This window comes from Xiphophorus maculatus, chromosome 8 (assembly GCF_002775205.1).
Source record: "Xiphophorus maculatus strain JP 163 A chromosome 8, X_maculatus-5.0-male, whole genome shotgun sequence".
NCBI classification, from domain to species: Eukaryota; Metazoa; Chordata; class Actinopteri; order Cyprinodontiformes; family Poeciliidae; genus Xiphophorus; species Xiphophorus maculatus.
Window position 1 is genome coordinate 5182385 of NC_036450.1, and position 144179 is coordinate 5326563.

At 40.1% G+C, this 144179-nt stretch overlaps 3 protein-coding genes and 1 pseudogene across 3 annotated transcripts; all 4 read right to left on the bottom strand.

The window, feature by feature from the left end:
- Nucleotides 1-289: 289 nt before the first annotated feature.
- LOC111609486 (NACHT, LRR and PYD domains-containing protein 12-like) lies at nucleotides 290-91198 on the bottom strand. Its single transcript, XM_023338227.1, has 16 exons — nucleotides 91186-91198; nucleotides 90932-91051; nucleotides 85864-85980; nucleotides 84785-84863; nucleotides 81805-82033; nucleotides 79870-81661; nucleotides 78866-79039; nucleotides 60766-60939; nucleotides 60393-60566; nucleotides 35823-35996; nucleotides 34111-34284; nucleotides 33732-33905; nucleotides 3402-3575; nucleotides 3052-3225; nucleotides 1016-1071; nucleotides 290-866 (listed from the first exon to the last, which is right to left on the bottom strand). Exons 2-16 carry the CDS (start codon nucleotides 90985-90987, stop codon nucleotides 343-345), a joined length of 4245 nt encoding a protein of 1414 aa, XP_023193995.1. The 5' UTR covers nucleotides 90988-91051; nucleotides 91186-91198; the 3' UTR covers nucleotides 290-342.
- Nucleotides 4024-8738, bottom strand: LOC111609500 (NLR family CARD domain-containing protein 3-like). Its single transcript, XM_023338250.1, has 5 exons — nucleotides 8714-8738; nucleotides 8460-8579; nucleotides 6350-6428; nucleotides 5963-6191; nucleotides 4024-5819 (listed from the first exon to the last, which is right to left on the bottom strand). The coding sequence occupies exons 2-5, from the start codon at nucleotides 8513-8515 to the stop codon at nucleotides 4024-4026; spliced, it is 2160 nt and encodes a 719-aa protein (XP_023194018.1). The 5' UTR covers nucleotides 8516-8579; nucleotides 8714-8738.
- Nucleotides 55030-55551, bottom strand: LOC102234501 (annotated as a pseudogene).
- A 16644-nt stretch (nucleotides 91199-107842) lies between the features above and the next one.
- Nucleotides 107843-134265, bottom strand: LOC111609487 (NACHT, LRR and PYD domains-containing protein 3-like). The gene is made up of 12 exons (XM_023338231.1): nucleotides 134177-134265; nucleotides 133923-134042; nucleotides 132666-132785; nucleotides 131583-131661; nucleotides 131196-131421; nucleotides 129264-131055; nucleotides 128659-128832; nucleotides 113716-113889; nucleotides 111163-111336; nucleotides 110809-110982; nucleotides 108794-108849; nucleotides 107843-108644 (listed from the first exon to the last, which is right to left on the bottom strand). Exons 1-12 carry the CDS (start codon nucleotides 134263-134265, stop codon nucleotides 108121-108123), a joined length of 3702 nt encoding a protein of 1233 aa, XP_023193999.1. The 3' UTR covers nucleotides 107843-108120.
- Between the last annotated feature and the right edge of the window lie 9914 nt (nucleotides 134266-144179).

Below are 144179 nucleotides of genomic sequence, written 5' to 3' on the forward strand. Positions count from 1 at the left end.
TAGATGAAGTCAGATTTGAGCTTTTAAATGCTGAAATTATTGCTACTGATGATATTTCAGTGCTTTCAAAACCTCTTTCTGCTGATGTGGATGCAAGACTGATATTCAGTGTGAAGCTTTGACTGGAAACAGACAGAAAAACATGAGGATCCTGGAATATTCCTGGAATAATCCTGGAATAATCCCAGCTTCCATATTTAAAGGACTGGAAGAAGAAAAAGTTTCCAAGGACTCAATCAGAATTGTTTCACCAAGAAATAGATTGTAGAGACTGAACTATCTGTTCAACAGTGAGAGAGTTTCTCTGACAGGAGGAAAATCTTTAGACTCTTTAGACTCAACTCAGCACAGAAACACTGAGGAACCAGAAATGGGCCAGACTGTAAATCCAGGAATCAGAGGTTCAGTGAATGTGGTGTTGAAGGTGTGGAGGAGGATCAGTGAGTCAGAGGAAACTCTGTAGAAGGACAGAATGCCAGCAGGAAAGTCCACATACACTGCTACTCTGTTAGAGACAGAGGAGGAGGAGAGACGAGTTCCTATGTTATTGTGCAAGACAGAGTAACCATCATCATAGCAGCTCAGACTCCAGGAATGATTATTATATCCAAACCAACAGTCTGTACTGTATCCTTTCCTCCTGATTCTTCTGTAACTCACTGATATATTAACTCCTCCTCTACACTCAACCTCCCAGTAACAGCGACCAGTCAGACCAGTTCTACACAGCAGCTGAGGTAAATCAAATCTTTCTGGATGATCAGGATATGACTGAAGCTCCTTCACACGTGTCACCTTCCTGTTGTCTTCAGACAGTTTGAGTTCTCTGTTCACTGTGTTTGTGTCGATGGTGAGTTGACAGGAATCTGATGGAGAGAACAAACACAATCCAGCTGCAGTTATTGATCATTTATTGACACTTTGATGATGACTCCTGAATGAGTGATGTGACAGTTTGAAGATGGTTGAATGTGAGCTGCTTTGTTGTCATGACTCAGATGAAAAACACACTTACACTTCCTCAGTCTCCATAGACCTGGTGTCAAGAATGGGCCTCCAGCAGGCTCCACCCTGAAAGGAGGAGGGGGGTCAGACCATCAGTCTCTTTCAGCAGCAAACATGGACATTACATGTCTCTCAGACACACATTGTCCTCCACTGAGACAGGAACAGTCCAACATTTGGATTGCAAACTGCAGTGGATGTAGGAAGGACAGTTGGTGCTGCTGCAGCACAACTCATTTCTCCAAACACAGGAAAAGCTCCAACAGAGAGGAGAAAGGAAATCCCTCAGTAACAACCTGAAGAAACTCACTGAAGCCTAAAAGGACATCAGGAAACTAAGGAAACATTTCTGGAAGCTCAACCTGATTTAATAATCAGCATTAAAATACAATCAATCTAAACTCTGACACAACACCTGGATACCTGTTCCATCCACACTCCCACACACAGATGAAGGAATGAAACACTAAACAGCCCTGCTGCTGAAAACCTGCTGTGGCCTCACTGTAATATCCAGAGATACAAACATTAAAAAGGAGAAGCTGCATCACATTCAACAAAGATAAGATAAGATAAGATTTATTTGGCATTGTCATCAACAGATTACAACGAGATTGAGATTTGCTCGACTTGAGTTAAGATGCAGGTTATGTGTATATACATGATATACAAAGATAAAGAAATAAATAGTACAAAATGAGAAATAAATAGACATCAGAAGATGGCTGCAGTGCCTGCAGGTGTCGCAACAGAATTTACATTTATAACACAGTGGTGTCAAGAGCACTAACCAACAAATCAAAAAGTGCAAAGCGACTTGGATGTAACTTGTAACGCAATGCTTTATAGAAATGTAGTGAAGTAGAAAGTACAGATACTGTAAAATGTAGTGGAGTAAAAGTTCCCACCATTAAATCTACTTACGTACAGAAACATGAAAAATGTCCTTAAGTTCAGTAACAAAGTTCTTGTCCCAACAACCAGGATCAGGTGAAGGACCTCTGCAGTCCCATGATGCTTCCTCTCCCTCTTCTAAACCATCTGATGGGCTGATATCATCCCTCTACTTTATCAATAAAATGTTTTTCTTTCTCTTATTACGATTCCATTATTTATCCTAAATGTGACGTCAGAGCTGTGGATCTGGAATCTGATTGGTCGGATGGATATTTCCCTGGTTTTCCAACATGAAGGGTCTCTGCCTTTTTCCAAGACATTGGGAATTTTTCCCAAACTTTATTGAACAATCCCAAAAGCTTTACCAACTACTGAAAACCTAAACACATTAGTCTTTTCTTGGATCTGTCTAAAAGGTCTTATTATTGTTTTTTCATTTCTACCACAGTCAACAGAGCACAATTCTACTTTTTCACCATCATTCACTGCAATTCTTCATTTCCTCTGGAAAACAAGGGATTTCCATTCTCTCCTGATTCCTTTCACTCTTTGGATCATTTTCCAGATGTCGCCCCCTGGTGGAGATCAAACTACTAAATGGATGAAACTGTAAAAATTCTCACTTTCTTTCTTTGCCTCATGAATAGTTTTCTTCACTTTTTATGTAATTTATATTTTATTAAATCCTGAAAGTTGTGAGTTTTGTTTAAAATCTAAAGTTCTTTATTTTTCTCTCCCATAACTTTTAAACATCCATCTGACCAACATGGAGTTACTTTTCTTCTCATCTTGCTTCTTGGGGCTGATTGGTCTGGAGCTCCATCAAATATTGTTTTAAAGTCCTTTCTGTCATCAGTAGATCATCATGGAAATCTAACTGAACTTCTTTTATTAATTTAGTCAGAGTCACTATTAAACTATTAAACCCATCCCACTCTTTAATTTTCCTTGTGAGCCGTTCTTAGTCTGGAGAATATTCCAGAAAACTGGGTAATGATCTCTGCTTCCAGATGAGGCGTCTAAATATTTAATTATCAAATTAAACATTCAGCTTCAAACTAAATGTTTCCCAGCAGACTGACTAAAGACATTTCTCCCTCTTCCTCCTCTATCAGACCTTCTCTGCTCCTGCAGCAGGTTCCTCCATACCTGAGAGCTTCCAGTCTCCAGTGTGGATCCTTCAGTCCAGCCGACAGCAGCTTCACTCCTGAGTCTCCTGGATGATTGTAGCTCAGGTCCAACTCTTTCAGATGGGAGGGGTTGGAGGTCAGAGCTGAGGCCAGAGAAGCACAGCCTTCCTCTGAGACCAAACAGCCTGATAAGCTGCAGACACACAATTCATCACATGATGAGAACATTGAGGTAGAACCCAAGGTCTGAACTGATGGATGGATTTGTAACATGTGGAATAAATAAGAAAGCCAATAAACTGCTGGGATCTGTAATAATGTTTCTTTTTGCTCCTAAGATGCAGCAATTTGTCAAGAGCCCAGAGTTACCTGAGAGATTCCAGGTTGCAGTTTGGACTCTTCAGTCCAGCAGAGAGAAGCTTCACTCCTGAATCCTGCAGGTTGTTGTTACTCAGGTCCAGTTCTCTGAGACTGGAGGACTGGGAGCTGAGAACTGAGGACAGAGCTTCACAGCTTCTCTCTGAGAGGTTACAGCCACTCAGTCTGAGGAGACAGAGAGAAAAATCTGTTATTAAACAATTCTACAAAATTAAATTGTTTTCCAATCAACAATGTTTCTCTTAGACAAGGAAGGAACTATCTTATTTTACACATGCTCATGTGTTTGGTGTGAACTGATTAATTTTATAGTTGGGCCTCCAACCTTAAAGGACAGAATTACAGGAAACAAGGTGATTGGAAAGATAATTATAAAATTACACAACAAACAAATTTAATCCAATTTCAATTTTAACAAAGATGAATTTTGCTGCTTTAATTTTCAACATTCTTTCCAGCTGCTAAAGAAAGTCTGTTTCTCTTTTGCGTGTCCACCCACATTGGGACACTTTGAAAAGAAAATGCACCAATATATAAACTGAAACATGATTTTATGTTTATCTCATAATTAACAGATTTCTATCTATAAAAAATACAGTAACAATCAGTGTCCTTACAGAGCTTTGTTGGAGGCTTTAACCACTGGCAGCAGCCTCAGAAGAACCTCCTCTGAAGCAGAGTATTTCTTCAGGTCAAACACATCCAGATCTTTTCCTGATGACAGTAAGATGAAACCCAGAGCTGACCACTGAGCAGGAGACAGTTTATCTGTGGAGAGACTTCCTGAACTCAGAGACTGTTGGATCTCCTCCACTAGAGAACGATCATTCAGTTCATTCAGACAGTGGAACAGATTGATGCTTTTCTCTGCAGACACATTCTCATTGATCTTCTCCTTCATGAACTGAACTGTTTCCTGATTGGTCTGTGAACTACTTCTTGTCTTTGTCAGCAGATCTTGTAGGAGTCTCTCATTGGTCTGCAGTGAAAGTCCCAGGAGGAAGCGGAGGAACAAGTCCAGGTGTCCATTTGGACTCTGTAAGGCCTGGTCAACAGCTCTCTGATGGAGAGATTTTAGTTCAGGTTTATTAAATAGCGAGGCTGTCTGAAGTGTAAATGATTTTTCCATCAGGTTGACCCCAGAGATGATAAAGGTCAGATGAACATGAAGAGCAGCCAGAAACTCCTGAACACTCAGATGGACGAAGCAGAACACCTTGTCCTGGTACAGACCTCTCTCATCTTTAAAGATCTGTGTGAACACTCCTGAGTACACTGAGGCTGCTCTGATATCGATGCCACACTCTGTCAGGTCGGATTCATAGAAGATCAGGTTTCCTTTCTGCAGCTGATCAAAAGCCAGTTTTCCCAGAGACTTGATCATCTTCCTGCTCTCTGGACTCCAGTGTGGATCTGTTTCAACTCCTCCATCATACTTGACCTTCTTCACTTTGGTCTGAACCACCAGGAAGTGGATGTACATCTCAGTCAGGGTTCTGGGCAGCTCTCCTCCCTCTCTGGTCTCCAACACATCCTCCAGAACTGTAGCAGTGATCCAGCAGAAGACTGGGATGTGGCACATGATGTGGAGGCTTCGTGATGTCTTCATGTGGGAGATGATCCTGCTGGCCTGCTGCCCATCTCTGAATCTCTTCCTGAAGTACTCCTCCTTCTGTGGGTCATTGAACCCTCTGACCTCTGTTACCATGCCAACACACTGAGGAGGGATCTGATTGGCTGCTGCAGGTCGTGTGGTTATCCAGAGGAGAGCAGAGGGAAGCAGTTTCCCCCTGATGAGGTTTGTCAGCAGAACGTCCACTGAGGTGGACTCTGTAGCATCAGTCAGGATCTCCTTGTTGTGGAAGTCCAGAGGAAGTCGACTCTCATCCAGACCATCAAAGATGAACAGAACCTGGAAATGTTCAAAGCTGCAGATTTCTTTGGTTTCACTAAAGAAGTGATGAACAAGTTCCACCAAGCTGAACTTTTTCTCTTTCAGCACATTCAGCTCTCTGAAGGTGAATGGAAATATGAACTGGATGTCCTGGTGGGCTTTGTCTTCAGCCCAGTCCAGAGTGAACTTCTGTGTTAAGACTGTTTTCCCAATGCCAGCCACTCCCTTTGTCATCACTGTTCTGATTGGTTGATCTCTTCCAGGTGGGACTTTAAAGATGTCTTCTTGTCTGATTGTTGTTTCTGGTCTGTGTTGTTTCCTGGATGCTGTTTCAATCTGTCTGACCTCATGTTCATCATTGACCTCTCCAGTCCCTCCCTCTGTGATGTAGAGCTCTGTGTAGATCTGGTTCAGAAGGGTTGGACTTCCTGCTTTAGCAATCCCCTCAAACACAGACTGGAACTTCTTCTTCAGACCAGATTTAAGTTTATGTTCACAAACTGCAGCAAGACGTTCTAAAATAAGACAAAAAGTAAAATCAAGAACTAGATAAAATATTATTCTCAAGATGTTTTGCATAAATGTGATTCCATCTCTTCAAACATCAGTAAATGTGTGATTTATCCATCGGGTTAAATCTTTGTAGAAATCCTCTTACTGCTCTGCAGACGGTCAGCCAGCTCCTCCTGCTTCATCCTCCTCAGGAAGTTCATTGTGATCTTCATCACTGCCGCTCTGCTGCTCCCCCTCTGCTCTTCATCCTCACCTTCCAACACCTCATCATCATCTCTCTGACTCTCTGAGCGTTCTGGGTCATCTGGACTCAGAATCTTATGGATCTTCTTCAGCTCGTTCTTCAGAAAAGTGACAATGTTGTCCTCTAACGTCTGGAACAGAATAATAGATGAAGGAAACATCAGACTGAAATCATGGAGCCAAACACCAGATGGATGTTTGACAGACTGACACTCCTCTGGTCTACAAAGTGCAGCATGAAGATGACTGTGAACAGAACGCTTGGAAAAGTTGTTGTTCATGTACAGACCATAAATATGGAGTCCAGCTGTGTTTGTTGCTGCTGGGCAGATGAAACACTGGGAACCTCTGAGCTCTGCTGGTCCACTCTGTGGAGGAACCAGGAACAATTAGGAAGTCAGGAAATATTCATCCAGCAGTATTCAGAAATGAAATCTCCAAGACTTTCACATTAAATGTACTTGAAGCAGAAAAACAGAGCATCATATGAACAAAATGGAGTGAAGTTAAAAAGAGGAAGATGAACTACAAGGATGAAGAGCAGTAACACCAAAATCACCTAGAAGACATTTTAAAAGGTTGATGCTGAACTTGGACTTCAAACAGTCCAAACAGTCATTAGATCTGATGCACAGGTCTTCAGGACAGTGTGGGACATCCATCAGGTTCTGATGACTAGATCTGAGGTGATGTGGATATGGAGGAGGTTTGAGATATGTGGGTGTGTGTCCATGTGGGGTCCTCTCCTGGATGTTATAGAGAGGATTTTAAAATGGATCCTGTAGATCCATGGAAGCCAGTGAGATCACATTGTATCTGTCCACACAGAGACAATCAGAAGGTAAAGGTCCATGATGTAATATCTGGATGTGAGCAGTGAACCAGGTGATCCAAGTAGTTATAAAAATTTAATGTTCCTGCTGATCCCACTAAGAACCAGCAGAACCTCTGATGGTCCACATCAGCTCAGTTTGGTTGAGTTCCAGCAGATCTCACCAACCACATCATGAAGCTTTCCTTCCCTGCTGAACTGCTCTCACAATGCACACAGGAACCAAGTCCTGATGGACCAGACTGGCTTTACCAGGTATTTCCCAGTGGAAATGTGTTTGATGTAAAAGCGCTTTTCATAAATCATAAAAATATACTTTAAAATAAACATTAAATCAGGCTTTTAATGTTTCTAAATCATTCTTTAAACTTTGCATACAGTCCAACAAATATTAGTCTAATATTTGCTGTTATTATAAATAAATCATAACAATGTATCAAGTAACGGTTGAACCCATTGTAACAGATGACCAAACTGTAACGGGGTTGAAGATTTTTACTAAAAGTTGCCATAAGTCCACATTAGCTAGGTTATGGAGCAACATATGATATGATGAAAACAAGAATTAATATGTTTCAAAGACCATTCTTTACTTTTTCCCAAACAACAATAATTATCATTTACATGCCTAAAGGTGTTGAAAGGTTGAGCTTGACAATGACGATGTTTGGATAAAAAATAATCAAACATAGGTAAGAAACTATATTAACACTTAAATCTCTTTACAGTGTGAGCGGGAAAAAACGTGAGTGATGTCACTTCCAGGGTGCTGAGGAAATTGGACTGAACCATTATTTATAAAAAGGAGGGATTGGTCTGCTGTTACAGGGTTAAACAAAACTGGAGGGACATGATTAAAAAGTGCTATTTTATCAATAATTCATATATTTTTCTCATGTTTCTTTGATTTAGATTAAGGTATACCTAAAATGTTTAAAATGGTACAAATAAGTTGTAGTTACTGGTTAGTTTCATTTGTTTTATATTCAGTGAAAAATTAACATTAGTCAGTGGGGACAGGCTCATTTGGCTGACCTCTACGCTTCAACAACCCATCAAATCTTTCAAAACATGATTTTTAAAATATATTTGTATGTAATATTACCAAGACACATGGATATTTCCAATACTTGATTTTTGTCAAAAAATGTGGGTTGCATTATATGAAAATATTTGACATAAACCTGTGAGACACAAAATGCACCTAATTCAGAGAATGACCCAGTTGCTTATTTATGGTGTCAGTTAGAGATCATCTGGTTCTGAAAGGTATCCACATGAGATATTTATTTATCTTAACTGTGGAAATGGTTAATAATCCACTATGTTGGATGATGTTTGAACCACAGAGATGAAACTTTAATCATAAAATTAATTCATAAAAGCCTTTTTCTTTCAGCTTTACTCTGTCTGGAAAATAAATTAAATTTAGATTTAGAGAACAATCCAAATATCAATCTAGAAATTAAACTCACTTCTGACTTTTGTGTTTGTGTGTTAAATAAATATTGGATGGTCATAATAACAGATATAAACTGAACAGTTACAGCAGTTAGAAACAGCTCACCTCTCTGATGGTGGAGATCCAGGAGATTTAAAGTTAATCATATCATCCTTTGACATGTCGCTCTTCAAGGACACACAGCTGGGTTCTGGTTCTGGTTCTGGTTTGAGTCTCTGATGGATCCTGACAGAAACATGATGATTAAAACTCAATCAGCAAAGAGGAGCAGCAGCAGCTTCATCACCACGTCTGTTCTGGCCTGATATAGTGAACGCTGTGTGAAAAGGGCTGTGGACAGTTAGAGATGGTGACCTCACCTCTGACCTTTGCTCTGGCTCTCATCTTCCCCACACAGAGTGGTTTTAGAGGGAGGGACTCCCTCCTCTCTGTCCTCACACTGATCCATGCTGCTGAATTCACATCAGCTCACACACACTTTCTACCTTCACCTGCAGAGGAAACACACATCATTCATCTGCACATCAACTCTGATCATCCTTTACATCATTAGAGCTGGAAAAAGATCAGCTGCTCCTCCTCTGATTGGCTCTTCTTCTCTGCTTCATATCAGTGTCAGGTGAATGCAGTCAGACAGCAGAGAGGCAGAGGAAGCTGCCATCAGCTGCTGCACTTCTACTATCAGTCCACTAGATGGAGACATGGAGCAACATTTACATTCACTGATTCAACCTGAACAAGTCTTATAGTTCACAATTATTAATTTCTACAAGTGGATTATTGGCTCCATTAAAGATGAACTATTTAATCATCTGACTGAATCAAACCCATTTTAATAATATTCTTATTTTGAAAGGAAGCAACAGGAAACTGTTGCTGACCGTTAATGGTGGAGACTAGAGTTCGGTACCAGGAAATAAAAACATGAATCAGTTCGGAGAAGAAAACAGTGAAACATCAGCTGTTCATCATGTTGTTTGATTCCAGTTCATCAATAATCTAATAATCCTGTAGATTAGCCTTCAAACAGCAGAGATATTAAAGTTTCAGCTGAAATCAGAAGTGAAACTTTTCTCCAAACGTCAGAGATTAAAAACAATCAGGAAAAAGTTAAAGTGATGAAAAATTCAAGAAATAAACAAATCAAACTTACAGTTTGTTCAAACGATCCAAAGAGTTAAAGAAGAAAATTTAAACAACAGACTGAGACCCAACTAACGGTCTGGAGCCGCACATGAACAGGGAAATTCAAACCGAAAGTAAATGTGACGGATGTTGCGTAACTGATGACGTCACAGTCCACTTGGCTTGTAGTTTTTTCCTTCAGAGCAACAGAACCAGGAAGTAGAAGCTCTGAGGTGAAATCAGAGGCAGGTTGATAAAATCTTCATGAGGAAGGAGAGAAGTTCTGATAAAAATGAGGGTGTACTTACTTTTGATCATGACTGTAGTGATGATTGATAGTAACAAAAAATGAAGAACAGTATTTTAGTTTATTCATCATGTCATAGAGAAAAAATGTGAAAATGTATTTTTCAAACTAATATTTTCACCATGTCATCCATACGTTCATTCTAAACTAAATATTTAATTCACAAGCTAAATATTTACTTTGAAAACAAAATTTTTGAAAAATAGCTAAATATTTAGCTTCAAAATAAATATTTAAATATTTACTTTGATAACAAAATTTTTGAAAATAAAAATTTAGCTAAATATTTAGCTTCAAAATAAATATTTATTTTGCAAACTAAACATTTAATTTTCAAATTCAGTATTTAGTTTCAAAACTACATATTTAATTATCTTTTTTCATGTCTAGTTGTTCAGTCAGACCAGGGGCCCCAAAGTCGGTCCTGGAGGGCCGGCATCCTGCATGTTTTAGTTTCTCCCTAGTTTATTGCACCTGGATCCAATGACGGCTCGTTAGACGGCCTAAGAAGAAAACTGACACGCTGAAAAGGTTGTTGGTTCCACCAGGGAGAGAACTAAAACGTGCAGGATGCCGGCCCTCGAGGGCCGACTTTGGGGGCCCATGTTTTTAAAGGACAAATTGAAGGTTTTCTTTAAAAATCTGCCATATGTGTAACATGACGTGGTACAGTGCACCATTATTGTTCTTACTTCACAGGGAAGTTTCTCCAGAGAGTGAGAGACCACCATCTTCGTATTGTCATCATATCATTCTGTGGACGTCACAGCTTCACATTTAATGAAATCTCCAACAGAAAGCAGAGACTCTCATCTGTTTCCTTACCTCGCTGAAATCAAATGATGCTCCCATCACAAAGTACATACTGTTGAGAAAATGTGATTATTACGTCTATACAAACCATACAACAATATGGTGGGTGGAGGCGGATGTTACCATCACTACAAACATTACACAGTTGTTGGACAGTCCTTGTTTAGGCAATCCCTGTGGTGTTTAAGAGAAAATTCAAGAAGGGGGAAGAAAATTAATGTGTCATTACTATAACAATCAGATTGAGGTAAAGGACAACAGCCTTACCCACAGTATTGATTATAAACATTTAAAGCAGGAATGGTTGGAAATAAGCATCTTGTAGCTCTAAAGAACCACAAGTGTCCCATCAGAACATCTCACCTTAACATCATTGCCAACAAATTCTGTCCATGGTCCAGATGACATCTGAAGACAGACTTCTCTGATGATACAAAGTTTTTAAGTTAAAAATTAGCAAGGGTATATTTCACAACATAAAAATTATAAACATGTGTAAACTGACAGTGGTCCGTCCCGCCCCTTTCTGTTTGCTGCAGCGAGGTCCATCCCATAACTGTCTCCATGGGGACGGTTTCGTTTCAGAGCTCCGCCATCTTTAATCCTCTATCAACAGCTCCGTTTATGGATGACCAGCGGCGCCCTCTGCTGGATGACGACCAAACTGCAACACTAAAAGTCTAAGCGGAAATCTTTAGCTAATCGATTGGAACTAATTTTAATCTAATAAATTCATTAACAATTAAATGTAAGTCGGTTATTTGTGTTACAAATAAAGATGTTTTGTTTTGTTTGTTTGATCCACCTGTAGCTGAGATCCCACATTTTCTGCCGCTTTTTCACCGTCACGTTTTTGTAATCTGTACAGGATGTAAAAAGGTTTCGGTTCACACAGAACCAGAGGAACTGCTTTTGTGGCGTTAAGTGGCCAAATACCAAGCGCCTCGTTTACCACAAAGTTGTTAAAGTTTCATCTTTGCTCCGGTTCAGATGGACTTAAACCGAGAGCGCAGAATGAAAATAATATACACAAACATCCTGATTTAAATGCAGAGGATTTAAATCCTGATTTAAATGCATATATATATCTATATATATATATATAGATATATATACTGTATATATATATATATATATATATATATCTGATTACTGGCAGGGCATAGCTGTTTATGCTATGCCCTGCCAGTAATCAGATAGATATGATAACTGAGACTCTACACGAGCCGCAAGGAAGGAGGCAGAGGACTAGTGAGTGTGAGAACCACAGTCCAGGACGAAACAACTAAGATCCATAAATACATCAGGGACAAAGCCTCAACAGACAATGTGCTCAGTGAATATCTCAGACAACAGGGAACGGAGGTTGAGGTGCCAGAGATACCATCATGGCAGGACAAGCCCCTACATGGGATGTACCACCAGCAAATAACCCAAGTGGCTGATATCAGTAAATCCTACCAATGGCTGGAAAAAGCTGGACTCAAGGACAGCACAGAGGCCCTCATCCTGGCCGCCCAGGAACAGGCCCTAAACACCAGAGCAATAGAGGCCCAGATATACCACACCAGACAAGACCCAAGGTGTAGGTTGTGCAAGGAGGCCCCTGAGACAGTCCAGCACATAACAGCAGGGTGCAAGATACTGGCAGGGAAAGCGTACATGGAACGACATAACCAAGTTGCAGGCATAGTGTACAGAAACATCTGTGCAGAATATGGACTGGAAACCCCGGGATCAAAGTGGGAAACACCCCCAAAGGTGGCGGAGAACGCCAGAGCTAAGATCCTGTGGGACTTCCAGATCCAGACAGACAAAATGGTAATGGCGAACCAACCAGACATTGTCGTAGTGGATAAACAACAGAGGAAAGCCGTTGTGATAGATGTAGCAATACCAAGCGACTGCAACATCAGGAAAAAGGAGCACGAGAAACTAGAGAAATACCAGGGCCTCAGGGAGGAACTGGAGAGGGCCTGGAAGGTGAAGACCACAGTGGTGCCTGTGGTCATCGGGGCCCTCGGGGCAGTCACCCCCAAACTGGACCAATGGCTACAACAGATCCCAGGAACAACATCAGACATCTCAGTCCAGAAATGTGCAGTCCTTGGCACAGCCAAGATACTGCGCAGAACCCTCAAGCTCCCAGGCCTCTGGTAGAGGACCCGAGCTCAGAGGATAAGAACCACCCGCGGTGGGTGAGAAGGGAATTTTTTTTTTTTTTATATATATATATATACTGTATATATATATCTATGTATATAGTACAGACCAAAAGTTTGGACACACCTTTTAATTCAATGAGTTTCCTTTATTTTCATGAATGGAAATATGCACTAAACAAAAAAGTGTAAAACAACTGAAAATACCCCTTATATTCTAGTTTCTTCAAAGTAGCAACCTTTTGCTGTGATTACTGCTTTGCACACACTCTGCATTTTCTTGATGAGCTTCAAGAGGTAGTCACCTGAAATGGTTTTCACTTCATAGGTGTGCCCTGTCAGGTTAATAAGTGGGATTTCTTGCCTTATAAATAGTCATGAAAATAAAGAAAACCCATTGAATTAGAAAGGTGTGTCCAAACTTTTGGTCTGTACTGTATATATATATATGTATGCATGAAGTAGGCTTACAGTTTGCAAAAAGCAACATGAAAAATCTAACAGACTAGAAACAAACTTCAGTTCCTGCAACAATGGAGGACGGAACATCAAGAAGAGTGAATGATGTCCACGAAAAACCTGGAAATGACTCCAGTCGACCTTGGCTTCACCTTGGAACCTGGAAAGAGTCTCAGGTGGAAACGTTTACGGTGTTCCTGCACGGAGAAGAGATGGGAAGAATGTGCAGAACTGGGAGAAACATCTGGGATGAGTCCCTGGAGAGACGACGATCTGAAGTTAAAGGAAGATGAAAAACTGAACTACGCTGTACGAAAGCTGCCGGATTGTGATTCTGGAGGACCAGAAATATAAACCAGTCCTACAGGATTCACAGCACAGATGTTGAGGAAGATGTTTTAGTCAAATAAGACAAACTCTTTACTCGGGGTTTCCAACTACTAAAAATGAACAAGTATAAAATGATCTAACTACTAAATATGAACAAGTATAAAATGATCAAACTACTAAAAATGAACAAGTATAAAATGATCTAACTACTAAATATGAACAAGTATAAAATGATCTAACTACTAAAAATGAACACAATAGGCTCTATGCTGCTATATAAAAGCGTCATTATGGACACCAGCAGAGTTTAAAGAACAGAAAAATCGATGGGAAATATAAAATATACTAACTATACTAATTTTTCCTGAGTTTCAGGCTTTACATTTGGCTGTGACTCATTTAGAGCCAAATGTAAAGCCGGTGTTGGTTCTCTCGAAGGTTTATTACCGCTTCCCTGAAAGCCTTTCTAATTGAACTGATGGTCTTCCAGCGCGGCTGAAGTCGGCTTGCCATTGTTACCAGGACATTTCTCTCAAGTATCGGGGTTCCTGCCTCCAGGAGAAGGAGGATGTTCTCTACCTTCTTGCACTTCTTCATCAGGTCTTTGAAGATGGTGTTCCCCTGGAGTGTAATTGTCTCTGGGCTCATTTTGAGAACTCTGGTTTCGGTTTCCGCCCAGAGTTTCTCAAAGAGTCGATCACAAATAGAATTATACTGTATTAGAGGGTAATGTCTCTTTCCTGATTTGTCAATTATCTGCTGGATAACTTCCCTGACCAGACTTCTTACAGCAGTTCTTCTCATGTTTACCTCTTCGGACTGTTCTTCCTCTGGATCGCCGAGGGACTGGTCTACCTCTGGCATGCCGAGGGACTGGTCTACCTCTGGCATGCCGAGGGACTGGTCTACCTCTGGATCGCCGAGGGACTGGTCTACCTCTGGCTCGCCGAGGGACTGGTCTACCTCTGGCTCGCCGAGGGACTGGTCTACCTCTGGCTCGCCGAGGGACTTGTCTTCCTCTGGATCTCCGAGGGACTGGTCTACCTCTGGCTCGCCGAGGGACTGGTCTACCTCTGGTTCTCCGAGGGACTGGTCTACCTCTGGCTCGCCGAGGGACTGGTCTATCTCTGGCTCGCCGAGGGACTTGTCTTCCTCTGGATCTCCGAGGGACTGGTCTACCTCTGGCTCACCGAGGGACTTGTCTACCTCTGGCTCGCCGAGGGACTGGTCTACCTCTGGCTCACCGAGGGACTTGTCTACCTCTGGCTCACCAAGGGACTTGTCTACCTCTGGATCTCTGAGGGACTTGGTTTCTGATCGTTCCAGTTCCAGCTCAGCAGGAATCATATTCTCACAGATTTCTGCTGGAGGTTTTGCTGGATGGGAATCTGTCAATCTGTCTGGTTCAGGAAGTGAGATCTGATCAATATTAGGCTCCTCTTCCTGTAGCTCTGCTGTTGCCTTGACTTCTTGAGGAATATCGGCTGCTATGGCTGTAGTTTCCTCGTTGTCTTTGGCCGGCTGAGCTACAGACTCTTTAATGTCCGAAAGAGAAGCCTCTCCTGCCGACATTTTTACATCTTCCACCTGAATGATCAATGGAGCCACCTTCGCTGAACGTCTACCAATGAAATTCCTGAAAAACCTCTTTATCTTTCCTGTCAGGCCTTTAGTCGTAGGTTTTGGCTCACACGTTTCACTGTCGGCTTGTTCCTTGAATTTCTCAACAAATGAGGGCGATCTATCCAAAAGGTCCTTTATAATCAAAATGGTTTCATCCACCATAAGTCTGACTATTGACGAGCAAGGTGCTTTCCCATCATTATCTGTTGGAGTAGCACCTGAGTCCAAGCTGTGTTTCCCTCTGGCCAGCAGATATTTTACAATCAGCCTGTTTAAATTCTGTGTGTTCTCTGTAATTATGTCTTCTTCGATCTCCAGGATTTTCGCGAAGCATTCGGGAACTTTGTTCCCCACGACCGCCTTCAAGTTCTTCATGGTGCAACTTTCCTGACTAAGCAGAAGGTTGCAGGTAAACATCTCCAAAATGAATCCAATAGTTTCCTGCAGAGCTCTGGTGGTGGTGGCATCTGCGTTTCCGTTTGCCAGTCTTAACCAGTCCTTTGGGGTGAGGGTTCTGACAAACGGGTCGACCGCAGCCATCAGGGCTTCCACGGTGACGTTCTGGATCTCGGATGGTGAACTCTGACTACTCATTATTTGTCAGGTTGAAGATAATATTCGGTTTTTTGCAACAATAGTGAGCTCAACAGGCTCTGCCAGGAACGAGTGCAAAGTGACGTTTAGGGGGAAAAAAGCAAATAAAGACCCTGACCTATGACGTCCGTCCACACGTCATAGACATCAAACCGCCCACACAGCAGCGTCATGTCCTCACGTACGAAGTCACGTTGCGTCAGGAGCCACTTTACTGCGCATGTCGGACTATCTATTTAAACTATTTACAGTTGGGATCATTAAATCATTTACAAGCGGAGCCGCCGCAGATCGCCTCTCTTCGCCCAGCGCAACTCCCGCAGCTGTGCGGCGTCCGCAGCCGTCAGGTTTATTTTTAGCGCCTCAACCTGCTGCTTTTTTTTAATTATTATTATTTCTGAAGTTTTAGTTTGTTAAATGCCGTGATGGAGGAAGCTACAGCTTCATTTCCCTCTGGTTGTGACCAGAATAGGGAGAAATGATTTTATTTGTTCTTTACTCTTAGTTTTTTCATGCAAACGGAACTCTGTTTATCGGTAAATATATCTCTGATTGATGTTAGCGCGAACAAAATGACTTTAATATCGCTAGTTAATAGCTAATATTCAACGTTTGGGGCATTTTCTCTCATTTATAGACTTTATAGACATTTAATGCTTCCGGCTCATTAAGACAGTAGCGAGAGATGTGAGTTAGAATAAATCACTTTGTTACTGTGATAAACTGACTGACAACATGCTAACTGATGCTAACTTGTTCATTCAACAGTGTAAATACAAACATCTGTGTGAGTGTGTGATGATCCAGTCCTGCTTCTCTCAATTATCAATTTTAGGGAAAAATAATTATCATTCAAATAAACAGAGTTAATAATGTTGGTTCTCTGTTCCCATGTTATGAAGGGGAACAGATTATTTCAGGAAGCTGAAATGTTTGGTTCACACCAAGTAACTTTGGCAAATAAAAAGCATCCGTTTCTAAATTCTTAATGGTTGTTATTGTATGATTGAGCCACCAAAAATGAGTAAACTATAAATTTATTTTATCCAGCAATCTGTCATATTTTACATTACAAAGGCATTTTCCAGAAAGCCATCACTCTTATCTTTTCAGGGAGTCTTAATTTTTCCTGCCCTGCTCTTAACAATGAAGTATTTTTCCAGTCAGAAAATATTAACCTGTAATAAAGTCGCTGAGGATCCAGAAATGAGAAGCAGACGGTTCTATGGGTGGCGGGGCGTCCTGGATTCTGATTGGACAGCGCCTGGAGGGAGTGGGCGGGGCTTATCTGTCTGGTTTAACGCCTGGATGAAGTGATGAAGCTGCAGCAGGAGGAGAAGAAGAAGAAGAAGAAGTTCTTGTTCTGCAGTTCAGTCGGGGATGAGATGATAACCTCAGTGTAGCTGGAGGTCCGGTTCCGGTTCGGTGGAAATGTCTCTCTGGGCGGTGAAATGGACACTTTGTCTCCTCGGCTCGGTGACCAGCAGCGCCGCTTCATCTGACCCGGATGTTGGAGGCGAGTCCGGATCCGGGATGCTGCCGACAGGTAAGAGGACTCACCTGTGGAGGAAACTCACCGGAAATCATGCTTTTTCTGTTTGTTTCTGTTTTATAATTTCTACCTCTGAATTGTCAGCTTTTTTGAAGTAAGTCTAAAATAAAACCATTTTTTTAAAAAAGCAAAAAGTAAAAAATATATATTTATGACTATTTATACTTACAATAACTTATATATTTAATGTCATTTGTTTTGTGTTAAACATGAAGTTATTAAACAGTTTTAATCAGTAATCAGTGGGCGGGGCTAACTTTATTAACCAATCAGGTGTAAAGTTTTGTTTCTCCATTAGTGACATATTTAATACATTAAAACAAGTTTTGAATATCTGCACATTATAAATATAGTTTCAGTGTACATTACTATCTAAATCTATTTATTTACCAGGAAAGTTTGGAGAAAATGTTCCCCATGATTTGAACTCAAAGTTTAATCTCTCTTCCTTTTGAAAGTTAATCTACAGGATTATTAGATTACTGATGAACTGGAATCAAACAACATGATGAACAGCTGATGTTTCTTTGTTTTCTTCTCTGAACAAACTGCTTCATATTTTTGTTTCCTGGTATCAAATTCTTGTCTCCACCATTAAAATCAGAATCAACAGTTTCCTGTTGCTCCCTTTCAAAATAAAACAAATATTGTTAAAATGTGTTTGATTCAGTCAGATTATTAATCAGTTAATCTTCTCCACTTGTAGAGTTTAATGATTGTGAACTAAAATACTTCCTGTTGTTCGGGTTGAATCAGTGAATGTAAATGTTGCTCCATGTCTCCATCTAGTGGACTGATAGTAGAAGTGCAGCAGCTGATGGCAGCTTCCTCTGCCTCTCTGCAAATCTTTTTTAGCTGCTGTTGCCAACAGCAGACATGGCTCAGTTTAATGTGCCATGTCTGCGCCATGTTGGAGGAAGAAGAGAGGAAAATATTCTGCTTCTCTGACCTGAAGAACAGGCCTTCTGATGGTCGGCATTTTATTACCAATTTGGTCATAAAAACGTTAATATTTTTGTAAAGACCGTCACCGGTTCTGTAAGAAGGAATGGACCAGAACTCCAGCAATGTATCATGAGAACCTTGTGGAAGGAAACCAGAACATTTGACCCAAATTAGACTGAAGGAGATTCTGACCAAACCTGAGGAGATGGAAGCAAACTTCTGAATATTAAGTTATGAAACTGTCTCCAATATATATTTTTATATAATTATTCTCTTTCTTATTTCTGAATCATGAGGCTTTTCACATTCCTGGGTAAAAGTTACTCAAGACATCAAAATGTACAAATAATATGAATTCTGATTTACTAGAAGTTACCTGTGGAAAACCACAAGGGTCAGAACTGGGTCCTAAACTTTTCTTACTTTACATAAATGATTTATGCAATGAATCTAATTTGTTAACATTTACTTTATTTGCTGATACATTATTTTGATCTGGTCAGTTTGGAGCAGCAACAGTTTAATGGAAGGAGAATTACAAATATTAATGATGTGACAAAAATAGATTAACACTAAATTATGGAAACATTTGTAATATTTAGTAACAAGAAAATAAAAAAATGAAAGTGCATACTTTAAAATGTTATGATTTAGTAGAGATCAGAACAACATTGATTATTTACAAAGTCTATAATAAACTCCTTTCATGGTGTAAAGAAACATTGTTAGAAATGAAAGAAACAAAATATAAACTAATAGAAAATGATTTATTTAGGATGAATATTAAAAACAATTGTAGGTAATTTAGAGGGATTTCTAGTTTGCAATAATTTAGTGAGGAGATAAAAGTGTTTTTCTCTCTTTAAAATATTTGCTAAACAAATAAAATAAGGTTTATGATGTTTTTTGTGAGTTTGTCTACAAACTTAGCTGGAAATCCTTGAAGATGTTTTATAAAAATATACAGGAAATATTTTGCTGCTTTGATTTTGATGATGATTTATGTAGAACAGAGTGAAAGTTTTATATGTTTGTTTTTCTATCTAAACTTTTTTCAGTTTAAACTTTGTATTCTTGCCATTGACAGTAATTTAAACTTTGTTTAATTATTTCTATTCTTGTCTTGTTTTTCCAGCTTTGTGTTTTTCTTGGTTTTGTGTTTGTTGGTTTTCAGCTCTTTTCCTTTAATGAATAAAATCATCATTTGAAAACTGTTTATTGAATTTAATCAGTTTTTCTTCATCAAATATTAAAATCAGTTTGATGATCTGAAACATTTCAGGTGGACAAAAAGGCAAAACAGAAGAAATCTGTAAAGGAGCAAATACTTTTCACAGCACTTTATGTTTCAGGTCCAAAGAAATCAAGTGGTCCAGTCTGGATTTAGAAGCAGAATGTTCTGTTTAAGGTGTGACTGGAGTCCAGTTGTTCTGGGTTTCTGGATGAGTCCAGAACCTTCTGGATCAACCAAACCAGATGCTCAGATCTTCTCATCTGGAACATCTGGGAGAGCTTCTGACTAAAACTACAGACATCAGGTTCAATGAGGATCTGAGATCTGAGAACGTTTCTATGAAGCATTTTAATCCTCTTGTCTCTGTTAGGTGGACAGTGGAGAAAAAGAAGCAGAAAAAAGCAGAACTAAGAACTGGGACATGATGGAAACCAGAACTTTCTGACCTCAGATCTGGAAAACAAACTTTAACTGAGACGTTACTGAAGCTTGATGTTCAGTTGATCCAAATCTAAAGCTGGTCTGCAGGGACGACTTTAGGGTTTGTTTGTTTCTGCTCACCTGGAGCACCAGCCGGGTGGAGTCAGTCTGAGTTCCTTCATCATCTAAAGAGAGCTGGAGATCATTGAAGATCCTCCTGGAAAAAATGGGAGCTTTGGAAAGAAATGAGCAGGAAGAGAAAGAAAAATGGATCTTCATCACTTCTGAAGTGGACGACATCAGAGTTGGATTCAGTGGAGTCACATGAAGAACAGAACACTGAGGCTAGAATAATAAACATCATGCTAAATATTAGCTGCAGCTCCGTCAGAAGAAGCTTCAGGTTGAATCTAAAGGAGGCTGAAGATCTCAAAGTGGATGAGAGGAAACCTGATGAGCTCTACAGTCCACTAGATCCAGATCAGAACCCTGGAGAACATCTACGCTGGAAGCAGAGCCACAAGCTAGAAAGATATCCAGGTTTCTATCCAACCTGAACACAGGAAGTCCTTTCTTCTTCTGCTGCAGCTGAGAAGGTCCTGCTGCAGAACTGAAGCCACACAGTTCCTCCACAGCAGAACAGAGGAGGTTCTGGAGGAGACCAGGGTCCACATCTGGACTCAGAGTTCTCCTGAGCTTCAGCAGAGCTGCTGGCTTTGGTTCTGATCCGCCTCTGTTCTGGTGTCTGATCTTCATAGACCATCTGAACCGACCCATCAGAACTCAGTTGAGGTGGTGGAGGATGAGGATGGGGCGCGGCGAGGAGGAGGAAAAGGAGGAGGAGGAGGAAGAGGAAGAGTGCCGTAATCCATCTCTCTGCTGTGGAGAACCTGTTTGTCACTGATTTCACCTTCTTGTCTGCCTGTTTGGCTCTTTTTTTCAGCCAGCATTAAAATGCCGCTAATTCATTTTGGTATTCAGTCAGCACTATTATTATTTCAACATTATGATGGTCCCAAACCTATCAGTTCTTCTACTATTCTGGCTGCATACAACTTCCTTGTTCTGAGGACATTGAGTCTGTGAAAAGCATTAAGACAGACAGACAAATATGAGAAACTTTTGTGAGGAGATTCAGAGTGCAGTGGAAGAAGGAGAACAAAACAGAGACAATGTGATTGATGAATGGTGGATTCTTGCTCCTGAATCTGAAGCTGTAAGATTACAGTGTGATGAGAATCTGAGAGATATTCTGATGAGGACAAAGAACAGGATATTGCCCCCGACTACAGTCATCAGTCTGATGCTGGAACAGAAGTCAGAGTCATCAGGGAACAGCCTTCAATTGATCCAGCTGTGTTACGCACAATTGATCAGAACCAGAACCAGAACCAGAACCAGGACTGTGTGTTCTATGCAGTAAGAGACTGGTGTATTCAGTGTTTCTGTGCTTTGAACCCTCATCCATTTTACTTCTATGTCAACGGTGGAGCAGGAAGTGGAAAATCCCACCTGATTAAATGTATTGACTCTGAAGCAAGCACTGCTCTGGATCATCAGATCCATCAGTAGCCTCTTCTACTGATGGAGAGGAGGCTGACATATCAAATCAAACTGTCATGTTGACTTCATTTACAGGAACAGCAGCTTTTTCTATCAATGGCTGTTTGTTACATTCACTGCTCAAACTACCCAGGAGTCTAAAACCTCCCATTCAAGGACTTGATACTCAACTAGATGAAGTCAGATTTGAGCTTTTAAATGCTGAAATTATTGCTACTGATGATATTTCAGTGCTTTCAAAACCTCTTTCTGCTGATGTGGATGCAAGACTGAAAGAAAAGGAAATCACTGAGATTTTGGAGGAACGTCTGTTTCAGGGTCGTTGACGTATCAGGATTTCCATCAGGGGAAATTAAACATTTAAAAATATGTTTATCCATTGCAATTATTAGAACATTTGAAATGTTGTGCACACAGAAATTATAATTAAAAATTAAAATGAGACGTTTTCAGAGGTTTTTTATCAATATGATTCGGCTGTGGTCTTAAAAAACGTCATGTGGTGCGACCGTGATTTATCTTAAAATAAAGTATTTTCCATCATTTATTAAACATTTTTTATAAGTTTAATTTTACTGAAGGTGTTTAAAAACAAAGTTTTTAATTTTCTTTGTATTTTTCTGACAATTATGACAGTTTTTCCCCAAAAATGAACCAGTTCCATTTATAATTGTCTTATATTTTTCTTCACCATTTCATCAAACTGTGTTAAAAATAAATAAACTAAAGTCACTTGAGGAAACTGTATTAGTGATTAATATTTCTGCTCCAGAAATTAGATATTCCATTTTTAGTTCAATACATTTACTTTTTAATTGGTCACCAAATGATTTATAGAATAAATGTCGGCCAGTAAACGGGTCAAAATCCTTTAAAAAATAAAAATAGTATTACATCCAGTAACAGTACTTTACAAAAAACACAAATTAAACACACCAATTTAATTCACATCAAAATTAATGCAGTAATCAACTTTGTAACAAACATTTCAAACAGATCCTCATAAAATCAGAATGTTCAGTAGATTGATTTTATTTTCTGAACATTTTAAAGTTTTATTTTAAAATCTTAATAAAAACAGAAATGTTCAATCTCCCAAATGTAAGAACAATAATGACAATAGAATAATTCAGTTGAATTGAATTATTTTAAGCAGAACCAAGTATGATAAATAATGTAATCATTCACAAGTTCCCCAAATGTGAGCTTCTTTCAAAACGGAAAAGATTTCAATGAACTTCTAAACCATCATATTACTCCTGGGTAGAGACGCTCCCATCAGGGTTTTTCCTGCCGGTTCTGATCACCATGAGGTCCGATCACTGCCGATCACAGATACCGATCACATGGATTGGCTGTTAATGTTTGGCTTTAGGTAGAAATGCTACTATGTGATCTGGCAAAATGGAGCCATAAAATCACCTCATTTAGACAAAAACATGTCCAATACTTGCAGGCTCATGGCTAATTGTTCTGGTTCTGATGGCTTGTTTCTGACCCAGTAGAGTAATTCAGCAGAACACAGGGAAGAGGCAGAGGAACTCCATTTGTTCTCTCAGATTATCTCATGTTAGGACATAGAGAAAGTTACATTAAAACTTTTTTAAAGTTTCCTCCTCAGTACCGCGTAGCGATGGTCCAACAAAGAATTATTGTGATGATTAATCAGGTTAAAAATTGGCTCATTCTGAAGATTTTTAACCATTTACACCTTTTTTATACAGTTTTATACATTAAAAGATACAAAAACAGATAATTAAATCACTTGTTAGAATATATTTACAAAGGTTTTTCCATCTATTTCTAAACTTTCTAACTTCTTTTCTGCAGTTCCAGGGTGAGTCTTTCTTCATGACTCTTTAAGGAATGAGAAGCTCAGCTCAATGTTTTTATCCAACCTTGTTATTAATCAGTGAAATAAGTTGGAGGAGAGACGTTTGGTTCCTGTTGCAGCTCAGTGTTAATCTGGTTAATCTGAGAGATGAGCTCCAGTCTAACACTGCAGTGAGGATTAAAACCGGCCAGACAAGGTGAGGGACGGAGGAGAGGTCACCATCAGGAAGTTTGAACCTCTGCAACAAACTGCATTTTAATCACAACCAGCTGCTGATTTTACTGGGTTTTGCTTTTTCCACTTAAATCCTTTATTTTCCGGTTTGGGTTGAATCAGGTGTGGCCCACGTTGGCGCTGTGGCGGGTCATATCCATGTTGATTTATTCACTAAAAACAGGTTTACTTTTTGTTATCAGATTTAAATGTAAAATATAGCAGAGATGCAGCGATCAGACCTTTTCTGTCCAACACTGATCTCCAGTTTTCATTCTGCTCTGATCTTCCAGTTCCTGGGATTTTTCCTCCAAAGAGAAAAATGTTCTGCAGGTTCTGAGTTTCAGGTAGAAGTTCTGAATGAAACAGAAAATATGAAGATTTTTCCACTTTAGGCTTCAAAGCATTGACCTCTGACCTTCATGGGATGGGAATGTTTTACTTTAAATCAGGACTTTCTGAAAGGCAGAGTTGATGAAAAAATCTTTTTAATGCAAATATTTAAATTTGAACAGGAAAAGAACAGAATGAGCAGCAAATGAACCAAATGCAGAAGAAAAATGTTTTTATTTAAAACACATGAAGAAAAACTGCAGCAAATTTACAAAAGGAAGATTTAATATTCAAATCTGACATGTTGAGAAAAATAGGAGCCGATAGAAACAGAAAATGATCAGTGATTGAGAAAAACTGATCAACATTTCAATGAAATCTGATGAATGAAAGAAAAAAAATAAGAGAAACAACATCTTGATATTCAGTGTGAAGCTTTGACTGGAAACAAACAGGAAAACATGTGGATCCTGGAATGATCCTGGAATAATCCTGGAATAATTCCAGCTTCCATATTTAAAGGACTGGAAGAAGAAAAGGTTTCCAAGGACTCAATCAGAATTGTTTCACCAAGAAATAGATTGTAGACACTGAACTATCTGTTCAACAGTGAGAGAGTTTCTCTGACAGGAGGAAAATCTTTAGACTCTGTAGACTCAACTCAGCACAGATACACTGAAGAACCAGAACAGAACCAGAACCAGAATCCAGGAATCAGAGGTTCAGTGAATGTGGTGTTGAAGGTGTGGAGGAGGATCAGTGAGTCAGAGGAAACTCTGTAGAAGGACAGAATGCCAGCAGGACAGTCCACATACACTGCTACTCTGTTAGAGACAGAGGAGGAGGAGAGACGAGTTTCTCTGTTATTGTGCCAGACAGAGTAACCAACATCAGAGCAGCTCAGACTCCAGGAATGATCATTCCATCCAAACACACAGTCACCACTGTTTCCTTTCCTCCTGATTCTTCTGTAACTCACTGATATATAAACTCCTCCTCTCCACTCGACCTCCCAATAACAGCGACCAGTCAGACCAGTTCTACACAGCAACTGAGGCCAGTTATCAAATCTGTCTGGATGATCAAAATATGACTGAAGCTCCTCCACATGTGTCACCTTCCTGTTGTCTTCAGACAGTTTAAGGTTTCTGCTCACTGTGTTTGTGTCGATGGTGAGTTGACAGGAATCTGATGGAGAGAACAAACACAATCCAGCTGCAGTTATTGATCATTTATTGACACTTTGATGATGACTCCTGAATGAGTGATGTGACAGTTTGAAGATGGTTGAATGTGAGCTGCTTTGTTGTCATGAATCAGATGAAAAACACACTTACACTTCCTCAGACCTGGTGTCAAGAATGGGACTCCAGCAGGCTCCACCCTGAAAGGAGGAGGGGGGTCAGACCATCAGTCTCTTTCAGCAGCAAAACAAAGCGACTTGGATGTAACTTGTAACGCAACGCTTTTGTTGGATAAATTGTATTATTAGTAATTATCAAATATTTGTTGTATCATGTAGCCTTGTAGTTACATTTAGATAATGTTTCTGTGTGTTAAATAACTTTGATTCTATCCTGAGACTGCCCTGGGAAATAGGGGTGACAGCTACTCTCAGCAGCTGTTGCCCTGCAGGACTTCCTACAAGACAGAGGTGTTAATTGCTCCCAGCAGAGTTTTACAGGCCTGACAATAAACTCTGCTCTGTGCTGCTTTGTGATACAAAGCCGTTGCTTTGAAGCTATGCAATGTGTCTTGTTTCACACCGGGCCTGGAGCAAGAAAGATTTAGAGTATAGATAACATGTGTCTAGAAGTGAATGTTATTTAGCGCTGCAACCATGTGATGAATGCTTTGACCCCACCCCATAGGGTTGCAGCGCCCCTTGTGGCAGGTTCCTAAAGATCAATAAAATAGAGGGAGCGGGAGATGTGTTTCCAGAGTAGGTGGAGATTTGTAACTGGAAACATCTCTCTGTCTGCTCTCCTCGCGAGTATAAAAGAATCTAACTCTCTTGTCTTTCCTGTATTTGTTTAATTGTCTCTAATAGGTATTTAGACCTGACATTATTTGGTCCTTCGCAGCCGGATGCCAAAATACCGGAAGGATTCCAGCGGGCATGGTGGACCCCAGTAAAGACCGTGCGCACGGCAAGTTTCCTAGTGGAAGCTTATCAAAACCTGTTCAAGGGCTGGCGCTCTGCCTGCCTGCTGGGATCTTACGGTTGACGGCTCTGACGGGAAGACAGGAGAGGGTGAGTAGATTCTTGTTTAAAAGTGTGGCGAATGACTGCGGGTCATTGCGCGAATAAGAAAACCCTGGACATTCTAGACTCTAACAGGTAAAAATAAAACATAACATCCGTGAAGGGCGTCCGAAGTCCTTGGCCAAAATTTCGTGGAAAAACAACAGGCGCACGGAGCCTAGTATAAACCTGCAGTAAAATTTAATAAATTGGAAGATAAAAAAATAAAAATAATAAAATTTAATCAATTAGCCGATACAAATAAAAATAATAAAATTTCCTCAATTCGATATATAATAATAAAATTTAATCAATAATAAGAATATTTAAATCAGGCATTAAAATTGTAATTGGAACGGATGGCGGAGTTCGGCGGAGCAGGCGCTTAAGTTCCGCAACAAACGTATGATTGTGAGTGTGATTGGAGATATAAATACCATTTGGTGTTTTATCTCATATAAAAACAGTAGGATTGTAACCAGCAAACCTCTTGAGGATGCAGAGGTAAGAACCCCCACTCGAAAGAGTTGAAGCGTGGGTTACCTCAACAGGTTGTTTCAATTGCTGGCCTACTGAACAGAACCCCAGTTTTTAGGACTCCCTAGGCGTCGACAAACTGGGCTAAATTTAAATATAAAAAAAAATAATAATAAAAAATGGGCAAAGTATAAGCAAGAATAAGCCAACACACAGGTTGAAATCAAATGACTGGAAATATGTTGAAAATCAGGATCCGCATAAAATAAAATATTTAGATAAATGGTTAACAAACTACAACTTTGACGGCCATCTAAACTCACAGAAACTAACAGTATTGCAGGATAAAATAAAATAAAAACAAAGTCAAACCCACAGAAATCAAAGAATTTGATGTTTTATAGAAGGGAGGATGATGAGACAAGTTTCAGAAGTGTGAAAAGGCAGGCAGACGAGCAGGGAGCAGCAGGAGGGGGAGGGGACGTAGCTGAAGTTACCAAATACCAAAATAACAAAACAGAAGGGGAGAAACAAATAATACAAAATGCAAAACTATACCCCGACTTGCCCTCACCCCCACAATATGAGGAAAAAGGTAGTGAGGGACCTATTACTAGATCACAAAAAGCAAACTTTAAGTGGTCTAAGAACTGGGGAGAAACTTTGGTGCAGGGAGATGCAGCTCCCACTGGGCTTTTTCTCCCTCCCCCATGTTGCCCTTCAGAAGAGGCAAATAGTCAGCCACACACGACTGATCTTTATCCTATGATACAAGTAGTAAATCTTAATGCAGGAGAAGATGGAGCAGCGCCCACGATTCTAGTATATAGAACGTGGACCCTGGAGGATATAAAAAAGGCGCTAGAAGGGATCACACCTCTTAAAGAGGATGTGAACCGCTTTGTTGAAGACATGAATAACATACGTGAATCTTATCATTTAAATGGAAATGAGGTTCAACAAGCCTGGATGACTGCTTTAGGCAGTGACTGGCATCTTGTTTGAGGAGACTGGACCCCATTATTAGCAGGGAACCCTCCTCAAGTTCTTGCACACAATAGTAACGAATTAACAAACAGAGTTAATGCTTTAGCAGCAAGGACAGTTCAAAGATATCAACGCAGAGCAAACTACACTGAGATAAGTAGAGTCAAACAGAAGGAGGAAGAATCGTTTGACGAATACAGCCTGTGAATGACAAAAGAATTAGAAGAATAAGAACAAAGGCTCTTTTGGAGACAGCTGATGCTTAAAAGCAAAAACAGGACAGTTGTCTGCATTCTTAATATTGAGCATTCCCTTTTCTAGTGAAGGCGTTTCTCTTGATTCCGATATTGTTATAGTTAGTACATTTTCAAATACATTCCATATACTAGATTAGTACTTGTAGCTTTGGTAATATACTTTAATCTGACACACTATTGCTATTAATATTAAGAAAGTATATCAGAAATTAAACCCAAGTGTTTCCAAGATTCCTAAGTTTGTGATCAACTCCAGATGCAACTCTAAGCTCCTGGGAAACCCCGACCTCTGACCTGTGAGCCGGGGAAGATACTCTTTATGGCCTCCTAATTTAAAGCCTTTCAGGAGCATGTTATTTTATGGCTGCTTTAAATTACAGCCTTGCCAGGACAATGTTTGTCTCTGAAGTCCTACCTTGCATCAGCTTGTCCAGATAGGAATGTTGATCTCCTTAAACGCACATGGCATTAGCTTAACTATATTAAACCATCAAAAATAGCCATATTTCCTTAACAATACCCAAAACAGAGTTTAGACCAAAAGTTAAGCAATATCCTTTAAAAACAGATGCACAGGAGGGTATAAAACTAGAAATTAAAGATCTTATTGTGGCAGGAGTCATAGTGCAGTGTGAAAATTCTTCATGTAACACTCCTATTTTTCCTGTTAAAAAAAAAAAAACAACTTGTATAAGTGGGCTGCTATATTGAGCCATGGCGTTTTTGCATGTTTCAACTGGGGGGATGGTAAGATAGATACATTAACATTACTCTATGTATGGATTTATTTCTTTTTCAAGAACTTTTAATGTATTACAAAAGGTCACTTCATTTCAAAAATGCCTACAGAAAGAAGAGAGGGCTGTAAATGAAATAAGGAAATAAAGTTAATAAATAAATAGAAACAGGCTCTAACTGTAAGAGGCATTGCTCCGATAACAACAAACTGCAGTATGCAACCGATTCTAGATAGTTTCACAATCAGTCTTTTTAAACTGACCAAAACTTTAGGATAGATAAAATATTATTAAATCTACAGGAATTATGGATGAAGAAGACAGAATAAAATGGAAGTAACTCACTTGTTGACTAGAAATTGATTGAATATAGAAAAAGTTTGCTACACTGTACAAATTTGTTGTTGAAGGATAATATTAAGTTAGAAATAACTTATGGGTTAATTAAAGAGGATCTGGTGGAATTTTTGTAGTGAATGATGTAGATCAGGAGAACAAGCTACAGCTGTGCTGTAACCTCTACCCCCACTAGATTCAACTAATTAACATGTGAAGCCTCTTTGTATACCACTAATTTTAAGTGCGAAGCAACCTCTGCTCACAGAAGTTCAGCAAGGGAGCACCAGCAGCTGTAAGGCAAATTATACTCTCTCCCATCGTTTACAGTACTGCCTGACAAAATATCTGCATGTAAGTTCATTTTAAAAGTAGAAGGAACTAAAACATATCTGATGATTCCAGTGCCAAAAGCCTAATAAAGAATTAGGAGTTCCTCTTGAAATCCTTATCGGCTCTCTTTCCTGCCATAAAGTCGGCCCCTCCGAGAAGTGGGGGAGGGATTTTATGGTGGGGTTATAGATTTGCTTTGTGATCTGACAATAGAGGTTGCTCAGATTAGTGTAACTTTAAAATATAATTTGTGAAATCTAAAAATATAAGGATTTAATTAATTTTAGAGGATCTTTATTATTACATAAGGCAGGATTGTGTTTAGATTTAGTGAAACATTTTCTCTTTAGTGTAAATAGTTTAAGCAAGTAAATACTTAGTGAGCAAGGAATAATGTGGAAAATGTTAAATATAAGTTTTTTACATCCAAACACTGATTTACTGTTTTCCTTTAATATTACTTTATATATTGATTAGTGAGTAGTTTGGATTTTTTATTTTTAATTTTGTTTTCATTAGTCTGACTTTTTATTTAAGCTATAAGTGTCAGTTCTTCTATATTTTGTTAAATATAACGAATTCATTTCTTTCTTTTGAGTTACCAGTTTCCTCTTGACCCGTTCAAAAAGGGGAGGGGATATTTGGTTTTTATTTTAATTTTTTTCATTTGTAGATTTAGTGATATACTGACCAGTATTTGTTAGGGTTTTGTGTGTTTAATTGCCCCTTAGTGTGTGTTAATGGTCTGATCAGCCATTATCTAAGTTCCCCTCATGTCTTGTTTAAGTCAGTTTGTGCTTGAGTTTGTTCTGTTACCGACTGAATTGTACTTTGTTATGTTGATTTTAGTTTGGGCCCAATTTATCATTTTTGATTTTTTGTTGACTATATTTTGAATTTTCTTCGACGTCTCTCTGGCTGGTTAATGCGAAACCTTCACAGAGTCTAAATTGGTAAACACGCCTTGTCAAACACTAGTGAAAATTTTTGAGGAGTTTGTAAAATGAATTATTTGACAATCATAAGAGTTAAATGAGATAAGGAGCTTTAAAACTGTAATGTGAAGTGTTTTGGGAAAATAGTAATCTTGAAGATAAAGCATGCTAACATAAATTGTTTTGTTTGTTTTGACGAGTTTTACCTTTTGGGAAAAAGGCAGCATTGAATTTGGTAGAATTTCTCAGGGAACATCATAAACCTGTTTTATCAACATCGTTATTTAAAGTAGTAGAAGTATGATGCATTAGCGAGTAATGCATCATCTGGGGGGAGAATATGTTATAGGTTTATCTTTTATATTACTTAAATAAGAATTTTTTTATTTTGAAGAACATGTTTGATCCGTGTTACACATAAAAAGTGAAAGGAAAGATATGGTCTGGTGAAATATATGTTTCTTTTGAATGGATTTGAGTCGTTCTCCATTGAAACATGTTCTGATAATGGGCTAAAGGATTTTGAAACAATAGATAACAAATTTATAGCGATTAATGAAGCATATTTTGGTAAATTAACTTAGGAAAACAATTATAGAAATTAAAAATATTATTGTGTTAGCCATTTTCAGAGCATTAATTTAATGGAGCAAAAATGTTTAAAGAAATGTTTTGAAGAATCTGTTATTGATTAAAGTTATCACTAATCAGTAAAAGTACTCAGGTGGGATTATAATGATTTTTCTAAACTTGATTTTTGTTTTGATTTACATCCATTTAAAATGGTTCTGAATAGAACTTTAAATTCAACGACAAGCAAAAGACCTAGGTAAAATTGGTATATTCTGAAAATGCCTAGATTTGTTAAATTATACATTGACATTATAATTTCTCCAGGTCTAACTCTTTTGAATTTTTGTTTAAGGAAAGCATGTTGAATGTTTTAGACAAATAACTAGTAAGATCCAGTTTGTACTATAAAAGTAATTTAAATTGGACTGTCTAATTCACTTTGATATTCATTGTTTTGATGATAAATGTAAACTGTACAACTGCAACAAATTTTAAGCTTTTGTTTATTGTTTTGTTTGTTTAGTTCTATTTTATAAGATTGGTTTAAGAGAAAGATCTGCATATGTTTAACATTTTGGCAAAACATTACTTTGGAAACATGTCTTTTGAAGCTGGTGGTAACAGGGTTTTGTGCATTAGTTTTCTCTGTTATTGCCTGTATATGTCTGTCCTACATCTGCTGAAGATCTAATACTTTCTTTGTCTAGTGTTTTGTTTCAGAAGAGGCAACACTTACAGAAACGTGAAGTGACATGGAAAATACAGATACTGATCCGACATACATCGATGCCATCGGAGTCCCTCGTGGAGTGCCTGATGAATATAAATTAGTTGATCAGGGTGGAGTTGAATCTACAATTTGTTGGTGGTGCACGATTAACAAAAACGTAGACGGAATAAATTACATCCATTACAATGTACAAAAACTGGGAAACTGGACACAGGCTGGTTTCGAGACAGTGTATGAACAGCTGGCTGCTACTTCACTGATGGCTTTTCAGAACCGCATAGCTCTTGACATGCTGCTGGCTGAGAAAGGAGGGGTGTGCATGATTTTTGGAGAAAAATGTTGCACATTTTTACCAAACAATACAGCAGCTGATGGAAGCTTAACGAAGGCCATTACAGGGCTTTGCACCCTTAATGGCAAAATGAGGGAACACTCTGGAGTGGATACTTCCATGTGGGATGCATGGATGGATGCTTTTGGGAAGTATAGAAACCTTGTGTCCTCTGTCTTAGTATCAATTGCAGTTTTTGCTGCAATTTTGACTTTGTGTGGATGTTGTTTTGTTCCGTGCCTGCGTTCTTTGTTTAACCGTCTCATTACCACAGCGATTTCACCCATGGAGGACCAGATGGCACAGATGTATCCTTTATTAGAGAAAAAATCTGGTGTTGACAAAGCCTACTCTGATGATGACTCTTCTTCTGACAGGTATCCAGATCCTAATTTTTGGACTGGGTATAACCCCTGAGTGTAAAAATGTTTGCTTTCCAAAACATGAACTTCCAGTTTGAAAATCATTTGAAGTGACTGTTTTTAGAGGGATAAGGGGCATGGAACAAATATTCGATAAACAGGAGGGAACTGTTGGATAAATTGTATTATTAGTAATTATCAAATATTTGTTGTATCATGTAGCCTTGTAGTTACATTTAGATAATGTTTCTGTGTGTTAAATAACTTTGATTCTATCCTGAGACTGCCCTGGGAAATAGGGGTGACAGCTACTCTCAGCAGCTGTTGCCCTGCAGGACTTCCTACAAGACAGAGGTGTTAATTGCTCCCAGCAGAGTTTTACAGGCCTGACAATAAACTCTGCTCTGTGCTGCTTTGTGATACAAAGCCGTTGCTTTGAAGCTATGCAATGTGTCTTGTTTCACACCGGGCCTGGAGCAAGAAAGATTTAGAGTATAGATAACATGTGTCTAGAAGTGAATGTTATTTAGCGCTGCAACCATGTGATGAATGCTTTGACCCCACCCCATAGGGTTGCAGCGCCCCTTGTGGCAGGTTCCTAAAGATCAATAAAATAGAGGGAGCGGGAGATGTGTTTCCAGAGTAGGTGGAGATTTGTAACTGGAAACATCTCTCTGTCTGCTCTCCTCGCGAGTATAAAAGAATCTAACTCTCTTGTCTTTCCTGTATTTGTTTAATTGTCTCTAATAGGTATTTAGACCTGACAGCTTTATAGAAATGTAGTGAAGTAGAAAGTACAGATACTGTAAAATGTAGTGGAGTAAAAGTTCCCACCATTAAATCTACTTACGTACAGAAACATGAAAAATGTCCTTAGGTTGAGTAACAAAGTTCTTGTCCCAACAACCAGGATCAGGTGAAGGACCTCTGCAGTCCCATGATGCTTCCTCTCCCTCTTCTAAACCATCTGATGGGTTGATATCATCCCTCTACTTTATCAATAAAATGTTTTTCTTCCTCTTATTATGATTCCATTATTTATCCTAAATGTGACGTCAGAGCTGTGGATCTGGAATCTGATTGGTCGGATGGATATTTCCCTGGTTTTCCAACATGAAGGGTCTCTGCCTTTTTCCAAGACGTTGGGAATTTTTCCCAAACTTTATTGAACAATCCCAAAAGCTTTCCCAACTACTGAAAACCTAAACACATTAGTCTTTTCTTGGATCTGTCTAAAAGGTCTTATTATTGTTTTTAATTTCTACCACAGTCAACAGAGCACAATTCTACTTTTTCACCATCATTCACTGCAATTCTTCATTTCCTCTGGAAAACAAGGGATTTCCATTCTCTCCTGATTCCTTTCATTCTTTTGATCATTTTCCAGATGTCGCCCCCTGGTGGAGATCAAACTACTAAATGGATGAAACTGTTAAAATTCTCACTTTATTTCTTTACCTTATGAATTGTTTCAAACTAAATGTTTCCCAGCAGACTGACTAAAGACATTTCTCCCTCTTCCTCCTCTATCAGACCTTCTCTGCTCCTGCAGCAGGTTCCTCCATACCTGAGAGCTTCCAGTCTCCAGTGTGGATCCTTCAGTCCAGCCGACAGCAGCTTCACTCCTGAGTCTCCTGGATGATTGTAGCTCAGGTCCAACTCTTTCAGATGGGAGGGGTTGGAGGTCAGAGCTGAGGCCAGAGAAGCACAGCCTTCCTCTGAGACCAAACAGCCTGATAAGCTGCAGACACACAATTCATCACATGATGAGAATATGAGAACATTGAGGTAGAACAGAAGGTTGGAAATGATTGATGGATGGATGGAATAAATCAGCTATGTTACTTATTTAATAATAAATAAGAAAGCCAAGCACCTGATGGGATCTGTAATTATGTTTCTTTTTGCACCTAACATGCAGCAATTTATCAAGTGCCCATAGTTACCTGAGAGTTTCCAGGTTGCAGTTTGGACTCTTCAGTCCAGCAGAGAGAAGCTTCACTCCTGAATCCTGCAGGTTGTTGTTACTCAGGTCCAGTTCTCTGAGACTGGAGGACTGGGAGCTGAGAACTGAGGACAGAGCTTCACAGCTTCTCTCTGAGAGGTTACAGCCACTCAGTCTGAGGAGACAGAGAGAAAAATCTGTTATTAAACAATTCTTCAAAATGTGTCTTTTTTCCAGTCAACAATGTTCCTCTTTACTGATTTAAGGGACTGTTTTATATATAATTATGTTGCCTTTTGTTGTGAACTGGTTCAGTCTATAGATGGGCCTCCAGCCATGAAGGACTGAACTAAAGGCAACAAGGAGGCTGGCAAGAGAAATATTAAATTCCTCTATGAACTAAATTAATCCCATGTCAGTTTTAACAGAAAGAGTCCAATGAAGTCTGAGAATCAAGGCTGGGCTGAAGAACAGCATCAGGCTTAGTTTGAGGATCAGCATCAGAGCTGGTTTGAGGGAAAACACCAGCTTGAATCAAAGCAGAGCAAATCTGGAATTTCATCTTTTCATTTTTTAACTGTTGGATACAGAGATGGAAAACTGATCAGCAAATGACACAAACTATTTTTGAACAAGAATCAAATTGCTCTATAAAAGGATTGTATAAAAACTCATTTTTTGTTTGAGAAAGAATTATGACAACACTAATGTGGGAAAAAATAGAAACAGAAATGCTCCTAAAACAATCCAAAGACAACCTCATTCTCTTCCTGTCACTGAAACTTTTAAACTTAAAATAATCTACATTTGATCTCAGCCATGTCTCTTCAATACCAATAATATCTGCTTTTTGATGTCATTTATCAGCATATTTTAACTTCTTGTCCATCAGTAAATTGGTTTGTTGTATTTTCTAACCTCTCTCCAACCTCTTGGTTCCACATGGAGCTATATTTGGCCCCCTGCTGCTCTGACTACCATGTCATTGTGGTTCCAGTAGATGGGTCGGTTTCCCAGGTTCATTCAGTACCATGTGGAAAATGGTGCTATATGGTAATAGGCTGTTCTTTGCAAAGTTACACAGTCAAAATTAACAGAAATAATTTTAGTTATTCAACTGTCATAAGAGACAAAATTATGTTCAGAATATCAAGTTATATTTTCACCATGTTATTCATTCACTTATAAATCCCATAGTTCCAAACTAAATATTTAATTGTCAAACTACAAATTTAGCTTCATACTAAATGTTTCCCAGCAGACTGACTAAAGACATTTCTCCCTCTTCCTCCTCTATCAGACCTTCTCTGCTCCTGCAGCAGGTTCCTCCATACCTGAGAGCTTCCAGTTCTGTAGGTAATAAAAGTCAACAACAGTCACATGTACAATGGATTAGGAAGTCTAACAACTGCTGGGAGGAAGGATCTGCAATAATGCTCCTTGTGTACCAGGATGCAGCAATCTGTCAAGTATCCAGAGCTACACTATCAATGTTAGCCTAAACCCAACCTTTCTAAATATCTCTCTTCTTGGTTCATTCAGGCTGCAGTAAAGGAAAACCAGCCATGTTTGTGTCAAGACTTAGCATGGTTACCCATCTCACAGTAAGACATTTATTATTATTTTACTCTAATATTTGAATAACATTAGCATCTTAACTGATAGAATATAATGGACAGAAATCTGGTTTCATCAGGATAGAGAACATTTTACCTGAGAGTTTCCAGGTTGCAGTTTGGACTCTTCAGTCCAGCAGAGAGAAGCTTCACTCCTGAATCCTGCAGGTTGTTGTTACTCAGGTCCAGTTCTCTGAGACTGGAGGACTGGGAGCTGAGAACTGAGGACAGAGCTTCACAGCTTCTCTCTGAGAGGTTACAGCCACTCAGTCTGAGGAGACAGAGAGAAAAATTCATTATTAAACAATTCTTCAAAATTTATGTTCTTTCAAATCAACAATGTTCTTATTGGGCAGAGAAGGAACTATCTTATTTTACATAATCTTTGCATTTGTTGTGAACTGGTTCATTCTACAGTTGGACCTCCAGCCTTAACGGACTGAACTACAGGTAACAAGGAGACAACTAACTATATTAATCCCATTTCAATTTTAACAGTGGAGAAGTTTTGCTGCCTTAATATGTAACACTATATCCAGCTGCTGAAGGAAGCCGGTTTCTTTTTTGAGCAACACCCCCAATGAAGAGACAATGCACCAATAAATACACTGAAACATGAATATTTACCTCATAATTAGCAGATTTTTATCTATAAAAAATACAGTAACAATCTGTGTCCTTACAGAGCTTTGTTGGAGACTTTAACCACTGACAGCAGCCTCAGAAGAACCTCCTCTGAAGCAGAATATTTCTTCAGGTCAAACACATCCAGATCTTTTCCTGATGACACTAAGATGAAACCCAGAGCTGACCACTGAGCAGGAGACAGTTTATCTGTGGAGAGACTTCCTGAACTCAGATACTGTTGGATCTCCTCCACTAGAGAACGATCATTCAGTTCATTCAGACAGTGGAACAGATTGATGCTTTTCTCTGCAGACACATTTTTACTGATTTTTTTCTTGATGAACTGAACTGTTTTCTGATTGGTCTGTGAGCTACTTCCTGTCTCTGTCAGCAGACCTTGTAGGAGTCTCTGATTGGTCTGCAGTGAAAGTCCCAGGAGGAAGCGGAGGAACAAGTCCAGGTGTCCATTTGGACTTTGTAAGGCCTGGTCAACAGCTCTCTGATGGAGAGATTTAAGGTCAGATTTATTAAGTAATGAAGACTTCTTAGATCTTTGTGTTTCTTTCATCACATCAGAACCAGAGTTGATGAAGGTCAGATGAACATGAAGAGCAGCCAGAAACTCCTGAACACTCAGATGGACAAAGCAGAACACCTTGTCCTGGTACAGACCTCTCTCCTCTTTAAAGATCTGTGTGAACACTCCTGAGTACACTGAGGCTGCTCTGATATCGATGCCACACTCTGTCAGGTCTGATTCATAGAAGATCAGGTTTCCTTTCTGCAGCTGATCAAAAGCCAGTTTTCCCAGAGACTCAATCATCTTCCTGCTCTCTGGACTCCAGTGTGGATCTGTTTCAGCTCCTCCATCATACTTGATCTTCTTCACTTTGGTCTGAACCACCAGGAAGTGGATGTACATCTCAGTCAGGGTTCTAGGCAGCTCTCCTCCCTCTCTGGTCTCCAACACATCCTCCAGAACTGTAGCAGTGATCCAGCAGAAGACTGGGATGTGGCACATGATGTGCAGGATTCGTGATGTCTTCATGTGGGAGATGATCTTGCTGGCCTGCTCCTTATCTCTGAATCTCTTCCTGAAGTACTCCTCCTTCTGTGGGTCATTGAACCCTCTGACCTCTGTCACCATGCCAACACACTGAGGAGGGATCTGATTGGCTGCTGCAGGTCGTGTGGTTATCCAGAGGAGAGCAGAGGGAAGCAGTTTCCCCCTGATGAGGTTTGTCAGTAGAACATCCACTGAGGTGGACTCTGTAGCATCAGTCAGGATCTGCTTGTTGTGGAAGTCCAGAGGAAGTCGACTCTCATCCAGACCATCAAAGATGAACAGAACCTGGAAGTCTTCAAAGCTGCAGATTTCTTTGGTTTCACTAAAGAAATGATGAACAAGTTCCACCAAGCTGAACTGTTTATCTTTCAGCACATTCAGCTCTCTGTAGGTGAATGGAAATATGAACTGGATGTTCTGGTGGGCTTTGTCTTCAGCCCAGTCCAGAGTGAACTTCTGTGTTAGGACTGTTTTCCCAATGCCAGCCACTCCCTTTGTCATCACTGTTCTGATTGGTTGATCTCTTCCAGGTGGGACTTTAAAGATGTCTTCTTGTCTGATTGTTGTTTCTGGTCTGTCTTGTTTCCTGGATGCTGTTTCAATCTGTCTGACCTCATGTTCATCATTGACCTCTCCAGTCCCTCCCTCTGTGATGTAGAGCTCTGTGTAGATCTGGTTCAGAAGGGTTGGACTACCTGCTTTAGCAATCCCCTCAAACACAGACTGGAACTTCTTCTTCAGACCAGATTTAAGTTGATGTTGACAAACTTCAGCAAAATGTCCTAAATTAACACAATAACGAAAATCAGATATGAAATAAAATCATCTCTTCAATGTGATTACATCACTTCAGCAAATGTATAATTTTTCTATCATTTCAAATCTCTGCAGAAATGCTCTTACTGCTGTGCAGATGGTCAGCCATCTTTTCCTGCTTCATCCTCCTCAGGAAGTTCAGTGTGATCTTCATCACTGCCTCTCTGCTGCTCCTCCTCTGTTCTTCATCATCACCTTCCAACACCTCATCATCTCTCTGACTCTCTGAGCATTCTGGGTAATCTGGACTCAGAACTTTCTGGATCTTCTTCAGTTCTTTCTTCACAAAAGTGACAATGTTGTCCTCCAGCAGCTGGAACAGAATAATAGATGAAGGAAACATCATAAGCCAAACACCAGATGGATGTTGAACAGACTGACAGTCCTTTGCTCTACAAAGTGCAGCATGAAGGTGACTTTGAACAGAACTCATGGAAACGTAGCTCTTGTACATGTACAGACCATAAATATGGAGTCCAGCTGTGTTTGTTGCTGCTGGGCAGACAGACCACTGTGAACCTCTGAGCTCTGCTGGTCCACTCTGTGGAGGAACCAGGGACAATTAGGAAGTCAGGAAATATTCATCCAGCAGTATTCACAGATGAAATCACCAATATTTCACATCAAACGTCCTTAATATAGAAAAACAGAGCATAACATGAACACAATTTAAAGTCAGAAAGAGTAAGATGATCTACGAACTAGAAGAACCTCTGATGGTCCACATCAGCACAGTTTGAGTTCCAGCAGATCTCACCAGCCACATCATGAAGCTTTCCTTCCCTGCTGAACTGCTCTCACAATGCACAAAAGAACCACGTCCTGATGGACCAGACTGGCTTTACCAGGTATTTCCCAGTGGAAATGTGTCCACCATTAATCTGACAAGGAGCTAGAAAGCAGCAGATTATCATCAGCAACATCCAAACATGAAGATATGAAGGTGTTGTCAAAGGGGTTTGTGTCTGGTGAGGAAGGGGACTACTTCATTATTCTTTCATCTTTAAGGCCTTTACTGGCTAGACACATAGTGGAGTACTTTATTGAATGCAATTGAGCATTGTCCTGCATAAAAGTCATGGTCTTCTTGAACGATGCAAACTTGTTCCTGCACCACTGCATGAAGAAACTCATGTTTAATAATACCAGCTCATACTAGTACCCCACCTCTACCTTGCTGGTGTCTTGATCAGCTCTATTTCAGAACAGCTGATTCAGCTGATGCATGCCTTCTTCTGCAGCCATCAAATACCACAGAAGGCTGTTAATCACCCACAGATACAATCCAGGTGTGTGGCAGAATGGAAAACGGCCAAAAATGCAAGGCGGGGGGGGCCTTAGGACCGGAATTGAGAAACACTGATATAGGGTGTCCTTAGGCCCCACCCTTCCTTATTAAACAAATACACATTAGCTGATATTCAATACGCATTCCATGTTTACTGCTAGGAGTTGAATAATGTGCATAAAAATGATATGGTCAAAACTAAAACTTGCCTAATAATTGTGCACAGTGTAGATGTATGTGACAGAATGGACAATAAAATTAATTACACCCCTTCCCTTTTTCTTACTTTATTTAAAGACTGTTGACTATACTCTTAAGCTGCACTTCTCCTACTTGAACTGAGATGCATTAAACTACAGTTACAGCAGTTTGCCACCAGTTGGCACATAGAGCATGGTGAGCACTCCTGACTCAGCGAGCCAACGGCAATTTAGCGCAGTAATGGCTGGTCAGCGGAGGCGCTCACTGTCGCTCTTGTTTGTTAAAAGGTAAATATCAATTAGCGCTGCTATTTTCATAAATTGTCTCTTACAGGGGAAGTGAGCTAGAGTAAAGAAATGCAATTTTTGTGTGAAAGTTTTTAATGAGTATTTGTTTGAGTTATATTGTAAATATTTATTTATGAAGCGAGCCAACGGCAATTTAGCACAGTAACGGCTGGTCAGCGGAGGTGCTCACTGTCACTCTTGTTTGTTAACAGCGTTCATCAAATAAAATAACCTGCAAAAACCACACTGATTAATCATTTAGTGTGCAACAAAAAGTGAAGCATTCAGACCAGAGAGTTTCTAAACTTGTCATTAGTTTGTTCAGTTCTGCAATGTTGTCTGAAGCTCAAATGAGATGTTTTGAGTCCAATTATATATTTTAGAAGAAAGTGCTGCACCATTAAACTCGTGTAATGAAACAACCCCAAGTCACTGGTTAAGTATGTGTGATTGTTCAAATTACAGCTGAGGATAACTGAAACTATTCATCACTAGAACTGAGGAAGACTTTCAGATAAGACAATAGAACAAGTTAGGAACAAAGAAAGAATGTCCAACTGGTTCCATGTGAAATAAGGTTAAATCACTATGAGAAGGATCACACAGTCCAGTTATGCAAGTAACATGGAACAGAGAACCAATCAGATAGAGCTACATGTGATGCCCACTGGTGTGTGCTCACAGTAGAAAAAAAGGAGCATGCATTTCTTTGACGATGGGTGTAGTAATGGTGTTTCACCAGTAGGTTGCACATGGAGGCTCTGAGCTGCCTGTTGCTCTACCGTTTCTCATAAGCTGAGAGAAGTTGGAGTAACACAGACTGCGTCTCCCGTGTGCTCATTTCCATTTCCATTTTTCAGCTCATCTGCTGCTGACGGGTCCGGAACCCTGGTACCCGTTACATACAGTCCAGACTAATTATTTCACCTTAAGAAGAGGAAAGTGTTTAATGATGGCAACTAATCAAGGGGGGCCAACACAACCTGGTCATATCTGTTAAACATGATGCATGATTAAAACTTTGTATTAAAAGTGTCATGATTTACCGAATTACACTTTATGACAACCATTATAAATATTCATGAAGACTTACTCATGTTCATGACAGATGTTATGTCATGTTTATGACGGTCTTATTCACAACCCGTCAAATAAAGTGTTACCGATTTCTTTGACTGTTGTCATACACACACACCTACATACATAGCCTTGTCGCAATAAACAATAAATCAATCATATGTTAAATGAAAATTATCGACCTCATTTTAATTTATCGCCTTTATCATTTCTTCCTGCATTTTTCACTTTCTACTGATGACTCTGGATGAAAAAAGGCTCAACTCTGATGCTCTCCACTGACTCCTCCCTTCCTCATTTCCTTAGTGTAAGGGAGGAGTGAACTGCTGCAGCAGGTAGTCGGATATGTCCATCTACTCTATCTAAATCTAATAATTATCGAAGGGCAGTACAGTATTCAGACTAAGTAGTCTGTGCTATTTTGGTTGAATGTAGTTTTTATTCCCACTTTGGTTTTATGTTGTGTTTAATTTTTATTCAAGAGCATTTTTTGTTAACACAGACTGAGAGTCCATTTTATTTTTGGTTGTTTTGTTTATTTTATTTACCAGTTCAAGTGTTAAGTGTTGTTTTGAAAATAAAGTAATGAGGTAATAATAATAATTTATTTTTGGCAGGATGTGCTTGCCTCATTATGTCAATTAATCGCTCAGCAAAGTTTGTTGTCATGACAGGCCTACACACACACACACACACGCACACGCGCACACACACCCGCACACCCCCACACGCAAACACATTCACAAGGGTGTAACTTTATGTTGCAAGTTGGTGGGAACGAGGTGAAGTGGGTGGTGCTAATGTACCCACAGTTACTGGAAGACCTTTTCAATTTTTGTGCCAAGAATAAAGCCAGAACTTATATGTGAATGCCATACAGCATTATTCAGTAAATTAGGACAAACTTCCTGATGTGGCTTGTCAGATTAATAATACCTTTGGAAAATAACCTTTTAGCAGGTATTAAACTTATGATTTCACCTGGCGATGGACTTTTCAGTCGTATTCTAATCTATGGGATGAGTCTGTATGTTTGCTCAATGCTTGCCTACAGTCAGGGTCGGCCCAAGGCATAAGCAAACTAAGCAGCTGATTATGGACCCAAGGCCACTAAGGCCCTGATGTGGAAAAATTACAGTTAGGTTACACCTGCTAGTTGTATTGCTATATGTTTATTCTAAGTTCTGTATATTCCCACCAAGTTAAAGCTGGTGGGAGGTTACATGCACGAGGTTGGACGTTAGCTGGCCAAAGGAAGAGATAAAAGCCACGGATATTAAGACTAGAAAACTACTAACAATGCATGGAGGGTTCCATCCCAAATCCAGCACTCTGAGACTGTACACGAGCCGCAAGGAAGGAGGCAGAGGACTAGTGAGTGTGAGAACCACAGTCCAGGACGAAACAACTAAGATCCATAAATACATCAGGGACAAAGCCTCAACAGACAATGTGCTCAGTGAATATCTCAGACAACAGGGAACGGAGGTTGAGGTGCCAGAGATACCATCATGGGAGGACAAGCCCCTACATGGGATGTACCACCAGCAAATAACCCAAGTGGCTGATATCAGTAAATCCTACCAATGGCTGGAAAAAGCTGGACTCAAGGACAGCACAGAGGCCCTCATCCTGGCCGCCCAGGAACAGGCCCTAAACACCAGAGCAATAGAGGCCCAGATATACCACACCAGACAAGACCCAAGGTGTAGGTTGTGCAAGGAGGCCCCTGAGACAGTCCAGCACATAACAGCAGGGTGCAAGATACTGGCAGGGAAAGCATACATGGAACGACATAACCAAGTTGCAGGCATAGTGTACAGAAACATCTGTGCAGAATATGGACTGGAAACCCCGAGATCAAAGTAGGAAACACCCCCAAAGGTGACGGAGAAAGCCAGAGCTAAGATCCTGTGGGACTTCCAGATCCAGACAGACAAAATGGTAATGGGGAACCAACCAGACATTGTCGTAGTGGATAAACAACAGAGGAAAGCCGTTGTGGTAGACGTAGCAATACCAAGCGACTGCAACATCAGGAAAAAGGAGCACGAGAAACTAGAGAAATACCAGGGCCTCAGGGAGGAACTGGAGAGGGCCTGGAAGGTGAAGACCACAGTCGTGCCTGTGGTCATCGGGGCCCTCGGGGCAGTCACCCCCAAACTGGACCAATGGCTACAACAGATCCCAGGAACAACATCAGACATTTCAGTCCTTGGCACAGCCAAGATACTGCACAGGACCCTGAAGCTCCCAGGCCTCTGGTAGAGGACCCAAGCTCAGAGGATAAGAACCACCCGCGGTGGGTGAGAAGGGAATTTTATATATATATGTTTAGTAATAATTTCTGTCATTATAACATTATAACATCAAAACTCACAATTTCACTATGAAGTGATTTGTTTTACAATAATATATATATGCTAGATCAGTGTAATATTCTCTGGACTTTCTAAGTCTGCTCTAAATTAGTAAAAGTAATGAGAACTCCACAGATCCTAAGTAATAATAAAAACTAAATGTTCCTGTTCTGGAAGAATTTTGTCTGGATTCTAAATTTGTTGTAAATTGAGTTTTAGCTATTTGCCTCCATTTCACTAACATTTAATGAATTAAAGACAAAAATTACTGAGATATTTAAATATTTAACTGGTACCTGTACATTTTATCACGCTTAACAACAGATGAGTCAGTCAGCAGCAGCTCTAACCCACGTTCCTCCTGACCTGCCCTCTCCTAAGAGAAATTAAAGCTGCAGTATGTAACTTTTATACAAAAATATTTGTTTTTACATATTTGTTAAAACTGTCATTATGTTGTGACAATATGATATGAAAGATGATCTGTGAAAAATCTATTTCCTCTGACTTTTCCCATTGCTATCTAGAAACAACCAATCCATGGCAGGTGAGTTCTATTGCTGTCAATCACAATCTCATGTGGTGCTGCTCATCCTCCCTCCTCTCGCTCTGTGCTATGCTGCAGCTAGCATAGCCTGTTGTGAATGCTCAGTCTAGTTAGCACAGCTACCAATGACAGCAGAAAAAGGAGTAAAGACATTTTTTATTAAAGTTATATACTGCAGCTTGAGTAAAATGCAACTACATAGCATTTTTTGAGAAGTCTGGATTGTTTTATGTATATTTTGCACGTTGTGTTTCACTGTTGCTGGTGGGGAGAGACATTTCAGTATCTAAAACTAACAGAAAACATTTAAGCAACCTACTTGCATACTGTATGTGGACTGTTGCATGTAAAATTCATGAGCAGTAAATATTGTGCTAGTATCAGTATTGGAACAAAGAAAGCAAGGCAGTAGAAAGCCTTTAAAATTGGGAAGCTTTTTATGGGTCAAATAGACTCAAAACATTTTAACAGCAGCTGCACGGAGGGGCCAATTTAATGTTTTTGTCATGAGGCCCAAGATTCCTGGCGGCGCCCCTGCAGACAGATCCAAATGACTGATGAACTTGCGCAGATTTCTCTGCAGATGCAACCAGGAGGAATTTGTGAGGCTGTATGTTCAGATCCCAGCAGCTGAACTGCTGATATTTTCAGTGAAGTCGTTTAATTTAATTTATTATAAGTTATTGAGGCCACAGTCAGTGGTTTTTATCACTGCGGAGAAAAAGTTAGAAGTTTTATGTGTTATGGGATCTGGATTCACGGTTTAACTAGGTGAATAAAAACTAAACCATGTGGCTGAATTGCCTATGTTAATATGATTATAATTTTACAGGTAAAAATAGTAAATGACATGATTCTGATCATTGATCCTCCTGAATAATGTCCAGCCTTGTTTAAAGAGCAGAAAAATCTGTTTCTGAAACCAACATGTTGGTTTGAAATGACTGAGAGAAGTTTGGTGATCTTAGTGTTGAGCTCTGACATGGAGAAGAACCAGGAATCATTTCCACTCTGACCATCCAAGGAGGTTCTGATGGAGCTTCAATCAGAACCAGATGGTCCGTTAGAGACCATCTGGTTATTATCTTAACTGTGTAAATGGTTAATAATTCACTATGTTGGATGATGTTTGAACCACAGAGATGAAACTGGAATCATAAAATTAATTCATAAAAGCCTTTTTCTTTCAGCATTACTCTGTCTGGAAAATAAATTAAATTTATATTTAGAGAACAATCCAAATATCAATCTAGAAATTAAATTCACTTCTGCCTTTTGTGTTTGTGTGTTAAATTAATATTGGATGAAATAAATGTGTCTGTTTTGTTTGGAAAAATTAAGTTGATGCGAAACAGAAGAAAATGCAGTTAAGTGTTTGTGGCTAAAAAGTTATGTCAATATAATAGTTTATGCAAATGTGTCCTGATTGAAAAGTGAATTTATTCAGCTTATATTTTCCCTGTTATTCATCACCAGTAATTGCTTATGTATGATGTTGAGAACTGGCCAGTAGGGGGCAGTGTCACTACTTGAATGATGATTAAATGGATATCAGGGAAACATCGGATCAAATATTCAGAATTCTGTAAACTAGATTGAAGTGTAGAAGCTCTGGGTAAAGATTGTTAATCTAAACGGACCTGATTAATACGTAGAAGTTCTTTCATTCATTTTTGCGGTAGCAACTATACATTTGGACTTTATTGTCTCCATGGTATCATGTTACCTTGGTGATATCAATGTCATTGATGTAATACATATGAACAAAAAAAACCCTGAAATTCAGTCTAATGTTTTCATGACAACAGAACCCAACAGAACTTGTTATCATCACATGGCCACAATAACAGATATAAACTGAACAGTTACAGCAGTTAGAAACAGCTCACCTCTCTGATGGTGGAGATCCAGGAGATTTAAAGAAAATGATTGCATCCCTTGACATGTCGCTCTTAAAGGACACACAGCTGGGTTCTGGTTCTGGCTCTGGTTTGAGTCTCTGATGGATCCTGACAGAAACGTGATGATTAAAACTTAATCAGCAAAGAGGAGCAGCAGCAGCTTCATCACCACGTCTGTTCTGGCCTGATATAGTGAACGCTGTGTGAAAAGGGCTGTGGACAGTTAGAGATGGTGACCTCACCTCTGACCTTTGCTCTGGCTCTCATCTTCCCCACACAGAGTGGTTTTAGAGGGAGGGACTCCCTCCTCTCTGTCCTCACACTGATCCATGCTGCTGAATTCACATCAGCTCACACACACTTTCTACCTTCACCTGCAGAGGAAACACACATCATTCATCTGCACATCAACTCTGATCATCCTTTACATCATTAGAGCTGGAAAACGATCAGCTGCTCCTCCTCTGATTGGCTCTTCTTCGCTGCTTCATATCAGTGTCAGGTGAATGCAGTCAGACAGCAGAGAGGCAGAGGAAGCTGCCATCAGCTGCTGCACTTCTACTATCAGTCCACTAGATGGAGACATGGAGCAACATTTACATTCACTGATTCAACCTGAACAGGAAGTATTTTAGTTAGTTAATTATTAATCTCTACAACAAGTGTGACCTGAACAAGTGGATTATCTGCTGCATCAAAATCTGACTGAATCAAAGACATTTTAAGAATTATATTTCAATTTGAAACAAAGCAGCAAGAAACTGTTCTGTTTGACATTAATGGCTGAGACTGGAGTTTGATTCCTGGAAATAAAATGATGAATGAATTTGTTTAGAGAATAAAATAAAGAAACATCAACTTTCATCATGTTTTTATTCCAATTCATCACTAATTTAATAATCCTGTAGATTAGCTTTCAAACAGCAGAGATGAAACTTTGAGCTGAATTTAAAAGGGAACATTTTCTCTAAATGTCATAGAACTGAAACAAGTAGAAAAGTTTCTGTAGATAAACTTCAAGTAGAAAACAAAACAGACTTACAGTTTGTTCAAACTGTCCAAAGAGTTGAAGACGGATATCTGAACAACAGACTGAGACCCAACAGAACCACAGGAGAACCAGACTAATGCCACACCTGTACAGAGACACAACAGAACTGGACTTTTACCTGACATAAACAACATGAGTTCAAAGTCAAAGTGTTATAAATGTTGCATAAGTGATTATATGACAGCTCACCTGGTTTGTAGTTTCTTCTTTCAGAGCAGCAGAACCAGGAAGTAGAAGGTCTGCAGTGAAATCAGAGGCAGGTTGATAAATCTTCATGAGACAGGAGAGAAGTTCTGATGAAAATGTTTCATGATGGAGTCATGAGGAGAAATGAGCCCAGAGAAAAGAACAGCTGGTTGCTTCCTGCTGCTGTAACTGGTCAGAATATAATTACAAGCAGAAAATAATCAGAAACATTAAACTAAACTATAATTCTTAACATCACCACAGTACTGCAGCTAAAACCACACATTGTTCTAATGCAGATTATTCCTAAAGCTCCTATATAATCATTGATCATCATGTTAGTGTGGTGAGCAGAGTGAGGACAGTCTCTGTTTAAAACCAGGATCAGCTGAGGAGGTTCTGCTGATCCAGGTTGAAACCCTGATTTCATTTCAATCATCAACCTGAATTTAAAGTCAGAGTCAGATCAAGCAGCAGAGAGGTGGCAGCTTGTTCCAGACTCATTATTTACACATGCAGCTGTTTTCCAGCTGTTCTCCACAGCTGGAGGGAGGGGGGATGTTTGGGAGGAGAGAACCTGAACATTCAACCTCCAGGTTTCACAGCTGGATTCTGACCTCAGCAGCTGGAACAATGACACAGATGAAACCAGTGACTCCTGAAAAATGGGATGTTTGGATCTGAGCAGGTCTGCAGATTCCACTGACTGGGATTTATTCAGAAAATGTCTCAGAGCTGAGAAGAGCTGAGCTTCTTTAGACTGAATGCTGGGAAATCTGCCCTCCTCCCATTCAGTGATGTTCAGGTTCTGAACTTTAAAAACTAAAATCAGTTTGAAACATCAGGAATTTTGTCCACTAATAGTGATAATAATAAAACCAAGCACTTCTGCTGTTAATTGAGTAAAGTCGCCATCTTGTATTTTAAAAATTGTTTCTCTTTTTAACAAATCAAACTGATTAGACTTATTATTTTGAAGCAACAACCATTAGTTTAATTTATTGATTATGTTATTGGCAAACTAATATAAACTAAAACTAATGTATGGAGAAACAAACATGCCTCAGTCAAGATAATCACCATTTATATCATAATTATCACCATAACAACATAAGCTAACAAAGCTAACATCTTATATTCCACAAATATAAAGATTGTAATTTTTAGATTAAAAATATGTAGAAAATTATATATTTATGTCCAGTTTTATTTGCTATAACAGAGTTTTAGGGCCACACTAAGGAAAAATATACAAATAAAATTACAAAGTAAGTGTTTCTGTTTGGTGGGAATATTATTCTAAGTTAACATCTGCTGATCATGTTACATTAAATGCTTGTGAATCTCACCAACAGAACCTGTTTGGGTTAAACACACAAGGTAGGAAGTTGTTTTCCTGCAGCTGCTTGGGAACCAGACTGTCTCTCCATGTTTTGGATCCTTATCCTTGATATAAAACCTGCATGTTGACTCTGCCTGTTAGAGCTTTTCACTCTGAACTGCTTCATTATTGATTGTCTTACAAGCTCTCTGTATTGTGCACAATATACAGATAAACCTGATTGAGTGATTTCATCTAACAGAGCTTGGAAATTCATTTCTTCCACAACAACTTGGTGCCAACCTGGACACTCGGCTCCAGCCTCAAACCTGGATTAGGATTAAAGAGAGACGAGGGCTGCTGGTCGGCTCCACGGCTCCAACGCTGAGATCAACAAACTCAATCCACTGATATCTGGTGAGACTCTCACTCAGGTAATAAATTAACTTAAAAACTCTAAATGACAGAATCTAAAATAGTAAAGGATCTGATAAACCTTTCTCCCTGAGGATTGAGATTGACCAGATTAATAGAGATTACAAAGGAAAAGAATTTAAAAAAGAAGAAAAGTAAGAGAAGAAGAGAAGACAGATCTTTGTAAAAGTGAAAGATTATTTTCTTGAAGATACCTGTAAGGGTGTCTGTCGAAGAAATTGAGAATTTACAGAGATTTTATTGGTTTTCTTGGAAAGCTGAAGAAAAAACCTTGATAGAGTTTTGATGGAACCACAGGTTCTAGGATGAGTCCTAGTTAAAGTCCTTATCGGAGAATAAGGCAGGTATTTACTAGAGTTTTGGTTTTTAAATTCAGGGAACCAAACCTTTAGAGAATCCTAAAGACGTTTATCAGAAATAAAGACCCTCTTAGAGGACTAAGAGGCAGAGCGACCACAAAGCTGATTGGTTTGATTCTGTGAAGACGTTTGCAGCCTAAAGAGGAAATCCCACCTATTCAGAAGAATTGGCCTGAGTGGTTCCAGGGTCTTTTCTCCTCCTCAGGGTGAATTGTTTCACTATATAATAATGAAATAGTCAGAAAAAAGTCTGCATGGTGTGAATGAATGGATAAAAAGTGTCATTTTTCTTGCAGGTGGTTCATTGAAGCTGATCGTTTTGAAAGGAAGAGAAAGAGAATTAGAAGCAGAGGAAGTGAACTGAGGCAAAGAAATCAGAAACAAAGAGTTTAGTTCATCTGGAGAAACACGAGGAAAGTTTGGATGAAAGAGAGAGAACGAAGAGAAAGACAGAAAAATGATAAACAAATGGAAATGCTTCTATTACTGAACATAAATCTTTTGTCAATAAATTACAGGCCTTAATATGTTTTATGTTTTTGTGTGTTTGAATAAGCAAATGATTTTATTCCTTAAAAGGATGAATAATAAGTGACTAAAACAAAATAAACCAAATCGATTTCTATTTGCTTCTTTTTTTCCTCTGTCTGAGCCTTGCTGCAGTTCATCTGACCTCTGACCTCAACTCCTCAACCCTGTCCTCCCATGGACCAGATGATGTCCCTCTCACACCACCAGCTGATGAAAGAGATCCAGTGGATCCAGTGGATCAAGAAGATCAGGAAGATGAAGAAAACCTTCATCACCTCCAGCCACTGAAGTGTCTGTTGATCCTGATTTTTATTTTTGACACCAGAGAACTGATGAAACATTTCCATTCAGGGGACGACTGTCAGGTCTCCTGTTGGACATTTGGACTGAAACTGTGTGTGACTGAGCTTTAACAACCTCCGCTGGTCTGCTGTCCAGTATCAGCGCAGAGAAAGAAAAGATAAACATGATTCAAAGCTGTGAGAGGAGAAGACACCACTCTGAACTGGTGATGCTTGTTTCATCTGTGGACAACATGGACATTGACTGAGGGACGATCTGGACCAGCCAGAGATCCAAGACCAGAACCAGTTGGACTGACAGGGAGCCGGAGGAGAGAGACGGGGAGGATTTCACTGCAGCGACGCCGACAGCAGGAGGGAGAGAGAGAAGAGAAAGGAGACATTTAAGATAAGTTACACACACACACACACACACACACACACACACACACACACACACACTACAACGAAGACTGCTGGCTTACTAACCCCGTTCATATTTAGAAATTCTTTAGAAAGAAAAGAATGACTTCAATAGAGTTTTTATGCTCAATAAATAGAGAAACTCTTTCAATTGTTCCTGTTAATTCTAAGTCCTGAACAGAAGGACCAACACTAATGACCCTCTAAGGGTCCATGAACCATAGATTGAGAAACTGTGAAGGGAAACTGCAATCACTTTAGTTCTGCAATGAAATAACAAAATTATGCCATTGAATTATAGCAAGTAAAACAGATAGAGAACATTCTAAATAAAAAATGGTTTGAAATAAATGTTTTAAAATCAATAAATAAAAAACTGAATAGTTTTAGACAAAGACAGTAAATTTAATGTTGAATAGGAATAAAGTCAAAGTTTCTCCTGGATTCTAAATGTTTTGAAAACTTCTGACACTCAGATGGTTGAGATTTATTTTGTTCTCCTTTTTGAAGATCTATGCTGTAGTTACATATTAGTATGGGAATAAACAAAACATCTTTCAGGGTTAAGAATTAGAGATCATTAATACTGCAGTGTTTACAACATTTTGGTATACCATATAATATTTGTTGTATTGAAATTGAATAGAAGGAAATTATTATAAAATAAAGCTGTGATACATTTGAACTAAGAGGTTAAAAAGACTTTTTGTTTTCCTGGAAATATTTGTTATAACAAAACCTAAAATTAGTGAAGCTTCAGCAGAAACTTGATCAATTTGTTGCTGTGATCCTAAATTATATTGAGATTTCTTGTTTGACTGTGAACACATAACTTAAAACAGGATCCTGTAGATTAGAGTTCAATTCAAACATTAAAATATGTTAAAAGGAGAAAAATTAGAGAATCTTGAAGCTTCAGTAAATTTGATAATTACAATTTGATAAAATAGACAAAATGAGGACTGACTGGAAATTATTGACTGTGATGAAAATTTAACTGATTCCAAATTCTGACTGTTTGTCTGTTTCATGTTGAATGTTTGTGTGTTTTGTGTTTGATAAATATTGTTTACTAAACTAAAATTAGTTAGAGTTTGATGAAGCAACTTAAGTTTCTAAAGGAAAATTGCATGAGATGATCTGAGATCTTAGTTTGTCTTCAGGATGGTAATTTTTATTTTTATACTTTGACAACCAAAATTATATTTTGCTCTGTTAATTCTAACAGTGTAAGGAGGAAGTAGGACTGCCTACAGTCGACCTTTGAACTGTCTGAGACTGACCCCTCCTAGCTCCTCCCACCTACTGGACTTGTTCCCGCCTTCAGTTTCCATAGCAACGCTCCCTTTGAGTTTCACAGAGTTTAGGAAGAAAGAAAAAACCTGCCATGCTTGATAGAATGAATGGATGTTTATATAATAACTGAGCATGAAATTATATAGTTAGTATTTACATATTAAAGATTAATAAAACAGTTTAAATGGATTTTAAATATTTTCTTTACTTTGTAGAATAATAAGGGATTTATTTGTATAAATAACTTTTCATAATGACATATAACACTTTTAAGAAAATCAATGCTAAATTTTAGCAGCTTTAGATTCCATTCCTTCCTCTTTACTTAAAAAACAAAACAATCAAATTCAAAGCTTCTGAAACTCTTTAAATTCTTTCTTTGGGAATTACTTAATGGAAATAGCTAATGGCTTCTGTTATGAAATAATGCACAATATAATGTATGAACCTTTGGATGAAATGCATCATGGGATGCTTTGCTGGTTGATCCCCAGTGTCACATAATATGTTACACAATGTTTTGGATTGATTAAATTAATTGAAAACTGATTTAACATTTACTTTTTAAAACTAAACTTAAAATTGGACTTTACAAGAAACATAAACCTTTACTAGGCTTCCTTTAATTGGAGAGTTAACACACAAATAAATCTTGACTAAATTCAGTTGATTCAACATCGTTCTCACGTAAATATGTTATAATTTACAGTGTAGATGGGTAAAATAATGAATAGAGGTTCTGTTTGCTGAAATGATTGGATTTTCCAAAATACTTCAAATCCTTAAAAGTATGAATACAACATTTTATCCTAATGAGACTAAATTTACAGTTTTAGACGAGGATAAAAACATAAATCAACCTACATTCAAACTTCAAATTAGATTTGAAGACTCTGTGTGGAAGTGAGGCCCACACTGCTGAGCTCATACGACACAAACCATTGAAATTAAACATATAACTTAGCAGATGGCTGGTTTCTGATGCTTCTGATGACCCGGTTGCCAATGGCGACAGAAGAGCTGCTGCTGCTGCTAAGCTAGCTGCCCAGAGACCTCAGGCAGTAAACTGCCCCTTCTTTCACACTTGCTGATGTTAAGATGGTTCAATCCTTTGCACATTCTCTACCTGACAAACCTTTTGACCACTTAATATTGGATTTTTGTCAAATCTCACCAACTTAAGCTAAAACTGAAAATGAAAAAACAATAGTAGATTGTTCCTGTGTTGTCTTATTGTTAAAACCTGCCCACTAGGCTTTGTCGAGCCTCACAGACAGTTAAAACCTTCCTGCCATTTCCTGCCAAAGGCCTGTTGCATCCATCAGACCAGGTGACTGGGTCGTGATGAAGGATTTTCAGAGGAAGCTCTGGAACTACAAATGCTGGTCTAGTTCAATCCAGAGGCCAATCCAGCTGCTGCTCATGACCAACACAACCACTAAAGTCCAGGAAGGAACAACCTGAATCCCCAGCAGCCACAGTGAGGAGAACCAGAACCTCTCTGTAACGTCCATCTAGATCAGACCTCCAAATCCAAAACAACAGAGTCAGTAGTAAAACTTCACTCTACCAAGTATCAAGTACTACAACCTCTGACCCCAAAGAGAACATCGTCCAGTTCAACAGTTAGTTTAAATGTTTCTTAAAGGCTCTCCAGCCAAAGAACTACTGCTGGTCCAGTGGCGAGTGGTCGAAGTGGAGAGAGAAAATTTGAACCATCACTGTTCTGACAGGAGGCATCAAATCCTCCTGAGCAGATAAACTGTCAAAGTTCCTGTTTCTACACTTTACCTGCTTCCAGATGGAAAATCTACATTTTCTTGTTGGGTTTTTCAATAATTGACACTACAGACACTTAATATACCTTCACTGAGCAAATGTAAGATTTATGTGGGATTTTCTTGAAAACACATGAAATTGGGAAACTACATCATAATAATTTTTAGTTCTTTGACTAAGATGTAGATTAGATGAATATATCAAAAGTCTTAATAATGCTAACTTTAGGCTGAAACAACTAAATTAAAATGTGCATAAAATCAAAAAGTGAAGGTTTTAACATAAATAACATGAACTGCATGTGGAGATTTTGACTGAAATAAATGGAAATCTGATTTGATAAAAAGCTTAAATAACTCCATGTTTAACTTTATGCCTTATGTTCTAGAAATAGTTAGGATAATTTTCCTGCTACCAGGAAAGTTTGTAGAAAATGTTCCCCATAATTTGAACTCAAAGTTTAATCTCTCTTCCTTTTGAAAGTTAATCTAGAGGATTATTAGATTACTGATGAACTGGAATCAAACAACATGATGAACAGCTGATGTTTCTTTGTTTTCTTCTCTGAACAAACTGCTTCATATTTTTGTTACCTGGTATCAAATTCTTGTCTCCACCATTAAAGTCAGAATCAACAGTTTCCTGTTGGTCCCTTTCAAAATAAAACAAATATTGTTTTTTTTTTTGGGGGGGGGGTTTGCATCTCTTTTTATTGTTTACAAAATACCAACATAAATACATAAAGGATGCTGTGAGATATTGCTGGATGCGACGTTTTGACAAATCCGCCGCCCCTGTGTAACACGACACCTTTACAAAACCATGGAATAAAATCACATTAAATAAAACAAACCCCAAAAATAATAACACTTCAGTATAAAGCAGCTAAACCTCAACATGTTATGATGAAGATGAGGAGGAGCGAGTTCAGCCCTTTCAAACAAACCCAACAGGGAGGCGTTTGATTCCCACGATCGCAGCGCTCCGAACTTCTGGGAGTTTTTAACAAAGAAATGAAACGAGGGAAGAAGAAGACAAAGACATCCCCGCCCTTCCTCACAGGCGACATCATCATCATTTGCTCCTTGTAGTGGGTCCACAACTCGACTTGGTGACACTCCTAAGAAAGCTGCACACTATCGCTTAAATTTCCATTTATTTTACACAAACAGCAGTCTGCTCTGAGACGTTACGGTGAGAGGAAAGAAGAAACGGGAATAAAAATGGGAACATGATGGGAATGAGGAAGCATAAGCATCTACTCCAGAGTTTCAAAAAGAGAAAAAAAAAGAAAATTCACAAACTTTGAATAAAATCCTGCATGAAAACAACAGAACTCAGGAGCCGCTTCCTATTGAACCTCCAACCATAAAGCTGGGCTTAATAACAGTTTATGTATATATTTATATAAATGGATGCATAGAGATGTGACCTCACTACCTGAAACTTGTATAAACACATGGTCATCAATCCAGCTACAGCACAGGAGGCGAGGGCCCCCAGGGGCCCCGGCTGTGGCTGCCGAACGTCTCCTGGGAGGCGTACACCATGTACAGGAAGCCGTCCTGGTCCTTCTGGCGCTCGTACACTTCAGAGATGGGCGCTGACACGGACACCAGGCTGTGGCCGTTGACCAGCAGGAAGAAGGCCTGGTTGGAGTTCAGCTGGAGGCACCTCCTGATGATCTTGATGAGTTCGCTCATGTTGACATGGTCCGGCACCAGGAACTTTGTTTTATCCAGGATGGGCAGCTGCTTTTCTCCTATATATTGCTCAATGATGACAGGAACCTTGTTGGGGTGCTGGTCCTGGATGTAGAAGTGCAGCAGCTGATGGCAGCTTCCTCTGCCTCTCTGCAAATCTTTTTTAGCTGCTGTTGCCAACAGCAGACATGGCTCAGTTTAATGTGCCATGTCTGCACCATGTTGGAGGAAGAAGAGAGGAAAATATTCTGCTTCTCTGACCTGAAGAACAGGCCTTCTGATGGTCGTCATTTTATTACCAATTTGGTCATAATTTGTTAACATTCACTTTATTTGCTGATACATTATTTTGATCTGGTCAGTTTGGAGCAGCAACAGTTTAATAGAAGGAGAATTACAAATATTAATGATGTGGCAAAAATTTCAGGTAGAAGTTCTGAATGAAACAGAAAATATGAAGATTTTCCCACTTTAGGCTTCAAAGCATTGACCTCTGACCTTCATGGGATGGGAATGTTTTACTTTAAATCAGGACTTTCTGAAAGGCAGAGTTGATGAAAAAATCTTTTTAATGCAAATATTTAAATTTGAACAGGAAAAGAACAGAATGAGCAGCAAATGAACCAAATGCAGAAGAAAAATGTTTTTATTTAAAACACATGAAGAAAAACTGCAGCAAATTTACAAAAGGAAGATTTAATATTCAAATCTGACATGTTGAGAAAAATAGGAGCCGATAGAAACAGAAAATGATCAGTGATTGAGAAAAACTGATCAACATTTCAATGAAATCTGATGAATGAAAGGAAAAAATAAGAGAAACAACATCTTGATATTCAGTGTGAAGCTTTGACTGGAAACAGACAGAAAAACATGAGGATCCTGGAATAATCCTGGAATAATCCCAGCTTCCATATTTAAATGACTGGAAGAAGAAAAAGTTTCCAAGGACTCAATCAGAATTGTTTCACCAAGAAATAGATTGTAGAGACTGAACTATCTGTTCAACAGTGAGAGAGTTTCTCTGACAGGAGGAAAATCTTTAGACTCTTTAGACTCAACTCAGCACAGAAACACTGAGGAACCAGAACTGGGCCAGAACCAGAATCCAGGAATCAGAGGTTCAGTGAATGTGGTGTTGAAGGTGTGGAGGAGGATCAGTGAGTCAGAGGAAACTCTGTAGAAGGACAGAATGCCAGCAGGACAGTCCACATACACTGCTACTCGGTTAGAGTCAGAGGAGGAGGAGAGATGAGTTTTTATCTTATTGTGCCAGACAGAGTAACCAACACGATCAGAGCATCTCAGACTCCACGAATGATCATTATATCCAAACAAACAGTTTCTACTGTCTCCTTTCCTCCTGATTCTTCTGTAACTCACTGATATATAAACTTCTCCTCTCCACTCAACCTCCCAGTAACAGCGACCAGTCAGACCAGTTCTACACAGCAGCTGAGACCAGTTATCAAATCTGTCTGGATGATCAGGATATGACTGAAGCTCCTCCACAAATGTCACCTTCCTGTTGTCTTCAGACAGTTTGAGTTTTCTGTACACTGTGTTTGTGTCGATGGTGAGTTGACAGGAATCTGATGGAGAGAACAAACACAATCCAGCTGCAGTTATTGATCATTTATTGACACTTTGATGATGACTCCTGAATGAGTGATGTGACAGTTTGAAGATGGTTGAATGTGAGCTGCTTTGTTGTCATGAATCAGATGAAAAACACACTTACACTTCCTCAGACCTGGTGTCAAGAATGGGACTCCAGCAGGCTCCACCCTGAAAGGAGGAGGGGGGTCAGACCATCAGTCTCTTTCAGCAGCAAACATGGACATTACATGTCTCTCAGACACACATTGTCCTCCACTGAGACAGGAACAGTCCAACATTTGGATTGCAAACTGCAGTGGATGTAGGAAGGACAGTTGGTGCGGCTGCAGCACAACTCATTTCTCCAAACACAGGAAAAGCTCCAACAGAGAGGAGAAAGGAAATCCCTCAGTAACAACCTGAAGAAACTCACTGAAGCCTAAAAGGACATCAGGAAACTAAGGAAACATTTCTGGAAGCTCAACCTGATTTAATAATCAGCATTAAAATACAATCAATCTAAACTCTGACACAACACCTGGATACCTGTTCCATCCACACTCCCACACACAGATGAAGGAATGAAACACTAAACAGCCCTGCTGCTGAAAACCTGCTGTGGCCTCACTGTAATATCCAGAAATACAAACATTAAAAAGGAGAAGCTGCATCACATTCAACAAAGAGTTCAACAAGAATCAAAGATTTGATCTCTGAGCTCAGACTCACAAACCAGGGAGAGGCTTCCATCATCACACACCTCTGACAAACACCTCCAACCTTTCAGCACTTCCTCTACCAACCAACACCACCAGGTGGCGCTGCTGCACACATTTACAATGAGACCAAGAAGAAGAAGCAGCATCCTGAATCCAGCAGCTGCAGTAATGGCTTGTGAAAGTGTCCAAGGAGCATCTGGAACCAGAACCAGCAGATCCAACAGTCCAGAGAGTCTTAGTTTGCATCTTTCCTCTCAGATTTCCAAGCTGCTCTGAGAGGGAAATGACATCATCACTCTACTGATGATGTCACGCTCTGATGTCACTGATCAGGAGCTGCTGGACTTGTGCATTTCCAGCATGGAGGACAGAGAAGATCTCAGCTCTGATGAGGAGCTGGCCTGCCTTCAAACTGATTCAGGGTCAAAGAAATATTTCCAGATGAAGTCAGACTAAAATGTTGGATTGTCCTGCTGTTGCAATCAGAGGCCAAGAAGAAGCTTCAAGTTCTTCTCCTGTTCAGCTCTACGTTCCTGTCAGAGACTTCAGCTCCTCATGAGGAGAACAACTAAAGCCTGGAACAGACTGACACTAACATCCTGACATCTCATCCCTGAACAAAGCTTTGCAGCATCAAGGTGACTCTTAGCGCCATATATGGACAGATTTCCTCTAAAGGGGGCGGAGCCTGGATTGGAGGAACCAGCAGCAGCTTCCAGGAACAAACCTTGGGAACCTCTGGAGGAGAACATGGAGATGAGATTCCTGCTTTAATCAGTGGATTCATTGATAGAAAACATGACGACTGAAATATCTGAGAGCTGCAGCTCCATTTTCTACAGATCTGCTGGAACATCAGATAGAAATGAAGAATTTCATCATTTCACATCAAATCTGTTCATCTTCCACAGAAACAACTGAATTATTGACCTGAACTGGTTCTAAAGGTCTGGATGGTAAAAACATCCATTGTTTTTATGTCTCATTAGTTTCCAGAAAGAGTTGAAATGTTTCAGAAGCTTTTATCCAGCAGCTCAGTAAAGATCTCTCCTCTTTCCAACCTGATTTAGTCCATGAAGCAGAACATCTCTGCTGCTGCAGCAACAGGAGGAAACTTCTCCAGCTCTCAACTTCTACACTCTGACTGCTTGGAAACAGATCAGGGAGGAACAGCCTTTTCTCCAGGCTGCCTCCTCCTGACTCTAGCGCCACCTACTGGCTGTTCACCAGAGGTGGAGAAAGAACTCAAACAATGTACTGAAGTAAAAGTACAAATAAACAGACAAAAATGTTCTCTAGTAAAAGAACCACATTAACATTTTTACTTGTGTAAAAGTAAGAAAGTACTGACTTTTATAAATACTTAAAGTATTAAAAGTAAAAGTACTTGCTGAATGTTTTACCTAATGGCTAATACAATATTATTAAGTGTACCAATCATATTTAATTTTAATGCATCAGTAATGAGCCATTTAATGATCAATTCTGCAGATAAATCATGTTTTATTGTGTTTACTCTCTGTGACGGTTTAGATTTAGATTTGTGATTCTATGCATCAGAATTTCAGGATGACCTGCGTCTCTCTAGCAGTCCTTAACTACAGTCATTTTCACTAAATTAGAATATTTATGAAAAGTATTTCAGTAACTCGGCTCACAAGTTAAACACATCATACAGATTAATTCCCCACAAACTGTTTTAAAGCTTTTATTTGTTAATGATGATGATTTGTTCTTGTCCCAACAACCAGGATCAGGTGAAGGACCTCTGCAGTCCCATGATGCTTCCTCTCCCTCTTCTAAACCATCTGATGGGCTGATATCATCCCTCTACTTTATCAATAAAATGTTTTTCTTTCTCTTATTACGATTCCATTATTTATCCTAAATGTGACGTCAGAGCTGTGGATCTGGAATCTGATTGGTCGAATGGATATTTCCCTGGTTTTCCAACATGAAGGGTCTCTGCCTTTTTCCAAGACGTTGGGAATTTTTCCCAAACTTTATTGAACAATCCCAAAAGCTTTCCCAACTACTGAAAACCTAAACACATTAGTCTTTTCTTGGATCTGTCTAAAAGGTCTTATTATTGTTATTTCATTTCTACCACAGTCAACAGAGCACAATTCTACTTTTTCACCATCATTCACTGCAATTCTTCATTTCCTCTGGAAAACAAGGGATTTCCATTCTCTCCTGATTCCTTTCATTCTTTGGATCATTTTCCAGATGTCGCCCCCTGGTGGAGATCAAACTACTAAATGGATGAAACTGTTAAGATTCTCACTTTCTTTCTTTGCCTCATGAATAGTTTTCTCCACTTTTTATGTAATTTATATTTTATTAAATCCTGAAAGTTGTGAGTTTTGTTTAAAATCTAAAGTTCTTTATTTTTCTCTCCCATAACTTTTAAACATCCATCTGACCAACATGGAGTTACTTTTCTTCTCATCTTTGCTTCTTGGGGCTGATTGGTCTGGAGCTCCATCAAATATTGTTTTAAAGTCCTTTCTGCCATCAGTAGATCATCATGGAAATCTAACTGAACTTCTTTTATTAATTTAGTCAGAGTCCCTATTAAACTATTAAACCCATCCCACTCTTTAATTTTCCTTGTGAGCCGTTCTTAGTCTGGAGAATATTCCAGAAAACTGGGTAATGATCTCTGCCTCCAGATGAGGCGTCTAAATATTTAATTATCAAATTAAACATTCAGCTTCAAACTAAATGTTTCCCAGCAGACTGACTAAAGACATTTCTCCCTCTTCCTCCTCTATCAGACCTTCTCTGCTCCTGCAGCAGGTTCCTCCATACCTGAGAGCTTCCAGTCTCCAGTGTGGATCCTTCAGTCCAGCCGACAGCAGCTTCACTCCTGAGTCTCCTGGATGATTGTAGCTCAGGTCCAACTCTTTCAGATGGGAGGGGTTGGAGGTCAGAGCTGAGGCCAGAGAAGCACAGCCTTCCTCTGAGACCAAACAGCCTGATAAGCTGCAGACACACAATTCATCACATGATGAGAAAATGAGAACATTGAGGTAGAACCCAAGGTCTGAACTGATTGCTGGCGGATGGATGGATGGATTTGTAACATGGGGAATAAATATGAAACTCAAGCAAATGCTGGGATCTGTAATAATGTTTCTTTTTGCTCCTAAGATGCAGCAATTTGTCAAGTGCCCAGAGTTACCTGAGAGTTTCCAGGTTGCAGTTTGGACTCTTCAGTCCAGCAGAGAGAAGCTTCACTCCTGAATCCTGCAGGTTGTTGTTACTCAGGTCCAGTTCTCTGAGACTGGAGGACTGGGAGCTGAGAACTGAGGACAGAGCTTCACAGCTTCTCTCTGAGAGGTTACAGCCACTCAGTCTGAGGAGACAGAGAGAAAAATCTGTTATTAAAGAATTCTTCAAAATGTGTCTTTTTTCCAGTCAACAATGTTCCTCTTTACTGATTTAAGGGACTGTTTTATATATAATTATGTTGCCTTTTGTTGTGAACTGGTTCAGTCTATAGATGGGCCTCCAGCCATGAAGGACTGAACTAAAGGCAACAAGGAGGCTGGCAAGAGAAATATTAAATTCCTCTATGAACTAAATTAATCCCATGTCAGTTTTAACAGAAAGAGTCCAATGAAGCCTGAGAATCAAATTGTTCAATAAAAGGTTTGTATTTAAAAAATCCTTTTTTATTTGAGAAAAAAATTACAACAAAACTAATGTGGGAAAAAATAGAAACAAATTTGTTCCTAAAACAATCCAAAAACAATCACTAGCCAAATATTAACTACAGGGAAATTTAACCCAGTATTTAAATGAAAGAGTTCTGAAAACACCCCACCAACCTGACACTAAAGGTTACTAAACACATAGAAAACACACTTTCAGAAGTCACCACAATTAAAACTGCATTCATAAATATCACAACATTGAACGGCCCTCCAAATATGTTTTAAACATTTTGTTGGAATAGGATGGGCCACCAATATGTTACGATCCTCATGTCATCACACAGAACTCACAAAATACAAAGTCCAGACCAGATGATGTTTTTAACAAAGAGGTTTTATTAAACCCAAGTCTGGACACAAAGTGGTTCTGGCAGTTTGGTAAAATAAAAGAGTGAGAACAAATAAGGCAGCAGTTGGCCGTCGGATTCAGGCCGCTGTGGGGCTCATACTGATTCTAATCTAACGTTCATAATAGTTATCTCTTCTTTCATTTCTAATTATTTATTATCATTTCTAGTGATACAGTGAACCCTCACTATAACGTGGTTCACCTTTCACGGCCTCGATGCTTCGCAGAGTTTTTTGTGCAGTTATTTTCTTTCACACTGCATTGTGTTCTGCATCCTGATTGGCTAAACAGTCTCTGCGTTTCTTCTCTACCTGTAACGTTAATAACGTTACGGCATTTAAATGTACGTAATACAGCTTGGGAAATATTGGCAAATGTTTTTGCCCAGAAGAAAAAGGAGCGACAACAACTACCGATAACTATGTTCTTCTCTCGAAAAAACACACCAGCACCGCAGGCTTTAGAAGAAAAAGACACTAGAGAGCGGAGTCAGGCCACAGCGTCACAGTCAGAGGAACAGTGAAATACACGAGTCACAATTTGTCTTACTGTACTTTATATTGGTGATTAAAATGATTATTTTACTGTACTTATTAGTAAGAAAGAGTTCTATTTGTTAAAAAAAATGCTTAGGCTTGGTTTCAAAGTAGAGTATTTAATTATGCTGTATAATAATTGTAAAAAATAAAGATAACTACTTCACGGATTTCGCCTTTCACGGGTTCTTTTCGGAACGCAACCCCCGCGAATGACGAGGGTTCACTGTACACTCAAATTCAAATTAAAAACAGCTTATTGATCCCAAAAGGAAATAAAATCTTCTTGTGACTCATATTAATTCAAATTCTTCAAAGGGTTATGTTATGTTTGGAAGCTAGGACGAGGTAGAAGCTCAAGTAGACAAAGAACCCTTAACAGCTTTTATTCATAACTCGCTCAGCAGTACAGTAACATCAAGTATTCCTTTCCTCCATCTTATCTCTTCTTCTTCTTTTCTCTCCTCTCTATCCTATTTTCGTACACCACCTAGTGGTAGACACAACAGGTTATTTTAAATATTAATGACTGTTTAGCTTAAAAGATCTCTTGTGGTCTGTATAACAGTGAATTTCAAGAAGGTTCTGACTTTATATTATATATATTCTAGATAAATTCCTCTACTTGTTTCTCTGAATATAGATGATTATTTTAACATGTTGCTCATCCTCTTCCTGTTACTGAAACATTTCCACTTATTCTAGAATCTATAATTGCTCTCAGCCATATCTCTTCAATGCCAATAATATCTGTTAATGTAATTTATCTGAACAGTCTAACTTCCTGTCCATCAGCCAATTTAAAAAAAATGTAAAAAGTTATAACAGTAAAAGTTATACCATATAACAGCCAGAATGTAATAATTATTGAGTTTGTTAGGAGCAGTTTTGGTTAGAAAGTCTAACAACTGCAGGAGGAAGGATCTGCAATAATGCTCATTTGTGCACCTAGGATGCAGCAATCTGTCATCTATCCAGAGTTCCACTATCAATGGAAGAATGACCGCAGCCTTTCTAAATGCCTCTCTTCTTGGTCCTTTCAGCCTGGAGTAAATGAAAACCAGCAACGTTTATGTGTAGAGATTTGTTAGCCACATGTTAGTGATAGGATGCCACTTGTTGCACATCCTATTGATGGTATTCACTGAGTTCCTGAGGGGAACCCATTCTTTCACAATTCTTTGTAAAAATAGGCTGCATGTCTAGAGGCCATGGAAGTTATTGGAGCATCTGATTCTGATCATTTGGATGGGTGGTCAAATACTTTTGACAGTATAATGTATCTCTGCTAGGCAGTGATGTCAGTAACGCGTTACTGACGTCGGACCACTTTTTTCAGTAGCGAGTAATCTAACGCGTTGCTATTTCATATCCAGTAGTCAGACTACAGTTATGTATCGAAATCACTTTGCGTTACTGTGTGTTACTATTTTCTTTAGGAATTTAATTTTATTTCCTCTACGCGTTGTTGAGGAAAAATGATTATTTTTAGTGCTTAATACAGTTAATCTTACGGCATGTGTAAAAGGTATATTGAACATTCTTATTTTGAACAAATTTCTTAATTTTGAACAGGTTTGTGTTAAGGATTTAAAATTAAACTATTGATTGGCAAGTATTCAAAGTGCAGTAACCAAATGCAGATCAAAGGGAATCTCTCAATGGGGCTCCTGCTGTGTTATCAGAGGACAGGAGGCCATAAAATTAACATTTCCTGCAGGGCAGTCTCACTTGAGCCTGGGGGAGAGAAGCCTGTTTTGTTCACAGAAGATCAAAAGTCTTCCAGAAACCAACATCTGGGATGGTGTAAAACTGAATACAACATAGAAGGTTGAAACCACTAACATTTAATTTCTGAAACATTTTTCTAAGTATTAATACCATGTTTTTATTGAAGATTGTATTATATCATTTTAAAACTACTAATCTAGTAAATGATGAATGTATTTGAAAATTGTACTATCTCTGACTATATCAGAATCAAATGGAAATTGTTTGAATGAAAATGTTTTGTTTAGTATTAGAAGATTGCTCAGGAATTATACCTCATTTTGTTCTGTTGATTTTATGTGTTATTTTTGGCAGGACTCAATCTTTTGAGATGCTGACTGCAGAGGAGCAAAACTGGGGTTTGTAAAGATAACTTTTCCTTGAACCAAAATTACTGGATTTAAGTTTCTTCTGAGAATTTATGTAAGGAGAGATAACAGAAGAGACTTCGGATTTCACAGGTATCTGTGAAATCTTATCTCATGTTTCTCTGTACCCAAAATGACCGTAGAATCACAGGGGGTCAGGACGCAGCTGTTGGCTCTTTTGTTTTACCAGGGAGCAAATGGCCTTTGATCTTTGCCGTAAAATTAGGGGGAGTTTCTAAGTTTCTCCGAGTGTCCAAGGTAGCTTCCAGTTGGCCAACGAGAGGTACGCCTTAAGTGAATATATTAAAAAGAAAGGACACACCTTCAGTATAAGACTTTGTGTACAGGAGTAAAAATTCAGAGAGCTGCCACTATTTTGCTTTTTTGCATCAGCACTCTCCAGAGACGCGTCTTTGCCTTTTCTTTGTTTTTTCTTTCTCTATTTTTCCTGTCTCAAGATAATGAATGTATATCTCTGTCCCTCTGCAGTTCTGTTGTTAATTAATGCGTTGCTTTGTATGGGATTAAACTCTGTGATTCTGTGACGTCAACGTGCAGTGTTGTTTTCCCTGTGGCTGCATGTCGTCCGCTGAGAGGACCCGGGAGTTTAAGGGAGAGAGAGCCAAACTTTTTTCCAAAGTTAATTTAATTATTCTTCCTTAACATTTGGGGGCTCGTCCGGTTCTGGAATCTTGGCGGGTGGCTGTTTGTCCCGAATTGATCCGTTCGGCCCTACGATTCGGTGCGGTAAGACACTATTTAATTACTTTTTGGTTGTCTGCAGCGCCGTGTGCTCGGACTGGGCTGCATTGTTGTCGGTGTGTGCGGCCACACAGAGTTTAGAAGCTGCAGAGGAATATAGATTTTTCCTAAAAGAGTCTGTTGTTTAGAAATTGGAATAAATACACATTACAGGGGATCGTGGCGGATCCAGGCAGTAGGAGTTTACGTTACCTCTGTCCTAAAGCTGGGTTTCTTATTTATATTCTTTTCCCGGAGGAACAATGCCTGGGCCTCTTTAAAAAAGAATTGTGGAAGTTTGTGTATTCAGGTAGTTTGGGCTTGCATCAGCCCGGAGATTGTGACTCGTCTCCAGTGGACTTATAATTGGACCGAGTTGTATCACTCGTGGGATTAAGGACTAAGCAGGTTGTATCACCTTTTCTGTGGGAGAAAAAAGGACTAAGTGCAGGTTGTATCACCTTTTCTGTGGGAGAAAAAAAGGACTAAGTGCAGGTTGAATCACCTTTTGTGGAGAATTAAGGACTAAACAGCAGGTTGTATCACTTTTTCTATGGTAGAAATTAAGGACTAAGAGTGCAGTTGGGAAAATGATGCATCTTCCATTCTTGTAGCCGGCGCCGGATTTTTTATTTTTATTTTTCTTCCCCTCTCCGTCTTTTACATTTGTCTGAAACTGTGTTTGTGTTCTCTTTATTTCTCTGTGTGTGGCAATTTTTTTGAGCTTGCTGCCGTGGAGTGTGGTGTTGAATCTGCAGAGCTCTGTGTGTGTGTGTGCTGATTGCTCTGAGCGGAACGCTGTGTTTGAAAAGCGCCGTTTGTGTGGATTTGAGTTGATTTTTGCTGCATTTTATTGTAAAGTTATTATGCACACTGAGTTGCAAAAAGATGTTATAGGCCATTCTTATGGTCTGGGTCCGTGGAAAACTCTGCGGGACCAGATTGCTGACTTAATTAGTATTTATGATCAACAGCTTGGTCTGGATTCGCTTAATGTGAAGGCGGATGAATTGAAAATTATGTTGGAAAATGCGGTCCGCAAACAGGATGTACTTCTTAGTGCTGAAAAGCCTTTGGGTTTGATTTTGAATGTCTGTTTAAAACAAGCCTTAGTTGACAGGGATGCGGTGTGTGTAGAAAGGGACGAAGCTAGTCTGTTTGGCAGAAAAAAAACTGATTAAGAAGTTGGAGAACGCGGAGCAGGATAGACAGTTGTGGGCTAAACTTCTGGTGAGTTGGCAGGGAACAAATCACCTTTATAAAAAGGGATCAGTTACACAGACTTCGGACTCATTTCACGCCCAAGTAGATCGTCCGGAGGTGTGCTCTGAACGACCTAAACAGATACTTGGTCCATCTGGTGCTCCACTTCCGCCTCCATATAATGATGCCAATCCCTCTACCACGGGGTTGTATCCAGTATTGGATGTTCGTATGGGCACGGCAGAATGGGATCTTGTGAGAGCGCCTCTTCCGATTTCTGGTGCTCCACCGGTGAAGGAGTCGCCCGATTTAACGACTTCATCCCCGGCATCCCTCATAAGTTTTCGCTCTGTTTCTGATAGTCTTCCTATGGCAGATCGGGTCAAGCGTGAGAAACTTTGCTTTTCCCTGCCTCCTTCTGCGACTTCCCCAGGTATGGCTCAAATTACACATCAACTAAGCAGCCCCGCATCCGCCTTAGCCTCTCCCTCTCAGGAGGAGGAGCAGGGGGAGGTACAACTGAGCGTGGATATGAACCTGGTGGGCCGTCTTGTAGAGGAAGCCCCGCCTTCTCGGGGAAACTTATTATCTTCTCCCCCACATTTGAGAGGCGCTGTGAGGTTTACCTCCACTCCGAGGTTGCGTCGGGATGGGCTTAACCAAATTGACATGCAGAGTAGGGAGGATAGTCCCTCCCCTTGTGATGTTAGCACACCACAGTTTATGGTTGCCCCCTCTGATGGAGATTCTTTTCATGAACGCCTTTTGCAAGTGGAGGGGAAACTGCAGCGTGATATGGACGATTTGGTCACACGCATTAAAAATATATCGGGTCATTTGGAGGCTCCGTCAGTACAGTCTGAGAGCTCCTCTAATCATGCTATGCCTTTATTAGTATCGCAACAAGGACAGAGATATAAGCCGTTCTCTTTTGGGGATCTACAGACCCTTATTGATAAGTTACCCTCTCTGGCAGATGGTGCTACTCCTTGGTTACATGCATTGGATTCACTAACGGGGGGGGTTAACATTAGCTTTGGGGGATTTCAGAGCTATTTTAAGTCGTTCAACAACGACAACGAATTGCCGTAATGTCGAACTGTCTGCTGGAACTACAAATCAGCCTGATCACACGCCCCTTTCAGCTGTTCTGACTCCTGTGGGTGCGGCTTTAAGGGACATGTTTCCCCCTGTGTCCCTCGCACTTTTTCCTCAATTTTTCTGGGATTCCAAAGAGCACCCAAAAGTATTTTTAGATAAAGCCTTAGACATCTGGAGACGACAAACTGGGGTTCACCCAACTGGTGCAACATTGATGGGGGAACATTTCCGCCAAGCTGTTTTGAATGGTGTCCCTCCCTCTGTCGCTGCTTTAATGAGGAAGAACCCGGAGTTGAAATTTTGTGACCATGCAAAATGGGAGTTGCATTTGTTGCATAATTTGCAGATTTCTCAGGATGAGGAGAGAGAGGCGGAGAAGGAGCAGGAAGATTATAAGAAACAATTACTAAAGCTTCAATTAGGTGAAGCTAGACAGAAACTTCATCTTGCAAAACAGTAACAGAAGGAGGCTAAAGCTATGTTAACAGCTGCTGCTCAATCAACTCCTGTTCCGGCTCAGGCTCCTGTTGCAGTGGCACAACCTGGTCCGTACATGTATGTGGCTCCACGTTGGCAGTCTGGTGTTCCAGGGTGGCGTGGGGGAGGAAGGAGAGCGCCCGCATGGTCAGGAGTGCGAGGAAGGGGTGCACGAGGCTTCAGACGCAGAGACAGGTGTTTTTATTGTGGCGAGGAGGGTCACTGGGTTCAGCAGTGCCCTCACTATACACCGGTTCCTGCACAAGATGGTGCGTTGCCGGACCTGACGCCACAACAACCTCCGAATGCTGCATTACTTCCGCAACATCCTGGACAGTACTTTCAGGCTGGAGAATATTGACACACCCCAGAGAAGAACCTGAATCAGGGAGCTTTGGCAGATCCCCTGATTGATGTGACAGTCGATGGACAAACATTGCCATTTTTGGTGGATACAGGAGCAACATATTCCACCATGAATGTTGTCATGCCTTTGCAAAAACTTTCTGATCGGACAATATCAGTGGTTGGTTTTTCTGAGGTGAAACAAACTCTGCCTATCTCCACACCTTTGCACACAGTTGTGGGCAGACAAAGAGTGACACATCCTTTTGTGTGTTCCCCCTCATCTCCCGTGAACTTATTGGGGAGAGACTTGTTGATTGCTCTGGGGGCGACTATTTTGTGTGGACCTGATGGACTACTTGTCACTTTTCCTGATGGATCTTCCCATGCCTGTTCTCAAGTATATACTGTTGAAGAAAAATGATTATTTTTAGTGCTTAATACAGTAATCATGCGACATGGGTAAATGTTATATTCAATACTCCTATTTGAAACAGGTTTTTTGTGACCATTCGGGATGGGGCTGAAGGAGCAGGTATTTAGACAGGCAGGCGCCTCCCGCTGTCTGCCTAGATCACACAAGAGTCATAAAATTAGCATTCCGATGGGGCAGAAGTGTTGGAGTTTGGGGGAAGAGACTTCAGAGGTATCTGCGAAATCTCATCTCAGGACCTCTCTGAGCCCGGGATCGCCCGTACCTGGCACGGCCCAAGGATAAGCAGTCCGCCCTTTTGTCTCGACAGAAACCAGATGCCCTTCGAGCTTTGTTGTAAATTAAAGACTTCTTATGTTTCTCTGAGTCATTACGGGAGTTTCTAATTGGTCGAAGAACGGAACGCCTTGATTGAAACACCCACTCAGTATAAAATTTCGTGTCAGCGCTTAAAATGCAGAGAGCTTTCACTATTTTTTGGCTCTTTCCAAAGACGCGTCTTTGCCTTTTTTGTCTGTCTTTGTCTTCGTTCTGTTGATCTGTTTTCTCTGTCTTTGTCTGTATAAGGAAATCAATGCATATCTTTGTACCTCTGCAGCTTTGTTAATTGATTCATGCGTTGCTTTGTATGGGATTAAACTCTGTGATCTGTGACGTCAGCGTGTTCGTTGTTTGTTTCACTACAGCTGCAGCGCCGCCCGCTGAGAGGACCCGGGGAATTAAGGAAGAGAGAGCCAAACGTTTTGTCCAAAGTTAATATTAAATTATTCTTCCTTAACAATACACATGGACAATTTTTGCTCCAACAATCTGAGGAGCACCTGGCTGACATATACTGGGGTCTTTTACAGCCAGAGATGACTGACCATGCTGGGATCCTGTCCTGTTTTCTGCTTTGGAAACCCTGGATCCAAGCGCTTGCACCGTATGGGCCAACTCCTGATTTTCCTCATGTTACTTTGTTTTATGACCAACACCAGACTGAAGGGTTCCAGGAGCAGTTTGAGGCGCATTTAGCCGGTAGTGACTGGACTGTGTTTTCACAGGACATTTATGTGGCACCGGAGGGTGTTGCTGCTGCAGTTCATCTGACTCAGGATCAGTTGTTCTGGTATAAGATGCATGATGAAGCAGTTCCACATATTTCTTTGGCTCTGCATCCTGGCCATCAGGTCATGGAGTTGGGGGGCGTGGTAAAACGCTCTCTGGCAGTTTCAGACTGGCAGACTACTGTTGCTCCTGACCTCTCTTTCTCTCCTTCTACAAATACGTACAAGATAAAGTGTTCGGCTGTGGACTCTGTAGTTTTGGAACATGTTCAACTTCCTAGACACCATGGCAGGGAGTTGACTGATCATCCAACTGCGGCTGCGATGTTGGCTTCTCTGCCGGAGTGTTTGTGGGCTACGGGTCCCACTGATGTGGGGCTTGTTGATGTCACACCCGTCACTTTTGATCTACAACCGGGCTCTCCTATTTGGAGGTCACAGTATCCTCATAGGCGGGCGGCAGAGGAGGGAATTGCAGAAACTATTGGGGGTCTTCTGGAGGCAGGTGTGTTAGAATCTTCCACCTCCTCCTGGAACACTCCTATTTTACCAGTGGAAAAAAGGGGACAGGTAAATACCGCATGGCACACGATCTTAGGGCAATTAATTCTGTTTTATTGACCCCTACGGTGCCAGTACCTAATCGTCATGTTGCATTAACTAATCTAGATCCTTCTCAGACTTGGTTCTCCTGTGTGGACCTTGCTAACGCTTTCTTTTGTCTCCCATTGGCTGAGGAATGTAGGGATGTGTTTTCTTTCACCTACAGGGGTCAGCAGCTGAGATATACACGTCTGCCTCAGGGTTTTGCTCTCTCCCCAGGGCTTTTTAATCAGGTTTTGAAACAACAGTTAGCGGACTGTTTGTTACCAGAAGGTGTGACCCTGATTCAGTATGTTGATGACCTCCTGCTGGCAGCACAGACGTTGGAGTCTTGTATTGAGGGCACGCGACGATTGTTGTCGCACCTAGCCGACAGGGGTTTTAAAGTGAGCAGATCTAAGTTGCAAATTGCTAGGAAGCAAGTTTCCTTTTTGGGGCGGATTATCACTGGGACGGGCACTCAGATGTCTGTCGGTCATAAACCTGCTATTCTCAATCACCCCAAACCACGTACGGTGAAGGACATGTTGTCTTTTCTTGGATTGACTGGATATAGTAGGAACTATGTTCATAACTATTGTAAAGGAAGAAATATTTATTATTAACTTTGAACAAAATGTTTGGCTCGTATCTTCCTTAAAAAGCCGGGTCCTCTCGGCGAGCAGCAGGGCAGCTGTAAAACGAAACCACAACAAAGCGTGTTGACGTCACAGATCACAGAGTTTAATTCATACAAAGCAACGCATGAATCAGTTAACAAAGCTGCAGAGGTACAGAGATATGCATTTTTCTCATAAAATAACAACAGACAAGGGGAAACAGACAAACACGAAACATAGACAAAAAATGACAAAGGCGCGCCCTTGAGAAAAATGGAAAAAACTCTCTATATTTTAGCGCTACATGTAATTTTATACTGAGTGGGTGTTTCCTCACTTTAATATATGCAAAGAAGGCGTTCTGTTGTTCGACCACTGAGAGACCTGTTCGGCCCCCAGAGAAATTTGTAACTCCCCTCATTACGGCTCAGCTCGAAGGGTGATCTGTTCTCTGTCAAACTAACAAAAGAGGGGGGAACCCCTAAATCCTGGGCGTACCACGCACGAATGTCCCCAGCACCGAAGTCCTGATATAAATCTCGCCGACTCCCCTGGAGTTTCTTCCTCCCACATTCCAGCTGCCGTTTCCATGGAAATGCTAATTTTATGGCTTTTGTGTGATCTTTGCCAGACAGTGGAAGGGCCTGTTTGTCTCCTTTGGGTCCATCTCGAAGGGTCACACAAAGCCTGTTTTTTTCAAATAAGAGTGCTTAATATACCTTTACACATGTTGTAAGATTAACTGTATTTTTAGCACTAAAATAATCATTTTTTCTTAACACTATACTGGACTGACGGACCCCTTACGGGCGTTAGTCAGAGAACATGGCATTCGTAAGCTCAGCCATGCTCTGACTTGGACTATGGAGGCAGAAGATGCTTTTATCTCTCTGAAACAACAGTTGGCTGCTGCAGCGCAGTTGGCTATTCCGGACTATACTTTGCAATTCTATTTGGATGTTTCTGTAACAGAACTGACGGTGAATGCCGTTCTGTTTCAGAAAAAAGGGGGTGAGAGGAAAATTCTCCAATATGTCAGCGAAATGCTAGATTCTATGGAGAAAAGACATCCGACATGTACAAGACATGCGGCAGGTGTAGGAAAAATTATTCAAAAAATAGCACACATTGTGATGGGTCATCCATTGCAGATTATGACATCACACAGTGTGGTAGCATATGTGAATTCACAACATTTCACATTGACAACATTGAGACAACAAAAATTTAGCAAAATTCTGGAATCACCTAATATAACTTTTGTACATAACGGAGTGAATATGGCTGACAGGATGCAAGAAGGACAGCCACATAACTGAGGAGTTAGTACAAAAGGAAGAAAAAATAAGACCTGACCTACAAGCTTCTCCTTTAGGAGGTGAAGATGTGAGAAATTTTTATACAGATGGTTGCTGTTTTAAACATGATACAGACGGATTGAGAGCAGCATATGCTATAGTGGAAGATTTGGGCAGTGAGTTTCACGTTTTGAGGGCAGAAAGGCTGCAGGGTGCCCAATCGGCACAGAGAGCAGAAGTGCAGGCAATGATAGAAGCACTGAAATTAGCTAAAGGAATGAGGGTGAATATATATAGTGATTCAGCCTATGTGGCTAGTGCCATACATGTGGAACTTCCTCAGTGGCTCAGAGCAGGATTTATTACTGCAGCACAAAAGCCCATAAAACATGAAACTGAAATGAAAGAATTGGCGGAGGCATTACTGTTGCCTCAATCTGTTGCTGTGATTAAATGCAAGGGACATGATCAAAGCAAGACCAGAGTTGCAGCAGGAAATGCGGCAGCGGATGAGGCCGCTAAAAGGGCAGCTGGATACCTGCCATCTTTTTTGATGGTAAGTACTGAAATTGAGCAGATGGAACAGAATAACCTGGAGAAAATTATTTTTCATCAGAAAGGCGTGTCACCTGAAGAACGATCTGTCTGGAAAGCAAGAGGTGCCATCTGCAATGAGGGACTCTGGCGGGGACCAAATGGTAAAGTAATTCTCCCTCCAAATATGAGATTCCAGGTTCTTCAGGAAGCTCATGGACTCAGACATGTGGGTATTGCACAGATGTTAAAAAACCTAGAGCACTGGTAGCATCCATTTTTGAGGGACATGGTCAAGGAGCATGTGAAAACATGTGAAATTTGTGGACAACACAATGCAAAACCAACTATCAGACCACCAGTGGGACATTTCCCTTGGAATACACAACCCGGTAAAGAAATTATTATTGATTTTACAGACATGATAACACCCGTTAGAGGATACAGGTATGTATTAATGTGTGTGGATGCATATTCGGGCTGGCCAGAGGCGTGGCCAGCTAAAAAAGAGGACAGCAAAACTGTCAAAGTGTCTGATCAATCATTACATTCCGACCCATGGATTTCCAGAGAAGGTAAGATCAGACAACGGCACTCATTTTAGGAACCAAGATCTGCAGAAAGTGGAGCAGCTGCTCGGAGTTAAACATTCATTCGGTACAGTATATCATCCCGAATCACAAGGCAAAGTTGAGAGACTAAACCAAACTATTAAACAAAAATTGGCTAAAATATGTGCACATACTAAATTAAATTGGGTAGATGCTTTGTCTATTGCTTTGATGTCTGTCCGAATGTCTATTAACCAATCAACGGGGTTCTCTCCATATGAGCTCCAGACGGGACGGATGTTTCCAGGGCCTGCAACCCGCATTCCAGGATGGAAAGGTGAACTTGCACATATATCTCATAAAGACTTCTTTAATGAGTTACAGATCCTGGCAGTGGAATTTGCAAAATACCAGATGACACAGGAACGTCCAGGCTCAGGAACAGTTCCAGGAATCGACTGGGTGCGCCTGAAGGTCATCAAAAGAAAGTGGTCTGAACCTCGTTTCACCGGACCATACTGAGTCGTGGAGAGGACGTCTCATGCTGTCCGTCTACAAGGGAAGGGAGACACCTGGTTCCACTGGAGTCAGTGCACAGCAGCCGAGGAGCCACAACGCGCGCTCAGAGACATACAAGAAGATCTGCAGCTTCAATCTTTGGACGAGGAGCATCTCCAGGCACTTCCAGGAACCAAGGAGGATCTGCACTTCCAGGAGGGAGTGTAGCAGGGATTCCTGCCACGACCACTTCATATTTCTGAAATTCAAGGCTTAAAAGGCTCGGACAGGCACAATAATCCTGTTCCGATGTCCTTCCATTGAGAAAAGGAGATTTCATCCTCTCCTTAAAACTCACTGTTATATTGGCATAATAATCCAATTTTCAGTGAGCGACGGACGCTCAGGTGGAAACCTGCGGTTTACAACCGAGGAGGAAGACAGGTACACGAAGGATCAGGCAGCAAGAGGATCAACATTAACTTATCCTTTTTATTGCGTGTTTTCGTTTTTTGCGAACTCTAAAGGAACCTTTTTTTTGCGCATATTTTTTGATCATTTCCTGACGAAGACTTCATATTTTGTTTTTTGAGGGACTATCAAGGGACATTGAATTGAAAAAAAACAACAACAAAAAAACTATTTTGTAATTTTTATGTGTTTATTATTTTTGACAAATTGTAATTTTGTGACGAGTATTGTCTTTTAAGTTTGCAGAGCATTTCTTAGTAATTTTTATATATGTATCTTAGTCTTATTTTTGCATTTTATATTTTGGGCTGTTGTTTGTACTGTGTTTTTTTTTTGGTTGTATTGTGACAATTGAGTTTTATGATTTTTCATATTTTTAGAATGATATGTATTTTTTACTCTTAGTTTTTACTGGTGAAAGTTTGTGGTTCAAAAGGTGAGTATTAAATTGTTGAATAGCGCAGGATTACAATTGACAGGTTCACATGATGGAGTTCAGCTTAAGACACATGAACTGGCAGTGGAAGTTTTTGCTAGGTGTGTTTTTTGAACTCATTTTGCTGGGAGTTTGGGCTTTAGGAGGATCCACGAGTGGAATCATTTCCTCTCAGACATTTGATTTCCGACCGATTTCTGTCGAGCGCTGATTGTCTGGCGGAGGTGCGACTGTTCGTGTGAAGCGTTCTTTGAGATCTCCAGTTGACAAATGCCTCACTAAATATCGTGGAATTGAATTGAATTATACTCTGGGTACTGTAACTGATTTCCAAATTGATCTGTGTGAGGTAACTCGTCGCTGCTGGTCGACCCCTCGATCCTGGGAGAATACTCCTTTGTATTTGTGTGGAAATCTGACCTGCCAGCGACACTGTATTACTCAGGAGAATGGGGTTCGACACTTGTGTCCCACTTGGAAGTCGGCTTTCAGATGGGTGGAATCAAGTTGGAATCCACCTTATGCTTATAAATATGTCACTGAATATGACAAGGTTACCATAAAACGAGGGAATATAAGAAATTCTCCAGTGAAGGGTCAAAATCCTTTTGTGTTAACCATTTCCTCAATGCACAATGCTTTCTTTAAAGAGTATCCGGCGGATTCAGCTGTTTATTTGACTTTAGGTGCCTCAATTGATGATAAAGATCCACTTGGGGTTATTAAAATTAATATGGTCAGACCCGATGGAGAGGAAGAAATGGGAATTGAAGTTCCTGATCAGTATGTGGCTAAAATTGACTACACTGCAGTCACACCATTGGACATCATTCAAACAGCGACTGGGTATAGGGACAGTCCCGCTTATGGTTGTAGGAGAAAGACTTGATCCTGTAGGTCCGGCGCAGGTGCTCAATTTACGGACACAGAGAAATAAGCGACAGGTGCGTCATACACGTTCTGATACTGTATTTGATTTGACTACTAATTCTCCCACATATATAGACGCCATCGGTGTACCGAGAGGGGTTCCGGATCAATATAAATTGGTGGATCAAATTGCAGCAGGTTTTGAAAATTTACCAGTGTTATCAGCTCTTTTTCCTATCATGCCGAATAAAAATGTTGATAGGATAAATTATGTCCATTATAATCTCTTGAGGCTAGCAAATCTGACCAGGGATGCTGTTGGAGGTTTGAAGGACCAGTTAGCCCCTACTTCTTTAATGACAATTCAAAATTGGATGGCGCTGGACATGCTTTTGGCCAAAAAGGGTGGAGTCTGCTTTATGTTCCAAGAGAGCTGCTGTACTTTCATTCCGAACAACACAGCCCCTGATGGATCTGTCACTAGAGCGTTGGAAGGTTTGAGAATTTTGAGTAAATCTATGCATGAACATTCGGGTATTGATGGTGGTTTGGACAGGTGGTTTTCTACTATGTTTGGTAAATGGAAAGGGATTGTCATGTCATTGCTAGTTTCTGTGGATACTTTTGTGGCCATAGTGGTCACATGTGGATGCTGTTGTATTCCGTGAATCCGTTCGCTTATCATTAGGCTTATTACAGTTTCAATTGAGAAGGGAAGCAGTGGCCCACCTGCTCCGCCTCCCTATCAGATGCTTTTTCGCGGTGCTCCTGATGAGGGAGTTGTGGAGCTGGGAGGTTCTGTTTAAGAAGGGGGACTGTTATATAATTGGGCTACTCTTTTAGTTTTTTTAGTATACTACATAGTTTTTGGTTCCTCTATTAGAAGGCTTAATCAATTTTTTTGTGAGGTCTGTGTTTTTCAGACCTCAAAAGGGGGACTGTTGAGGAAAAATGATTATTTTTAGTGCTTAATACAGTTAATCTTACGGCATGTGTAAAAGGTATGTTGAACATTCTTACTTTGAACAAATTTCTCAATTTTGAACAGGTTTGTGTTAAGGATTTAAAATTAAACTATTGATTGGCAAGTATTCAAAGTGCAGTAACCAAATGCAGATCAAAGGGAATCTCTCAATGGGACTCCTGCTGTGTTGTCAGAAAACAGGAGGCCATAAAATTAGCATTTCCTGCAGGGCAGTCTCACTTGAGCCTGGGGGAGAGAAGCCTGTTTTGTTCACAGAAGATCAAAAGTCTTCCAGAAACCAACATCTGGGATGGTGTAAAACTGAATACAACATAGAAGGTTGAAACCACTAACATTTAATTTCTGAGACATTTTTCTATGTATTAATACCATGTTTTTATTGAAGATTGTATTATATCATTTTAAAACTACTAATCTAGTAAATGATGAATGTATTTGAAAATTGTACTATCTCTGACTGTATCAGAATCAAATGGAAATTGTTTGAATGAAAATGTTTTGTTTAGTATTAGAAGATTGCTCAGGAATTATACCTCATTTTGTTCTGTTGATTTTATGTGTTATTTTTGGCAGGACTCAATCTTTTGAGGTGCTGACTGCAGAGGAGCAAAACTGGGGTTTGTAAAGATAAACTTTCCTTGAACCAAAATTACTGGATTTAAGTTTCTTCTGAGAATTTATGTAAGGAGAGATAACAGAAGAGACTTCGGATTTCACAGGTATCTGTGAAATCTTATCTCATGTTTCTCTGTACCCAAAATGACCATAGAACCACAGGGGGTCAGGACGCAGCTGGTGGCTCTTTTGTTTTACCAAGGAGTAAATGGCCTTTGATCTTTGCCGTAAAATTAGGGGGAGTTTCTAAGTTTCTCCGAGTGTCCAAGGTAGCTTCCAGTTGGCCAATGAGAGGTACGCCTTAAGTGAATATATTAAAAAGAAAGGACACACCTTCAGTATAAGACTTCGTGTACAGGAGTAAAAATTCAGAGAGCTGCCACTATTTTGCTTTTTTGCATCAGCACTCTCCAGAGACGCGTCTTTGCCTTTTCGTTGTTTTTTCTTTCTCTATTTTTCATGTCTCAAGGTAATGAATGTATATCTCTGTCCCTCTGCAGTTCTGTTGTTAATTAATGCGTTGCTTTGTATGGAATTAAACTCTGTGATTCTGTGACGTCAATGCGCAGTGTTGTTTTCCCTGTGGCTGCACGTCGCCCGCTGAGAGGACCCGGGAGTTTAAGGGAGAGAGAGACAAACTTTTTTCCAAAGTTAATTTAATTATTCTTCCTTAACAGCATCTTGTCAAGTCATTGTTGTTTTTATGCGACAGTATCAGCAGCGACAGAAATGTAAACAATGGAGGGAAGAGGGAGATGCGCATTTTGTTGGTAGAAAAACAGGAACTATTTTGAGTTTCTGTCGCCAACTCCAATTATTATAAGCAGCTGTGGCCTTTTTTTTTTTAAAGTCGCTTGCAAATTTATTTAGTCGTGGGTTGCGCTTTTTGGGCTCATTTTTTAACGTGAAGTTACTCATTTGGGCTTGGAAATAAGCAGAAATAAACCCCAGAATGTGTCCGACCTCCAATTAGTTTTAGTCAGGCTCTCCCTGTCCATCATTTCCTGGATGATCCGTCCCGCTGTGTCTTTGTTAATGTCAAGTTAATATACTACCTGTCAATCATGTTGAGCTATCCAGAACATTGGAAACATCGAGACTAATCTGAACAGCGCAATAAACGTGAAAACAGCCACGAATGAACGAGTCTGTAAAGTTGTGCAACTAAACGCCATTATAATTATTAATAATACGATAAGTGTCACGAATCTTTGCAGGAGCCATCTGAGTTGTGGAGCCACAGGAGGAGCTCTGTGCTCTGACACCAAACTCAGGGCCGTAACGCACAACCTGGAGGCTGGTGGGTTGGAGGGGGGGTTAAAATCCTTCTTAGAGTTTTCCAGACAATAGTGGACCACACAAAAACATGCACAGATTACTAACGTTTTCTTTGTACTGTAACCATTAAAAAATCTCCCCTTCAGTTCAACCTTATAAGTGGAGACACATTGTTGATGTTACCATTATAAAATAGCTTACAATTAAGTATTGGTAAAGATCAATATCATTTTCACAGCGTTGTTGTTAGCAGCTGCTGAAAGTAACTAAAAAAGTTACTTTTAATATAACTTAGTTACTTTCCAAAACAAGCAATCAGTAATCTAACTGAGTTACTTTTTCAAGGAGTAATCAGTAATCCGATTAAAGTTACTTTTTCAAAGTAACTATGCCATCACTGCTGCTAGGAGCTAGTAGACAGAAATCTGGTTTCACCAGGATTGAGAACATTTTACCTGAGAGTTTCCAGGTTGCAGTTTGGACTCTCCAGTCCAGCAGAGAGAAGCTTCACTCCTGAATCCTGCAGGTTGTTGTTACTCAGGTCCAGTTCTCTGAGACTGGAGGACTGGGAGCTGAGAACTGAGGACAGAGCTTCACAGCTTCTCTCTGAGAGGTTACAGCCACTCAGTCTGAGGAGACATGGAGAAAAATCTGTTGTTAATCACTTCTTAAAAAATAGTATTTTTCTATGTTTTTCTTGGACAGAGAAGGAACTATCTTATTTTACACATATTTACGTTGCCTTTTGTTGTGAAATGGTTCATTCTATAGTTAGTCATCCAGCCTTAAAGGACAGAACTACAGGCAACAAAGAGGCTAGAAATCGAATTATAAAATTCCACAATTAGCTAAATTAGTACAATTAAAATTTTAACATAAAGAGTAGATGTTTTGCTGCTTTAATATGTAATAGTATGTTCAGCTGCTGAAGTAAGTCTCTGTCTCCTTTACACATCCCCCCCAGTGAGACAATTTGAAGAGACAATGCACCAATATATAAACTGAAACATCAATCCATCCATTTTCTTACACCCTTGTCCCTAATGGGGTCGGGAGGGTTGCTGGTCTCCAGCTAACGTTCCAGGCAAGAGGCGGGGTCACCCTGGACAGGTTGCCAGCCTGTCGCAGGGCAACACAGAGACGCACAGGACAAACAAACATTCACACACACACCTAGGGAGAATTTGGAGAGACCAATTAACCTAACAGTCATGTTTTTGGACTGTGGGACGAAGCTGGAGAACCAGGAAAGAACCCACACATGCACAGCGAGAACATGCAAACTCCGTGCAGTAAGACCCCTGGCCGGGAATCGAACCCAGGACCTTCTTGCTGCAAGACAACAGTGCTACCAACTGCACCACTGTGCAGCCCTAAACTGAAACACTAATATATATATTTACCTCATCATTAGCATATTTCTATCAAAAATAACTGCCTAAACAATCAGTGTCCTTACAGAGCTTTGTTGGAGGCTTTAACCACTGGCAGCAGCCTCAGAAGAACCTCCTCTGAAGCAGAGTATTTCTTCAGGTCAAACACATCCAGATCTTTTCCTGATGACACTAAGATGAAAACCAGAGCTGACCACTGAGCAGGAGACAGTTTATCTGTGGAGAGACTTCCTGAACTCAGAGACTGTTGGATCTCCTCCACTAGAGAACGATCATTCAGTTCATTCAGACAGTGGAACAGATTGATGCTTTTCTCTGCAGACAAACTCTCATTGATCTTCTCCTTGATGAGCTGAACTGTTTTCTGATTGGTCTGTGAGCTACTTCCTGTCTGTGTCAGCAGACCTTGTAGGAGTCTCTGATTGGTCTGCAGTGAAAGTCCCAGGAGGAAGCGGAGGAACAAGTCCAGGTGTCCATTTGGACTCTGTAAGGCCTGGTCAACAGCTCTCTGATGGAGACATTTTAGTTTAAGTTTATTAAATAATGAAGATTTCTTAGGTGTTTGTTTTTCTCCCATCAAGATGACCCCAGAGTTGATAAAGGTCCGATGAACATGAAGAGCAGCCAGAAACTCCTGAACACTCAGATGGATGAAGCAGAACACCTTGTCCTGGTACAGACCTCTCTCCTCTTTAAAGATCTGTGTGAACACTCCTGAGTACACTGAGGCTGCTCTGATATCGATGCCACACTCTGTCAGGTCTGATTCATAGAAGATCAGGTTTCCTTTCTGCAGCTGATCAAAAGCCAGTTTTCCCAGAGACTTGATCATCTTCCTGCTCTCTGGACTCCAGTGTGGATCTGTTTCAGCTCCTCCATCATACTTGACCTTCTTCACTTTGGTCTGAACCACCAGGAAGTGGATGTACATCTCAGTCAGGGTTCTGGGCAGCTCTCCTCCCTCTCTGGTCTCCAACACATCCTCCAGAACTGTAGCAGTGATCCAGCAGAAGACTGGGATGTGGCACATGATGTGGAGGCTTCGTGATGTCTTCATGTGGGAGATGATCCTGCTGGCCTGCTCCTTATCTCTGAATCTCTTCCTGAAGTACTCCTCCTTCTGTGGGTCATTGAACCCTCTGACCTCTGTTACCATACCAACACACTGAGGAGGGATCTGATTGGCTGCTGCAGGTCGTGTGGTTATCCAGAGGAGAGCAGAGGGAAGCAGTTTCCCCCTGATGAGGTTTGTCAGCAGAACGTCCACTGAGGTGGACTCTGTAGCATCAGTCAGGATCTCCTTGTTGTGGAAGTCCAGAGGAAGTCGACTCTCATCCAGACCATCAAAGATGAACAGAACCTGGAAGTGTTCAAAGCTGCAGATTTCTTTGGTTTCACTAAACAAATGATGAACAAGTTCCACCAAACTGAACTTTTTCTCCTTCAGCACATTCAGCTCTCTGAAGGTGAATGGAAATATGAACTGGATGTTCTGGTGGGCTTTGTCTTCAGCCCAGTCCAGAGTGAACTTCTGTGTTAAGACTGTTTTCCCAATGCCAGCCACTCCATTTGTCATCACTGTTCTGATTGGTTGATCTCTTCTAGGTTGGACTTTAAAGATGTCTTCTTGTCTGATTGTTGTTTCTGGTCTGTGTGGTTTCCTGGATGCTGTTTCAATCTGTCTGACCTCATGTTCATCATTGACCTCTCCAGTCCCTCCCTCTGTGATGTAGAGCTCTGTGTAGATCTGGTTCAGAAGGGTTGGACTTCCTGGTTTAGCAATCCCCTCAAACACAGACTGGAACTTCTTCTTCAGACCAGATTTAAGTTGATGTTCACAAACTGCAGCAAGACGTTCTAAAATAAGACAAAAAATAAAATCAAGAACTAAATAAAATCAGATTCTGAAGATGTTTTGCATAAATGTGATTCCATCTCTTCAGATTTCAGTAAATGTGTGATTTATCCATCAGGTTAAACCTTTGTAGAAATCCTCTTACTGCTCTCCAGACGGTCAGCCAGCTCCTCCTGCTTCATCCTCCGCAGGAAGTTCAGTGTGATCTTCATCACTGCCTCTCTGCTGCTTCTCCTCTGCTCTTCATCCTCACCTTCCAACACCTCATCATCATCTCTCTGACTCTCTGTGCATTCTGGGTCATTTGGACTCAGAATCTTATGGATCTTCTTCAGCTCGTTCTTCAGAAAAGCGACAATATTGTCCTCCAGCATCTGGAATAGAATAATAGATGAAGGAAACATCAGACTAAAATCATGGTGTCATGAGGTGCGGGTGGTGAGAGTGGTGAGGTAGACGCAGCGGACCCAGGTCAGATGAATATGGTGATTATAATGATAAAGCACAGTCCAAACAACGAACAGCAGGCACAAGGAAACACTGACGACAGCTAGAATCGACATTGACGAGGACCCGACGAGGAACAAGGAACACAGGTGGAGTTAAATACACGGGAGGGTAATCACAGAGACGAGACACACCTGGGAACAATCAAGGGGAGGACAGGACAACGAAGAGACTTAACGACACAGAAAACTCTAAATAAACAAGGAAAAACACAGATCATGACAGTACCCCCCCCCTCAAGGGCGGCTACCAGATGCCCAAGGAAAAAAAACCCAAAAAACCCAACAAGGGTGGGTGGAGGGGTGCCGGACGGCGGGCCAGAGTCCAAACTAACAAAAAACAACCCACCATTGTGGGCGGAAAAACAAGAAGGGCCAAGAGTCCATAAACAACAAAAAAAAAACTACCCACAGGGTGGGCGGAGGCAAAGGAGGCGGGAACCACTGAGGTGGTCCGGCGGTCGTCCGCGGCGGCGGGAACCACGGAGGTGGTCCGGCGGTCGTCCGCGGCGCTGGAGGCGGGAACCACGGAGGCGGTCCGGCGGTCGTCCGCGGCGCTGGAGGCGGGAACCACGGAGGCGGTCCGGTGGTCGTCCGCGGCGCTGGAGGCGGGAACCACGGAGGCGGTCCGGCGGCCGTCCGCGGCGCTGGAGGCGGGAACCACAGAGGCGGTCCGGCGGTCGCCCGCGGCGCTGGAGGCGGGAACCACAGAGGCGGTCTAGCGGCCGTCCGCGGCGCCGGAGGTGGCAACGGGGAGTCCCGGGGGCCGCCCACAGACGGCGACGACGAGCCCCCCAAGGCAGGGTCTCTGGTGGAGCACAGGGGGTCTCAGTGGGAACACAGAAGGTCGGGGTCTCGGAGGGAATGCAGAAGGTCGGGGTCTCTGGAGGAACGCAGGGGGTCTGGGTCTCTGGAGGAACGCAGGGGGTCTGGGTCTCTGGAGGAACGCAGGGGGTCCGGGTCTCTGGAGGAACGCAGGGGGTCTCGGGAGTCGGGGTCTCGGAAGGAACGTAGAGGGTCTGGGTCTCAGGAGGATCGCAGGAGGTCAGGGTCTCAGGAGGATCGCAGGAGGTCAGGGTCTCAGGAGGATCGCAGGAGGTCAGGGTCTCAGGAGGATCGCAGGAGGTCAGGGTCTCAGGAGGAACGCAGGAGGTCAGGGTCTCAGGAGGAACGCAGGAGGTCAGGGTCTCAGGAGGAACGCAGGAGGTCAGGGTCTCAGGAGGAACGCAGGAGGTCAGGGTCTCAGGAGGAACGCAGGAGGTCAGGGTCTCAGGAGGAACGCAGAAGGTCAGGGTCTCAGGAGGAATGCAGAAGGTCAGGGTCTCAGGAGGAACGCAGAAGGTCAGGGTCTCAGGAGGAACGCAGGGAGTCTCTGGAGAAACGCCGGGGCGGAGCCTCGGGGCCGGCTGCGGGGGCGAGCCGGGGCGGAGCCTCGGGGCCGGCTGCGGCGGCGAGCCGGGACGAAGCCTGGGAATTGGCTGCGGCGGCGAGCCGGGACGAAGCCTGGGAATTGGCTGCGGCGGCGAGCCGTGACGAAGCCTGGGAACCGGCTGCGGCGGCGAGCCGGGACGAAGCCTGGGAACCGGCTGCGGCGGCGAGCCGGGACGAAGCCTGGGAACCGGCTGCGGAGGCGGGCCGGAGCGAAGCCTCGGGACCGGCTGCGGCGGGGGTAGCTCCGGAAAGCGATGAGGGGCCGGATCCACCGGCGGCTCACGTCGCTGTCTCCGAGCTGGTCGCGGAGGTGGCGGCTCAGGAAAGTGACGAGGGGCCGGATCCACCGGCGGCTCACGTCGCTGTCTCCATGCTGACAGCGGAGGTGACGGATCCGGAAGGCGACGAGGGGCCGGGTTCACCGGCGGCTCACGTCGCTGTCTCTGGGCTGACAGCGGAGGTGACGGATCCGGAAGGCGACGAGGGGTCGGGCTCACCGGCGGCTCACGTCGCTGTCTTCCCCGGCGTGAGTAACGGCGGGGGCCGAATCCGGAGGGCTTTGGGGTGGTGACTGGTGGGATCAGACATTTGTTAATCGCCAGGGTGTAGTCTGAGACCAGTCCCATCTCCTCCAGCAGCAGCGGAGATGGCAGGATCTCTACGTCCTTGTAGAGATCCCGCTGAGCCAACTCCAACTGCTGCTGGAACCATACCTCTTGGTCGTGCTGCTCTCTCACCATTCGGTTTGGTCGGGTCCTACTGTCATGAGGTGCGGGTGGTGAGAGTGGTGTGGTAGACGCAGCGGACCCAGGTCAGATGAATATGGTGATTTTAATGATAAAGCACAGTCCAAACAACGAACAGCAGGCACAAGGAAACACTGACGACAGCTAGACTCGACATTGACGAGGACCCGACGAGGAACAAGGAACACAGGTGGAGTTAAATACACGGGAGGGTAATCACAGAGACGAGACACACCTGGGAACAATCAAGGGGAGGACAGGACAACGAAGAGACTTAACGACACAGAAAACTCTAAATAAACAAGGAAAAACACAGATCATGACACATGGAGCCAAACACCAGATGGATGTTTGACAGACTGACACTCCTCTGGTCTACAAAGTTCAGCATGGAGATGACTTTGAACAGAACCCATGGAAAAGTTGTTGTTCATATACAGACCATAAATATGAAGTCCAGCTGTGTTTTATGCTGCTGGGCAGACAGACAACTGGGAACCTCTGAGCTCTGCTGGTCCACTCTGTGGAGGAACCAGGAACAATTAGAAAGTCAGGAAATATTCATCCAGCAGTATTCAGAGATGAAATCACCAAGACTTTCACATTAAATGTACTTGAAGCAGAAAAACAGAGCATCATATGAACAAAATGGAGTGAAGTTAAAAAGAGGAAGATGAACTACAAGGATGAAGAGCAGTAACACCAAAATCACCTAGAAGACATTTTAAAAGGTTGATGCTGAACTTGGACTTCAAACAGTCCAAACTGTCATTAGATCTGATGCTGGTGGAGACAGTTTCCCAGAGCTTGGGGACAGTGGAAGTGAAGGCTCTGTCCACACAGGTCTTCAGGACAGTGTGGGACATCCAACAGGTTCTGATGACTAGATCTGAGGTGATGTGGACATGGAGGAGGTTTGAGATATGTGGGTGTGTGTCCATGTGGGGTCCTCTGCTGGATGTTATAGAGAGGATTTTAAAATGGATCCTGTAGATCCTTGGAAGCCAGTGAGATCACATTGTATCTGTCCACACAGAGACAATCAGAAGGTAAAGGTCCATGATGTAATATCTGGATGTGAGCAGTGAACCAGGTGAACTAAGTAGTTATAAAGATTTAATGTTCCTGCTGATCCCATTAAGAACCAGCAGAACCTCTGATGATCCACATCAGCTCAGTTTGGTTGAGTTCCAGCAGATCTCACCAACCACATCATGAAGCTTTCCTTCCCTGCTGAACTGCTCTCACAATGCACACAGGAACCAAGTCCTGATGGACCAGACTGGCTTTACCAGGTATTTCCCAGTGGAAATGTGTTCCACTGTTAGTCTGACATGGAGCCAGGAAGCAACAGAACATCATCATCAACATCCCAGAGATAAAGATATGAAGGTGTTTTCATGAGAACAGATCAGCTGATTTCTGTATATAATGGATCAAACCTCTCTGTAAATATAACTGGAAACATCTGAGTTCTTACTGGTTCAGTTTCCATTGTTACAGCAATTAGAAACAGCTCACCTCTCTGATGATGGAGGTCCAGGAGATTTAAAGTCAATGGGATGATCCATTGAACCGTCGCTCTTAAACGACACACAGCTGGGTTCTGATTCTTCTTGTGTGAAAATCTGATGGATTCTGCTAAAAAAAGAAACTCATTAAAATCTTTCCTTTGCATTTTGGTTTGAAGATATTTTAATGTGGTTCATTGTAAAATAAAGAGCTGTGAGACACAACAGAACCAGACAGATCATCGACTTGATGTTCTAAATGATTCCTATCAGAACTGGTCCAATCCTCCAACATGTTCCTGATCATTGATCCTCCTAAATAATGTCCAGCCTTGTTTAAAGAGCAGAAAGATTTGTTTCTGAGACCAACATGTTGGTTTGAAATGACTGAGAGAAGTTTGGTGATTTTAGTGTTGAGCTCTGACATGGAGAAGAACCAGGAATCATTTCCACTCTGACCATCCAAGGAGGATCTGATGGAGCTTCAATCAGAACTGAATGTTAAGTTAGAGAACATGTCGTTCTGAATGCGATTCACAGGAGACATTATTTAGTTTTACTGTAGAAATGTTTGATAATACACCATGTTGGGTGAACATCAGGGTGTGGCCAGAGGGGGCTACAGCTGCTCTCCAAGACTGTTTTGAAAAATCGGATTGGAAGATGTTCAAACAGGCAGCTACCCACAATGGCCACACAGACATAGAAGAGTACACAGACACTGTGACCTCCTTCATCACAAAATGCATTGACGATGTGACTGACACAAAAACCATCATCATCCGGGCAAACTGCAAACCATGGCTAACAGGTGATGTCCACAAGCTGCTGAGAGCCAGGAATAAAGCCTTCAGAGCTGAGGATGAACAGAGCTTAAAAACAGCAAGAGCCAACCTGTCCCGTGGCATCAAGAAGGCAAAACGAGAGTACGCAAACAAGATAAGTACACACTTTAAGGACAGCAGAGATGCACAGAGCCTATGGCGAGGTATTCAGGCCATTACGGACTATAAGCCTTCCCCAAGGAGCTGTGACAGCAACATCTCTCTGCTGAACAATCTGAACAGCTTCTTCGCACGCTCTGAAGCACAAAACAACACATGCCCAGAGAAGAACCCCACCCCCACCCCCGCCATGACCAGATCCTTCGCCTCTCAGCCGACATGGTGAAGAGGACACTGGCCAGAATCAACCCCCGGAAAGCAGCGGGACCAGACAACATCCCAGGTCGTGTGTTGAAAGACTGTGCAGAGGAGCTAAAAGATGTCTTCACCGATGTCTTTAACATCTCCCTGGAACAAGCCATTGTTCCATCACTTTTCAAAACTGCAACCATTATACCAGTGCCAAAGAAATCCTCTCCATCCTGCTTCAATGACTACCGTCCAGTGGCACTGACATCCATTATCATGAAGTGCTTTGAACGGCTAGTCATGGCCCACGTCAAGTGCAACCTTCCCATTATCCTGGACCCTTTTCAGTTTGCATACAGAGCAAAACGATCCACAGAGGATGCAATCTGCTCTGCCCTCCACCCTGGCCTCACCCACCTGGACAAAAAGGACTCTTATGTGAGAATGCTGTTCATTGACTTCAGTTCAGCATTCAATACCATAATACCACAACAACTTATCTGCAAACTGGACAAGCTGGGGATTAGCACCTCCCTCTGCAACTGGCTGCTAGATTTCCTCACTCAGAGGCCTCAAGCAGTACGGGTTGGCAACTTAACCTCGAGCAGTATTACCCTGAACACAGGCGCCCCCCAGGGCTGTGTGCTCAGTCCTCTGCTCTTCACCCTGCTGACACATGACTGCACAACAACCCACACCTCCAACCATATAGTGAAGTTTGCAGACGACACAACTCTTGTGGGCCTCATCACCAAGGGCGATGAAACCCACTACAGGGAGGAGGTCCATCTTTTGACCAAGTGGTGCAGCAACAACAACCTCTTGCTAAATGTCAGCAAAACCAAGGAGATTGTTATGGACTTCAGGAAGGGCCATATCAAACACCCACCACTGACCATAGATGGCGCTGCAGTAGAGAGAGTAGGCAGCACAAAATTCCTTGGGGTGCACATCTGTGAAGACCTCTCCTGGACCACCAACACCACATCACTTGTGAAGAAGGCCCAACAAAGCCTCTACTTCCTGCGCAAGCTCAAGAAGGCAAGTGCTTCACCACCCATCTTGAGCACTTTCTACAGAGGCACCATAGAAAGCACCCTGACTAGCTGCATCACAGTGTGGTGCGGAAGCTGCACAGAACAGAACAGAAAAGCCCTGCAGCGCATTGTGAAAACAGCCTCCAAGATCATTGGTGCCCCACTCCCCGCCCTGCAAGACCTGTACACCACCCGACTCACCCAGAAAGCGGTCACGATTGTGGGAGATGTAAATCATCCTGCCCACAAACTGTTCAGTGTCCTGCCCTCCGGGAAAAGATATAGAAGCCTCTGCTCCCGCACCACCAGACTCTCCAACAGTTTCATCCATCAGGCTGTGAGGATGCTGAATTCCCTCCCCTCAGCATCAAAGCGGCCAAGAAGATGAAGAAGAAGAAACCCAGAACCTTGCACAACTGCACTTCCTCCTAACATAGAGGGCAAATTCGGCATTTAAACTCTGCACTTCTGCCACTTTTTTTATCTGTATATCTCTATATACTTATATATATATACATATACATTCTCAGTTGTAAAACTTTTTAGGCTATATGTCTAGTTATTGTACATCTATTTATTAATTGTTTAGGATAATTTTAGTTAGACTGTGTCTTTTATTGTTACTCAATGTTAGTAACGCCCTGTCTTGTATCACTGTGGGATAGTGAGAAACGTCATTTCGATTCCTTTGTATGTCTGGACATGTAAGAGGAATTGACAATAAAGCTGATTGATTGATTGATTGATTGATTGATTGATTGATTGATTGATTGATTGATTGATTGATTGATTGATTGATTGATTGATTGATTGATTGATGTTTGAATCTCAGAGATGCAACTAGAATCATAAAATTAATTCATAGAAACTTTTTCTTTCAGCATTAATCTGTGTTTAATCGGACTTAGAGACTAATCCAAAAATAAACTTAGAAATTAAATTTACTTCTGCCTTTGTGTTTCTGTGTTAATATTAATATTTGATTAAATAAATGAATCTGTTTCATTTGGAAAAATTAAGTTGATGAAAATGCATTTAAATGTTTGTGGGTCAAAGGTCATGTCAACATGATAGTTTCTGTGTCTTGATTGAAAAGTGAGTTCATTATGGGTCATTTTTGTCCCCGTTATTCATCAGCAGTAACTGGGTGATTCTCTGAATTCGATACATTTTGGCGTCTCAGATTATTTAAAAATATACCACAATAAATTATGTTTTTGATCATTGCATCTATTGAAGGACTCTTTAAACCTCCAGGAAAATATGTCTCCCCACCTTATTCATGAAATCCCAAACAGTATTAAGAATTTCTTTGTTACTTAGGTTGCTTTAAATTCAACCCCATAACAGGAAAATTTCATTCCTCTGTCCCTTGATTACAATAACTAATTATATGTATATGTTATTTGATTCTGAATCATAATAATTAGACTGATAAGTAAAATATGGCAACTTGATGTAAAAGCTCTTTTCATAAATCATAAAAATATACTTTAAAATAAACATTAAATCAGGCTTTTTAATGTTTCTGAATCATTCTTTAAACTTTGCACACAGTCCAACAAATATTAGTCTAATATTTGTTGTTATTATAAAAAAATACATAACAATGTATCAAGTAACGTGGTTGAACCCAGTGTAAGATTTTTACTAAAAGTTGCCATAAGTCCACATTAGCTAGGTTACGGAGCAACATATGATATAATGAAAACAAGAATTAATGTGTTTCAAAGACCATTCTTTACTTTTTCCCAAACAACAATAATTATCATTTACTTGCCTAAAGGTGTTGAAAGGTTGAGCTTGACAATGACGATGTTTGGATAAAAAATAATCAAATATCGGTAAGAAACTATATTAACACTTAAATCTCTTTACAGTGTGAGCGGGAAAAAACTTAAGTGATGTCACTTCCAGGGTGCTGAGGAAATTGGACTGAACCATTATTTATGAAAAGGAGGGATTGGTCTGCTGTTACAGGGTTAAACAAAACTGGAGGGACATGATTAAAAAGTGATATTTTATAAATAATTCATATATTTTTCTCATATTTATTTTATTTAGATTAAAGTATACCTAAAAATGTTTAAAATTGTACAAATAAGGGTGTGCTGTGGTGGCGCAGGGGTTAAGCACGACCCACATATAGAGGTCTTAGTCCTCGACGCGGCTGTCGCAGGTTCGATTCCTGGCCTGGTGACCTTTGCCGCATGTCTTCCCCCTTCTCTCATTACCCTCTTTCCTGTCAAATAAAGGTCACTAGAGCCAATAAAATCTTTAAAAAAAAATTGTACAAATAAGTTGCAGTTACTGGTTAGTTTCATTTGTTTTATATTCAGTGAAAAATTTATATTGGTCAGTGGGGACATGCTCATTTGGCTGACCTCTACACTTCAACAACCCATCAAATGTTTCAAAACATAATTATTAAAATATATTTGCATGTTATGTTACCAAGACACATGGATATTTCCATTACTTGATTTTTCTCAAAAAATCTGGGTTGCATTATATGAAAATATTTGAGATAAACCTGTGAGACACAAAATGCACCGAATTCAGAGAATGACCCAGTTGCTTATATATGTTAGAGACCATCTGGTTCTGAAAGATATCCACATGAGATATTTTTTATCTTAACTGTGTAAATGGTTAATAATCCACTATGTTGGATGATGTTTGAACCACAGAGATGAAACTTTAATCATAAAATTAATTCATAAAAGCCTTTTTCTTTCAGCATTACTCTGTCTGGAAAATAAATTACATTTAGATTTAGAGAACAATCCAAATATCAATCTAGAAATTAAATTCACTTCTGACTTTTGTGTTTGTGTGTTAAATTAATATTGGATGGTCATAATAACAGATATAAACTGAACAGTTACAGCAGTTAGAAACATCTCACCTCTCTGATGGTGGAGATCCAGGAGATTTAAAGAAAATGATTGCACCCTTTGACATGTCACTCTTAAAGGACACACAGCTGGGTTCTGGTTCTGGTTCTGGTTTGAGTCTCTGATGGATCCTGACAGAAACATGATGATTAAAACTTAATCAGCAAAGAGGAGCAGCAGCAGCTTCATCACCACGTCTGTTCTGGCCTGATATAGTGAACGCTGTGTGAAAAGGGCTGTGGACAGTTAGAGATGGTGACCTCACCTCTGACCTTTGCTCTGGCTCTCATCTTCCCCACACAGAGTGGTTTTAGAGGGAGGGACTCCCTCCTCTCTGTCCTCACACTGATCCATGCTGCTGAATTCACATCAGCTCACACACACTTTCTACCTTCACCTGCAGAGGAAACACACATCATTCATCTGCACATCAACTCTGATCATCCATCATTAGAGCTGGAAAAAGATCAGCTGTTCCTCCTCTGATTGGCTCTTCTTCTCTGCTTCATATCAGTGTCAGGTGAATGCAGTCAGACAGCAGAGAGGCAGAGGAAGCTGCCATCAGCTGCTGCACTTCTACTATCAGTCCACTAGATGGTGGCCCTGAAGTAAAAACCACTTCACCAAATTCAAAAACGCTACAACATTAACAAAATGGAAAGAGTTTGTCCCAGTTGGAGACCTGAGAAATCACTGATTGGACGACAGCGCTTTTGAACCGGACGTTATCTCTTGATAACTTCCGGTCGGCTTGTTGTTGCGATGCTCTATAGCGTCCGCCATATTGAAAGTGGCTTTTCTGCCAGCAAGCTAATACAATTAAATGGACCGAACTTCGTAAAGTGCTGTTCTACAAAGTATTTTAAGGTAATTAATGCCACTGACACAATCTCTCACACACTATTATATATATAGGAATGACAAAAAAACTAAGTGCAACGTTTCAAACTTTTTGATGTGATTATTTAATTGTTTTGAGGCACAATAATTACATTTGATACAGCTGATTCTGTTAAATCATTTTTATTGATGAACACACACACACACACACACACACCTTAACAGTGATGTATTCATGAACATATTAACATAATTCAATGTGCATTTGCTATTTGAAGACATGAATAAAAAACGTAACTTCAATAACATTTTAGGCATTTTATTGTAAAGACAAACTTTGATAATAGTTGTTAAACTTTAGCTACTTATTTTTACTTTAAAAAATATTTATATGATATAGTGTATTATATTATTTATATAGTGTAATATGTCCAATGTGCTGTCAATAGCAATGTGAACAAAATCTAACAGACAAAATTATTTTTAATTTCTTTACATAAACTGTCATAATACTCTAATACTTCAAATTGAAATATTTCACTTAAAATACACAGAAAGTGAAAGAAAAAAAGTGCACAGTACATGACAAATTTATTCATATTATACTGGCAACACAGAGCACAGGCAGGGGTTCAGGCTGCTGGTCAAACTGGGAGCAGTTCAGTGACTGGGCCTTCTGAGACATCTGGCCAGCTACAGGTTAAAGCGAATGATAAAAATGATCTAACAGTGTAATAGAAAATACATCCCTGACTCATTCACATTCAGGAAACTAAAACACATCATCACCATATGGGGGCATTGGCTTAGCATCTAAACACAAACATTGTGGAGATGAACTGCGAATCAGAAGTCTGAAGAAAAACATCTCCAGCTCTGATCTTTATGGACGTGTCCTGATTAAATCCCCCGCTCTCCGCGCTGCTCTCTGGATTAATGTTCTTTCAGTCTGTTATATCAAACAAATTATTTTAATCTACATCTTACAGACACCATTAAAGTACCTTAAAGTAACCATGTTTGAGACAAACAGCGACTTGTCTTGCGAACTTCTAGGTAACCATGGCAACAATAAACAAACGGCTATAAGGCCCCTTACAGGTTTCTCATTGCCTCTCCCTCTTTAGAAAAACTACACAGTATAAAAAAAGTTAGCTAAGCTGATAGTCAGAGTAGTTAACTGGAGTAATTTAGTTACAAAGGAAATATTTCTCCGTTGTTTGGAAGTTTGTTTCTCCACAGAAATGCACAGTACCGGCCACAAAGTCAAGAAAATCTGCTCGTAAATTTACGATATTATTATCTTTAATTCTTACCTGTGAAATGTAAAAGCAGTGGGTCCACTTTGTACTATAAAATGGTTGAAACTAGACAACGCAGCACGTTCTCTCCACTGCCACTTTCAAGATGGCGGCGACGTAAGTAGGACTCGGCGTATACATATTAATGCCTTATTGTCCAATCAACGATTTCTCAAGTCTCACACTGGGACATACCTCTTCCGTTTTGTTAATGTTGTAGCGTCTCTGAAGTTTGTAATTGCGCTATGTTAATGTTGTGTTCTTGAATTTGTTGAAGTGATTTGCCCCTCAGGGCCACCGTAGCTCCAGGGTCTGGGGGACGGAGGCATAGAGGCAGATCCACACCTTCAACACGTCTGATGGGCTCAAACTCAAAGTCGCTCTGGCAGTAGCAGATGAAGGCATCAAACATCTCTGGGATACCTGGGGTCAGGTATGGACTTTTGTAAGAGTTTTCACAGCACTGTGTGATTTTCATTGAGCAACCACCTCATTGAGGCTAGCTTGCTGCGGCTAGCTTACTAACATCGCGGCTGCTAACCGGGACGAGGCCAACGTCCGGCAGCTAACTGAGCTAACCGAGAAAACAACCAGTGGAAAACGACACGTTGGATTGACAGCAAGTAGAGAGAGACAGCGCAGTGCCCTCCAACTGCTGAGCAGGAGCCTTAAGGAAGCGACAGGCAAAAAAGAAGCGAAATAATGCCTCCAAAAGGATCTAAGACCGACGGGAGACAAGATGAGGACTGTGTATCACTCACGCAAGTTAAAGAGCTGCTGAGCCAGCAAAAGCAAATGTATATGGAGTTACTCCAACAACAACAGGACAATTTTAAAGGTTTTGTTAAAATCATTGTGGACACTGCTAACACTAGAATGAACGCAATGACACGAGAACTACAGGACATTAAAACCAGCCTGCAATTTACACAGAAAGACGTTGACGATATCAAAGTAGAAAGTGCTAAGCACAAGGACCGAAGTGACACGATGCAGTCAGACATATTTAAAGTATGTGAGGGCATGATGACTATCACTGATAAAATGGAGTACCTTGAGGGGCAATCAAGGAGAAACAATCTGGTTTTTGATGGAATTACTGGATCACCAAATGAGACTTGGGCTGAGACTGAGGAGAAAGTGAAAATTATTTTAAATGAAAAGTTAAACTTTCAACATAAGGTTGACATTGAGAGAGCTCACCGCACTGGTAAACCTAGAGGAGACAGACCCAGGCCCATTCTTGTCAAATTTTTATGATACAAGGACAGATCAACTATTCTGCAGAGTACCAAGGCACTTGAGGGATCTAAGATTTTCATTAACGAAGACTTCACGGATGCAGTAAGGAAAAGGAGGGCGGAACTAATGCCGGACCTAAGAGCAGCACGTCAAAGAGGGGACATTGCTTACCTACGTTATGATAAGTTGATCACCCATCCACGTACTAGTACCCCTAAATTATCCAACAATGTATGACAGACAGCCAGACATAGCTGACGTTCACTTCTGAAAGAGAAACATGCAACAGATCGCGGCCTATGAGGATATAGAGCTAACCGTATTCCAAAACAGAAACTATCATCAGCAAGATATTGAAACTGACATAGATCCCGATAACAACTTCTATAATATCAGCAATGATAGTTGTCACTATTACAGCGATGATCAGTTCAACAACAGCATTAAAACAGAACAAAAGCTGTCAATAATTCACTTTAATAGTAGAAGCCTTTATGCAAATTTTGACAGCATCAAACAATACCTCCAACAACTTTCACAGACCTTCAATGTTATTGCTTTATCAGAAACTTGGCTTAATAGTGATAAGGGCATAGACTTTGAAATTAATGGTTATGAAATGGTTTGTAAGAACAGAGAAAACAAAAATGGAGGGGGGGTAGCTTTATATGTTGACAAGAAGATTAATTATAAGTTGATCGAAACAATGTCAACTGTGATGGACAACATGTTTGAATGTGTGACTATAGAAATACTCGTGGAAAAAAGGAAAAATGTCTTAGTGAGTTGCATTTATAGAGCCCCTGGATCAAACATTGAAGTACTCAACAACTGGATAGAAGAAAAATGTATAACAATTAATCAAAAAATAACATTTTTCTGTGGGGATTTCAATATTGACCTTCTTAATCCAAATAAACATAGAATGACTGAAGAATTTATTAACACCATGTTAAGTCTAAGCCTGTATCCTAAAATCACCAGGCCCAGTCGCATTACATCGCACTGCGCTACCTTAATTGATAATATTTTTACAAATGTGCTGGAAAATAATTTAACTAGTGGAATATTAATGAATGACATAACTGATCACTTACCAGTGTTCATAGTCTACGACTGTAAGTGCAAAACAGACGATCAAAAAATAGAGACGCATTACAGACGGGTTACGTCTGAAGAGACATTAAAAGCTCTAGAAGCTGAGTTGTTGGCCTACGATTGGAGATTAATATATAAAATGAATGATGTGAATTCAGCATATGAAGAATTTTTAAAAATATTTAAAATATTATATAACAAGCACTGCCCAATCAAACAATATAACAGGAAAAGCAATCAAAAAAATGAACAATGGATCACAAAAGGAATACAAAAGGCATGTAAAAAGAAAATCAAATTTTATAGAGAATTTCTAAAACATAGAATGTCTGAATTAGAAAATAAATATAAGAAATATAAAAATAAGTTAACTAATATTATAAAAACATGTAAAAAGGACTATTATCATAAATTACTAGATAGGAATAAAAACAACATTAAGGAAACATGGAATATTTTAAATAGAATTATTAGAAAATCTAACAATAACAACTATCCAGACTATTTCATAGATAATGAACAGAATATTACTGATTTGAAAAGTGTCGTCAATAAATTCAATAGTTATTTTGTTAATATAGGACCTCAATTAGCAGAAAAAATACCGATTATAAAAACTGTAACTCAGCAATATCAAATTGAGAATAATTCCAGCTCCTTATATCTCAACCCTGTACTAGAAGAAGAAATCATAAACATTGTGAATAAATGTAAAAATAAGACATCCACTGACTGTGATGATCTGGACATGAAAACTATTAAAATAGTAATTAAAGGAATCTCTAAACCACTAACTTATATTTGCAATTTATCATTTCAAACGGGATCATTTCCCAATAAAATGAAAATAGCTAAGGTTAAACCAATGTATAAAACTGGCAACAAACACCTCTTCACTAACTACAGGCCTGTCTCTCTTCTCCCACAATTTTCTAAAATCCTGGAAAAACTCTTTAAGAAAAGAGTGGAACAATTCATAGAAAAACATTCGCTACTTATCAGCAGTCAATATGGATTCAGAGCAAACCGGTCAACATCGCTGGCCGTAACTGACTTAATAGAAGAAATAACCAACGCAACAGATAGTAAGAAACTGGCAGTAGGGATATTTATAGATCTAAAGAAAGCTTTTGATACAATAAATCATGAAATCCTACTTAAAAAATTAGAACGCTATGGAATTAGGGGAGTAGTTTCTGACTGGATGAGGAGTTATTTAAAGAGCCGAAAACAATTTGTGATATTGAGAGATGTGGAATCTGACTGGCAGGAGACTGTCTGTGGAGTACCACAAGGATCAGTATTGGGACCAGTTTTATTTAATCTTTACATAAATGATATCAGTAAAGTGTCCAAGGTATTAAAATTTATCTTATTCGCTGATGACACAAATATTTTAGTCTCTGGCGACAACTTAGAGCATCTTCTCTCAACAGTCACCTCAGAGATTAGTAAGTTAAAGATATGGTTTGACCATAATAAATTATCCCTAAATTTGGACAAGACGAAAATCATGGTCTTTGGGAATTGTTATAAAAATACTGAAATCCAAGTTCAAATAGAGGACGTAACTCTAGAAAGGGTTTTTACTAATAAGTTCCCCGGTTTAATAATAGATGACAAAATCAGTTGGAAACCTCATATTAAATATTTACAGAGTAAACTCAGTAGAAGTATATCCATATTGGCTAGAGCTAGACATGTATTGAATGCTGAATCACTTCATATTCTATATAACTCTCTGGTTTTACCATACCTATCATATTGTTGTGAAGTGTGGGGAGTTAATTACAAGAGCTCTTTACATCCGGTAACCGTCCTACAGAAACGAGCCATTAGAATCATTCATAATGTCGGTTATTATGAGCATACAAACCCGCTCTTCATAATATCCAGAATTCTCAAATTTGAGGAGCTTGTAGAATTTAAAATGGCTCAATTTATGTTCAAAGTATCTAAAAAGTTGTTACCTGAGCACATACAGAGCACGTTTTCTGAAAGAGAAGGGGGGTATAACCTAAGGGGTCACTTAAACTTCAAGATCCGCAATTTTAGAACAACAAGAAAGAGCTTCTGTATTTCAATTAAAGGTGTAAAGTTATGGAACAAGTTACATGAAGATTTAAAACAAAGCAATAGCTTAACACAATTCAAAAGAAAGTACAAGGAGGTAATTTTCAATAGATACACATATGGGTGACAGAAAGCAATAAGGGGTGTATTGCAGATAACAACTTGGTGTAAGGGTTTAGAAAGACAAACCAGCAAAAAATGGGAAAATGTATGGGTAAATATTAGTAACTGTTATTTCTGACTGCCATTTTGATTTTGATTTTGATTTTTTTTAATGACAGTTGGACTCTAAAGTTTCAAGTGTTTAGGGGGTAGGAGTTTATAAGTTCTCACTTCTTCCTACCCCATTTTGAGCATGATATGTTAACTGAAACAAAGGAGAGAAAGGAAAAGGAAAGGGGAAGGAAAGGAAGAGGGAAAAAGAAAAAAAAAAAAATCTGTATTTCCTCTTCTTTTTTATGCACTCCTTGTTATTGTGCACTATTTTATATTTATATTTGTATCATGTTCGAATAAATTTCATTTCATTTCATTTCATGGGAGCTAGAGAAACCATCAGAGTTCGGAACGTGTCAGATTAATTGCCATATTGCCCCAGTGGATTATATAGTAGGTTGCCCTTGTCATTGGTTGCTAAAAACTTTACAAGACCGACTGATTTTAGTGACATAATGGGTGTAAAGTATTGAATAAAAATGTTGTGCTACATGACTGGCTTTATTTTTACTATTACATTTAACTTTATGACACACAAAATTACAAGCGGATCGTCCATCTTGTCTCCAAGTGTATTCTGGGTAAAGCTTGTCACCAGCCGTCCACCAACGTCATCATCAGTCACTTGGCAACAGATGGCAAACTATCTGGAGCATTTTTACAGACTAAGTTAACATGACTGGAGCTCCATGGAGTGAAAAGGATGGAAAAAAAGAGAGCAAGGAAAAGCCAAAAACTGGAGGCATATTTTGTCTTGGAGATGAACCGGATTTTTTGTTGGCAGCGATTTAGACCCACCAAAACTGGCAGCCCAGCGAAGGAGCCGGACTAGTTACAGGCAGCAACTCTGACATTATTCACAGCTTGTGAGTTAACTGTAGACTGATTGTAAACTGTGTCAGCCCAGCCGCCTAGTTTACATCCCCTTTTCTCTCTGTCGGTGGTACAGCGGTGCCACTGAAAAAAATGAACTTAGGGGGTTATTACATTAACAAAAGAATATCATGTACTTTTAACTAAATAATTTCATGTTTCAAACAAAAACGTGATACAATCATGTTGGATAAACAAGAAATTCAACAACTTAACGTTTATGAAATTGTATCATGTTGAGAAAACATGATTCATTATAGTCAGACTGATCCTGTGCTGAAGACGACGAGTGAGATCATGGGAAATCACACGAGATCATGGGGAATCACGGGATATCACACGAGATCATGGGAAATCACGGGAAATCATGGGAAATCACGGGATATCACGCGAGATCATGGGAAATCACGGGATATCACACGAGACAATCGTTTCTTCTCTCAACTTGGATAAAATGTATTCAAGTTGAGATAACCTGATTCAATTTAGTCAGATTGATCTCCCTCCAAAGAGGATCTAGTGAGATCAGGAGATCATGCGAGATGCTAGCGAGATTATGGAAGATCACAGGACATAACTGTTTTGCACCTGGGAAAACTTCAAGGCGGTTTTAGTTACACATTAAACTATAGATATTTGTTTTTCTCTGCAGGGCACTATTGGCACGTAAGAACTGCACTGTAACAAATGGCTGTAAAAACTACAGCATGAAAATACAGTAAGGTGGCTGGGTTTTGAAAATACAGTTCTGTTGTACTTTTTCTAATTGTTGAGTTTTCTTTCCACCCTTTCACCCAGTCCTGTCTTAAAACACTTAATGTAATGTAACTTAAAAAAATGTCTTTGAATTAACCTAATTAAATCATGGGAAGGATCATGTTTGTTGAGCTAACTTAATTTTCATGAGTTGGATCAACTTAAGTAATGTGAAGGTACCACTGTAACATAAATTGGTTTCTCGGGCCTGCTGTGGTGGCGCAGGGGGTTAGCACGCCTTAGTCCTTAGTGGAGGCCTTAGTCCTCGATGCGGACGTCGCTGGTTCGACTCCCGGTCCCGGTGACCTTTGCCGCATGTCCTCTGCCCTCTTTCCTGTCTGCCTACTGTCGCAGTAAAATACGAGGCACTAGCGCCGCAAAAACTCTTCGGGGAAAAAAGTTGGTTTCAACAATAAACGTAGCTTCAGCAGTTGCTAGCTGCTTCAGGCTCTGAGTTGAAATTGATAAAGTGTCAAAATGATCCGATTGCTATCCGCGGTTCTAAACTGCTTTGAATTTGTGTCGTTTCATCATTAGTGACCAGCAGCCTGATGTTTCTGTTCTCTTGGTTTGTTGTACTTCATGTCTGATTGATGGATTTCAGAATGACAGTCTGTGGTGGTGAAACTTGTAAGCTCTGCTGTTGCGGGCATGTCTATGTTTTAAAGTTATATTATCATGAGTTTTATTATTTGGGTATAAAGGACCCGGTCATTAGCCCCGCCCCCTGGCCCAACTCTGACTTGTTCCGCTTGTGGACAGCTCACCTGGTTTGTAGTTTTTATTTTCAGAGCAGAAGAATCAGGAAGTAGAAGGTCTGCAGTGAAACAGACTACAAGTGGCTTATGTGATCTGAAAAAAACTAATATTCTGACTGAATCAAACACATTTTAATATTTTATTTTGAAAGGAAGCAGCAGGAAAGTGTTGTATATAAACCTAATGGTGGAGAGCTCTCTTACAAAAGTCTCATTCAGAAATCCAGGATGAGAGATAAACCCAAGCTTGACACATTAGTTCATTCTAGCTTCATCCATTTCACAAAAACCAAACCAAACTAAGGAGGTGTGACTATGTTGAGCCAGGCCTAAATAAATCAGATGAATATGTGTTAATAAATGTCTTAAAGAAACCATGAGTTGCTCACAGGCTCACTGATGCTACGCTAGATAAATTCCATTAGTGGAAGTCAATATTATAATGTGCGGATCTGATAGTGTTTATTTTTTCTCTTTCTCTCAGTGAAGGCGGATGCTTTTATTCTCCTATTACCTTCCTCATCTGCTCTGTGTTCTGCTCTGTGTATTGTACTATCACTTTTGGATCCTCTCTTTCTTCGCATGTCTTCCAAATTGTAAACTATGGATCTGGGTTTGATGAGGAGAATGAGCAAAGGAGAGCCTTCCTGACCCAACAGGACATTTGCATCTGGATACATGATGAATTCCTGGGGGAAGTGAAAGACCCTGCATCTGTCAAATATTGTTGGTTGGGGATTTTTAAGATGTATATATAATTCAATTTTTGATGACAGGATTTCTGTTGTTTGGACTTGGCTGTTATCTGGTGTATCATGAAATTCAGAAAACATTGGCAGCTGTTCTGCCCATTGAGAGGCTGCCTGTCTCATACAAGGAAATGTCTTGCTGTGAACATTCAGACTCAGATCCTGTGTGAGCAGAACCACAAACAAGAAGAGATTCTTGCTGAGAGAAACATTTCAGTTGCAGTTCCTGAAATCTAAGGAACAAACCTTGGAGAATTTACAAGCTCGGCTCGGCAGGACTGATCATGAGTTTGGCTGTCTGGAGTTGGCATTGAGGTTTATCAGTGAGAACAAGTATTGTCATCTGAATCTGAATGTCAAAAATAATAATAGTACATGACTGAATACTAAAATGAATTTGCAGCATTTTATTTTATTTCAGGGAGGGAAAAAAGACCAAGACATGCAGACAAGAAGGTGTAATCAGTAATAAACACACTGGATTCTGATGGGTTTGGGCCACCAGGCTGAACTAAGAGCAGCAGGTTACTGGCAGAGGATTAATTACCATGTAACATATGTGCTATTGGTTTTGTGAAACCAAATCAAGGTTTAATTAAGTCAGGATATCTGATAAATCATGGTTTAATCTTCTATCCTTTTTTGGGAAACATCACTCAAAGTTTGAATCCAGCAAATAGAAACATGAAATAGTTTGTTCAGAGAAAAACCAAAGAAACATCAGCTGTTCATGTTGTTTGATTGCAGTTCATCAATAATCTAATAATCCTGAAGATTAACCTTTAAAAGGAAGAGATGAAACTTTGACCAGAAATCAGAAGTGGATGTTTTCTAAAAACATCAGAGAGCAAAAAACAAACAAGAAAGTTCCTGAGGTCAAAGTTCAAGAAGGAAAAAAAGAAGAAAACTTACAGTTTGTTCAAATGATCCAAAGAGTTGATGAAGAAAATATGAACAACAAAATGACTCTAAACTGAAAGTAAATGTGAGGGATGTGGTGGGACTGATGACATCACAACTCACATGATTTTTAGTTTCTTCTTTCAGAGCAGCAGAAAGTCTGCAGTGAAATTAGAGGCAGGTTGATAAAACCTTCATGAGGAAGGAGAGAAGTTCTGATGAAAATGTTTCATGATGGAATCATGAGGAGAAAAGAGTCCAGAGAAAAGAACAGCTGATTCCTGCTGCAGTAACTGGTCTGACTAGAAATACAAACAGGAAATAATCAGAAAGATATATATTTTTATATAATTATTCTCTTTCTTATTTCTGAATCATGAGGCTTTTCACATTCCTGGGTAAAAGTTACTCAAGACATCAAAATGTACAAATAATATGAATTCTGATTTACTAGAAGTTACCTGTGGAAAACCACAAGGGTCAGAACTGGGTCCTAAACTTTTCTTACTTTACATAAATGATTTATGCAATGAATCTAATTTGTTAACATTTACTTTATTTGCTGATACATTATTTTGATCTGGTCAGTTTGGAGCAGCAACAGTTTAATGGAAGGAGAATTACAAATATTAATGATGAGACAAAAATAGATTAACACTAAATTATGGGAAAAAAATATTAATATTTAGTAACAAGAAAATATAAAAATGAAAGTGCATACTTTAAAATGTTATGATTTAGTAGAGATCAGAACAACACTGATTATTTACAAAGTCTATAATAAACTCCTTTCATGGTGGAAAGAAACATTGTTAGAAATGAAAGAAACAAACTATAAACTAATAGAAAATGATTTATTTAGGATGAATATTAAAAACAATTCTAGGTAATTTAGAGGGATTTCTAGTTTGCAATAATTTATTGAGGAGATAAAAGTGTTTTTCTCTCTTTAAAATATTTGCTAAACAAATAAAATAAGGTTTATGATGTTTTTTGTGACTTTGTCTACAAACTTAGCTGGAAATCCTTGAAGATGTTTTATAAAAATATACAGGAAATATTTTGCTGCTTTGATTTTGATGATGATTTATGTAGAACAGAGTGAAAGTTTTATATGTTTGTTTTTCTATCTAAACTTTTTTCAGTTTAAACTTTGTATTCTTGCCATTGACAGTAATTTAAACTTTGTTTAATTATTTCTATTCTTGTCTTGTTTTTCCAGCTTTGTGTTTTTTCTTGGTTTTGTGTTTGTTGGTTTTCAGCTCTTTTCCTTTAATGAATAAAATCATCATTTGAAAACTGTTTATTGAATTTAATCAGTTTTTCTTCATCAAATATTAAAATCAGTTTGATGATCTGAAACATTTCAGGTGGACAAAAAGGCAAAACAGAAGAAATCTGTAAAGGAGCAAATACTTTTCACAGCACTTTATGTTTCAGGTCCAAAGAAATCAAGCGGTCCAGTCTGGATTTAGAAGCAGAATGTTCTGTTTAAGGTGTGACTGGAGTCCAGTTGTTCTGGGTTTCTGGATGAGTCCAGAACCTTCTGGATCAACCAAACCAGATGCTCAGATCTTCTCATCTGGAACATCTGGGAGAGCTTCTGACTAAAACTACAGACATCAGGTTCAATGAGGATCTGAGATCTGAGAACGTTTCTATGAAGCATTTTAATCCTCTTGTCTCTGTTAGGTGGACAGTGGAGAAAAAGAAGCAGAAAAAAGCAGAACTAAGAACTGGGACATGATGGAAACCAGAACTTTCTGACCTCAGATCTGGAAAACAAACTTTAACTGAGACGTTACTGAAGCTTGAAGTTCAGTTGATCCAAATCTAAAGCTGGTCTGCAGGGACGACTTTAGGGTTTGTTTGTTTCTGCTCACCTGGAGCACCAGCCGGGTGGAGTCAGTCTGAGTTCCTTCATCATCTAAAGAGAGCTGGAGAACATTGAAGATCCTCCTGGAAAAAATGGGAACTTTGGAAAGAAATGAGCAGGAAGAGAAAGAAAAATGGATCTTCATCACTTCTGAAGTGGACGACATCAGAGTTGGATTCAGTGGAGTCACATGAAGAACAGAACACTGAGGCTAGAATAATAAACATCATGCTAAATATTAGCTGCAGCTCCGTCAGAAGAAGCTTCAGGTTGAATCTAAAGGAGGCTGAAGATCTCAAAGTGGATGAGAGGAAACCTGATGAGCTCTACAGTCCACTAGATCCAGATCAGAACCCTGGAGAACATCTACGCTGGAAGCAGAGCCACAAGCTAGAAAAATATCCAGGTTTCTATCCGACCTGAACACAGGAAGTCCTTTCTTCTTCTGCTGCAGCTGAGAAGGTCCTGCTGCAGAACTGAAGCCACACAGTTCCTCCACAGCAGAACAGAGGAGGTTCTGGAGGAGACCAAGGTCCACATCTGGACTCAGAGTTCTCCTGAGCTTCAGCAGAGCTGCTGGGTTTGGTTCTGATCCGCCTCTGTTCTGGTGTCTGATCTTCAGAGATGATCTGAACCGACCCACCAGAACTCAGTTGAGGTGGTGGAGGATGAGGATGGGGCACGGCGAGGAGGAGGAGGAGGAGGAGGAGGAGGAGGAGGAGGAGGAGGAGGAGGAGGAGGAGGAGGAGGAGGAGGAGGAGGAGGAGGAAGAGTGCTGTAATCCATCTCTCTCCTGTTTGTCACTGATTTCACCTTCTTGCCTGTTTGGCTCTTTTTTTCAGCCAGCATTAAAATGCCGCTAATTCATTTTGGTATTCAGTCAGCACTATTATTATTTCAACATTATGATGGTCCCAAACCTATCAGTTCTTCTACTATTCTGGCTGCATACAACTTCCTTGTTCTGAGGACATTGAGTCTGTGAAAAGCATTAAGACAGACAGACAAATATGAGAAACTTTTGTGAGGAGATTCAGAGTGCAGTGGAAGAAGGAGAACAAAACAGAGACAATGTGATTGATGAATGGTGGATTCTTGCTCCTGAATCTGAAGCTGTAAGATTACAGTGTGATGAGAATCTGAGAGATATTCTGATGAGGACAAAGAACAGGATATTGCCCCCGACTACAGTCATCAGTCTGATGCTGGAACAGAAGTCAGAGTCATCAGGGAACAGCCTTCAATTGATCCAGCTGTGTTACGCACAATTGATCAGAACCAGAACCAGAACCAGAACCAGAACCAGAACCAGGCCTGTGTGTTCTATGCAGTAAGAGACTGGTGTATTCAGTGTTTCTGTGCTTTGAACCCTCATCCATTTTACTTCTATGTCAACGGTGGAGCAGGAAGTGGAAAATCCCACCTGATTAAATGTATTGACTCTGAAGCAAGCACTGCTCTGGATCATCAGATCCATCAGTAGCCTCTTCTACTGATGGAGAGGAGGCTGACATATCAAATCAAACTGTCATGTTGACTTCATTTACAGGAACAGCAGCTTTTTCTATCAGTGGCTGTTTGTTACATTCACTGCTCAAACTACCCAGGAGTCTAAAACCTCCCATTCAAGGACTTGATACTCAACTAGATGAAGTCAGATTTGAGCTTTTAAATGCTGAAATTATTGCTACTGATGATATTTCAGTGCTTTCAAAACCTCTTTCTGCTGATGTGGATGCAAGACTGAAAGAAAAGGAAATCACTGAGATTTTGGAGGAACGTCTGTTTCAGGGTCGTTGACGTATCAGGATTTCCATCAGGGGAAATTAAACATTTAAAAATATGTTTATCCATTGCAATTATTAGAACATTTCAAATGTTGTGCACACAGAAATTATAATTAAAAATTAAAATGAGACGTTTTCAGAGGTTTTTTATCAATATGATTCGGCTGTGGTCTTAAAAAATGTCATGTGGTGCGACCGTGATTTATCTTAAAATAAAGTATTTTCCATGATTTATTAAACATTTTTTTAAAGTTTAATTTTAATGAAGGTGTTTAAAAACAAAGTTTTTAATTTTCTTTGTATTTTTCTGACAATTATGACAGTTTTTCCCCAAAAATGAACCAGTTCCATTTATAATTGTCTTATATTTTTCTTCACCATTTCATCAAACTGTGTTAAAAATAAATAAACTCCAGTCACTTGAGGAAACTGTATTAGTGATTAATATTTCTGCTCCAGAAATTAGATATTCCATTTTTAGTTCAATACATTTACTTTTTAATTGGTCACCAAATGATTTATGGAATAAATGTCGGCCAGTAAACGGGTCAAAATCCTTTAAAAAATAAAAATAGTATTACATCCAGTAACAGTACATTACAAAAAACACAAATTAAACACACCAATTTAATTCACATAAAAATTAATGCAGTAATCAACTTTGTAACAAACATTTCAAACAGATCCTCATAAAATCAGAATGTTCAGTAGATTGATTTTATTTTCTGAACTTTTTAAAGTTTTATTTTAAAAACTGAATAAAAACAGAAATGTTGAATCTCCCAAATGTAAGAACAATAATGACAATAGAATAATTCAGTTGAATTGAATTATTTTAAGCAGAACCAAGTATGATAAATAATGTAATCATTCACAAGTTCCCCAAATGTGAGCTTCTTTCAAAACGGAAAAGATTTCAATGAACTTCTAAACCATCATATTACTCCTGGGTAGAGACGCTCCCATCAGGGTTTTTCCTGCCGGTTCTGATCACCATGAGGTCCGATCACTGCCGATCACAGATACCGATCACATGGATTGGCTGTTAATGTTTGGCTTTAGGTAGAAATGCTACTATGTGATCTGGCAAAATGGAGCCATAAAATCACCTCATTTAGACAAAAACATGTCCAATACTTGCAGGCTCATGGCTAATTGTTCTGGTTCTGATGGCTTGTTTCTGACCCAGTAGAGTAATTCAGCAGAACACAGGGAGGAGGCAGAGGAACTCCATTTGTTCTCTCAGATTATCTCATGTTAGGACATAGAGAAAGTTACATTAAAACTGTTTTAAAGTTTCCTCCTCAGTACCGCGTAGCGATGGTCCAACAAAGAATTATTGTGATGATTAATCAGGTTAAAAATTGGCTCATTCTGAAGATTTTTAACCATTTACACCTTTTTTATACAGTTTTATACATTAAAAGATACAAAAATAAACAGATAATTAATTCACTTGTTAGAATATATTTACAAAGATTTTTCCATCTATTTTTAAACTTTCTAACTTCTTTTCTGCAGTTCCAGGGTGAGTCTTTCTTCATGACTCTTTAAGGAATGAGAAGCTCAGCTCAATGTTTTTATCCAACCTTGTTATTAATCAGTGAAATAAGTTGGAGGAGAGACGTTTGGTTCCTGTTGCAGCTCAGTGTTAATCTGGTTAATCTGAGAGATGAGCTCCAGTCTAACACTGCAGTGAGGATTAAAACCGGCCAGACAAGGTGAGGGACGGAGGAGAGGTCACCATCAGGAAGTTTGAACCTCTGCAACAAACTGCATTTTAATCACAACCAGCTGCTGATTTTACTGGGTTTTGCTTTTTCCAGTTAAATCCTTTATTTTCCGGTTTGGGTTGAATCAGGTGTGGCCCACGTTGGCGCTGTGGCGGGTCATATCCATGTTGGTTTATTCACCAAAAACAGGTTTACTTTTTGTTATCAGATTTAAATGTAAAATATAGCAGAGATGCAGCGATCAGACCTTTTCTGTCCAACACTGATCTCCAGTTTTCATTCTGCTCTGATCTTCCAGTTCCTGGGATTTTTCCTCCAAAGAGAAAAATGTTCTGCAGGTTCTGAGTTTCAGGTAGAAGTTCTGAATGAAACAGAAAATATGAAGATTTTCCCACTTTAGGCTTCAAAGCATTGACCTCTGACCTTCATGGGATGGGAATGTTTTACTTTAAATCAGGACTTTCTGAAAGGCAGAGTTGATGAAAAAATATTTTTAATGCAAATATTTAAATTTGAGCAGGAAAAGAACAGAATGAGCAGCAAATGAACCAAATGCAGAAGAAAAATGTTTTCATTTAAAACACATGAAGAAAAACTGCAGCAAATTTACAAAAGGAAGATTTAATATTCAAATCTGACATGTTGAGAAAAATAGGAGCCGATAGAAACAGAAAATGATCAGTGATTGAGAAAAACTGATCAACATTTCAATGGAATCTGATGAATGAAAGGAAAAAATAAGAGAAACAACATCTTGATATTCAGTGTGAAGCTTTGACTGGAAACAGACAGGAAAACATGAGGATCCTGGAATATTCCTGGAATAATCCTGGAATAATTCCAGCTTCCATATTTAAAGGACTGGAAGAAGAAAAAGTTTCCAAGGACTCAATCAGAATTGTTTCACCAAGAAACAGATTGTAGAGACTGAACTATCTGTTCAACAGTGAGAGAGTTTCTCTGACAGGAGGAAAATCTTTAGACTCTTTAGACTCAACTCAGCACAGAAACACTGAGGAACCAGAACTGGGCCAGAACCCAAATCCAGGAATCAGAGGTTCAGTGAATGTGGTGTTGAAGGTGTGGAGGAGGATCAGTGAGTCAGAGGAAACTCTGTAGAAGGACAGAATGCCAGCAGGACAGTCCACATACACTGCTACTCTGTTAGAGACAGAGGAGGAGGAGAGACGAGTTCCTATGTTATTGTGCCAGACAGAGTAACCACCATCAGAGCAGTTCAGACTCCAGGAATGATCATTCCATCCAAACCAACAGTCTCTACTGTATCCTTTCCTCCTGATTCTTCTGTAAGTCACTGATATATAAACTCTTCCTCTCCACTCAACCTCCCAGTAACAGCGACCAGTCAGACCAGTTCTACACAGCAGCTGAGGTAAATCAAATCTGTCTGGATGATCAGGATATGACTGAAGCTCCTCCACACGTGTCACCTTCCTGTTGTCTTCAGACAGTTTGAGTTTTCTGCTCACTGTATTTGTGTCGATGGTGAGTTGACAGGAATCTGATGGAGAGAACAAACACAATCCAGCTGCAGTTATTGATCATTTATTGACACTTTGATGATGACTCCTGAATGAGTGATGTGACAGTTTGAAGATGGTTGAATGTGAGCTGCTTTGTTGTCATGAATCAGATGAAAAACACACTTACACTTCCTCAGTCTCCATAGACCTGGTGTCAAGAATGGGACTCCAGCAGGCTCCACCCTGAAAGGAGGAGGGGGGTCAGACCATCAGTCTCTTTCAGCAGCAAACATGGACATTACATGTCTCTCAGACACACATTGTCCTCCACTGAGACAGGAACAGTCCAACATTTGGATTGCAAACTGCAGTGGATGTAGGAAGGACAGTTGGTGCTGCTGCAGCACAACTCATTTCTCCAAACACAGGAAAAGCTCCAACAGAGAGGAGAAAGGAAATCCCTCAGTAACAACCTGAAGAAACTCACTGAAGCCTAAAAGGACATCAGGAAACTAAGGAAACATTTCTGGAAGCTCAACCTGATTTAATAATCAGCATTAAAATACAATCAATCTAAACTCTGACACAACACCTGGATACCTGTTCCATCCACACTCCCACACACAGATGAAGGAATGAAACACTAAACAGCCCTGCTGCTGAAAACCTGCTGTGGCCTCACTGTAATATCCAGAAATACAAACATTAAAAAGGAGAAGCTGCATCACATTCAACAAAGATAAGATAAGATAAGATTTATTTGGCATTGTCATCAACAGATTACAACGAGATTGAGATTTGCTCGACTTGAGTTAAGATGCAGGTTATGTGTATATACATGATATCCAAAGATAAAGAAATAAATAGACATCAGAAGATGGTTGCAGTGCCTGCAGGTGTCGCAACAGAATTTACATTTATAACACAGTGGTGTCAAGAGCACTAACCAACAAATCAAAAAGCGCAAAGCGACTTGGATGTAACTTGTAACGCAACGCTTTATAGAAATGTAGTGAAGTAGAAAGTACAGATACTGTAAAATGTAGTGGAGTAAAAGTTCCCACCATTAAATCTACTTACGTACAGAAACATGAAAAATGTCCTTAAGTTCAGTAACAAAGTTCTTGTCCCAACAACCAGGATCAGGTGAAGGACCTCTGCAGTCCCATGATGCTTCCTCTCCCTCTTCTAAACCATCTGATGGGCTGATATCATCCCTCTACTTTATCAATAAAATGTTTTTCTTTCTCTTATTACGATTCCATTATTTATCCTAAATGTGACGTCAGAGCTGTGGATCTGGAATCTGATTGGTTGGATGGATATTTCCCTGGTTTTCCAACATGAAGGGTCTCTGCCTTTTTCCAAGACGTTGGGAATTTTTCCCAAACTTTATTGAACAATCCCAAAAGCTTTCCCAACTACTGAAAACCTAAGCACATTAGTCTTTTCTTGGATCTGTCTAAAAGGTCTTATTATTGTTTTTCATTTCTACCACAGTCAACAGAGCACAATTCTACTTTTTCACCATCATTCACTGCAATTCTTCATTTCCTCTGGAAAACAAGGGATTTCTATTCTCTCCTGATTCCTTTCATTCTTTGGATCATTTTCCAGATGTCGCCCCCTGGTGGAGATCAAACTACTAAATGGATGAAACTGTTAAAATTCTCACTTTCTTTCTTTGCCTCATCAATAGTTTTCTTCACTTTTTATGTAATTTATATTTTATTAAATCCTGAAAGTTGTGAGTTTTGTTTAAAATCTAAAGTTCTTTATTTTTCTCTCCCATAACTTTTAAACATCCATCTGACCAACATGGAGTTACTTTTCTTCTCATCTTTGCTTCTTGGGGCTGATTGGTCTGGAGCTCCATCAAATATTGTTTTAAAGTCCTTTCTGCCATCAGTAGATCATCATGGAAATCTAACTGAACTTCTTTTATTAATTTAGTCAGAGTCCCTATTAAACTATTAAACCCATCCCACTCTTTAATTTTCCTTGTGAGCCGTTCTTAGTCTGGAGAATATTCCAGAAAACTGGGTAATGATCTCTGCCTCCAGATGAGGCGTCTAAATATTTAATTATCAAATTAAACATTCAGCTTCAAACTAAATGTTTCCCAGCAGACTGACTAAAGACATTTCTCCCTCTTCCTCCTCTATCAGACCTTCTCTGCTCCTGCAGCAGGTTCCTCCATACCTGAGAGCTTCCAGTCTCCAGTGTGGATCCTTCAGTCCAGCCGACAGCAGCTTCACTCCTGAGTCTCCTGGATGATTGTAGCTCAGGTCCAACTCTTTCAGATGGGAGGGGTTGGAGGTCAGAGCTGAGGCCAGAGAAGCACAGCCTTCCTCTGAGACCAAACAGCCTGATAAGCTGCAGACACACAATTCATCACATGATGAGAACATTGAGGTAGAACCCAAAGTCTGAACTGATGGATGGATGGATTTGTAACATGTGGAATAAATAAGAAAGCCAATAAACTGCTGGGATCTGTAATAATGTTTCTTTTTGCACCTAAGATGCAGCAATTTGTCAAGTGCCCAGAGTTACCTGAGAGTTTCCAGGTTGCAGTTTGGACTCTTCAGTCCAGCAGAGAGAAGCTTCACTCCTGAATCCTGCAGGTTGTTGTTACTCAGGTCCAGTTCTCTGAGACTGGAGGACTGGGAGCTGAGAACTGAGGACAGAGCTTCACAGCTTCTCTCTGAGAGGTTACAGCCACTCAGTCTGAGGAGACAGAGAGAAATCTGTTATTAAACAATTCTTCTAAATGTGTCTTTTTTCCAGTCAACAATGTTCCTCTTTACTGATTTAAGGGACTGTTTTATATATAATTATGTTGCCTTTTGTTGTGAACTGGTTCAGTCTATAGATGGGCCTCCAGCCATGAAGGACTGAACTAAAGGCAACAAGGAGGCTGGCAAGAGAAATATTAAATTCCTCTATGAACTAAATTAATCCCATGTCAGTTTTAACAGAAAGAGTCCAATGAAGCCTGAGAATCAAGGCTGGGCTGAAGAACAGCATCAGGCTTAGTTTGAGGATCAGCATCAGAGCTGGTTTGAGGGAAAACACCAGCTTGAATCAAAGCAGAGCAAATCTGGAATTTCATCTTTCCATTTTTTAACTGTTGGAAACAGAGATGGAAAACTGAGCAGCAACTCACAAAAAACTATTTTGAACAAAAATCTAATTGCTCAGTGAAAGGATTGTATAAAAAAAATGTTTTTTTGTTTGAGAAAAAAATTACAACAAAACTAATGTGGGAAATAATAGAAACAAATAGAAACAAATTTGCTCCTAAAACAATCCAAAAACAAGCACTAGCCAAACATTAAATACAGGGAAATTTAACCCAGTATTTAAATTAAAGAGTTCTGAAAACACCCCACCAACCTGACACTAAATGTTACTAAACACATGGAAAACACACTTTCAGAAGTCACCACAATTAAAACTGCATTCATAAATATCACAACATTGAACGGCCCTCCAAATATGTTTTAAACATTTTCTTGGAATAGGATGGGCCACCAATATGTTACGATCCTCATGTCATCACACAGAACTCACAAAATACAAAGTCCAGACCAGATGATGTTTTTAACAAAGAGGTTTTATTAAACCCAAGTCTGGACACAAAGTGGTTCTTGCAGTCTTGGTAAAATAAAAGAGTGAGAGAACGAACAAATAAGGCAGCAGTTGGCCGTCGGATTCAGGCCGCTGTGGGGCTCATACTGATTCTAATCTAACGTTCATAATAGTTATCTCTTCTTTAATTTCTAATTATTTATTATTCTTTCTACTGATATAATTAAATTCAAATTAGAAAACAGCTTATTGATCCCAAAAGGAAATAAAATCTTGTGACTCAAATTAATTCAAATTCTTCAAAGGGTTATTTTAGATATTAATGACTGTTTAGCTTAAAAGATCTCTTGTGGTCTGTATAACAGTGAATTTCAAGAAGGTTCTGACTTTATATTATATATATTCTAGATAAATTCCTCTACTTGTTTCTCTGAATATAGATGATTATTTAACATGTTGCTCATCCTCTTCCTGTTACTGAAACATTTCCACTTATTCTAGAATCTATAATTGCTCTCAGCCATATCTCTTCAATGCCAATAATATCTGTTAATGTAATTTATCTGAACAGTCTAACTTCCTGTCCATCAGCCAATCAGCTTCCTGTATTTTCTCAGTAGATCCATCAGTGGAAGCCCCGCCCAGCCCATGATGCTCCTGGTTTGTGAAGACAGAGAGACAAACTGAACTCTGATAGGAAACAGTTTCAAACTGATTTTCTCTCTCCAACCTCTTGGTTCCACATGGAGCTATATTTGGCCCCCTGCTGCTCTGACTACCATGTCATTGTGGTTCTAGTAGATGGGTCGGTTTCCCAGGTTCATACAGTACCATGTGGAAAATGGTGCTATATGGTAATAGGCTGTTCTTTGCAAAGTTACACGGTCAAAATTAACAGAACTAATTTTAGTTATTCAACTGTCATTAGAGACAAAATGATGTTCAGAATATCAAGTTATATTTTCACCATGTTATTCATTCACTTATAAATCCCATCGCTCCAAACTAAATATTTAATTGTCAAACTACAAATTTAGCTTCAAACTAAATGTTTCCCAGCAGACTGACTAAAGATATTTCTTCCTCTTCCTCCTCTATCAGACCTTCTCTGCTCCTGCAGCAGGTTCCTCCATACCTGAGAGTTTCCAGTTCTGTAGGTAATAAAAATCAAAAACAGTCACATGTACAATGGATTAGGAAGTCTAACAACTGCTGGGAGGAAGGATCTGCAATAATGCTCCCTGTGTACCAGGATGCAGCAACCTGTCAAGTATCCAGAGCTACACTATCAATGTTAGCCTGAACCCAACCTTTCTAAATATCTCTCTTCTTGGTTCATTAAGGCTGCAGCAAATGAAAACCAGCCATGTTTGTGTGTCAAGACTTAGCATGGTTACCCATCTCACAGTAAGACATCTATTATTATTTTACTCTATTATAGAAATACATTTGCATCATAACTGATACAATATAATGGACAGAAATCTGGTTTCACTAAGATTGAGAACATTTTACCTGAGAGTTTCCAGGTTGCAGTTTGGACTCTTCAGTCCAGCAGAGAGAAGCTTTACTCCTGAATCCTGCAGGTTGTTGTTACTCAGGTCCAGTTCTCTGAGACTGGAGGACTGGGAGCTGAGAACTGAGGACAGAGCTTCACAGCTTCTCTCTGAGAGGTTACAGCCACTCAGTCTGAGGAGACAGAAAGAAAAATCTGTTAATCAGCAAATCACAAATATTTATTTCTTTATTTCCAGTCAAGAATTTTCTTCTTGGAAAGATTGAAATGACTTTTTACTTCACATATTTTTATGTTGACGTTTATTGTGAACTAGATCATTTTGTAGATGGTTCTCCTGTCTTGAAGGATTGAACAACAGACAACAAGGAGGCTGGCAAGAGAAATATTACAATCCACCATGAACTAAATGAATCCAGTGTCAGTTTTAACAGAAAGAGTCCAGTGGAAATCTAGGCTGAATATCAGCATCAGAGCTGGTTTGAGGGAAAACACCAGCTTCAAGCAAAGCAGAGAGAATCTCAGATTTCATCTTTCCCTTTTTAACTGCTTGGATACAGAGATGGAAAACTGAGCAGCGACTGACAAAAGCTGTTCCTTTGAGCAACAAGCTAACTATTTAGCTTCAAACTAAATGTTTCCCAGCAGGGACTTCTGGGAAACATGGCGTCTTACTGAGCAGCTGCTGGGCTCTGAGCTCCGACCAATATATCCTGCATTTAGATATCTAGACCACTGCTAAGATATTTTTCGTACGAGCAAACTCCCTGGGATTCAGTTCAACCTGCTGCTAAGAAAATGATTATTTAATGCTAAAATACACTTAATCTTCCCACATGTGTTAATCACTCGTATTTGAAAAAACAGGCTTTGTGTGACCCTTCGAAAGAGGCCCGAGGAGACAAGCAGACGCCTTCAACTGTTTGTTTAAGAGCATACAAAAGCCATAAAATTAGCATCTCCATGGAAACGGCAGCTGGAATGTGGTAGGAAGAAACTCCAGGAGAGTCAGCGAGATTTATAACAGGACTTCGGTGCGGGGGATATTCGTGCAGGACTGGGGGTTTCCCTCCGATTTGCTTGGACAAAAAACAGAGCACCTTCGAGGCTGAACCAGGTCTCTGATTGGTCAAAACAACAGAACGCCTTTTTTGCATATATTAAATAGGGAAACACCCTTTTGGTTTATAGTTTCAGGTCAACACCAGAGAAGGGGGAGTTTTTTCCATCTTTTTACTCCACGCGGGCGCCTTTGTCTGTCTTATGTGTTTTGTGTTTGTCTGTCTTCCCCTTGTGTGTTTTTATTTTCATGAGAAAATGCATATCTCTGTATCTCTGCAGCTTTGTTGTCGATTGCTTTGTATGAGATTAAAACTCCGTGATCTGTGACGTCAACACGTTTTGTTGTTGTTTCGTTTTAGCAGCACGCGGTTGCAGGACGCTCACGGAGAACCCCACTCGACCCGGCTAACAGGAGGAAAAGGAGAGCCATGCTTTTCCAAAATTTAAGCTAACATGATAACTTTTCTTCTTAACAATTTGGGGGCTCGTTCGGTTGCGGATTTTGAGCGGGCGGCTCTGTCACGCGTTGGCCTGGTTCGGCTCGGTGAGGTGAGATACTTTTCATTATTCTTTTGTTGTTTGCACCGCCGTGTGCTGGGAAAAAGGCGAGCTGGATTGTTGTGGCTGTATCCAGCCGCGCGGAGTTTTCGGAGCTGCAGAGATAGATAGATTGTGTTTTTAAAATAGCCAGTGAATTACTGATTGGATTGCAATACACAGGAAACAAGAGGATCGTGGCGGTTCCGGACATAGGATTTGCTACCCTATTGTCAAAAAGGCTGGGTTTTTCTTCATTATTGTTCTTTTGCCCTGAGGATTTAGTCTTGTGTCTCTAAATTGAAAAGAAATTGTGTATTAAAATTTAGTTTGAGTGTGTGGTACACTTTGCATAGTCTGAGGTAGACTGTTACGGTAAAATAGACTGGGGTAGGCTTTAGATTTTGAGAAATAGTAATCAAGTATTAGTGTGTGGTACACTAGATAGGTCTGAGGTAGGCCGTTAGATAGAATTTGTGGTGAATTCTTATTATAGTTTGTGGTAAACTTTGAGTGTGTGGTACACTAGATAGGTCTGAGGTAGGCCGTTAGATAGAATTTGTGGTAAATTCTTATTATAAGTTTGTGGTAAACTTTGAGTGTGTGGTACACTAGATAGGTCTGGGGTAGGCCGTTAGATAGAATTTGTGGTAAATTCTTATTATAAGTTTGTGGTAAACTTTGAGTGTGTGGTACACTAGATAGGTCTGAGGTAGGCCGTTAGATAGAATTTGTGGTAAATTCTTATTATAGTTTGTGGTAAACTTTGAGTGTGTGGTACACTGGATAGGTCTGAGGTAGGCCGTTAGATAGAATTTGTGGTGAATTCTTATTATAGTTTGTGGTAAACTTTGAGTGTGTGGTACACTAGATAGGTCTGGGGTAGACCGACGGATAGAATTTGTGGTAAATTCTTATTATAAGTTTGCGGTAAGCTTTGAGGTTGCATTTTTATTTTTAGCTGGCGCCTTCTTTGTATTTTTGTTTTCCTTCTCCTCTTGTCTTTCTAATTTGTCTATCATTCTGTTTAGTGTTATCTGTATTTGTCTGTTTGTGGTGTTTTTGCAGCTAGCGGCTCTTCTGGGTGAAGTGTGCGTGCAGAGATCTGCGTGTGTATTTGCTTGTGTATCTGTGTCCCCTGTTGGATAGGTGTGCGAGTATGTGTGTGAGTATGTGTGTGTGTGACCGTGTGTGTGCGCGTGCGCGAGTTCGGGCAGGCTGTGTGTTTGAGCAGAGTATTAAGTTGTTTGGATAGCGCTGTTTGTGTGAATTTGGGTGGCTTATGCTGCGTTTTATTGTAAAGTTATTATGGACGCTGAGTTGCGACACGTGCTATACGCTATTTTATGGTCGGGGTTCGTCTTAACGGGGAAAGTAGAACGATGGCGAAAACGTGGTCTTTTAGTTTAAAAATAAATAAATAAAAATAGGAGTTAAGTACATAAAAACTGGTACCAGAAAACAAAATTATTGGTTGTGGTTTGATTTTAACATAACTTTGAGATTTTTTTTTTTTTAAACGGGCACGGGGAATTAAAAGGTTCCTGACGATTGGAGTTTAAAATTAATTAAATTGACACATGAAAATATGTTAATAAAACATTGGACAATTCCTGAAGCTTCAGTAAATTTCATATAAACTTTAGTAAAATTGATATAAATTACAGTAAAATTTGATAGAATAAGGACCACAGACTGACCCTTGGGGACTGATGAAATTCTGACTGACTATAAAACCTGGCCAGATGTGTGTGTTTTGTGTTTTCTGTAACATGTTTTGTGTTTTTGTGTTGAATTACAATTCATGTTGGTGTGAGAGAGTGTGTGATTGGAGATAAAATACCACTGGGTATTTCATGTCATATAAAATATAGAGCAATTTTTTAGTGCTGTTATGTGGTGCAAAATTTCTAGTTTTTACAAACATCCTCTGTGTTAACTTGGACTAAATTATTTAAATTAAGCAATAACAGCAGTAAAGTGTGACCTGCAGTGAAAAGTTTGGAAGGTGATTAAAGGATAGAATCTTGATAAAATAAATCATCTGAACAAATTGAAAATAAATTATGGGTTCTACGGTTAAATAAATGAATAAATAAATAAATAAAATAAGAAAAAATAAGCCAAGAAAATGAGGTCACAGAGGATTCTAGAAATGCTGTCTTGGCAAATTAATAGTTAAATACATAAATATGGTGAATGGATGAATAGATAAATACATAACTGATTAGGTACAGCAATGAAATAAATTAAATAAAAATTTATATAGACTTGAGAACTAAATAGTGGATATAATGTTAATTATTCCTTCTAAGGCTGTGCAGGTAGTAGGAAAATGGAATAACATACAATGAGTAAAATAGGACTTTTTTCATGAGTTGAGGATAAGAAAAAACGAAGATTTTTAGAGAAACAGGCTCTAACTGTAAGAGGTAATTGTTCAGATAACAACAAACTGCAATATGCAACTGACTCTAGATATTTTCACAATCAGTCTTTTTCAAACAGACCAAAACTTTAAGATAGATAAAATATTGTTAAATCTACAGGACTTACGGATAATTAGACAGGATAAATTAGAAGTCACTCTCTTGTTAAATAGAAATTGGTTAAATATAGAAAAGTTTGCTAAAATTTACAAGATTTGTTGTTGAAGGATAACATTAAGTTTAAAATAACTTATTGGTTAATAAAACACATTATATGGAATTATTGTCGAGAATCAATATTAAACTGTAATAAGAGATGATTAAATAGTGCCTGTAGACAGACGAGAGGGCTGCGAATAAAATAAGAAAATTAAGGAAAATAAATAAATAGAACAAAACAAGAAGAAGCGACGAGTATGTTTATTTAGACATGAGACTAATGGAGCTCAAGGAGGAGTTATAACCCCATTCACAGAAGTTCAGCACGGGAGAACAAGCTACAGCTGTGCTGTAACTTCTACCCCCACTAGATTCAACTAATTAACATGTGAAGCCTCTTTGTATACCACTAATTTTAAGTGCGAAGCAACCTCTGCTCACAGAAGTTCAGCATGGGAGCACCAGCAGCTGTAAGGCAAATTATACTCTCTCCCATCGTTTACAGTACTTCCTGACAAAATATCTGCATGTAAGTTCATTTAAAAGTAGAAGGAACTAAAACATATCTGATGCTTTCACTGACAAAGCCTACTAATAAATTTAAAGAATTGGGAGTTCTTCCTGAAATCCTTATTGGCTCTTTTTCCTGCCATACAAATAGTTCCTCCGAGAGGTGAAAAGGGGGTTTTATGGTGGGCTTAGGAATTTGTTTTATGGTCTGACAATGGAGATTGCTCAGACTGGTGTAGTGACTTTCAAATTTAGATTGTGAAATCTAAAAGTACAAAAGGATTTAATTTTTCTTTTTTCCTATGGAACATAGAGATTGGCTGTTTAAATTTTAGGGTATTGTTTCACATTATAGATTATAGGAAGGAGTAGAGAGTCTTTTCTCATCCCATAAGACAGGATTTTTGATGCAGTTTGGTTTCCTAGCTTTAGTGAAACATTTTCTCTTTAAAGTAGATAGTTTATACAAGCGAATACATAGTGAGTAAGGAATAATGTGGAAAATGTTAAATATAAGTTTTTAGCGTCAAAACACTGAGTCAACTGTCACACGCTGACACTCTTGGTAATGATTTTCTGGTTTCCTTTCATATTACTTTTATATAGTGAGTAGTGAGTAGTTTAGATTTTTATCTTTAAATTTGTTTTCATTAGTCTGGCTCCTTAGTTGGCTGTTTGATGTGCACTCATTTAGTTAACTGTAGGTGTCAGTTCTTCTATATTTTGTTAAATATCACGAATTCATTTTGAGTTACCAGTTTCCTCTTATTTTGTTCCGAAAGGGGGAGGGGGAAATTTGATCTTTAGTTTACTTTCTTTTCATTTGTAGATTTAGTGATATACTGACCAGTATTTTAGGATTTTGTGTTTAATTACCCCTTAGTGTGTTAATGGTCTGATCAGCCGTTATCTAAGTTCCCCTCATGTCTTGTTAGGTCAGTTTGTGCTTACGTCGTTCTGTTATACCTGTGTTGTTTTTTGTTATGTTGATTTCAGTAGGGGCCCAATTTATTATTTTTGGATTTTCTTTGTTAACTGTGTTTGAATTTTTTTTTTTCTTCAACGTCTCTCTGGTTCGTTATGCAAAACCTTCGCAGAGTCTTAATTGGTACACATGCTTTGTCAAACACTGCTGAAAATTTTTGAGAAGTTTTCTACAACGAATTATTTGATAATCATGAGAGTAAAATTGAATACTGAGTTTTAAAATTGTAATGTGAAATTTTTTTTTTTGGAAATAGTAATCTTGACGGTTTAAAGTATGCTATAATAAATTGTTCTGTTTGTTTTGAAATGTTTGCCTGTTAGGACGGGGGCAGCATTGAATATGGGTGGATTTTTCTCAGCTAAAATAATAACCCTGTTTCATCAACATCGTTATTTCACATACTAGAAATAGTGATACATTAGTCAGTAATGTATCAAAGGGGGAGAAGATGTATGGGTTCATCTTTTATAATACTTAAACAAATTTTTGAAGAACATGTCTGATCTGTGCTACACATAAAAGTGAAAGGAAAGATATTGTCTGGTGAAATATGTGCTTATTTTGAATGGATTTGAGTTGTTCTCCATTAAAAGATTTTCTGACAATGGGCTAACATATTTTGAGAAAATAGATAAATTTATAGTGATAATGAAGCATATTTTGGTTAATTAACTTGGGAAAATAATTATAGAAATTACAAATATTAATGTGTCAGCCATTTTCAGAGCAATTAATTTAATGGAGCATGAATGTTTTAAGGAATGTTTTGAAGAATCTGTCATTGATTGAAGTTATCGCTGATCAGTGAAAGTACGCAGGTGGGATTATAATGGTTTTTCTAAACTTGATTTTTGTTTTGATTTGCATCCATTTAAAACGATTTTGAATAAAACTTTAAATTCGACGACGAGTAAAAGCCGAGGTGCAAATTGGTATATTTTGAAAATGTTCGGATTTGTTAAGGCATACATTTACATTATAATTTCTCCAGGTTTAATTTTTTTGAATTTTATTTGAGAAACGCATGTAAAATGATTTAGACAAATAACCGATAGGATCTAGTTTGTTCTATAAAAGTAATTTCAACGGGACAGTTTAATTCACAGTGATTTTCATTTTTGATGGTAAATGTAAGCTTTACAACTACATTGTTAGGGTTTTGTGTTTGTTTTGTTTCGTTTGTTTGATCCTATTTTTACAAGATTGGTTTAAGAAAAGATCTGCATTTGTTTGATATTCCGGCAAAACGTTACTTTGGAAACATGTCTTTTGAAGCAAATGATTACAGGGTTTTGGTATTTTTCATCGGTTGGAGCTATAGTATATAATAATAGCAACGTACATTGAAGGGATCACATCCACCATTTGATGAGCAGAATTGGACAAACTAGGAGATAAGGTTTCAAGTGATGTGTTGCTCATGGTTTTGCACGCGGACTGCCCTGGAGTTTCGAACTCCAGGTGGGACTTTGGACTCTGTCACACAAGCTGTTGTCATGCGAGGCGGGGGTGGGGCTGCTTGGAGAAGCGGCTTCACACTTATTTCGAAGATAGCAGCCACAGAGTCACGAGCGGTGGAGGATTCACTCTGACACGGGGTGACTTTAAGATGTTTGTGTTGAATACACAAAATGAATGATGCTTTTGGAAAATCTGATCTCTGTTTGTCGTTTCAGTTTGCAGCCGTTTTCCTGGTGCCCTGTGGATGTGGTCTCATTCAAAATCTGCGTTCTTTGATAAAAAAGATTAAAATAATTTCCCTGGATGGAAAATAACAAGACCAATTTATTTTTGGGTGAAACCATCGTTTGATTATGCTGACAGTAATGAAGATGATATTAAAGAATGTTGTAATTGTGTTTCTGATGCTGATGAAATTCATGTTGCAACGAAATGTCTGTTTTATTAACCTGTGACAGGTCGTTTCCTAAGATCTAATTTCCTCACGAGGAGATTTCACTTTCTTTTTGACACTCACGGTTATATTGGCATAATAATCCAATTTTCAGTGAGCAACGGACGCTCAGGTGGGAGCCTGAGGTTTCTGACCGAAGAAGATCAAGCTGCAAGAGGATCATCATAAACTTTTATTGCGTGTTTTTCGTTCGTTGTGAACTCTGACAAGGACTGTCGTTTTGTTTTTTGCGCGCATTTTTTGAACAATTCCTGACGAAGACTTCATTTTTTTTTTTTTTTGAGAGACTGTCGATGGACGTTTAAAAAAAAAAAAAAAAAAAAAAAAAAAAAAACAGAAAAGACGTGCAGCAGATTGCAGTTTTGTGTGTTTCTTGTTTCGACGGTTTGTAATTTTGTGATGAATGTTGTCTTTGAAGTTGCAGAGCATTTCTTACTAGTTTTTTTTTATATGTATGTCCCTGCTTTATTTTTTATTTTATACTTTGGGTTTTTGGTTTGTCTTGTGTTTTGGTTGTATTGTGATAATTTTGTTTTATGATTTTACATTTTTAAGGATAAGTCTTTCTACACCTTGGGTTTTGTTTCAAAGGGGGATTGTATGTAGTTAGGGTACGTCACGCTTTTGTCTTTTTATTTTTCGGTTTTTTCGTTTTTTCATACATAGTTGTGGTTCGGTATTAGAAGGCTTACTCAATTTTTATTGAGGTCTTTTTAAAAAGACCTCAAAAGGGGGATTGCTAAGAAAATGATTATTTAATGCTAAAATACACTTAATCTTCCCACATGTGTTAATCACTCGTATTTGAAAAAACAGGCTTTGTGTGACCCTTCGAAAGAGGCCCGAGGAGACAAGCAGACGCCTTCAACTGTTTGTTTAAGAGCATACAAAAGCCATAAAATTAGCATCTCCATGGAAACGGCAGCTGGAATGTGGTAGGAAGAAACTCCAGGAGAGTCAGCGAGATTTATAACAGGACTTCGGTGCGGGGGATATTCGTGCAGGACTGGGGGTTTCCCTCCGATTTGCTTGGACAAAAAACAGAGCACCTTCGAGGCTGAACCAGGTCTCTGATTGGTCAAAACAACAGAACGCCTTTTTTGCATATATTAAATAGGGAAACACCCTTTTGGTTTATAGTTTCAGGTCAACACCGGAGAAGGGGGAGTTTTTTCCATCTTTTTACTCCACGCGGGCGCCTTTGTCTGTCTTATGTGTTTTGTGTTTGTCTGTCTTCCCCTTGTGTGTTTTTATTTTCATGAGAAAATGCATATCTCTGTATCTCTGCAGCTTTGTTGTCGATTGCTTTGTATGAGATTAAAACTCCGTGATCTGTGACGTCAACACGTTTTGTTGTTGTTTCGTTTTAGCAGCACGCGGTTGCAGGACGCTCACGGAGAACCCCACTCGACCCGGCTAACAGGAGGAAAAGGAGAGCCATGCTTTTCCAAAATTTAAGCTAACATAATAACTTTTCTCCTTAACACTGCCAAGATGCCGAGTAAACAAATTAAAAGCGAAAACAACCAGCAAAGAGGGATCCGACGCTGGAAGCGAAGCGGAAACCGATACATGGAGGAGGCTAACGCTAGCTCCCTGACCTCTGAAGCTAACCTCCTGGAAGCTATCCAAGCCTTGAAAACTCACTTTACCAGGCAACTACGGGAGATTATAACTTCAAATCAAGAAATTAAAGACACAGTTGGAGTATTCCTCGAGAGGTTTACCTCTGCAGAATCCCGCATTAGCAACCTGGAGGACGGCGTCGCCTCGTTAACAGGCAAAGAAGCGACCATACAAAAGAAAACCCAGGATCTCGCTTTGAAGGTGGACGAGCTTGAAAACAGAAGATCCAACCTGAGACTCGTGGGTTTACCCGAGAAGACAGAGCAAGGGGACATCGCTGCTTTTCTGCAGACCTGGCTGATGGAGGTCCTGGGGCGGGACGCGTTTCCATCCCCCCCATTATCGAGCGGGCCCACAGGCTGCAGGGCCAGAGAGCTCCAGGCCGCCCGCCACGCATGATCATCGTGAAATTCCTAAACTATCAAGACAAGATGAGGGTGATGACTGCAGCCCGTCTGAAAGGAAAGGTGATGTACAGCGGTGGCCATGTGATGTTCTTCCCTGCTATCCGCGGATGTGGTGAAACAACGGAAACAAAACGACCGGGTGAAACAACAACTCCGTAATCTGAATATAAACTTTGGACTGATATTCCCAGCAAAGATGAGGATTTTCCACCGCGGTAAAAGCTTCCTCTTCCACACGCCAACGGAGGTGGAGAAATTTATACGGGAAACAAAACAAACTGACGGGTAACCACATTTACACGCTAGATGGCGCCAGCGAGGTTTAATAAGGATCAATACTCGAATTGATCGGTGATCCTGGACAATACACATTTCCACCAAGTCTCCCCCTCTTAGCGGTGGGGAATAAGTTTTAGATACCATGGTTGGGGTTCGCAGTTTAAGGTTGAGGTGCGAGTTGTTTAAGTAAACGTTTTTTCTGCTCCTGTTGTTCTGGGATCAGTAGCAAAGCCAAGTCACAGAATAGAGGGGAAGGGGAGGTGGAGATTCCCACTGGTGGGAAATCTCAGGAAAGTCTTTTGTGTTTGTAAATGTTCAGTGTTCTCAAGGTGCAATGTTCTTCAAGTTGTACATTTCAAGTTCCTACAGTTGAGACAAAAAACAGAAAGAGCTGATAAATGGACATTAAGCAGATGAGTACTGAGTCCATTATTGATGTGATCTCCTGGAATGTAAGAGGCCTTAGGAAATTGATCAAACTCAAAAAAGTAATGAATAGACTTAAACAATACCATCCAAAAGTGTTTTTTATCCAAGAAACACATTTACTTACAAACCAAGTTGCACGTCTAAGAAGAAGATGGCCAGGTCAAGTATTTTCCAGCTCATTTTCTCCACATGCTGGGGGCGTGGCAATTCTTCTTCATAAATCTTTACCTATACGTATAAAAAGGACCATCATAGATCCTGCTGGGAGATTCATAATAATCCAAGCCTCACTGATGAACCAAAACTTAATTTTGGTTAACCTGTATGGTCCTAATATAGATAACCCTGATTTCTACAATAATTTGTTTCTCTCTATTACAGCTTTACACGGTGATGTGATCTTTGGTGGAGATTTTAACTATACTTTAGATCCTAATCTCGACCGATCATCGGGTTTAGATTTGTCCCACCCTAAAAGTAGACGGGTTACACAACATTTTATGTCTGAACTAAACTTAAGAGATATATGGAGAGTACAGAATCCAACAAAGAAAGAATATTCTTGCCACTCAACTACCCATAATAGCTATAGCTGTATAGATTATTTCCTAATTTCAAACTCCTTGGTTACCAAAATTAAGAGTTGTGCCTACAAAAGCATATTGATCTCCAAACACTCACTATGCATACTTAAATTTTCACCCTTAATTGCGTTTAGACATAATCCTATTTATCGATTAAAACCCCACTGGTTGCAAATACCCACATTTCTGAAATATATTGAGATAAATATTGATGATTACTTCAGCCTTATAAATCTGAGACTACAGCATCTATTAGATGGGAAACCTTTAAGGCTTTTATACGGGGTCAGATGATAAGGTACACAAACAATAAAGCTAATAAAACTATCTTGGAGATGCTAAAACGTGAAGAACAAATAAAAGAGACTGAGCTGGAGATAAATCTAAAGGGTTCTAAAGAAAAGCAACAAGAACTGCTAATATTGAGAGCAAAATATGACAAACTATCAACTAACAAAGCTTCATCAGAGATATTCAGATTGAAACAATCCTACTACAATCAGGGAGAGAAGGCAGGAAAACTAGCGTGGCTCATTAAAGCTTTGCAGAATGAGAGGGCAATAAATGAAATTACAGCTGCAAATGAAAACACTACTGATCCTCAAAAAATTAATGATCTCTTTAAAGATTATTACTCAAAATTATATAAGTCTAAAGGGCACAAACCACAAGCATCACTTGACTCCTTTCTTAATTGTGTAAACATCCCCACACTTAGTGAAACAGCTAAATCAGAACTGGATATGCCAATATCTATAGATGAACTCTCAAATGCAATAGATAAATTAAAATCAGGAAAATCATCTGGTCCAGATGGGATTCCTTTGGACCTATATAAAATATTTAAAAACAAATTATTGCAGCCCCTGTATAATATGCTATTGGAAAGTTATACCATTAAAGAATTACCTCCTTCCTTGCGAAATGCGATCATAACAGTTCTACCTAAACCTGGGAAATCTCCCACTAGATGTGAATCTTTCTGACTAATCTCACTTATAAACTCTGATGCCAAAATAATATCTAAAGTTCTACCAATCAGGCTTGAGAAATTTTTACCATCCCTTTCTGACCCTGATCAGAACGGATTCATAAAGGGGCGGCGAGTTCACCACGGTATCCGTCATGTTCTGAATATAATTCATGCTAAATATGAACATCCTGATACAGCTTTGCTTTCACTTGATGCAGAAAAAGCATTGGATAGAGTGGAACATAATTATCTCTACAAAGTTCTCTCTCAATTCGGTTTTGGTAGTTATTTCATAAACTGGATTAAAATACTTTATAATAAACTCTCTGCCTCAGTTATAACTAATAACATTGTATCTAAATCATTTAATCTAGGTAGGGGACACGTCAAGGCTGTCCCCTCTCACCCTCCTCTTTGTTCTGGGAATCGAGCCACTGGCTATTGCCATAAGGAAAAATCAAAACATACATGGTGTCAGAATAAAAGATATTGAATCTAAAATTGGACTATTTGCCGATGATATTATGTTAATGTTGTCCAGTCTAAATTGCTCAATCCCCCAACTACTTAAAACTATCATTGAGTTTAGTTATATTTCTGGTTATAGACTTAACAAATCTAAATCCGTCATCCTATTTTTAAAACAGGCTGAAAGAAACAATCCTCCAATTCACACAACATTTCAGGTGGCAAAAGACAGCCTTACTTACTTAGGCATAAAAATTACTCCAAACATAGATGATATGGTTCGGGCAAATTACACGCCAGTGGTTAATTCAATAATGGAATCACTTGATAGATGGTCTACCTTACCTATATCTATGATTGGCTGTATAAATATTCTCAAAATCAACGTTCTCTCTAAATTCCTATATTTTTTCCAGGCTATCTCTCTTAATCCTCCTGACAGTTTTTTTTACAAAAAGTCAAACCATCCTAAATAACTTCATTTGGAACAACAGACGAGCCAGATTATGTTTATCATTATTATATCTTCCATATGACAGAGGAGGGCTCGGTGTGCCAAATTTCAAGTGGTATTATTGGGCTGCTCAGCTCTCTAGCGCATCCTGCTGGTTTTCAGCAGCTGATCTGTTGTGGGTAAATATAGAAAATATAAATACCACTCCTTTATCCCTAAATTCATATCTATACTCAAGGAAATGCAAAGAGTTATTAAAAAATACTTCCAACCCATTTGTTAAAAACACTATCCGAGTATGGTATGATGTACATAAATTCAAAATGAAATACCAACACTATCCCAATTCTCCCCGATCTGGGGCAACATGACATTTGAACCAGGTAGGAAAGACATGGGTTTTAAAACATGGTATGCTAAAGGTTTATGCAAAATTTCAGATTTATTTGATAAAGAGATTATGATGGGTTTTGAAGATTTGAAACAAAAATTTGACATTCCAACTAAAAATTTTTTTAAGTTTATGCAAATCAGAAGTTTTGTCTTGGGTACTCAAAAGTCTCTAACATTACCTAGTCTTACTTCTATAGAAGAACTGGCAATAAATTACCATTTGAAGAAGGACCTAATATTCTGCTTTTACAACATCATCAGAGACAGAATCCCAGACATCCTCACAACACAAAAGACTGGCCTGGTGTGAAGACTTGAAATGTAATATATCAGTAGAGGAATGGCAGAGGGCCTGTCTGAAGGCACAGACACAATCTATTAATACTCAATTTAAGTTAATCCAATACAAATGGTTGATGAGAACATATGTTACTCCAACATTACTAAATAAATGTAATTCCAACATCCCAGATACATGTGCTAAATGTGGAGATAAAGACAAATTGATTCACTGCCTTTGGGAATGTCCTGAGATTCAGAATATTTGGAAGGAGGTTTTGGATAAAATTTCACTTATCGTCGGTACCAAACTTAATCCCTGTCCTGGTTGTGTATCTTAGGGATTTTTCCCACTCAAACTCAAATAAGCAAGGTTGATCAAAAGTCCATAATTTACTGTTTGGTGCAGGCCAAATATAGTATAGCCAGTCCTGGAAATCTGTAACCAGACCCCAATTAAAGACTTGGATGTGTAAATTATCAAGCTCTCTTGCCTTGGAGAAACTCACCTTTATGATTAAGGGTAAAAAAGATATGGGAAATTTTTTTGCTATTCTTGGAAAATATAAATACTCATAATGATGATTGACTGAATGTACTTAGTTAATTTTACTTATGTTTTTATTTTTATAGTGGCTATAAGTCTGTTATCCTCATGTTAATACCAAATGTACTCACTGGCTCGAAAAATGTAGGAAACTAAAACACTGATGTCAGGATGCCTAGAACCAGGGAGGAAGTTGCCATCACCTCATACCTAGCTTGTGGACTGAGATTAAATCTCTTGGACTAAGTCTCAACATGCACCCTGAGATAATAAACTTAAAGTACTCTGTCTCACTGTAATCAACTGTTTGTCACCTTGAATGTTTAAGTTGTTAATGTGTTTTCTTTTGGTTTTGTTAGGGGTTTTGTGCACTTTTGAGTTACTTGTCTGTCTCTTTTAGAATGTAAAAGACAATAAACAGATTTTGGAAAAAAAATGTTTCCCAGCAGACTGACTAAAGACATTTCTCCCTCTTCCTCCTCTATCAGACCTTCTCTGCTCCTGCAGCAGGTTCCTCCATACCTGAGAGCTTCCAGTCTCCAGTGTGGATCCTTCAGTCCAGCCGACAGCAGCTTCACTCCTGAGTCTCCTGGATGATTGTAGCTCAGGTCCAACTCTTTCAGATGGGAGGGGTTGGAGGTCAGAGCTGAGGCCAGAGAAGCACAGCCTTCCTCTGAGACCAAACAGCCTGATAAGCTGCAGACACACAATTCATCACATGATGAGAATATGAGATCATTGAGGTAGAACCCAAAGTCTGAACTGATCGCTGGTGGATGGATGGATGTATGGATGGATTTGTAACATGTGGAATAAATAAGAAAGCCAAACAACTGCTGGGATCTGTAATAATGTTTCTTTTTGCACCTAAGATGAAGCAATTTGTCAAGTGCCCAGAGTTACCTGAGAGTTTCCAGGTTGCAGTTTGGACTCTTCAGTCCAGCAGAGAGAAGCTTCACTCCTGAATCCTGCAGGTTGTGGTTACTCAGGTCCAGTTCTCTGAGACTGGAGGACTGGGAGCTGAGAACTGAGGACAGAGCTTTACAGCTTCTCTCTGAGAGGTTACAGTCACTCAGTCTGAGGAGACAGAGAGAAAAACCTGCAATTAAACAATACTACAAAATTGTAATTTTTTTCCAATCAACAATGTTTTTCTTAGACAAGGAAGGTACTATCTTATTTTACACATGCTCATGTGTTTGGTGTGAACTGATTAATTTTATAGTTGGGCCTCCAACCTTAAAGGACAGAATTCCAGGAAACAAGGTGATTGGAAAGATAATTATAAAATTACACAACAAACAAATTTAATCCAATTTCAATTTTAACAAAGATGAATTTTGCTGCTTTAATTTTCAACATTCTTTCCAGCTGCTAAAGAAAGTCTGTTTCTCTTTTGCGTGTCCACCCACATGCACCAAATATATAAACTGAAACATGATTATATGTTTACCTCATAATTAGCAGATTTCTATAAAAAAAACTGCATTAACAATCTGTGACCTTACAGAGCTTTGTTGGAGGCTTTAACCACTGGCAGCAGCCTCAGAAGAACCTCCTCTGAAGCAGAGTATTTCTTCAGGTCAAACACATCCAGATCTTTTCCTGATGACACTAAGATGAAACCCAGAGCTGACCACTGAGCAGGAGACAGTTTATCTGTGGAGAGACTTCCTGAACTCAGAGACTGTTGGATCTCCTCCACTAGAGAACGATCATTCAGTTCATTCAGACAGTGGAACAGATTGATGCTTTTCTCTGCAGACACATTTTTACTGATCTTCTCCTTGATGTACTGAACTGTTTTCTGATTGGTCTGTGAGCTACTTCCTGTCTCTGTCAGCAGACCTTGTAGGAGTCTCTGATTGGTCTGCAGTGAAAGTCCTAGGAGGAAGCGAAGGAACAAGTCCAGGTGTCCATTTGGACTCTGTAAGGCCTGGTCAACAGCTCTCTGATGGAGATTATTTAGGTCAGATTTATTAAGTAATGAAGACTTCTGAGATCTTTCTTCCATCAGGTTGACACCAGAGTTGATGAAGGTCCGATGAGCATGAAGAGCAGCCAGAAACTCCTGAACACTCAGATGGATGAAGCAGAACACCTTGTCCTGGTACAGACCTCTCTCCTCTTTAAAGATCTGTGTGAACACTCCTGAGTACACTGAGGCTGCTCTGATATTGATGCCACACTCTGTCAGGTCTGATTCATAGAAGATCAGGTTTCCTTTCTGCAGCTGATCAAAAGCCAGTTTTCCCAGAGACTCAATCATCTTCCTGCTCTCTGGACTCCAGTGTGGATCTGTTTCAGCTCCTCCATCAAACTTGACCTTCTTCACTTTGGTCTGAACCACCAGGAAGTGGATGTACATCTCCGTCAGGGTGCTGGGCAGCTCTCCTCCCTCTCTGGTCTCCAACACATCCTCCAGAACTGTAGCAGTGATCCAGCAGAAGACTGGGATGTGGCACATGATGTGGAGGCTTCGTGATGTCTTCATGTGGGAGATGATCCTGCTGGCCTGCTCCTCATCTCTGAATCTCTTCCTGAAGTACTCCTCCTTCTGTGGGTCATTGAACCCTCTGACTTCTGTCACCATGCCAACACACTGAGAAGGGATCTGATTGGCTGCTGCAGGTCGTGTGGTTATCCAGAGGAGAGCAGAGGGAAGCAGTTTCCCCCTGATGAGGTTTGTCAGAAGAACATCCACTGAGGTGGACTCTGTAGCATCAGTCAGGATCTCTTTGTTGTGGAAGTCCAGAGGAAGTCGACTCTCATCCAGACCATCAAAGATGAACAGAACCTGGAAGTGTTCAAAGCTGCAGATTTCTTTGGTTTCAGTAAAGAAGTGATGAACAAGTTCCACCAAGCTGAACCATTTCTCTTTCAGCACATTCAGCTCTCTGAACGTAAATGGAAATATGAACTGGATGTTCTGGTGGGCTTTGTCTTCAGCCCAGTCCAGAATGAACTTCTGTGTTAGGACTGTTTTCCCAATGCCAGCCACTCCCCTTGTCATCACTGTTCTGATTGGTTGATCTCTTCCAGGTGGGACTTTAAAGATGTCTTCTTGTCTGATTGTTGTTTCTGGTCTGTGTGGTTTCCTGGATGCTGTTTCAATCTGTCTGACCTCATGTTCATCATTGACCTCTCCAGTCCCTCCCTCTGTGATGTAGAGCTCTGTGTAGATCTGGTTCAGAAGGGTTGGACTTCCTGCTTTAGCAATCCCCTCAAACACAGACTGGAACTTCTTCTTCAGACCAGATTTAAGTTGTTGTTCAAAACAACTTACTGTAGCAAGATGTTCTAAATTAACAAAAAAAAAATCAGCAACTAAGTAAAATGTTCTTCTGAAGATGATTTGAATAAATGTGATTCCATCTCTTCAGACATCAGTAAATGTCTGATTTATCCATCAGATCAAATCTCTGCAGAAATATTCTTACTTCTCTGCAAATGGTCAGCCAGCTTTTCCTGCTTCATCCTCCTCAGGAAGTTCAGTATGATCTTCATCACTGCCTCTCTGCTGCTCCTCCTCTGCTCTTCATCCTCACCTTCCAACACCTCATCATCTCTCTGACTCTCTGAGCATTCTGGGTCATCAGGATTCAGATATTTCTGGATTTTCTTCAGCTCGTTTTTCACAAAAGTGATAATGTTGTCCTCCAACAGCTGAAACAGTACAATATATAAAGGAAACATCAGAGTGAAATTATGGAGCCAAACACCAGATGGATGTTTGACAGATGGACACTCCTCTGGTCTACAAAGTGCAGCATGGAGATGACTGTGAACAGAACTCATGGAAAAGTAGTTAATGTTCATATACAGACCAAAAAAATGGAGTCCAGCTGTGTTTGATGCTGCTGGGCAGATGGACCACTGGGAACCTCTGAACTCTGCTGGTCCACTCTGTGGAGGAACCAGGAACAAATAGAAAGGCAAGAAATATTCATCCAGCAGTATTCACAGAGGAAATCACGAAGAGTTCACATTAAAATCCTTAAAACATAAAAACAGAGCATCACATGAACACAATACAAAGAAGTTAGAAAGAGAAAGAGGAAGATGAACTACAAGGTTAAAGACCAGTAACGCCACAATCACCCAATAGACATTTTAAAAAGTTGATTTTGAACTTGGACTTCAAACAGTCCAAACTGTCATTAGATCTGATGCTGGTGGAGACAGTTTCCCAGAGCTTGGGGACAGTGGAAGTGAAGGCTCTGTCCACACAGGTCTTCAGGACAGTGTGGGACATCCATCAGGTTCTGATGACTAGATCTGAGGTGATGTGGACATGGAGGAGGTTTGAGATATGTGGGTGTGTGTCCATGTGGGATCCTCTCCTGGATGTTATTGTGAGAATTTTAAAATGGATCCTGTAGATCCCTGGAAGCCAGTGAGATCACATTGTATCTGTCCACACAGAGACAATCAGAAGGTAAAGGTCCATGATGTAATATCTGGATGTGAGCAGTGAACCAGGTGATCTAAGTAGTTATAAAGATTTAATGTTCCTGCTGATCCCATTAAGAACCAGCAGAACCTCTGATGGTCCACATCAGCTCAGTTTGGTTGAGTTCCAGCAGATCTCACCAACCACATCATGAAGCTTTCCTTCCCTGCTGAACTGCTCTCACAATGCACACAGGAACCAAGTCCTGATGGACCAGACTGGCTTTACCAGGTATTTCCCAGTGGAAATGTGTTCCACTGTTAGTCTGACATGGAGCCAGGAAGCAGCAGAACATCATCATCAACATCCCAGAGATGAAGATATGAAGGTGTTTTCATGAGAACAGATCAGCTGATTTCTGTAGATAATGGATCAAACCTCTCTGTAAAAATAACTGGAAACATCTGAGTTCTTACTGGTTCAGTTTCCACAGTTACAGCAATTAGATACAGCTCACCTCTCTGATGATGGAGGTCCAGGAGATTTAAATTGATTGGGATGATCCATTGACCCGTCGCTCTTAAAGGAGACAGAGCTGGGTTCTAGTTCTGGTTCTGGTTTGAATCTCTGATGGATCCTGAAAGAAAAAGTCTCATTAGAAACTTTCTATTGTTTGCTTTCAAGATAATTTTTATATGACTCTAAAATAAAGAGCTGTGAGACAAAAACAGAACCAGACAGATCATCACCCTGATGTTCTAAATGATTCCTATCAGAACCGGTCCAATCCTCCAACATGTTCCTGATCATTGATCCTCCTGAATAATGTCCAGCCTTCTTTAAATAGCAGAAAGATTTGTTTCTGAGACAAACATGTTGGTTTGAAATGACTGAGAGAAGTTTGGTGATCTTAGTGTTGAGCTCTGACATGGAGAAGAACCAGGAATCATTTCCACTCTGACCATCCAAGGAGGTTCTGATGGAGCTTCAATCAGAACCAGATGGTCCGTTAGAGACACTGAAGCCCACTGCTCAGTCAGATCCACAAAATATTTAGTTTAACTGTAGAAATGGTTGATAATCTGCCATGTTGGATGATGTTTGAACTTCAGAGGTGGAATTATAAAAATAATTCATAGAAAAAGTTTTATTTCAGAATGAATCTGTCTTTTGTCAGATTTTAGAGAAAGATGCAAATATCAACCTAGAAATAAAATTCACTTCTGTCTATTTGTTCTTGTGTTAATATTAATATCAGACAAAATAAATGAGTTTCATTTGGAAAACTTAGGCTTATAGAAAACAGAATAAAACACAGTTAAATGTTTCTGGTTCAAATGTTATGTCAGCATAATAGTTTATAAGAGTGTGTCCTGACTGAGGATTTTTAAGATTCTTTCTGTATGTTGTCAATAACTGACCAATGAATGATGGTTAAATTGATGTCAGGTAAACATCAGATCAGATTTTGAGATTTCTGTTAACTAGTGAAGCTCTGGGTAGAGACTGTGGATCTAAACTGACCTGTTTGATTTTTGTACAAAGGAGCCAGTTGAACTTTATTGTTTTCATAGTAACATGGTCCTTATTGGAGCATGTTTCCATGGAGACATCATACGTATTACATCTTTGACGTAATACGCATGAAAAGAAAAATAACCTGAAATTCAGTCCAATGTTTTCATGACAACAGAACCCAACAGAACTTGTTATCATCACATGGCCACAATAACAGATATAAACTGAACAGTTACAGCAGTTAGAAACAGCTCACCTCTCTGATGGTGGAGATCCAGGAGATTTAAAGTTAAAGAATTTATCCTTTGACCTGTCACTCTTAAAGGACACACAGCTGGGTTCTGGTTCTGGTTCTGGTTTGAGTCTCTGATGGATCCTGATAGAAACATGATGATTAAAACTTAATCAGCAAAGAGGAGCAGCAGCAGCTTCATCACCACGTCTGTTCTGGCCTGATATAGTGAACGCTGTGTGAAAAGGGCTGTGGACAGTTAGAGATGGTGACCTCACCTCTGACCTTTGCTCTGGCTCTCATCTTCCCCACACAGAGTGGTTTTAGAGGGAGGGACTCCCTCCTCTCTGTCCTCACACTGATCCATGCTGCTGAATTCACATCAGCTCACACACACTTTCTATCTTCACCTGCAGAGGAAACACACATCATTCATCTGCACATCAACTCTGATCATCCTTTACATCATTAGAGCTGGAAAAAGATCAGCTGCTCCTCCTCTGATTGGCTCTTCTTCTCTGCTTCATATCAGTGTCAGGTGAATGCAGTCAGACAGCAGAGAGGCAGGGGAAGCTGCCATCAGCTGCTGCACTTCTACTATCAGTCCACTAGATGGAGACATGGAGCAACATTTACATTCACTGATTCAACCTGAACAGGAAGTATTTTAGTTAGTTAATAATCTCTACAATAAGTGTGACCTGAACAAGTGGATTATCTGCTCCGTCAAAATCTGACTGAATCAAAGACATTTTAAGAATAATATTTCAATTTGAAACAAAGCAGCAAGAAACTGTTCTGTTTGACATTAATGGTTGAGACTGGAGTTTGATTCCTGGAAATAAAATGATGAATGATTTTGTTTAGAGAATAAAATAAAGAAACATCAAGCTGTTCATCATGTTTTTCTTCCAATTTATCAATAATTTAATAATCCTGTAGATTAGCTTTCAAACAGCAGAGATGAAACTTTGAGCTGAATTTAAAAGGGAACATTTTCTCTAAATATCATAGAACCGAAATAAGTAGGAAAGTTTCTGTAGATAAACTTCAAGTAGAAAACAAAACAGACTTACAGTTTGTTCACACTGTCCAAAGAGTTGAAGACAAACATCTGAACAACAGACTGAGACCCAACAGAACCGCAGGAGAACCAGACTAATGCCACACCTGTACAGAGACACAACAGAACTGGACTTTTACCTGACATAAACCACATGAGTTCAAAGTCAAGGCGTTATAAATGTTGCATAAGTGATTATATGACAGCTCACCTGGTTTGTAGTTTCTTCTTTCAGAGCAGCAGAACCAGGAAGTAGAAGGTCTGCAGTGAAATCAGAGGCAGGTTGATAAATCTTCATGAGACAGGAGAGAAGTTCTGATGAAAATGTTTCATGATGGAGTCATGAGGAGAAATGAGCCCAGAGAAAAGAACAGCTGGTTGCTTCCTGCTGCTGTAACTGGTCAGAATATAATTACAAGCAGAAAATAATCAGAAAAATTAAACTAAACTATAATTCTTAACATCACCACAGTACTGCAGCTAAAACCACACATTGTTCTAATGCAGATTATTCCTAAAGCTCCTATATAATCATTGATCATTATGTTAGTGTGGTGAGCAGAGTGAGGACAGTCTCTGTTTAAAACCAGGATCAGCTGAGGAGGTTCTGCTGATCCAGGTTGAAACCCTGATTTCATTTCAATCATCAACCTGAATTTAAAGTCAGAGTCAGATCAAGCAGCAGAGAGGTGGCAGCTTGTTCCAGACTCATTATTTACACATGCAGCTGTTTTCCAGCTGTTCTCCACAGCTGGAGGGAGGGGGGATGTTTGGGAGGAGAGAACCTGAACATTCAACCTCCAGGTTTCACAGCTGGATTCTGACCTCAGCAGCTGGAACAATGACACAGATGAAACCAGTGACTCCTGAAAAATGGGATGTTTGGATCTGAGCAGGTCTGCAGATTCCACTGACTGGGATTTATTCAGAAAATGTCTCAGAGCTGAGAAGAGCTGAGCTTCTTTAGACTGAATGCTGGGAAATCTGCCCTCCTCCCATTCAGTGATGTTCAGGTTCTGAACTTTAAAAACTAAAATCAGTTGGAAACATCAGGAATTTTGTCCACTAATAGTGATAATAATAAAACCAAACACTTCTGCTGTTAATTTAGTAAAGTCGCCATCTTGTTTTTTAAAATTTTTTTCTCTTTTTAACAAATCAAACTGATTAGACTTATTATTTTGAAGCAACAACCATTAGTTTAATTTATTGATTATGTTATTGGCAAACTAATATAAACTAAAACTGATGTATGGAGGATCAAACATGCCTCAGTCAAGATAATCACCATTCATATCATAATTATCACCATAACAACATAAGCTAACAAAGCTAACATCTTGTATTCCACATATATAAAGATTGTAATTTTTAGATTAAAATATATAGAAAATTATATATTTATGTCCAGTTTTATTTGCTATAACAGAGTTTTAGGGCCACACTAAGGAAAAATATACAAATAAAATTACAAAGTAAGTGTGTCTGTTTGGTGGGAATATTATTCTAAGTTAACATCTGCTGATCATGTTACATTAAATGCTTGTGAATCTCACCAACAGAACCTGTTTGGGTTAAACACACAAGGTAGGAAGTTGTTTTCCTGCAGCTGCTTGGGAACCAGACTGTCTCTCCATGTTTTGGATCCTTATCCTTGATATAAAACCTGCATGTTGACTCTGCCTGTTAGAGCTTTTCACTCTGAACTGCTTCATTATTGATTGTCTTACAAGCTCTCTGTATTGTGCACAATATACAGATAAACCTGATTGAGTGATTTCATCTAACAGAGCTTGGAAATTAATTTCTTCCACAACAACTTGGTGCCAACCTGGACACTCGGCTCCAGCCTCAAACCTGGATTAGGATTAAAGAGAGACGAGGGCTGCTGGTCGGCTCCACGGCTCCAACGCTGAGATCAACAAACTCAATCCACTGATATCTGGTGAGACTCTCACTCAGGTAATAAATTAACTTAAAAACTCTAAATGACAGAATCTAAAATAGTAAAGGATCTGATAAACCTTTCTCCCTGAGGATTGAGATTGACCAGATTAATAGAGATTACAAAGGAAAAGAATTTAAAAAAGAAGAAAAGTAAGAGAAGAAGAGAAGACAGATCTTTGTAAAAGTGAAAGATTATTTTCTTGAAGATACCTGTAAGGGTGTCTGTCGAAGAAATTGAGAACTTACAGAGATTTTATTGGTTTTCTTGGAAAACTGAAGAAAAAACCTTGATAGAGTTTTGATGGAACCACAGGTTCTAGGATGAGTCCTAGTTAAAGTCCTTATCGGAGAATAAGGCAGGTATTTACTGGAGTTTTGGTTTTTAAATTCAGGGAACCAAACCTTTAGAGAATCCTAAAGACGTTTATCAGAAATAAAGACCCTCTTAGAGGATTAAGAGGCAGAGCGACCACAAAGCTGATTGGTTTGATTCTGTGAAGACGTTTGCAGCCTAAAGAGGAAATCCCACCTATTCAGAAGAATTGGCCTGAGTGGTTCCAGGGTCTTTTCTCCTCCTCAGGGTGAATTGTTTCACTATATAATAATGAAATAGTCAGAAAAAAGTCTGCATGGTGTGAATGAATGGATAAAAAGTGTCATTTTTCTTGCAGGTGGTTCATTGAAGCTGAACGTTTTGAAAGGAAGAGAAAGAGAATTAGAAGCAGAGGAAGTGAACTGGGGCAAAGAAATCAGAAACAAAGAGTTTAGTTCATCTGGAGAAACACGAGGAAAGTTTGGATGAAAGAGAGAGAACGAAGAGAAAGACAGAAAAATGATAAACAAATGGAAATGCTTCTATTACTGAACATAAATCTTTTGTCAATAAATTACAGGCCTTAATATGTTTTATGTTTTTGTGTGTTTGAATAAGCAAATTATTTTATTCCTTAAAAGGATGAATAATAAGTGACTAAAACAAAATAAACCAAATCGATTTCTATTTGCTTCTTTTTTCCTCTGTCTGAGCCTTGCTGCGGTGCATCTGACCTCTGACCTCAACTCCTCAACCCTGTCCTCCATGGACCAGATGATGTCCCTCTCACACCACCAGCTGATGAAAGTAGATCCAGTGGATCCAGTGGATCAAGAAGATCAGGAAGATGAAGAAAACCTTCATCACCTCCAGCCACTGAAGTGTCTGTTGATCCTGATTTTTATTTTTGACACCAGAGAACTGATGAAACATTTCCATTCAGGGGACGACTGTCAGGTCTCCTGTTGGACATTTGGACTGAAACTGTGTGTGACTGAGCTTTAACAACCTCCGCTGGTCTGCTGTCCAGTATCAGCGTAGAGAAAGAAAAGATAAACATGATTCAAAGCTGTGAGAGGAGAAGACACCACTCTGAACTGGTGATGCTTGTTTCATCTGTGGACAACATGGACATTGACTGAGGGACGATCTGGACCAGCCAGAAATCCAAGACCAGAACCAGTTGGACTGACAGGGAGCCGGAGGAGAGAGACGGGGAGGATTTCACTGCAGCGACGCCGACAGCAGGAGGGAGAGAGAGAAGAGAAAGGAGAGATTTAAGATAAGTTACTCACACACACACACACACACACACGCACACACACACACTACAACGAAGACTGCTGGCTTACTAACCCCGCTCATATTTAGAAATTCTTTAGAAAGAAAAGAATGACTACAATAGAGTTTTTATGCTCAATAAATAGAGAAACTCTTTCAATTGTTCCTGTTAATTCTAAGTCCTGAACAGAAGGACCAACACTAATGACCCTCTAAGGGTCCATGAACCATAGATTGAGAAACTGTGAAGGGAAACTGCAATCACTTTAGTTCTGCAATGAACTAACAAAATTATGCCATTGAATTACAGCAAGTAAAACAGATAGAGAACATTCTAAACAAAAAATGGTTTTGAAATAAATGTTTTAAAATCAATAAATAAAAACTGAATAGTTTTAGACAAAGACAGTAAATTTAATGTTGAATAGGAATAAAGTCAAAGTTTCTCCTGGATTCTAAATGTTTTGAAAACTTCTGACACTCAGATGGTTGAGATTTATTTTGTTCTCCTTTTTGAAGATCTATGCTGTAGTTACATATTAGTATGGGAATAAACAAAACATCTTTCAGGGTTAAGAATTAGAGATCATTAATACTGCAGTGTTTACAACATTTTGGTATACCATATAATATTTGTTGTATTGAAATTGAATAGAAGGAAATTATTATAAAATAAAGCTGTGATACATTTGAACTAAGAGGTTAAAAAGACTTTTTGTTTTCCTGGAAATATTTGTTATAACAAAACCTAAAATTAGTGAAGCTTCAGCAGAAACTTGATCAATTTGTTGCTGTGATCCTAAATTATATTGAGATTTCTTGTTTGACTGTGAACACATAACTTAAAACAGGATCCTGTAGATTAGAGTTCAATTCAAACATTAAAATATGTTAAAAGGAGAAAAATTAGAGAATCTTGAAGCTTCAGTAAATTTGATAATTACAATTTGATAAAATAGACAAAATGAGGACTGACTGGAAATTATTGACTGTGATGAAAATTTAACTGATTCCAAATTCTGACTGTTTGTCTGTTTCATGTTGAATGTTTGTGTGTTTTGTGTTTGATAAATATTGTTTACTAAACTAAAATTAGTTAGAGTTTGATGAAGCAACTTAAGTTTCTAAAGGAAAATTGCATGAGATGATCTGAGATCTTAGTTTGTCTTCAGGATGGTAATTTTTATTTTTATACTTTGACAACCAAAATTATATTTTGCTCTGTTAATTCTAACAGTGTAAGGAGGAAGTAGGACTGCCTACAGTCGACCTTTGAACTGTCTGAGACTGACCCCTCCTAGTTCCTCCCACCTACTGGATTTGTTCCCGCCTTCAGTTTCCATAGCAACGCTCCCTTTGAGTTTCACAGAGTTTAGGAAGAAAGAAAAAACCTGCCATGTCAGGATCTGTGTTTTTCTGTGTTTATTTAGAGTTTTCTGTGTCCTTAGTCTCTTCGTTGTCCTGTCCTCCCCTTGATTGTTCCCAGGTGTGTCTCGTCTCTGTGATTACCCTCCTGTGTATTTAACTCCACCTGTGTTCCTTGTTCCTCGTCGGGTCCTCGTCAATTGTTCGTCAATGTTAGCTTCTTCGTCGTCAGTGTTTCCTTGTGCCTGCTGTTCGTAGTTTGCCTGGTTTTCTCATTAAATCATCATTTTTCATCTTACCTGGGTCCGCTGCCTCTGCCTCACCACCTCTACACACCGCTTCATGACAGTAGGACCCGACCAAACCGAACGGTGAGGCTCGCTTTGAAATGGACCCAGCTGGAGCGAGGTTGCCTCCTAGAGGGCAGAGCGGCCCGTGGCGGAGGTCCGGCAGGGAGGACAGGGAGCTGGCGGAGGCTCTCGCAGACTTGCAGCGGGAGCTTTTCCGGGGGACGAGACTGGTGTTGGCACCCCCCGGATACGGCCCCCGTCGATTCCTCCGTCCGGGAGGTCAGCGACGTGAGCCGCCGGCAGATCCGGCCCCTCGTCGCTTTCCTGAACCGCCACCTCCGCGACCAGCTCACAGGCGGCGACGTGAGCCGCCGGCAGATCCGGCCCCTCGTCGCTTTCCTGAACCGCCACCTCCGCTACCAGCCCGGAGACAGCGACGTGAGCCGCCGGCAGACCCGGCCCCTCGTCGCTTTCCGGAGCCGCCACCTCCACGGTCAGCCCGGAGACAGCGACGTGAGCCGCCGGCAGACCCGGCCCCTCGTCGCTTTCCGGAGCCGCCACCTCCACGGTCAGCCCGGAGACAGCGACGTGAGCCGCCGGTGGACCCGGCCCCTCGTCGCCTTCCGGAGCTGTCACCCCCGCGGCCGGTTCCAAGGCTTCGCTGCGGCTCGCCTCCGCGGCCGGTTCCAAGGCTTCGCTGCGGCTCGCCTCCGCGGCCGGTTCCAAGGCTTCGCTGCGGCTCGCCTCCGCGGCCGGTTCCAAGGCTTCGTTGCGGCTCGCCTCCGCGGCCGGTTCCAAGGCTTCGCTGCGGCTCGCCTCCGCGGCCGGTTCCAAGGCTTCGCTGCGGCTCGCCTCCGCGGCCGGTTCCAAGGCTTCGCTGCGGCTCGCCTCCGCGGCCGGTTCCAAGGCTTCGCTCCGGCGCACCCGAGGCCGAGTCAGCCGGCGTTCCAGCCGGAACACCCGAGGCCGAGTCAGCCGGCGTTCCAGCCGGAACACCCGAGGCCGAGTCAGCCGGCGTTCCAGCCGGCGCACCTTCCGAGACTCCCAGTGTTCCTTCCGAGACTCCCAGTGTTCCTTCCGAGACCCAGACCCCCAGCGCTCAGACTCAGACTCCCTGTGTTCCTCCAGAGACTCCCTGTGTTCCTACCGAGACCCAGACCCTCTACGTTCCTTCCGAGACCCCGACTCCCGAGACCCTCTACGTTCCCTCCGAGACCCCGACTCCCGAGACCCTCTGCGTTCCTCCTGAGACCCTGACCTCCAGCGTTCCACCCGAGACCCTGACCTCCAGCGTTCCACCCGAGACCCTGACCTCCAGCGTTCCACCCGAGACCCCCAGCGTTCCACCCGAGACCCCCAGCGTTCCACCCGAGACCCCCAGCGTTCCACCCGAGACCCAGACCCCCAGCGTTCCACCAGAGACCCAGACCCCCTGTGCTCCACCAGAGATCCTGCCTCGGGGGGCTCGTCGTCGCCGTCTGTGGGCGGCCCCCGGGACTCATCGCCACCTCCAGCGCCGCGGTCGGCCGCCGGACCGCCTCCGTGGTTCCCGCCTCCAGCGCCGCGGACGGCCGCCGGACCGCCTCCGTGGTTCCCGCCTCCAGCGCCGCGGACGACCGCCGGACCGCCTCCGTGGTTCCCGCCGCCGCGGACGACCGCCAGACCACCTCCGTGGTTCCCGCCTCCTTTGCCTCCGCCCACCCTGTGGGTAGTTTTTTGTTTGTTTATGGACTCTTGGCCCTCCCTGTGTTTCCGCCCACAACGGTGGGTTGTTTTTTGTTTTTTCTGAACTCTGGCCCCCCGTCCAGCGCCCCTCCGCCCACCCTTGTTGTGTTTTTGTTTTTTGGGCGTCTGGTAGCCGCCCTTGAGGGGGGGGTACTGTCAGGATCTGTGTTTTTCTGTGTTTATTTAGAGTTTTCTGTGTCCTTAGTCTCTTCGTTGTCCTGTCCTCCCCTTGATTGTTCCCAGGTGTGTCTCGTCTCTGTGATTACCCTCCTGTGTATTTAACTCCACCTGTGTTCCTTGTTCCTCGTCGGGTCCTCGTCAATTGTTCGTCAATGTTAGCTTCTTCGTCGTCAGTGTTTCCTTGTGCCTGCTGTTCGTAGTTTGCCTGGTTTTCTCATTAAATCATCATTTTTCATCTTACCTGGGTCCGCTGCCTCTGCCTCACCACCTCTACACACCGCTTCATGACATGCCATGCTTGATAGAATGAATGGATGTTTATATAATAACTGAGCATGAAATTATATAATTAGTATTTACATATTAAAGATTAATAAAACAGTTTAAATGGTTTTTAAGTATTTTCTTTACTTTGTAGAATAATAAGGGATTTATTTGTATAAATAACTTTTCATAATGACATATAACACTTTTAAGAAAATCAATGCAACATTTTAGCAGCTTTAGATTCCATTCCTTCCTCTTTACTTAAAAAACAAAATAATCAAACTCAAAGCTTCTGAAACTCTTTAAATTCTTTCTTTGGGAATTACTTAATGGAAATAGCTAATGGCTTCTGTTATGAAATAATGCACAATATAATGTATGAACCTTTTGATGAAATGCATCATGGGATGCTTTGCTGGTTGATCCCCAATGTCACATAATATATTACACAATGTTTTGGATTGATTAAATTAATTGAAAGCAGATTTAACATTTACTTTTTAAACTAAACTTAAAATTGGACTTTACAATAAACATAAACCTTTACTAGGCTTCCTTTAATTGGAGAGTTAACACACAAATAAATCTTGACTAAATTCAGTTGATTCAACATCGTTCTCACGTAAATATGTTATAATTTACAGTGTAGATGGGTAAAATAATGAATAGAGGTTCTGTTTGCTGAAATGATTGGATTTTTCCAAAATACTGCAAATCCTTAAAAGTATGAATACAACATTTTAGCCTAATGAGACTAAATTTACAGTTTTAGACGAGGATAAAAACATAAATCAACCTACATTCAAACTTCAAATTAGATTTGAAGACTCTGTGTGGAAGTGAGGCCCACACTGCTGAGCTCATACGACACAAACCATTGAAATTAAACATATTACTTAGCAGATGGCTGGTTTCTGATGCTTCTGATGACTCGGTTGCCAATGGCGACAGAAGAGCTGCTGCTGCTGCTAAGCTAGCTGCCCAGAGACCTCAGGCAGTAAACTGCCCCTTCTTTCACACTTGCTGATGTTAAGATGGTTCAATCCTTTGCACATTCTCTACCTGACAACCCTTTTGACCTCTTAATATTGGATTTTTGTCAAATCTAACCAACTTAAACTAAAAGTGAAAATGAAAAAACAATAGTAGATTGTTCCTGTGTTGTCTTATTGTTAAAACCTGCCCACTAGGTTTTGTCGAGCCTCACAGACAGTGAAAACCTTCCTGCCATTTCCTGCCAAAGGCCTGTTGCATCCATCAGACCAGGTGACTGGGTCGTGATGAAGGATTTTCAGAGGAAGCTCTGGAAATACAAATGCTGGCCTAGTTCAATCCAGAGGCCAATCCAGCTGCTGCTCATGACCAACACAACCACTAAAGTCCAGGAAGGAACAACCTGAATTCCCAGCAGCCACAGTGAGGAGAACCAGAACCTCTCTGTAACGTCCATCTAGATCAGACCTCCAAATCCAAAACAACAGAGTCAGTAGTAAAACTTCACTCTACCAAGTATCAAGTACTACAACCTCTGACCCCAAAGAGAACATCGTCCAGTTCAACAGTTAATTTAAATGTTTCTTAAAGGCTCTCCAGCCAAAGAACTACTGCTGGTCCAGTGGCGAGTGGTCGAAGTGGAGAGAGAAGATTTGAACCATCACTGTTCTGACAGGAGGCATCAAATCCTCCTGAGCAGATAAACTGTCAGTGTTCCTGTTTCTACACTTTACCTCCTCAGTACCGCGTAGCGATGGTCCAACAAAGAATTATTGTGATGATTAATCAGGTTAAAAATTGGCTCATTCTGAAGATTTTTAACCATTTACACCTTTTTTATACAGTTTTATACAATA

Excerpts from the sequence above, each read along its gene's own strand:
- LOC111609487 (XM_023338231.1), bottom strand. The coding sequence starts at position 134,265 with ATGGATCAGTGTGAGGACAGAGAGGAGGGAGTCCCTCCCTCTAAAACC. Across the intron at positions 131,422-131,582 it reads AGCTGGACTCCATTTTTTTG|CTGTTGGAGGACAACATTAT; the intron begins GTCTGTATATGA and ends GTACTGTTTCAG. Across the intron at positions 128,833-129,263 it reads AAAGCCTCCAACAAAGCTCT|ACTGAGTGACTGTAACCTCT; the intron begins GTAAGGTCACAG and ends CTGTCTCCTCAG.
- LOC111609486 (XM_023338227.1), bottom strand. The coding sequence starts at position 90,987 with ATGTCAAAGGGTGCAATCATTTTCTTTAAATCTCCTGGATCTCCACCA. Across the intron at positions 35,997-60,392 it reads TGGAGACTGGAAGCTCTCAG|ACTGAGTGGCTGTAACCTCT; the intron begins GTATGGAGGAAC and ends CTGTCTCCTCAG. Across the intron at positions 34,285-35,822 it reads TGCAACCTGGAAACTCTCAG|ACTGAGTGGCTGTAACCTCT; the intron begins GTAAAATGTTCT and ends CTGTCTCCTCAG.
- LOC111609500 (XM_023338250.1), bottom strand. The coding sequence starts at position 8,515 with ATGTCAAAGGATGATATGATTAACTTTAAATCTCCTGGATCTCCACCA. Across the intron at positions 6,429-8,459 it reads GGATCTCCACCATCAGAGAG|AGTGGACCAGCAGAGCTCAG; the intron begins GTGAGCTGTTTC and ends GTTCCTCCACAG. Across the intron at positions 6,192-6,349 it reads AGCTGGACTCCATATTTATG|ACGTTAGAGGACAACATTGT; the intron begins GTCTGTACATGA and ends ATTCTGTTCCAG.